General features: G+C 44.5%; 4 protein-coding genes and 1 long non-coding RNA gene across 17 annotated transcripts; 3 read left to right on the top strand and 2 right to left on the bottom strand.

The window, feature by feature from the left end:
• Nucleotides 1-9,292: 9,292 nt before the first annotated feature.
• Nucleotides 9,293-32,767, top strand: LOC121608332 (proline-rich protein 5-like). Of its 3 annotated transcripts, none has more exons than XM_041939583.1 (10): nucleotides 9,293-9,645; nucleotides 16,773-16,943; nucleotides 18,879-19,012; nucleotides 24,500-24,580; nucleotides 24,872-24,920; nucleotides 25,642-25,699; nucleotides 26,236-26,327; nucleotides 29,327-29,464; nucleotides 30,009-30,126; nucleotides 31,872-32,767. In XM_041939583.1, the coding sequence occupies exons 2-10, from the start codon at nucleotides 16,938-16,940 to the stop codon at nucleotides 32,231-32,233; spliced, it is 1,038 nt and encodes a 345-aa protein (XP_041795517.1). In that variant the 5' UTR covers nucleotides 9,293-9,645; nucleotides 16,773-16,937; the 3' UTR covers nucleotides 32,234-32,767. The 3 variants fall into 3 exon arrangements, with proteins under 3 accessions (XP_041795517.1, XP_041795516.1, XP_041795518.1); XM_041939582.1 differs by having other exon boundaries at nucleotides 16,770-16,943; XM_041939584.1 differs by lacking the exon at nucleotides 16,773-16,943.
• Nucleotides 32,768-33,410: 643 nt separating this feature from the next.
• LOC121607488 lies at nucleotides 33,411-38,847 on the top strand. Of its 7 annotated transcripts, none has more exons than XR_006006887.1 (7): nucleotides 33,411-33,467; nucleotides 33,552-33,660; nucleotides 34,536-34,624; nucleotides 36,191-36,292; nucleotides 36,940-37,394; nucleotides 37,529-37,570; nucleotides 37,746-38,847. It is a non-coding gene; the product is annotated as an uncharacterized LOC121607488 (long non-coding RNA). The 7 variants fall into 7 exon arrangements; XR_006006889.1 differs by having other exon boundaries at nucleotides 37,529-37,575; XR_006006886.1 differs by lacking the exon at nucleotides 37,529-37,570.
• Nucleotides 34,493-55,254, bottom strand: LOC121607487 (GRAM domain-containing protein 2A). Its single transcript, XM_041938316.1, has 12 exons — nucleotides 55,138-55,254; nucleotides 48,014-48,136; nucleotides 42,473-42,530; nucleotides 40,256-40,328; nucleotides 39,909-40,012; nucleotides 39,476-39,574; nucleotides 38,994-39,065; nucleotides 38,794-38,853; nucleotides 37,760-37,895; nucleotides 37,527-37,620; nucleotides 36,929-37,030; nucleotides 34,493-36,383 (listed from the first exon to the last, which is right to left on the bottom strand). The coding sequence occupies exons 2-12, from the start codon at nucleotides 48,118-48,120 to the stop codon at nucleotides 36,335-36,337; spliced, it is 954 nt and encodes a 317-aa protein (XP_041794250.1). The 5' UTR covers nucleotides 48,121-48,136; nucleotides 55,138-55,254; the 3' UTR covers nucleotides 34,493-36,334.
• Nucleotides 46,268-102,699, bottom strand: znf609a (zinc finger protein 609a). Of its 5 annotated transcripts, XR_006006885.1 has the most exons (10): nucleotides 102,355-102,699; nucleotides 80,303-81,148; nucleotides 69,268-69,493; nucleotides 67,539-67,626; nucleotides 64,207-66,367; nucleotides 62,751-63,132; nucleotides 61,343-61,687; nucleotides 60,333-60,411; nucleotides 58,186-58,905; nucleotides 46,268-46,305 (listed from the first exon to the last, which is right to left on the bottom strand). XR_006006885.1 is itself a non-coding variant. In XM_041938314.1 (9 exons), the coding sequence occupies exons 2-8, from the start codon at nucleotides 81,026-81,028 to the stop codon at nucleotides 60,338-60,340; spliced, it is 4,002 nt and encodes a 1,333-aa protein (XP_041794248.1). In that variant the 5' UTR covers nucleotides 81,029-81,148; nucleotides 102,355-102,699; the 3' UTR covers nucleotides 58,054-58,905; nucleotides 60,333-60,337. The 5 variants fall into 5 exon arrangements, 4 of the variants coding, with proteins under 4 accessions (XP_041794248.1, XP_041794245.1, XP_041794247.1 ...); XM_041938314.1 differs by lacking the exon at nucleotides 46,268-46,305 and having other exon boundaries at nucleotides 58,054-58,905; XM_041938311.1 differs by lacking the exons at nucleotides 46,268-46,305; nucleotides 58,186-58,905 and adding an exon at nucleotides 59,230-59,257 and having other exon boundaries at nucleotides 60,342-60,411.
• A 7,113-nt stretch (nucleotides 102,700-109,812) lies between these two features.
• On the top strand, nucleotides 109,813-114,238 carry si:ch211-284k5.2 (uncharacterized protein CFAP97D2). Its single transcript, XM_041939616.1, has 6 exons — nucleotides 109,813-109,905; nucleotides 110,535-110,615; nucleotides 111,150-111,268; nucleotides 113,370-113,556; nucleotides 114,031-114,052; nucleotides 114,168-114,238. Exons 1-6 carry the CDS (start codon nucleotides 109,813-109,815, stop codon nucleotides 114,236-114,238), a joined length of 573 nt encoding a protein of 190 aa, XP_041795550.1.
• Nucleotides 114,239-124,624: the final 10,386 nt, after the last annotated feature.

Here is a 124,624-nt window from a genome sequence, read left to right as displayed (position 1 = left end):
TGCTGATTGCTTTAAAGACAAGGGACCCAGCAGTTGAAAAATGTATCGTCTCCACTTTCAGAGAACACCTAAAAAAACGCAGCACCATTCGCAGGTTCTTTTCCTCTGTGGGCAAAGTCATCTGTGCGCCCTTCACTGCACTCTGCAGATCAAACAGAGTTGGTGCCATTTAGGTGAATTACAGTATTCATCTTGAAGGGAAAAAATGTCTCCAATCTTCTTTTTTCTTCAAATTGAATGCAATAAGAGCTCAAGTCCTGCTCCACACGGAGCGGAGCAGGAGGATACCTGGATCTGGGCCAGGACTTGAGCTCGTGCAGCCACCTCAGCAGTGTGACCACATTACCAGAAGCGAGGGTCCGGTCCCGGTCCTGAGCCTTTCTGAGTTTGTGTGTTACCTGCCTGGTGGTGAGGTTTTCTCCGGGTGCTCCGGTTCGCCATCTTTCTTCAAAGCCAGGCAGCAATTGGGTGCTCTCAGTAGTCCCCAAAGGCTGACTGGTTTTAGAAAGAAAAAAAACCCCCTCTCTTATATATATATATCCATTCATCCATTTTTTATAAAATAAAGATTTCAAAGTTTCAAACAGCAGTTTCAATGTCTATAAATCTACATCACAGGTTTCTCAGTGTCACTGTGCATCATTCCACTAAGTGTCTGGTTCACAGTGAGCACCTGAGAGCAAAAGCAAAAGAAACAGAACATTTAAACAGCACTTTAGACTTTTTTTAAGACAAATATGTGACCAGAACAAATTTAGGGAAATCAGGATGTATGGTGAAAATGTTCCTGCACTCAATTTTGAGGAAGAGCGTGTTTTTAATTGAATGAAGATTCACCTGTTACTGATTCTTTTGGCGTCATGACATCACCAGATTATTGAAATTCAATTCAACTTTATTTCAGACTCATAGGTCCATATTAGTATAAAGAAAAAAAACAGAACAAGGACAATAACGCAGAGATGTGTTATCATTGCAGCTCACAAGTGTGCAGTGATTAAAACACCTACAGACAGCTGTTCCAGAGTTTCCAGACACACCAGGAGAACCTCGTGTCACTTTGTGTCGGCTCGGTTCAGGACATTACGATCAAGTTTTTAAATGAAATGTTCAAAAAATTAACTTCTGTTCGTTTAGCTTCACTCAGCAGAATTTATTCCTCATATGCACAACAAAGCTTCTTTGTTTCTTATGTTGTTGTCAATATGTTCATGTATGCATTGTCATACTGTATTCTCCACGTGAAACACTCTTCAAAACCAAATAGCCTACGGGTTCACACACGTCTGTTTCAGCATGTCCATTCAGTCTGCTTTACTTCTAATCTTTGTAGGTTCAGTCAACCAAAATCAAACAATCACATTAAATGCTCCACTTTTTCCTAATGTTCTCATGAAGTTGTAAAATAAAACAGCATGCTGCTTTCAGGTTGTTATTTGGAAAGCCTCCACATGATGGCAGTGTTCATTCACTTTTTACTGACTGACATGATGGTGCAAACAGATGACAGCAGCCTCACAGGTTCTGCACTGCATTGCTGCAAATACTACGATCCACAATCCTCTCATGTCCCCAGTTAATGGAGACAACACTGTTCAGGGGAAACGATGAAATTCACTCAGACTGCTGACTGTGTTCACAGAAACGCTGGACTGTTGCAGACCGTCAGCTGTGTCTTCATTTCACACATTGAATCAGGGGCTCATTATTAGAAATCATAACATCAGTTTCCACAATCATGCAGATGCTGTATTTCCCCATCAGAAATGTATTCCTGGTTTGAAACAGCATTTATAATTTCATTTGGGGAAATAACATTTGCATGAATTTAGTGTATCTGAAACAAAATAAGATTGAAATTTACATCCTGATTACAGGCCTACATCTAAGGAACAACAGTATGTGCCTAATATGGATAATTAATGTTTTCACTGATGTGATATATTCCTTTAGCCCTGTATTGGGGCTTTCATCGAATTATAATTTATTCTCATTTGACTATCAAAATAAAATATTTACATTCTGTCAAAACTGTCATTCTGTGGTTATGGAAATAAAAATCTACACCTTTATTGAAGACTGTATTATAAAATTGCAAGCCCAGAACTATTTCAGTGTACCTCACTCAAGAATCTGAATAAATCATGTAAAAAGGAATAATTATCCCCAACAACTTACACAGCAATTTGTTCCATGTGTATTAATAATATTAAATGTCTGCTGTGGCTGAGTTGTGCAAAGAGGCCAAAGAAAACGCCTCACATCTGTTGCACTGACGTGAAATAACAAAGATTCAATTAAACAAAAAAGAGTTCCCATGACAACAGAACGAGAGATTTATCAGTGATTTATGAGGATGCAAATTTGGGTTTTAGACTAAAACATGGTGGTGAATTAAAGGGTCAGTTCAACAAAATTATACAAAAACATTTTTTTCTTACCTCACATGTTATATATTGAGTGAGGTTTGAGGTGTCTCTGTTTTAGGTTTCTGCCTCCACTGTGAGACAATGGTGGTGAAAAGATCTTCAGAAATAATCTCTGTTCCTCTGGCTGATCCCCAGGCTCCACTGCAGAGCATTTTAATCTAAACTCTTTTATTGTGAATGTGTTTCACTGCTAACAGTTTTCATTTTGTTAACTTCATTTTTTATTTGTACTTTTTTTCACTCCTATTTTTACTTTACCAAAGCGTTTGAGAACTGTGTGTGTGTGTGTGTGTGTGTGTGTGTGTGTGTGTGTGTGTGTGTGTGTCTGTGTGTGTGTGTGTGTGTCTGTGTGTGTGTGTGTCTGTGTGTGTGTGTGTGTGTGTTTGTGTGTTTGTGTAAAACCCTGTGATTAGTGGTCAGTGAAGTATCCTTCAGTGGGCGGAGTCTGTAGCTGCTGCCCTCTCATCACCACAGAGCTGCTGATTGGCTGAAGCGAGCGTCGTGACTCCACCTCTAAATCTATTTTCCTATTTTTACTTTCCACCGAAATGCCGAGACTGTGATCTACGGACTAACTATAGAAAACAAACCATGACACACAGAGCGCTGGTACTCAGTGAGGCTCAGCTGTTCTCCTGGTTCTGTTCTCCTGACTCTGTTCTCCTGGCTCGCTCTGTTCTCCTAGTTCTGTTCTCCTGACTCTGTTCTCGTGGCTCTGTTCTCCTGGCTCTGTTGTCCTGACTCTGTTCTCCTGGCTCACTCTGTTCTCCTGACTCTGTTCTCCTGGTTCTGTTCTCCTGGCTCGCTCTGTTCTCCTGACTCTGTTCTCCTGGTTCTGTTCTCCTGGCTCTGTTCTCCTGGCTCTGTTGTCCTGACTCTGTTCTCCTGGCTCACTCTGTTCTCCTGGCTCGCTCTGTTCTCCTGGTTCTGTTCTCCTGACTCTGTTCTCCTGACTCTGGTCTTCTGGTTCTGTTCTCCTGGCTCGCTCTGTTCTCCTGACTCTGTTCTCCTGACTCTGGTCTTCTGGTTCTGTTCTCCTGGCTCGCTCTGTTCTCCTGACTCTGTTCTCCTGGCTCACTCTGTTCTCCAGGCTCGCTCTGTTCTACAGGCTCGCTCTGTTCTCCTGGCTCGCTCTGTTCTCCTGGTTCTGTTCTCCTGGCTCTCTGTTCTCCTGGCTCTGTTCTCCTGGCTCTGTTCTCCTGGTTCTGTTCTCCTGGCTCTGTTCTCCTGGCTCTGTTCTCCTGGCTCACTCTGTTCTCCTGGTACTGTTCTCCTGACTCTGTTCTCCTGACTCTGTTCTCCTGGTTCTGTTCTCCTGGTTCTGTATTCCTGACTCTGTTCTCCTGGCTCTGTTCTCCTGGTTCTGTTCTCTTGGCTCTGATGTGTCTCACGCTCTGCTGGATGGAATCAGGTTCAGTGTGTAGACTGGATTTTAGAAGCAGCTCGTAGTGTCAGTAAAAAAGAAAAGACAGAAATGTATCATCACCACCAAGAAGAAAGCTGGGGAACAATAGTCTGTATAGAAGCGGACCGGGACACTTGAAGCGGCTTCAGACGTGAACACCGCGGCCGGCTCCCGTTCCCGGGTTTATTTTCGTACTGGCCGGAAGCCGGCAGGGATTGGCCTCGGGGAAAGATGGAAATGGCGAGCCGCGATTGGCCGTCCGGCGAAAGATGGAAACGCGGAGAGGCGATTGGAGGAGGGGAGCCAGTCTCTCGGTCCCCGGGGACCGGGTACCGCCTCAAGAGCAGCTCATCAGGTCCGATCCTCAACAACTCAAGTTCACAGTGTGCTCAAATCTCAACAGGAGATGGACTGTTGATTAGTCTCTGACCATAAGAATGTTTACTGGTCTGACTGGTGTTTGGGTTTTTGACTGGTCTGACTGGTGTTCTTTGGGTTTTTGACTGGTCTGACTGGTGCTCTTTGGGTTTTTGACTGGTCAGACTGGTGTTCTTTGGGTTTTTGAATGGTCTGACTGGTGCTCTTTGGTGTTTTGGCTGGTTTTACTGGTCTCGCTGGTGTTCTTTGGGTTTTTGACTGGTCTGACTGGTGCTCTTTGGGGTTTTGACTGGTCTGACTGGTGCTCTTTGGGGTTTTGACTGGTCTGACTGGTGCTCTTTGGGTTTCTGAATGGTCTGACTGGTGTTCTTTGGTCTCCTTCTCCCTGACAGAGTGAAGCAGGAGGGACAGACAGTTCTTCTGTCCTCAGTCTGAACAGAAACCTTTGATCTGATTTACAGACACCTAAAGGTGCCTGACTCTACGGAAGCCGAGAACGGCCAGGTCCGTATACTTTTTTTTTTTTTACCGTTTTCTCGTTATAACGAATTAATTATTTTGTGATCTCGAGATAACAAAGACCGTTTAAAATTATTTGGTTCTTGGCTTCCGTGTAGCCTACACACAGAGCCTCCAACAAGACGGCGGTTAATTTGATGACAAGGGAACACAGAGCTCGTTAGGTCTGACAGCAAGGTTTGCTTTGCTAGTTACTGTGATTTTAAACACAAGTTGTTGTTCACAATTTATCGTTCATCATAAACAATCGATTGTTTGGGGAGGGTAATTTTATTTTATGTTGTTTTCAAGGCTTCAGTGCTCCGCCCAGCTCCCAGGAGCCTGACCCAGAACCAGGTCCAGACTGCAGTACAGAGTCCTGTCCAAAAGCCCATCAGCCTCATCAGTCCTGGACCTGCAGGTACAAGTGGGTCTTCAGGCCCAGGAAACATCAACTTTATGTTTTATTCTTCAGTTTGTGGAATTCCATCAAATTTGGTACAAAAGTTCGACTCAGTGAAAACTTTGACTCTATGATGAACTGATTAGATTTCAGTGGTCAAAGGAAAGAGTTCATATGTTAATTATGGACAAATTTCACTCAAGAGGCTAAAAAGATGAAGTTGGTTTGTCTGTTACCTTCGGTTACCTTCGGTTACCGTCGGTTACCGTAGCAGCAGTAACAGACATTCTGTGCAGACTGTTGAGGTTCTTGTAGTTGACCAGAAAACTCATCAGTATTTTAATTTTGTGTCGAAATTAAAAATCGAAATGGACGAGTGAGTTTTTCTGCCCGTCTGACAGAATTTCTTCTTCTGTGGTTGTCTGCAGGTACTTCCTCTCTGGAGTGGATGTTAACGTTGTCGACTATGACGGCAGGTCCGCTCTGCACGTGGCGGCTGCCGAAGGTCACACGGAGGTCATCCGTTTCCTGCTGCAGAACGCCGCCCTGCAGGACAGGTGAGACTTTACCTGCCGAACGCGGTCTGTAACCATGACGATGCAGGTGACTGAGTGTCAGACTGGAGGCTGGAGTTCACATTTTAACAGAGAAACTGAATGTAGAGCACACGAGGATGAGGATGAGGATGAAGATCAACAGTTAACACTCACAGTCATTAAAGCCAGATTTCCTTCAGAAGTTTTAATTGAAATGTTCTTTGACGTTCAGCCATGAAGATGCTCAGTTATCAGTAACTGAGTACATTTACTCAAGTATTGAGTACATTATGAGTTACTGTATACTTCTACTTCATTTCTGAGGGATGTACTGTACTTTTTACTTCAGATATAGTTAATAGTAGCTTCTCATATTTAGATATTTTTGCTTTTAGAAAATACGACACAGACTCAAAGGATCAAGCAGCGGCTCTTTGGGGCTTCTTGTCACTTTTCAGAGAAGTTTGAGTTTTGAACATTGTTTCCATCAGATGCTTTAATGTAAACGATCGTTTGAGGCCAAATGATCCAATTTTCAACAAACAGAAGCTGAATCATCTGACGACCCCTCAGATTGACCCCCAGGTTTGGCCCACTGGCCTAGACTAACTAACTGTATATGATGTAGGTGAAAGTAGCCCCACCTGCAGCAGCTCCACCTGCAGCAGCTCCACCTGCAGCAGCTCCAACAGTAACATGCTGCTCTAATATTGATGCTTCAGTATCAACAATCTAATAATATCAAATAGAATCAGAGATCAGGAGACATTTTACTGCACAGACAGTACTTTTACTGCATGAAGCTGACAATACTGCCGTACTTTTACTGCCTGAAGCTGCATGAAGCTGATAATACTGCTGTACTTTTACTGCATGAAGCTGATAATACTGCTTTCCTTTACTGCATGAAGCTGATTATACTGCTGTACTTTTACTCATGTAGGATTGTCAGTGAATAAGGTTTACTTGTGGTGGAGTATTTTTAGATTGCTGTCTGGGTACTTTTACTTCAGAAACAGAAGTACCAGCAGCGTCTCTATGAAACAGCCCACATTCACTGGATGAGAAACACCAAAATAACTGACTGGTTTTTCTAACAGATTTCTGACAGTCAGTGAGCGGGTGGAGGAGCTGGTGGAGGAGCTGGAGGCTCGTAGACCTCCTCAGGTGGAACACCTGTGTGTGATTTACCTCTAATCCTTCGGTTACTTTCACCTTTGCAGGGGCAGTGTGTGATGTAGTTTTGTCTGTCACCAGGTGGGGGAGCTCTCCTCTGCAGGAGGCCAGGAGGCACAACCAGGAGGCTGCAGTCCAGCTGCTTCAGAGCGCCATCTGATGAGCCTTAATGTGACCTTTGACCTCTTCATGAAGTTATCTGGATGAGTTTGATGAAAAACAGGAAGCTCTTCAGGTCTGGAACATGTGAAGAAACATTCCAGGTTTGGTTTCAGTGTAACTTCACTGAATCGGACCGTTCATGTTCCAGGAGGAGAAGTGGCTTCATCACCGTGTCACAGCTGACCTGCTGTAAAGACTTGAACTGGTCTCCTGTGATCGGTTTTCCTTCACTTTGTCTCCGGACTGAAAGCTCTAGCAGCTGCTCCTCTCTGAAAAGTGAGAACCGGTTTCCTCCTGTTCACACTTCCTTCACATATGTTCATCAAGTTATCATTTAAAAACAAGCGCACAGAATATAAAACCAACAGCTGCTTCAATAATTAATATGACTGCATTTCCAGGAGGATGACACAAACCTGAAAAGCATCATCAGGGCTGTTTGGAAAAGGCCATTAAACACTGGGTCTGATTGATGAATCTCAGATGAAATCCTCTGTGGAAACATTTCTTCATTTGATGCTCAAATCAAAAATGATGTTCAAAGGCATAAAGCTCTCGTTTAAAACATCCCGTAAACTCTCGGTATCTTGTTACTCTCAACAATAAACAGCTTTTCCTCTTTTCTGCTGCTTCATCTGTCTGATGTCACTGTTCACCTCAATAATACAAAGAAATCAATTCAGCTTCAGAAGAGGAGCTCAGATCTTTAGACTAGATTAGACTTTATTATCACTGCACAGAGAGCACAAGTACAGACAGTACAAAGTGCTGCAGCGTGGCCTGTCAGCAGAGGAGCAGAGGACTCTGGAATAAACAGTAAGAGGAAGACATGAACCGAGTGAATTGAACTGCAGGAAGAGAAGAACTGGAGACTCATTTTTCTGCAAATCATCGATCAAACATGAAACTTCTTCATTTTTATCCTTCTGTTTTTCTGTTGAGCTTCTTCTCATGTTTAGTTGTGATAATCTCATGAATATTCATGAGAAGGAGTAATCTGAACCAATCCTCGGCCAAGAGGCAGTACGCTTATCAAGCTGAAATCAGACCCATACCGGAAGTTAAGTAGGTTACCTTCAGAATAAAAGTGTGCCATATAACCGTGTTAACCACATAAAATAGCTGAATTTTGTAACTTACAACTTTGTTACTGGACTATTTCCATATGAATGAGAGACGGATACATGTTAAATAAATGTATTATAGAGTAGAATGATCCAAAGAGAAATAACTCGCATCTCGTTTAATGACCTGCTGATTGTTTCAATCATTTTTTTAAGCAAAAATGGTGGAAATGTGCTTCTTCAGTGTGAGAATTTACAGGGAATATCTCTGGGTTTTGGACTTGTTCAGACAAAACAAGCCAGTGAAGACATTACTGTGTGTGTGTGTTTTTTAAATACTTAATACTTCAATATAATTCAATCAAGATAATAATCTGCAGATTAATCAATAATGAAAACAACCTCATAGAACAGATTTGAAAACAAAACATGTTGACTGAAGAGCTTTAAGGAGAGATGGAAAACATTCAGATACACAAACAGTCAGTCAATGAGTAAAAACTGATAAATGTTTCTAAATAGAAAAACAAGAACACAATAGAGCGACCTCACAGAGAAGCACAGAATACTAATAAAATGATGATAAAGAGTGTGAAGATTCATGAAACTGTTCTGAGTTCAAGAAGCTAAAGCAAAGAGTTTCCTGCTGAACATGAACAATCAAACACAGTTTGTTCCCACAGCAGCCAAAATGAGCAGAGCTGCTCTCTAATGAATGCTCACTGCATAAAAGACTGAATGGTCACCAGGCAACAAGGGCAGGAGGAGGAGGAGGAGCAGGGTTAGGAGCATGGGGCAGGAGGAGGAGGAGGAGGAGCTGTTGCTTCTAAACAAAGAGCAGAGGAAGAAGTTTGTTCCAGTGACAGAATAAAAGAGTCAAATGAAAGATGAGAAGCTAAACGTAGACGCCGAGCTCCTCTGAGCTGAATGCTAACATGCTGATGTTAGCAGGTCTAATGTTTGCCATGTTCATCATCTGAGTCCAGCTGATGCTAATGTGAATGTCATTAGTTCTGCAGCTATTGTATTTGAACTGTATTTTAAGTCTCTCTCACACCTTCATAAGATACTTCATCCTTTAAAAAAAAACATATCGGTATTTGTGGTAATCATGTTCTTATTGAAGTGAATTAATATCATGTTGTTGTTTTTTACTTGCAGGCGTATGGAGGAGGACCTTTACTTTGAAGGCAGTAAGCGGAAGTGTCGGCAGCTCGCCTGTGCAGCTTGTTAGCCGCAGCCTCGCGCCTGTTGAGCGCAGGCGGAGGCGGCGGTCGGTCTCAGCTCCGGTGGACAGGAGCCACATGTGAGTCCAACTCGTCTCTCTGAGAGTTTGACCGGCGGAAGTTTTCTGTGACCTCCGCTGCGCACGAGCACGAGCGCTCGCGGTGTGCGGGCTCTATGTTCGCTTTGTCGTCACTTTGTGTTTGTGTTCGCCGTGTGTTCGCTTTGTGTTCGCTGTCGCGTGAAGTGAAGCGATGCGTCCAGAGTGAGACCTGATGATGAGGAGCGGCGTTTCTTCACGTTGGATCGTCTCCTCCGAGGACTGCGGGCGCTTTTTCTTCGTTAGCAGAAGAGAGGAGGGTCTGCACAGGTGAGTCCGCACACCGGGACCACCTGGCTCAGGTTGTGTCCTCTCACATGACTCCAAAAGTGCAGCATGTGTTTGATTTCGCACGGTCCGCCGGCGGTGGTAGACTCTGAAACTCACTGAGAAGTAAAATACGAGAACACGAGATGCCTCAAGTGTCTCAAAACCTGCTTGAGTCCTTTGACCTCAGGTGGATCTGCTGGTACCATCAGACCTACAAGTAGTCCGGTTGGTGTGTACAGGCCCAAATGTACAGAAGAGCAGACCTGGACTTTAAGTCTTCACAGGTGTGGAGGCGTCCAAACCAGGTGCAGGTTTCAGGTAGTTTAGTTTTTGTGAATCAAGCAGGTCGGTTTACGTCTTGTTAGGTAAACCAGAGTCTGTAAATAGGTCCACAGGGGGTTTAGTTCTTGCTGATTATGGATCCACAGGTAGCTTAGCACTTGTAAAGAGATGTTCAGGAGTTTAGATGTGGTTCAGGTTTTGTAATGAGGCCTTCAGGGAGTTGAGGTCTTGTGGTTTAGAGTTTGCAGGTAGTCTTTAGACCTGCAGGTTGATAAAGACTTGAAGATTTTCCTCACCACTGACACCAAGTGCTTGCTCATGAGGGAATCGTTGGATCTCTGTAGCTACAGAGTCTGGTCTGTACCTGCTCTATATGGAACGTGTCCTGAGACAACTTCGGTTGTGATTTGGCACTATATAAATAAAACTGAACTGAACTGAACTGAAGCTGGAACTGCATTTCACTCAGAGCCTGTGCATAAACCTACTGATAGTTTAGATCCACAGGGAGTCTGACAGACTTGCAGGTGGTTTAGTTTCAGTGAGAAGCACCACAGGTGTATTCTGTTCTTGTAGAAAGGCCTTTAGGTCATTTTGGTAAGCAACTTGGCTCAACTAGACACAGATTAAGGTGGATTAGGGTTTTGTAGACAGCCAACATGTGGTTTAGAGTCTCCGATGGAGCTGTGTTTAGAATATACCGCACATGCACCGATCAGCTTTTCTTCAGTTCCGATCTGATGCCTGGCTCTGGATATGTGTCGATACTGAGCACTGATCAGATCCGGTGTTTAATCAATCAGCTGTGGGCCTCGTGAGGAACTGACTGGCATCATCAAAACAACATCAGGCTTGACTTCAGCACAGCTTTCCTGTCTTTGCCAAATAAAATGAAACAGATGAAGATATGAATTTACTCTGAATTGTTATTGATCATTTGAAAAACCTTCAGAATTAACATTAACATAACAAAGTGTTGAGGAAATGAAGTTCCAGTGTGAAACAATGCAGCTGGATCCAATCAGAACAGAGTGCAAACACACCTGATCAGTTCAGTCACAGCTCACAGAAGCAGTTAAAACTCAGCTCTAGTTAAAACCAGAACAATCAAACTAAACCAGAGTCTAAATTCTTCCCACTCATTTCGTGCTAATAGACACGTAAACCTAAACATAGAATTGAATTGAATAGATCGGCCCTGTGCCACCGATGCCTGATCCAGCTGTTTGAGTCTGATATCAGTATCACATCGGTGCATCTCTAACACAGACCTGCAAGTACTTTAAAACTTGAAGCAGTCTGCAGATACACCTACTGGTACTGTAGGTGCTTCCTGTAGGCAGACGGGTAGGTGGTTTCAGTTCTTCTACATAAATACCCACAGGTAGACTGGTTCACGTGGGAAGACCTACAGGAAGTTTAGAGTTTGCAGATAGACCTACACCTAAGTTTAGAACTTGTAGTCAGGACCACTGCTGGTGGTAGATGAACCTACAGGTAGTTTAGGTCTTGTCCGTGGAGTTTTAAACTTGAAGACAGGCTTAGAGTCTGCAGTTAGACCTACAGGTATCGACAGGTAGTTTAGTTGTTGCAGTTAGACCTACAGGTATCGACAGGTAGTTTAGTTGTTGCAGTTAGACATGGTAGTTTAAAAATAGACAGACAGGTTGTTTTGGTTTTCTGAACTGATCTCTGAGCAGTGAAGTGATGCAGATAGGTCATGAAGCGCCTGTACAAAGACCTACGAGCAGGTTTGGCATCGTTGTGCACCTGTCGCTGGAACAGGAAACAGTTCTTGTTGAACTCCTGACAGATTTTGATGCTCAGCTTCCAGTTTCTTTCACCAGCGACTGTGGAAGTCTTCTGCTGTGGTTCGACTGTTGCGCTGAGGTTCTTTGTCTCTGTCTGTCCTCTCGGTTGTCAGTCTGGTTGAACATTTGCAGCTTTCTGTTCTTTATGTACAAAACTGAACTTCTGTTTGCAACAAAATATTCTGTCTCTGTAAAGAGGACTCTCTCCACTCATCTTCATTCAGACATGCAGAGTCGTCCTCTCTGATGTCCGACTGCTCTGAATCGAGCTTTCACGGCAGGAGATTCCAAATGTTTGAACAGGTGTGTCGATCTTGTTGCAGTCGGACCTACAGGTAGAGACCAACGGGACCTTTCAGACAGATTTTGAAGTAGTTGTGTGATTGCAGGCAAAGCTTCAGGTTGTTCAGAGTCTGTATACGGACCTTCAGGTAGGTCTAGAACTTGACCTGCTGTAGTTTAGTGACTGCACGAAGAACTGCTTGTAGTTTAGTCGCAGTAGACAAACCTATGGTTGTTGTTCTCTGCAGTCAGATCAGATGACTCCATGAAGTGTTTAGCTACGTAGCGTGACTGATGTACCTTTCATTACGGCACCGTTCAGCGGTTTGGTGTTTCTGGCGTTTCCTGCCGATCACCACATGGAGACACGGTGACGTCAGCCGTAGTGGAAAACATTTCAGCCATCTGAAACATCAGATTTTGGGTGAACCGAAGGGCGAAGGCGTCCGTCTGGAGCCGCCATGTTCGTCAGTCGTACAGGCAGAAATCCGTCAGAGAAGAAGAATTACAGAGACCAGGAGCAGAAAAGAAGCAGGAAGCAGTGCAGAGACAGGACAGCTGGACTAACTCGCTTGTTGTTGACTGGAAGAACTCTGGCTGCTTTGATCATTACAGCTCTGTAATTTTCACTGAACACATTGAACCATTTCCTGCAATTATGTGGATATTGTCAAATGGCATTCTGGGAAACGTAGGAAGTCACCAACAGAAGTAGGAGTAGATAAGGGAGGCTGTGGATCTGGACTTCACGACACTATTTCTTATGTGATGGAGGGATCACGTTGTTTTCAGATTTAACTGGCAGTGGAGGAAGTATTCAGATCCTTCCTTTCCTCAGTCAAAGAACTCATACCACCGTCAAAATACTCTGGTACAAGTTAAAAGTCCTGCAGTGAAAATGTTGCTTCAGTAAATGTATGTCAAGTATGAAAGTAAAAGTACTCAGTGAGTAATCTCACATATTGAAGTTCTGAAGTAGAGTTTCTGTCTGTCTGTCTCTGTCTGTCTGTCTCTGTCTGTCTGTCTCTGTCTGTCTCTGTCTGTCTGTCTCTGTCTCTGTCTGTCTGTCTCTGTCTGTCTCTGTCTCTGTCTGTCTGTCTGTCTGTCTGTGTCTGTCTGTCTGTCTGTCTCTGTCTGTCTCTGTCTGTCTCTGTCTCTGTCTGTCTGTCTGTCTCTGTCTCTGTCTGTCTGTCTGTCTGTGTCTGTCTCTGTCTCTGTCTCTGTCTGTCTGTCTTTCTCTGTCTGTCTGTCTCTGTCTGTCTGTCTCTGTCTCTGTCTGTCTGTCTGTCTGTCTGTCTGTCTGTCTCTGTCTGTCTGTCTGTTTGTCTCTGTCTCTGTCTGTCTCTGTCTGTCTGTCTCTGTCTGTCTGTCTGTCTGTCTCTGTCTGTCTCTGTCTGTCTGTCTGTTTGTCTCTGTCTCTGTCTGTCGGTCTTTCTCTGTCTGTCTGTCTCTGTCTTTGTGGTTCTGAATTCTAAATTTTCCGTCACGTCTCCGCTGTGAGGACAGTCGTGATCAGAGGCGTCATGTGTTCGGTTTGTCCATCCGTCTCGTTCTTACGGACACGATGTCTCAGGAACGCTTTGAGGGAATTTCAGATGAACTGAGTAGATTTTAGTGATAAAAGTTCAAAGGTCACTGTGACCTCATAAAACGCATTTTGGATCTTAATGAAAGAATTCATATGTTAATTATGACAAAAGCTCACACAAATGTCTCAGAGGATAAAATGATGAAGTGATGACATTTCCAGGTCAAAGGTCAGCTTCCCTGTGACATCATCATGTTGTGCAGAAACTCTTTTCTGTCATTATTCAGCAGCATCACTCAGGAACAGTTATGTGACCGTACTTCAGTCGCTCAGATCCTGAGTTGGTGACTCGGATCTTGACCCTGGGCTGATTGTAAAGATCTTCTGAGCTGCAGGTTCGACATGTGTGTGAAGCCTCCGTGTTCTACAGTTTGTATCCTCTCTGCAGCAGCGGCCATATTTGAAGCATCGTAGTCACCACGAGCTGATTGGTTGTGCTGATGTTGATTGACAGGTGATTGTTGTTGCACCATGTGATGAAGCTGTCTATCAGTCCTCTGTCCTCCTCTGGACAAGCAGTCTCTAAGTGTGGACAGCATGTTTGTCTCTGGACATTATTCACTGGAATCAGACATGTCAGTATAGTGCAGACTTTAATTTCACCAACAAACTAACTGAACACTTTATTAAACTCCTTCACTGCAGATATTATATGAATCTGGACAGACATGATGGAAAGTGCAGCCTGATTGGTTGGTGGAGGAAAACAACCAGGAGGTGGTGATTCTAGTTTGGCATGAATTTCTTTTAATGTCATTTTTGATAACAAGCTTGTGTAAAAGGAATGAACTAGAACTAGAAGGTCTGTTTCAAAATAAAACAATCTGTTGTCTCTCTGTGTATAATTGCATTAGTCTGTCTGAGTAGTTTCTCATGACGGGGGGGCTTCTGTTTTAGGATTAACAAGCACGCTAACACACGCTAACACACAAAGTTAACCACGAGAAACTGTAGCTCCACGCTCAGTTCCCATCCCTGCATGTTTCCATCCCTGCAGGTCACCGTGTTTCAGCCTAAAGTTGGAACTGTTTAGCGTCAGATTCCCTGTTTGGTTGGACGAAGACGAGCTGCTGAGAAACTCTTGGTCTGGTTTGTGTGTTGACCTCCAGCAGCAGGATTATAGCAGCTTACTGTTCCTGCACAGAACGTAAACCTTCTGCTGCTGCAGCCTTTATGTTAAAGGCCAAGCTCTACGTTTTGGGAAATTTGCTTATCGAGAGTTAATATAAGTCCCAGCTGATTATCTTAGCTTAGCATAAAGACTGGAAACGGGGGAAATAGCTAGCCTGGCTCTGTCTCAAAGTAAAAAAAGCCGCTCACTGAGGAACATGTTGTGTCTCGCTTGATCAAACTCTAAACAAAAACTGTATGAAAGTGACAATTTGTGGGTTCTGAAGTATTTCTGGGCTGGGACCAGTAATTCCTGGAGTCTCTATAGTTGCCTAGCAACAGGGATAGATCAGGGTTAGGTAAGGTTGTGGTAAGGAACTTACCGTAACATTCACTGTCACCTTTCCTTTAAACTGACACCGTTCAGTTCAAACTGGTGTCTGTCATGACTTCAAGCTGGAGGCCGGCGCCCAAACTGTCGTATTTTGATGTGGAGACAAACATTCAGCGATCTGCAGACGAGACGGACTGAAGTGATCACAAATGTCTGCTGGACTGAACTCAGCGGGACAGACTGATGCACGCAACCGTGGAGGAGGATCTGACGGAGGCCGGGGGAGGTGGTTGGGGGGGTTGACCTTTTTTTGATGACTTGTTTTGGTGTGTACCAGATGGGTTGTCGTGGTGATGGGCACACGCACGGCGATGCCTAACGCCCACTTTTGTCGAGTTGAAGGTGAGATAGTCTTTCTTCAGTGAGTAAATCATCTTCTCAAACGTAGACACACTTTGTGTCACAGCAGCAACGTGTGTGTGTGTGTGTGTGTGTGTGTGTGTGTGTGTGTGTGTGTGTGTGTGTGTGTGTGTGTGTGTGTGTAAGCTACATCAGGTGAACTGTGACACATGGTCCCGTTCACACACACACACACACTCTTTCAGAGTAGGTGTCGCCCTCCCACACAGAGACTGTAAAATGATCTGATCCTCACATTTGTGTGACTGTGCTATGATGTCACTGAAAATGCATCTGTGTGTTCACATTAATACGGGACGAGCTGGTGTGGCTAGCTAGTTAGCTTAGCACTTAGCAGGGCTAATTTCCAAACAGGCTAATTACTGAAACAAGTCTTTGCTGATGTTCCAGCGGTACACAAAATACATCTGACGTTGACCCAAGAGTCCAGTGATTGTGCTTCATGAAATTCGAATTTACATCGTAAGTGACTTCTGCACTACTTCAGGACAGTAAGTGAACGCATCGCGTTAAGATGTTCATCAGGTGAACAACAGTCAGTGAAGGCATCGCGTTAAGATGTTTATCAGGTGAACAACAGTCAGTGAACGCATCACGGTAAGATGTTCATCAGGTGAACAATAGTCAGTGAAGGCATCGCGTTAAGATGTTCATCAGTGAACAACAGTCAGTGAAGGCATCGTGTTAAGATGTTCATCAGGTGAACAACAGTCAGTGAACGCATCACGTTAAGATGTTCATCATGTGAACAACAGTCAGTGAACGCATCGCGTTAAGATGTTCTCATGTGAACAACAGTCAGTGAACGCATCGCGTTAAGCTACTGATTCAGTTCAGTTTGGAGGTTTGTTGATAAAGATTAGTTCGTACATGTAGTGAAACCTTTAGTGTGAAACTGATGCACAGTCTCATCAGGGAACGTGATGATGGAATAAACAGATCACAAAGAATTTTTAAAAAATTAACTGTTTAAACACAATTTATTATTATTTTTTGTTTTGTTCTGTTTTTTTTAGTTTGCATTTTAAAAATGTAGAAGCAATGAAATGTAGAATTTCTGGCTTCAGGTTACAACAGAGACACAAACGTCCAGAAGGCAGCAGAGTCCTTCAGGTCTCTGCACTATTTTCTGTCATTTGTAATCTTGCTACTGCAGAAAAGGACGAGTCAGTCGGTTCCTCCTCGCTGTTCCTCCTCTCCGGTTGCCAGCAGGGAGAGAAATCAGTATTTATTGACCTCCTCTGGCTTTGGCAGGACACAACCGGATAAACAATACCGTGTTTGTGTTGACTGTCAGCAGGAGGCCTCCCATTGGCTGTGATCAGAGGAGACAGCACAGCGAGAGCCTGTGGAACTCACAGTGGGCTGTGAGATCCCATCAGCCACCTGGGCATCCTGGGCGTCCTAGACGGAGACCCGGCCGGGGACGGGAGCGGCTCTGAGGTCGACTCGTCGTGACTGAAAGATGAGAGTGAGGAGGAATCAAAGCTTTAGCAGATCAGAGTCGGGACTCGTAGTGACTCGTAGCTGATGTCAGAACATCATAATAACAGATAAACTGCTGCATGTCGTCATGTTTCCGCAAGCTTCAGCGGTTTGAGGTGCATGTTTCTGGATGTTTGGTTATTAGTTACGTGATGTTACTCACTCGATGCTCCACTTGTTGAACGCTGCTCTGCACTTTTAGTTTGAACTCTGCTTCGGTCACTCAGCTGAACGAGCTACGTTTGGAAGAAGTGGCCGCCGCTGAAAGGCTGATTATTCTGTTCTGTGGACATTACCGGTGCACACAGATGCTGAACATCTTGTGTTCCTGCAGATATTTTCCTCAGCAGGAAGCAGACACACCTCAACACCTCTACCGAGCAAACAGTGTTCATGGTCCCCAGAAGGTGCAGGTCCAGCAGCAGGACATTAACAGTATTTACAAGGTTGCACAGCTTTCCAGGAGAAATTGAAGTGAACACGAGTGGAAAAAGTTTCAACTTCAGCCAAAGAGTCACGACTCCTCTTACTGAACGTACAGCGACAAGACGAAAGAGAAGGGAGGTCTGGAGGAAATCAACATGCAAACAGAGGAGTGGTCCGATTTGTGGGGACAAATCTGAACTGAACCTGAGCATGAAAGTTCAAAAAAGGTCCACTTTTAACTTTTTCTGAAGCCTTCAGCCTTTCCTCCATGACGGCTGAGAAAACTCATCCGCTCAGGAAAAAGCTAGTGAAGTGAGCTGAAGTGAAGGTTCTCCGGTCAGACTTTCACAGATCAGATGTTCAGTTCCTCTCTGCTCGGTGCAGAACCAGCGAGGCGTCTCCGTCTCTGCAGCTGTCAAACTGTTTGTTTCTGTTCATGCTTGAAGCGTCTTTGATCTGCGAGTTCGTGGCTGAACCTCCAGTGAAGGCGTGAACTTGTTACATTAACCTGAGGGTGCAGAGAGTGGTGGCGCTGATGAAGTCCAGATAAAAACTCCAGAGAACAGACTGAGACCAAAGCAACCAAAATTCTCTTTAACGTACAATTAGTGTTGAGTCATTCGCTATTCTGCCATCAAAACCACAACAAACCTCTCGATCGCTCTGTAATCATGGTCGACTCCAGCTTTTCACTCAACAAGGTCTTATTTTCTGTTTTCTTATGTACACACGAATGTGAAGTCCCTAAGTCACAAAAACAGACCATGTCAGAAACAGTGTCTGAAAGCTTCCCACGCTGACGAAATTACATCTGCGGTTTTACTGGTTTTAGAGAAAAAAAAGAGACTAAATATATTACAGACAATAAACTGACTCCAGTTCAAAGAAACTCAAATGCACATGTACAGAAATACATCTGAGGACATGTGGCCATACCCGAGCGTGAAAGCTGTCACCCTCCACAGAGGCAGAATGAGGGCCGGGCCGGGCCGGGGCGTCTGCGTCTGTGGTTTCTGAAAGGCGAGGCAGAGTGAGACCTCTGTGCTGTAAACAAACAGGCTGATCTCGGGTCAGCGAGGTTCCACAGGAAGCTGTGGTTTGGAGGAAGTCGATGTTTCTGAGTTTCTAAATGAATCAGATGCTGCTGAAGCTGCTCTGCTCTGCCTGCTGACAACAGGAAGTAAAGCCTGCACACAACTCAATAATGAGAGGTGCAAATGTTACTAAAGACAAATAATAAGCACATCAGCAAAAACAAATACACATCGTATTGCATTTTCTTCTAATGAATCTTAATTACCTCCAGTGTGTTTGTGTATTGCCTTAAAGATGTCTGAGGTGCTTTAGATCCTGATGAAGTTGTTTCTTGATGTGTTAACTCCGCCTGTAGATCAGTGGAATAACGTAGGGATCAGAACCACAGAGAACCTGACACTGTACAGACTTGGGAGGACACTCTTTAAAAATGTGCACTTTTTGTTTCCTTTCTCCACAGCAACCAGGGTGCATGATGGGATCTTTCCGGCGTCCCAGGCCTCGGTTTATGAGTTCTCCAGTTCTGTCGGACCTCGCCCGGTTCCATGCCAGCTCACCTGCGCTGCAGATCTCCAACACGAGCGTGTGGAACAGGTCAGCTGCACGCCGACAGAAAAACAGCGGACAAAAAATCAGTTATTGCGTTTAAGGTGTTTTTTTAGTTGAACTCCTGTTCAGTGAAGATCTGAACCTGGATCAGCGTCTGAAGGGTGTCGTGATTCAGTTTGGAGGTCAATGTCTAACCTCACAGAACGAACATCAGAATGTATGTCTCCATAATCCCACAACACAAAGTACAGATGTTATCATGTTTAGGACACAACCATCAGAGTGTGTGTGTGTGTGTGTGTGTGTGTGTGTGTGTGTGTGTGTGTGTGTGTGTGTGTGTGTGTGTTTGTTTTGGGTCCAAACATCATCTTAAAAGAGAGAAAAGTGCTGGCTAGTGTTTTCCAGAAGTCACAGAGAAGAACAGGTTCTATTGAAGGTCAGGAGTCTGAGTCTGTTAGCAGACAGATCAGATGAGTTTCTGATCCTACACACTGTTTCCTGGGGGGTCTAACTTGGGCAGGTATGTGAGATGTAAGAGTAAGGCTCAGAGGTGGCTCGCATCCTGTTAATCAGCTGTTAACCCAGCTCCATCTGCATCGTCTTTGCATCCGTCGGTCCATCCATCCGTTGGTCCATCCATCCGACGGTCCATCCACTTTCTGCCTCTTTCCTGCAGTTGAGTTGTGGTGGTAGCCAGTTAAACAAGATAGTTCCAGACGTTCCCCTCCCTAGCATTGGTTTCCGGCCCCTCCTGGAGGACCTCAATCCAGATGATGTGTGTGTGTATATATATATATATAATCTCTCCAGTGTGTTCTGGGACTCCAGGGACTCCTAGAAGACCTCCAAAGGAAGGCGTCCAGGAGGATCACGATCAGATGTTGAACCACCTAAACTGGCTACCTTTGATGCAGAGGAGCAGTGGCTCTGCTCCGAGCTCCCTCTGGGTGTCTGAGCTCCTCACCCCACCTCTAAGGCTGAGTCCAGACTCCCCATTAGGGCTGTGTGATATGACAAAATATGTTGTGTGACCAATGAAAAACAACCAATCAACATCAAGGGATCAGGTAGTTATCAGCTGAAGACTCAGATCAGCTGATTAATTGATTCCAGCCTGGTGTGCTCCTCCTTGGTTGGAATGAAAACCTGCAGCCACACGGCCCTTCATGGAAACGGTTTGACATATGTGCTTTACAGCAATATTTTTTGTCATTTCAATGAGGCTTCGCATTCTTCTGTACAGCACAGAACAGGGAAACCCCAAACAGGACAAGGACATCAACCAAAACAAAATGAGGAGCTCCCAATAAAAGAGGGGCTACTTCTGCCACATGGATGCGGTGTCCATGACCTTACACAGAACGACACCCTGAGGAAGAGACTTGTTTCAGCTGCTTACATCACTGATCTCATTTTTTGGGTCATGACTCAGATGACCTTCCATGTCCCTACAAACTGTCTGTGATGTCAGGTCAGCGCGCCAAGGCCCCCCCGCCCACCAGTGCACCCAACCCCAATACCTATACCTGTGGGTGATGGGCCCGCAGGGTGGTGGCCCCATGTAGTTCTTTTGAGCTGAGCCCAACAGGGCCACATTGGTAAAGGCCTGGCCACCAAATTCCAAGTCTTACTCCTAGAGGGGGACCTGGTTTGGTTATTCCAGAAGAGGTGCTGCGGCCTCTTCTTGCCAGATTCATGAGGGGTCTGTGATGAACAGAGAGACGGAAGATAAATAAAATGTTGTCAGTGCAGCTGTGGTGGATTCACAGTCACATTTACACCTGAAGTTTGGTTCATTCGGTCCAGACCGAAGAAGAAATATCCATTGTTGTTCTGGTCCAGTTCGTGCTGACACTAATTTATTGCAAACAAACCAAGAGTGGTAAACATGAAGTCACATGAACTGACAGGACATTTTAGTGATGTCGTCATGTATCATCATCAGCACTACATGGATCCACAGAGGAAAGTGACGTTGTGTGGAAGTCACGCAGCACTCATCAGCACACCTGATGAGTTTATTGATCTTCTGTGGTTTCCGTAACTGATCATCAGATCATTATTAGAGGCTGCAACTGGAGTTTGTGTAAATAAATAGTGATGAACAGTATCTTTGAATAGCACCCTAAGATCACGAGAGGACCTGTCAGCCTGCTGCAGGTCCCCATGTTGTGACACGAAAGCATGAAAGTGTCCCATGGCATCTGGGTTTTCCCGACCCTGGTTCATGCTTGTGCAGCTCAGTTTCTCAGTGTGTCGAGATTATTTCAGCTCTGGCAGCAGAAACTCGCAGCTCCTCTGAATCTTCGGCTGGTTTCCTGCTCTGCACAACACCGAGCAGGATGTTTAGTAGGAAGTGGAGGTGGCAGCCGGGCCACGTCCTGTCAACCCGCTGAGTCACATACGAGGACCATCGCAATAACCTTCGCAGTAAAAGCTCAGTTTTTTTAGTTTAGTTTCCTCATGAGCAGGAAAACTTCAAGTTGGATTTTCACTTAACAAAAATACAAAGGCAGCACTTTTGTTTTCACTCCCGTTTTTGACGAGTTGAAGTAATTCAATTGAATTTTATTTATAGAGTGCCAAATCTCAGCAGAAGTTATTTCAGGGCACTTTTCGTACAGAACAGGTCCAGACCCTTATCATCATAGTATTGTTTATTATATTAACCCTAAACCATGGCCGAGCATTAGCAAGTAAAAGATCTAAAACTTTTCTTCACAGAAGGCTTATTTCTCTCACATTTTGAGCACAGATTAGTTCATGTTCAGTCCATGTCAATGAACCCTTCTCCTTTTCCCAGATAATCCATCCACCTGACAGCTGTGACATATCAACATGCTGATTGAACAGCATGGGTATAAGGGCCACTCTAAAATGTTCAGTTTTATCACAACACAATGGCACAGATGTGGGATAAGCCATCTCCAAAATGTTTCCCAAGAGTGGACCTCCAGCAGGCCTCACGACCTCAGACCAGCTGTAACCATGCCAGCCTGGGACCTCCTCATCTGGCTTCTTCACCTTGAAGATCGTCGACAAGCCAACCGACCAGCCGATGCAACAGTTAATTTGCATAACCAACAAATCTGTCAGGGACCGTCTCAGGGAAGCTCATCTGTGTGCTCGTCATCCTCATCGGGGTCTCAACCTGACTGCCCCTCGTCATCATAACTGACTTCAGTCGCACTCTTCGTGGATGAATCCCAGTTTTCTCTGTACTGGGCAGACGGCGTCAAAGTTGTGAACATAGTGCCCCGTGGTGGTGGTGGTGGGGTTATGGTATGGGCAGGCATAAGCTCCAGACAAGAAGCACAGGTGCATTTGAGTGATGGTGATTTGAATGCACAGATACTATGTGGAGATCCTGAGGACCATGTTTGCGCCCTTCATCCACCGCCGTCGCCTAATGTTTCAGCATGATGCTCAGCCCCATGTTGTAAGGATCTGGATGTGATTCCTGGAAGCTGAAAACATCCCAGTTCTTGCATGGCTCGCATACCGACCAGACACTGAGCGCGGTTAGGATGCTCCGGATCAGCGTGTTCCAGCCGCTGAAGAGGAGTGGTCCAGCATTCCACAGGCCACGATCAACAACCTGAACTCTATGCAAAGGAGATGGTGGTCACACCAGACACTGATTGTTTTTGCCTCCCACTTTAGGCTCCAGGTAGTTGCAAGGATGTGCACAAGGTCCAGCAATAGTTGCCCCAGTAACAGCCTATTTGTCCTCCTTGGCTGAGCTGTCCCTCAAAAGAAAAACTGCAAACTGTTTTATTTTTGCTGTTGTGGCTGCAGAAATAGGAGTTGCCCATAATTGCTGCAGTTAGCCAGTATTTTTAAATTGTGGGCTGTACTCGGAACTTCCTGCTACATACCAATGACAAACTCGGTATTACAGTATGGATGACACACTACATACTGTTTTTCATAGCAGTGTGCTGTATGAAACTGCTTAAGGATAACTTTAGTTTTTTACAACCTGGACTTTATTTGTAGCATTAAATACGACAATTTAGACACCCAGACAACTTTGGTGGTGTTGTGATACAGACGTTTATTGACACATCCTCCTCTGTTGTCATTGATGAACATTGTCCACAAGAACACCACCAGTTACCGTCTACTCGTGGACGCGCAGCCGTTTGTTGTTGTTTGGCCAGCTGTTCCTCTCTCTGCCTCCGCGTCCTCCTTTCAACGAGCTCCTCGTCCATGTACTCTGCCTCAAACGGTAAGGACGTCCATCGTAAACAAAGTCATCGTCCACCACCTCAGAGTCGGAAAAGTATTCATCCATTTTGTGAAAAATAGCAGTCGCAAACTACAGCTAAATTAGCCGACCGCCGCAGAGTCAGCCGTGTTGTGGCTGGCTGCTCGCAGCGCGCGGCGCTCGAAAATGACGTCATCCACGTCAGAAGTAGTTGTCTAGAGACGCCGGATGTTGATAACATGCCACCACGGGCTCAGAGGGGAATAGCACCAGCATATCATAACTAAATATTGGAATATGAACGAGTTTCTGCAGATTATGCGTTATATAGAGGCTGCGCATGGATGCCCCGAGTACTCGCATTATACGGATATACGCGCTGCTCCTCTGGGGCTAATTTCTTCAAAACGACTCCAAATGCCACCAAAGTTGTCTGAGTGAGTAAATGGTCATATTTAATGCTACAAATAAGGTCCAGGTTGTAAAAAATGAAAGTTATCCTTTAATGGACTCATTCCGCTGTCTGCTCGGCCGGGCCGAGTCGGTTTCTGGTTCTGAAAAGTGAAAGTAAACGATAACACGACTAATGTCAAACCACCATGTCTGCGCAACCCCAACCCAGCCCTTCCCCTTATGCGCTAAAAAAAGAGAAATTATAAAAGTGGATTTCACAATTTTCTGAAAGATGAGCGTTTACCTGAGAGATGAGTTAACACCTGTCTGACAGGGAGGAAGCAGATTCACCTGCGTTTGTCTCACGGATGGATGGACTCGACTTCACTGCAGGTGTAACGTGAGTTGGAGCTCGACCTCCTGCTGTTTCTGTTGCTTTGGGAGATTAACATTACCCTTGTTATCCTTCAGTCTAACTGGGAACCTTTTCACCAAACTGGTTGTTTGATGGTGTTTTTGTTGGTGTTAGTGTTCATGCTGGTTTGGTCATATTGTGAACATTTAGCGCACTGACAGAATAACAGCGGTATAAAGATTAAAACCGTCTTCCAGTGGTGGTCCTGGCTTTCCTCTGTGTGACTGTGGGCTCAGCAGCTGTGTGAGAGTCACTGGACGCCTGGTTAGCTAGCTAACTGCCCCCGCCGAGCTAATGGGGCTTCTCAATGCGGCATCAATTTTCTTAAAACTTCACTGGAAATGTTCAAAATCTGATTTCTCTAAATTTGATTTGATTTCATGAGTGGTGCGCATGCTGGAATTTCTCTGCTTCTGTTTCCACAGCTGGATTAATGAAGGTCTCAGGACGTGTAGCTTCTATGACTCACGTCTTTTGGACCTCTGACCTTACTTGTTTCTTTGTGTGTCCTCAGCGTCCAATCAGCTGTGATCAAGGTGTTCCAGGGCGGAGCGCTGCAGTCTAACGAGCTGTATACTCTTAATGAGAGCATCAGGTGACAAAACCTTCTGTCTTCAGTGAAGCGTTCAGATAAAATGAGTGTTTAGAAAGTTTAGAAAACTTTAGAAGGACGATAATCATCTGTGGAATCAGGTTTTTGTGGAGTAGCGAATGTGATGCAGGTTTTTGTCCGACCTCAGATCTCTTGGTTGAGTTTTACTCAAAGAAAGATTTTCCACTCAGTAAACTGGAACAGGAACTTCCTGTTTCTTCCCTGTGTGAAGATGAGGAGAGGAAACACGGTGGCTGTCGGTCTTCCTTCCTGATCTCCTTCATGTCTTTGCAGGTGGCTTCTTAAAACTGAGATGGGCTCTTTCATCACTGACTACTTCCAGGTATTTTCATTCTTTAACCCGACAGTTTAACCGGCAGCTTCACCCAGAAGTCTGTTTGTTTTCCCCATCAGAGGAAACACCGGCTGAAGCCGATGTGTTACTTCCTGTATCTGTATTTGTGACAGTTAAACTTCAACCATCAGAGTCTGTTGATGCAGTTATCATATTATTAAAGAGTATAAAATAATCTGATAATGATACATTAGCTCATATTCGAGTATGAAATAATCCCACAACAGAAATGGTTTTGCTAAAATTCTCAAATTTGGTCTTTATTGTACAGTTGAATAATAAACTGAGTATCAAGTTTGGCAGTTATAAAGTGAACATATTTAATAAAGGTACATTATACATTGTTCATTTGAAATGACATAAAAATGTAGCCTTTAAAACATTAGGTTTGCTTTTTCCACCTGTCATCAAACTTTATGCTAAGCTAAACTAACCAGCTGATTGCAAACAGACACGTGGTGTCAATCTTCTCTTTATTAAAATACCAATCCCAAAAACCTAAAGATAATTAAACAGATTAAAACCATTAAAGTCCACATGTAAAGCAAACGGAGTGCAGCTCAGAGGATTTTCTGATTCACCTGTGAAGAACTGAAAATGGATCAAACCCGTGTGTGTGTGTGTGCGCGCTCGTGGTTGTGCTTGTGCGTACGTATGTGCGTGCGTGATTGTGCCCGTGTGTGTGTGCGTTGCTGTGTTTGTGTTTCAGAACCAGCTGCTGACTCGAGGTCTGTCTGAAGTCCTGGATCGGGTCCTCCTCCACTCAGGTGAGTCTGGTTGGTGGTTTGAGAGGTTTGCTCCGCCCTCGCTGTCCCCTCTGCTGAGAGCAAACAGGAAGAGCAAACAAGGCCTTGATTGTTTGAAGTGAACATAATTTTTCTCATGTATTCGTGGATGTGACTGTGGTTGGTCGAGGACAGTGAGCGTGTTTGCATGCACACTAGAATCCTGGTTATGTTTCGTGTATGCAAACATCATATCCTGGTTTCAGAAACCTGGATAAGCCACCTGGAGTCCTCCAGTAAAACCCAGGACACTGTTAATAGGGACATATATTTAAGCTTCTCACATTATAATGATGTAAATTACCATAATTGTGTTTTGTAAGACTTTTCGGTCTGACGGGACCCATCATGCATTTCTGTTGAGGTCTGGGTTCTGTGTTGCTGCTGTGACACAGGAGTCAGTCAGGTTCAGTCAACATTATGTTTAACGAGCTAATTTCCTCCTATCAGGGATGTTGGACATGTTGCCATGGTGTTTGTGATGTGTTTCCATGGTAACCGGCTGTATTGTCCCGTAGGTGACGAGCAGCTCATCATCCTCGCCAATGCATGGGACAGATTCTTCACAGAGACGCTCCCCACCCTGCAGGCCATCTTCTACCCTGTCCAGGTGCGCACACACACACACACACACACACACACACACACACTTCACCTACATTTCACTAAATGTCTGATCAGGTACAGCTGAAGGACAGAAAATGAGAGTCAGTTATGTTACTGTTATAATCGTCATGGTGACTGGTCAGAATGCGTTTGTGTTTTATTATTTGTTTATAACAAAAATGATGTCATAACAGAAACCGTGTGAGAGATTGTTCATAATGTTTCTATGCTACATTTCTTGTATGAGACTCATCTGGTGAGTTACACACAGTCCAGTGTTCCGTACACGAGTTTATTATTGTGAAACAAGCTAATTATCCGATGTACATTAACAATGAAACATATATGTTTGCTAACACATCACAGCTTCCAGACCAACAAAGTAAAAATCAGCTGTTTTAGAGGTTGTTTGTTTGTAATTAATGTTAATAACCATCATCATACTGAGAAGATCAAGTTACTGCAGCAACACACAGTAAGCTAATTGATCTAGCGGTCAGCTAGTTAATGCTGTGGCTTACTGTTGGGTGGATATGTTGTGTTGAGTCATACAACCTCCTCATAAATGTTGCTGTGTTTTCAGACAAACCAATCAGAACTGCAGCTTTTCACTTGAGTTTAACGATGGCAACAGTGACCAGAAGTTAAAAGACAAACAGGAAATGAAACCAGCACAAATATAGAGTATATTATAATATTAGAGCTGCAGCTAATGATTAATTTCTTCTTTCTGATAACTCCACATGCATAAAACATCTGATGTGATGTTTTGTAAACAAGTGACAAGTGATCATCAGATAGATCAGAAATTCAGGTTTTAGAATTAAAAGGTCTAGAAACTTAGCAGATTATGACAGAGGGCTTTGAATCTGTGACCTGAAAGATAAATCGAGTTGCCAGGCAACCAGTGAGGACTCCAGGAAGTTACTTTGCCAAGCTAAGAAAATAACCACATGTCGTTTTTACACTGTGGTTGGTCTACTGACTAAAACATGTATAACGTGTTAGTTAGTGAGCTTTACAAGGGCTTTTCCAGTCTTTATGCTAAGCTAACTGTTACCCTGTTTCCATTCTTTATGCTAAGCTAAGATAGCTGTTTCGCTCTGTTTCCAGTCTTTGTGCTAAACTAAGCTATCTGTTGCCAATCCTAATGCTAAACTAAGTCAGCTGTTTCCCCCGTTTCCAGTGTATACGCTAAACTCAGATAGCTGTTTCCAGTCTTTATGCTAAGATAAGATAGCTTTCTCTACCGTTTCCAGTCTTTATGCTAAACTGAGCTAGCTGTTTCCCACTGTTTCCAGTCTATATGCTAAACTAAGATAGCTGTTTCCAGTCTTTATGCTAAGATAAGATAGTTGTTTCCAGTCTTTATGCTAAGGTAATATAGCTTTCTCTCACTTTACTATTCTTTATGCTAAGCCAAGATAGCTGTTTGCCTCGCTTCCAGTTTTTATACTAAAAAAAGATAGCTTTCTCTCCCATTTCCAGTCTTTACGCTAAACTAAGCTAGCTGTTTCCCACTGTTTCCAGTCTATATGCTAAACTAAGATAGCTGTTTCCAGTCTTTATGCTAAGATAAGCTAGCTGTTTTCTGTCTTAATGCTAAGGTAGGATAGCTTTCTCTCCCTTTACTATTCTTTGCACTAAGCTAAGCTAGCTGTTTGCACCGTTTCAGTCTTTATGCTAAAATACGATAGCTTTCTTTCCTGTTTCCAGTCATTACGCTAAGCTATGCTAGCTATTTCCACCCTTTATGTGAAGATGCAGTACTTTCTTTTGTTAAGTAAGAGGAGGCACTGCCTTGAAGTCGAAAGTCTCCTGTTCGCTGTTAGCACCATAGGTTCTGTAACAGCCTGTAAATGACTGTTTGCTGTAGTCTGGTACATTCTGATCCTGATACAGTCTGCGGATATTCTTAGGCAGGTTTACGGTAAATCAGCCCACTTAGAGGTGTACTCACACTGTTTACCTGTGTACACAGGTGAAGCTTTGCGTACGCTGCTTGAATAGATCCGACACATTAACGGAACAGCTGCTTTGAACACCTAAACTTTCTTCCAAAACTGGAGGTCCTGCTGCAGAAATATGAAGTTGATCATCTGAAATGATTGATTCCATTGTTTGATCATTTTTAAATGCTCTCAGCACTAATTGCAAACAACCTCTGAAACATGTGAGATTAGACTGAAGAGGCCTTCATTCTGAAAACACTCATTAAGTGAATCTGCAGACTCTGATCATAATCTCAGACTCCATTAATCAAGGCCACTTCACATAATTAAGGTATTTTGGAGAGCCTTGTTTCCATAGAAATGTGGATAAAGCGTAGTGATGAGTGTTGACCAAGCTCTTCAATTAATTTAAAGGTAACAGGTTTCTATGTATGTACACATTACTATCATATTCAATTGTATGAAGTGGTGGAAGGATAGAACTGTACCCCTGCTGTTGAAAGCTGTTGTAAAGGTGCAGGTGGACCAAACTCAGTCATTCATACTTTTCAAGCCCACTGAACAGCATGTTAGCATTTAGCTCAAAGCACCACTGTGTCTAAGCACAGAGCTGCTAGCACTGCTGATGTCCTTTTTGTTTGCTGTTAACTACAGCATCACATCACACAGGAGTCGTCTCCATACAGAGCAGGTCAGGACCAGACTGTTAATCTACAGAGACCCAACAAACACCAACAAGATGACACAACACAGGTGTGACTGCAGTGTGTGTGTGTGTGTGTGTGTGTGTGTGTGTGTGTGTGTGTGTGTGTGTGTGTGTGTGTGTGTGTGTGTGTGTGTGTGTGTGTGTGTGTGTGTGTGTGTGTGTGTGTGTTTTAAGGATTTCAGTCGCTGACTGAAATCCTTAAATCATCTTGGATCAATTGAGTCAGGCGGTCAGTGGATTAACGTGCTGATCTCTGGACTGAGGGAAACCACTGCTCAGGTGTGTGTGTGTGTGTGTGTGTGTGTGTGTGTGTGTGTGTGTGTGTGTGTGTGTGTGTGTGTTCAGGGTCAGGAGCTCACAGTGAGGCAGATGGCTCTGTTGGCCTTCAGAGACCTGGTACTGTTAAAGCTCCACCTGGAGGAAGTTCTGGGAACTGCAGCCTCCGTCCCTCCACCTGTCACACAGATGCTTCTGGTGCTTCAGGTGAACACACACACGTTTGTACTAATTTTAAAGAATAATGATTTCGTGATTGAAACAGGAAGTGAGTCTTTAAACTGTGACGGATGTTTGAAACATTTTGGATTTTAATTTTTCCGTCGCCTTCGGAGTTTTGCGTCCAAGCTGTCTGTGTTTCTTTTTATTGATGTCACTTCATTACCAGATCTCCACAATTAACCGAATTAATTCATTAATTATTTGAGTAGAATGTTGCTATTACTGCTTGTTTTGCTCGTTCCACTTTAGTTTAAGCATGAAACTAGAATTGTTCCTCAGAAAGGCAGAAATTCAACAACAACCCAATTTGGAATCCATCAAGTGTGGACTTACCGTCTACTGGTACCCTGAACCTGAATCCCAGCATCCCGGGTTCAAATGTGACTGGGAACCTCTCCAGCACCTTACTTTTGCTCATCCCTCATCTCTCCACTTTCTGTGATAGTAAAGGTTAAAAACAAAAACAAAAACAAAACACATTAAAAACAGTTGTCGACTCTTCTGTGTACATCTACTGTGTCTCTCTCAGGGTATCCATGAGTCTGGTGGTCCCAGTTTGGAGTATTACCAGCTGGAGCGTCTGGTGGAGATTATCGTGTCTCCGTATCTCAGCAACGTTCTGCACAACAGAAACCAGCTCCTGTTAGGTCAGTACTGCTGAGCAGTGTTTGGATCCTTTACTTCATAAATGTTACTTCTGGTAAAGTATCTAAGTATAATATAATTTGATAATAATGAATAAAGTATTAAAGGTAAAAATACTCATACTTTGTAGCTTTGTTTTAAAGTGCTGTATAATAACATTTCCTAAAAGAGTAACCACTCTCTTGAAATGTAGCTAAAGTGTACGTAAAGCACAGCTATAGCTACATTTCATTACTACTAAATAGTTTGGCTGAGACATCAACACACCTGCATCCACAGTGACTGAAACTGGAGTAAAATAAATGAAATTTAGCCGAGTAATCCAGAACAACAAGGTGCTGAAAATGGCATGGTTATATTGTTCAGTGTCATAAATTAGAGTGGAACTACACATCACGGCTTGTTGGAAAGCACACACCTTACCTTTCGACTGTCTGCAGGTTGTCTGACTTCTGATTCTTTGTAAAATGTTTAAAATGCACCTGATTTGTATGAAAACGCTAAATGATGCAAAACCAGCAGTTTGGCGTTTAATAGGAAAACAAAGAGGTGGATCATCCACGTAGAAGCAGCTGCATGAAGTCAGAAGTTGATCAGTGTGAGAAAATAACAGCTACTTTGGTTTTAGTTGTTTTAGTTCAGTTTGAGAGCAACTCGTGCTCCTTTTCATTTGTCCTCTTTCACTCTTGTAGGGTTTGCTTTAGCAGTGTGGCTAACAGATGCTAACAGAAATGTGCTGCTGTTGTTTTACAAGCTGAAATGTGTGTGAGCTCGGTCAGTGAACAGCAGCAGCTTTGCTTCCTGGAGGGAATGTGTAATTCCTTCAACCAGGTTTCACAAACACACTCGAACCTCTCGTAAACTCGCCACATCCAAAGCCTGATTAGATTAAAGTCCTAATCCCTGCTGTGAGGGTTTCCTGCAGGAGGCCACACTCAACGATACTGCGCTCTTATATAACAGCAACACATGAATGCAACCAGCGGAAACACACGTTTTAACTCCTTTTAGTACGACAAGCAAATAAAACGAGTCCAAGTTAAACAAGTGAAAAGTGACAGGAAGTGAAACGCGACAGTGAACACCTCAGTGTTTTATTAGCCTCAGCCTGTGCTCGCTCTTCAATATTCTTAAATTAGAACGCAGTTTCCTCCCTGTTTGCTGTCTGACAACAGAAACTGAAAACTACGTTAATAACATTAATAATGTGAGTGTGTGATGACGAGACAACTTGATTAAATGAATTAAGTTCATGGAAGACGCTGAGCAGAGTAGCAGCTGTAGCGGCTTACAGTTGACTGTGTGGAGGACGTTTTGGACTCTTTAAATGTCGATGAATCTGGCCACGCAGCTGCTGTCATTAACTTGATTTTGTGTGATTCAATTTGTTTTTGTTTGCTGACTGAAAAAATGACAAAGAAGAAGCGATTTAGACGTTTTTCCCATAAGCCCCATTAAACCAAAACCGTTGCTTGAAGGTGCATGTTGTTCCCTGTGACAGGGCCAGGCTAGCTGTTTCCACCTGTCTTTATGCTAAGCTAACAAGCTGCAGGCTGTAGCTTTAGAAAAGGAGGATCAATGTAATGTAGTTTCAAAGAAAGACAATGGTGCTGCTTCAGTGGAAATATTCTACATTAACACGACATATTTGTAATCTTTTGGAGACTTTTGGATGTGAACTAAAATCTAAATAAAAGTTTCCTGCAGTCGTGTTGACTCACTCACAGTTTCCTGTCTCCTCATCCAGAGTCCCGCCATTTGCGGACCTCGGGGTCATTGCTAGGCAACCAGTCCCAGCCAGAGATCACCATCACTCAGCATCACAACTCCTCCGACTCGTCATCTCTGGCCCCTCTGGTGGAGCAGGAGGGCGAGGCCTACCTGGAAAAGTCAGGTGGCATACGGCGCCACACGGTGGCCAATGCGCACTCTGACGTCCGGCTGCTGTCGGCGTCAGGCAGGATGCACGCTGGGACGGAGACGGACAGCAGGGTAGGGGGGCGTGATGGAGATGTGGGGTTTTTGGTGGGGGGCGGGCCGATGAGTCCCAGGCCATTCTCCAGCCAACCGGACATGGTGGAGTCTCCTAGAGGAGGAGTTATCTGCTAACTGGAGTGGCCAATGAGTCAATGGACACGTGAGACATGATATGGACGTGATATGGAGGAAAGAAGAGGACAATTAAACAAAAATAAGACGGGAACCCGTCGAAATAACGAACTGAAGAATGATGAGAGGAAATACAAGTTGGAAAAGGAAACAGACCGAAGGACAGGAAACAAACCTGAGCAACAAGAGACGAGAAACAGGAAAACCACAGGATGATACAAGAAACAGGAGACAGAAGACAGGAAACTGAATGGACAGAGGAAGCGTATAAACTCATCTGTCCCACAGCTCCCAGCAGGAGAGCAGCCCTGGCTCAGGATCTGGACTGGGAGGACTCTCTGAACCACTCTGGTGTAAAAAAGCAGCAGTGCTGGTCCAGGATCAGGCTGTGTGTCTTCAGGTTTGTACTAATCCTGTGGACCGAGCCGAACTGCAGGTTCTGGTTCTGCTCAGACCTGGATCTGCTCAGGTCATGTAAATATGTTCTCTTTTAGGATCGTTGGTGAAAAATAAAGATTACCCCTGTAAGAAATTCCAGAATGTGTTTCGTGTGTTGGTCTGAGCGCTGCTTCAACACAGAAGTTTGACTGAATGAAAACTAACATTTTATTTGTCAAGTAGCTGAAACTCAACCCACGAAACTGAAACTGTGGTGCAGAGTTCACGTCTGTCCACTGGTGAAGGAGCTGAAAGGACAGGAAGTAGAAGCTCAGCAGAGGAGCTGAAGGCTCGAGTCGTCACAGAGCAGCTCTTCAGATGAAATGAAGGGATTTAACAGCTCGACCTTTGACCTCTGACCCAGGCTGGCCAGAGGTCAGAGGTCACCTGAGCCTTACATCTAAGTCCTCTGTTTACTTCCTGGTGCAAGAGATCAACTCCAGAACTGATCAACATGTCAATGACCTGACACGTTAACGATGTAACATGTTAATGATGTGACACGTTAGCAATCTGAGGGGCAGCTGGAGAAACACTGGACGTTAGTTCACTTGTGTTAGATTAATAGGTGGGTAGACAGAGAGAGATTTATTGATTGATGGATCGATATTTGAATATGGGAACAGTTTCAAACACTTTGAGTAACATCCAGACTCAGGTTGCTGCCGAGATTCAAAGCGGCTGCTGCAGTGCCCCCATGTGGTGTTTCAGAGAAGTGACTCATTTACTGCTGTTTGTATGAGTCACTGTCGTCTGTAGCTTTCCAGAGAATCGTTCAGGTCCACGCAGCAGGCAGGTAAAGACTCGGGATGTTATCCTCACACAGCTCTTTAAGATAAAACTAAAAACGTCTGAGTCACAGCTTTCTTCGACCCCGCAGTCGACTTCTGTACATCGATCGTCTGAGGTTAAACGACTGTTTGGAGCTCGTTGAGTTTACAGACCACAGCTTCCAGTCTGATCCCAGTCGTCTCTGAAGTTGTCTGTTGGTGAGTGTTTCATTCTTTAATCTTCAACGACAACCACCTCACACTGTGGAATAGTACATCAGTATAATCAGTAAATGTACTCGACAGTACTGAGTGCAGTAAAATGTCCCTGTGACTGTTCTGTTCTGTCTGATCTCATCAGATTACTGTGACTCAGTCGTTCATGTCAAAGCAGGATTTTACTGTTGGAGCTGGTTGAGCTTCATTTTAACTAATGATTCTTTTCATTCTGGATCAATCTGCTGATTATTTCCTCCATTAATCGATCGATTGGTTTGGAAACATTGTGAAAATAGTGAGAAATGTGGTGACGATGAGGCCAAAGTGACGCCTTCACAGTGTTTGTTTAGTCCAAAGCTCCACATTATTACAAACACATTCAGATCATTCAGAGGAAAAGCAGCAAATCAAACATCTGAAGATCAAACATCAAATGATTTTACAGCAAAAATCTCTCAAACCATCATCAACAGATGATCATTCATTTTCTGTTAATCCACTAATTGATTAATGGTTTCATCTGTACGTGTATAAACTGTTTAATTTATAACAATCTATTCTGTTTTGTTTTCTGAGACTTTATAAACTTTGTTCATTTGTAAAGTAACTGGTAACTAAAGCTGTCAGATACATGTAATCGAGTAAACGAGTGGCATGAAAACAAAAAGTCAACCCTGATTTCAGACATGAGACCAAATATTTGTGAGGATTGAAGTCTCCAGCAGGAACCATCGAGCTGAGAGCCACAGACAGGAAGCCTGACGGTCCTGAGAGGAAGACTAACGTCAACTTCATCCTCTCAGAATGTTTCTTTAATCACAGCTCGTCACAAAGCAGCAGACTGGAACGTGTTTATTAGTGATGTTGTGTTACAGCAGAACGACAGTATGTGAGAGCTGAAAGGGAAACACGGAGCTCGCGCCTCGCGGCGTCTCCTCTCCCAGACTGCGTGAGTCCAGCTCAGGTGAGTCCTCACCTCCTTCATCAGGACTCACACACACATTAGCTCACTGATTTGGCACAGAAAACAAAATTTATTTTAAAAAACAGTCTTCTTGATGCTGCAGAAGGATCCATGTTCACATTTAGGGAAGTTTGATTCACAGAAACATTGACGCTTTAGTTGGAAATGGTTTGAATTCACGCAGGAACTCATTAAAACGGTGTCAGATGCTACATTGTGAGTTTAAGGCAGCAGTTAAACTGATCTGAGTTATTTTGATTGTTTTTACAGGTGATATCTGAATTCTGGCACTTTGTAGATCTTAACTCTTAACTCCTTTGATAGTAACTGTTCTTAAAAACTCTGTCAGGTGAGATATGAATGAAAATGGCGGAGCTGCAGGTTCCAGACGATCAAACAAATATCTGAACTTTGTTTTTGAGAAAGAGGATTTTTATCTGTCTCTACTCGGAAAGCAGAGCTGCAGCAACACAAGCTGAGGGTGTTTCTGGGAGTTGTAGTACACCTGTTCCATCGACTCTGGCTTTTTATCAAAGAAGCAGGTATTTTCCATCACAGCTGTTCATCTTTTGTGCCGATGAGTCAACAATCACAGTTTCACGTCGGTCAGAAAACGGAGCCTCTGCAGCAGCTGTTCAGAGTTAGCTTCGAGCTAACGTCAGCGTTTACCTGAGGTTCTTGTTACTAAATATTTACACCCGCTAGCTGCCAGGTGTAGCTGTCGTGTTGCTAACTGAACTGACAAAGCTAACATTAGCTGAACATGTCATAGCATCAGGGGCAGCAGGCGAGGCACTGTGATGGGTTCGATCACAGATCTAGAGCTGGATTTTGTCTCAGGTCTCGGGTCTGAGACGTAGTCTGGATAAGACCTGCAGGTGACAGTTTTTCTTAAGGTCTGATGGGCGTGAAGCTCAGCTGGTTGATTCATCACAACAAAACATGAACAGCTGCCTAGGAAATATCTGATTCTTTGATAAAACCTGAAGGAGAGAAGTCGACTACAACTCCCATGGTGCTTTTCACCAACAAACATCCAATCACAGAGCTTCACAGAAACAGTGAGTGGAAGCTAAAGATTTCACTGCTGAGAAACAGACTTCAGTGTTCATTTTGGATAAATTCAGTAACACTTTGATCACGCCTCTGACTGGTTTTGTCTCCATAGCAACAGCAGCTGAGCCTCATGGGTGCTGTAGTATTTAGAGCCACAAAAAAAATCAGATTTGTCAGAAACTGAAGTGAAATAATTGAAACTGCTGTTCGACCTGAAAGACGGCTTCAGTCTGCAGGAGAGTCTCGTGTTTCTGTGCTCAGTCACTCTGAGATCGAGTCAAGATGGTGAGGAACAACACACGGGAACCAGCAGCTTCCCCAAGCCAACACACACACACACACACACACACACACCGTTTTCAGTCCACCTCTCAGTTATGTTACAGCATGTTGTCATTTCTCTCTCTGACCTCTACGTGACCTCTGCATGTCCACTTAAACGCTGCATCCTCAGAGGTCAAAGTTCAGTTTACTGTTTGTTGACTATTGTGACATTTCTACGGTAACCAGGTCGCAGCGGGGTCAGAGTTCATCTGCTGACGGCTGCTGCAGTTGTCTGTGTGCTCCTGAGAGCTGCCTCCGCTCACCGCCGCCCCCTAGTGGGAAGTCTATGTAAGTGCAGGTTTCTTCTATAGTCCCTGATTGGCTTCAGCATCAGGTTCCTGTCCTCTGATTGGCCAGCCAGCAGGGCACCTCTCCACACCTGGAAACAGAAACAAGAGGCTGCTTTGTATTCTATGCGCTGGGTTTTGAATGGTTCAGTTAAACTAAACGTAGATTGAGATCCTGCAGCTCCATGTCTGTTTCTGTTTGTAAGGCAGGTGATCTCTACAGCGCCCGTGTGATCCGTGTCAAATAAATGTAGTGCGGTAAAAAGTGCAACAGTCAGGAATCAGGATGAGGTTAGCCTAGCTTAGCATAAAGACTGGAAGCAGGGGAAACAAGATATAATATGTTCATCAGCGAGCTGTAGGTGTGTTTGGACAAAGCTGGTCATTTGCCTCTGCTTCCGCGCTTTGTGCTAAGCTGTGCTAAGCTAAGCTTGACATCCATCTAAACATCTCACTCAAGTGAAAAATAAATAATCATTTTCCCAAATGCTGTGTGTGTGTGTGTGTCTGCACGTGTGCGTGCGCGCGCTTGTGCTTGTGTGCGTGTTTGTGCGCGCGCATGGTTGTGCTCATGCGTGCGTATGTGTGTGTGCGTGCGTGTGTGCGTGCGTGTCTGTGTGTGTGTGTGTGTGTGTACCTCTCTCTCAGCGTCGGCTGGCTGCTCAGGAAGCTCAGCTGCTGCTCCAGACGACAAACTCTGAAGGCCAGATAGCAGGACGACAGGACCAACAGGAAGACACTGAGAGACAGACAGGTAGAGAGAGACCGTGATCAACAGATGTGTCCACTTTGAGCTACAAGAACATTTTGTTGCGACAAACTTTGGACCCACATTAACGTCAGCGTCTGTTTCTGAAGTTAACAGGAAACAGAAATCATGAGAACAGCAGCAAGACGAAGGTTAAAGCGTCCTCGTATTAAAAACGTCTCAGTCTCTGTCTGCGGTCTTTGGTTTGATGCTTGATGTCAGTGTCTCAGCGTCTGTCCCTGATTTTCCTTCAGGATTATGTGCTTGAATCGACCTTTAAAGTGAGACTGCAGCGCTGCTCATGCAGGTCATCACCAGCAGGTGGCAGCACAGACCAACAGTGATCAGTTAACAGGTAGCTGTTTGTCAGACTGGAAGAAGACAGAATAACACGACTGATACGCTTGAATGAACACACACACTGTTCTGTGTGTGTGTGTGTGTGTGTGTGTGTGTGTGTGTGTGTTTCTGGGTGTTCTGGACTCACAGTAGGATGAAGAGTTTGAGCAGCTGGTACTCCATGTGACCCAGGTCAGGTACTGGCTCTGTTAGCAGGATCTTCTCTGTTTCTAAACTGCTGTCTACACACACACACACACACACACACACACACACACACACACACACACACACACACACACACACACACACTGCATTAAGTATCTCAGCATCTGTATCTGATTTCCTGTCAACTTTTGATTGACAGGTGGGCGGGCCTACCGGTGAGCGTGTGTGTGCTGAAGGGCGTGTCTGCAGTGAGGCCGGGGGAGGAGTTTCCCAGCAGGTCCGGGAGGGAGGAGGAGACGGCGGGGAGCGACGGCTTCCGCCTCCACTTCAACACCTCGGGATACTCGTCCTGATGGAGAGAGGAGACGCTCAGACTTACCGTGGTGTTCGTTAGAGGAGTATTCATGATGTGCAGCGCTGTGATAGAACAGACGTCCTACAAACAGTAAAGTGAGACGCTTGTAAAGTTTAAGTTTGATATTCTACATTTTTCTTCACATTCAGACTCAAAGCAGTGTGTTATAAAGCTTCATGTATCTTATGATCCAGAAACCATTAAAACTCATCAGTGAGCCTCACTGTTGGTCCTTCATCACCACACGTCCTGCTGCACCCTCACTGCAGCACCAAATGTGGATTCATCCACCACAGAAAATAGTCCAACAGATGCTCTATTTCCTCCTGTTTGTCCGAAACTACGTTTTCTACTAATTAATGAAGCTTTTAAACATGAAACTAATTATTTGTGAGGAGTTTTTGAAGATTTACGTGTTCAGTAGGAACCAACGAGCTGAGAGCCACAGACAGGAAGTATTAAGTAGGAGGACAGTATTAAGAGACGAACACGAGCATTTTGGTTTGGATCTGAGATTTGATAAAAAGAACTGGAGGCTAACAGTGACGTACTGTCACAGTTTAAAGCTGAGCTGGTCATGTGTCTTCAGCTCACAGTTTTGGTATTTCAGACAGAACCTGAAGGCGACGTGAGGAAAGCCTCTTATCCAGGAGCATGATGGGGTCGCAGCGGGTCACCACAGGACAAAAACAACAGCTCCTGGTATTCCACTAAGCCCGTTTCACCGGTGACTCAGATCTAACACAACATGTTTCAGCTGTCTGTGATCCAGATCAGGACTCAAGTCTTCATACTTTGTTGATATAAACCAAAATGTGTCCACAAGCACAAAGGTTGCATAACTCAGCTCACGCAGCTGACTGACAGGAAGTGTCCTTAAACGGGACGTTACCATGGAAAGAGAGCTGGGTTCCTCCAGGTACTGCTTCAGACTCAGACTCTTCCCGTTCACCTACAAACAGAAACAGGAGGTCAGCCTGAAACTGGAATAAAGAACAGATTCCACAACATGAACAGGAATAAGTGTCGTTTCATTCATGAATCACTTCCTGTCATCTGTTTATCAGAGGAATCAAAAGAAGAAACACAAACCTGCAGGTGAGTGCAGATCCTCCTGAGAACGTCGTAGACGCTGTCTCTGGACAGAAGGGACACAAACACGTACTGCACACAGACAGACGGACGAGGGACGGAGACAAGTTATAGTACAACAGGTTATAGTCAAGACAGACAGGTTGTAGTACAGACAGGTTATAGTCAAGACAGACACGTAGTACAGACAGGTTATATTGCACAGAGACAGAGTGTAGCTCAGACACAGACAGGTTATAGCAGAGACACAGACAGGTTGTAGTACAGACAGGTCATATTGCACAGAGACAGACAGATAGATTGTAGCACAGACACAGACAGACAGGGTGTAGTATAGACACAGACAGACAGACAGGTTGTAGTACAGACACCAGTGATGGTCTCAGTGAGTGTTAAGCTGTCTGTGACTCTGTCAGTACTGACAGTTGAGTAGTTGTGTGTACTGGTGTGTATCTCTGCTGTGTACTTGTCCTGTGTGGTACCTTCTGTCCGGTATCCATGGTGATAGCCAGACCGTTTGGCACCAGGCCGGCCGTCTTGTGTTTCTTCACCAGCCGGACCGACACCACAGGTATACACACCTGCACATGAACGACAAACGTTCTGGTCTGAGAGTCACAGCAAACGCTTCCTGCTGCCACCTGCTGGTCAGACCACAGACTGCACCTGGAAAACAGCTGTTTCACAAGTCACACCGCAGCAGCTGCACTTTTTTGATACCGAGGTGAGGTGACCTTACACCTGGACTCCGGACCAGCAGAATAAACAATGACTACATGACTCTGTTTCCAGACAAGAACCAGATCCAGGTTTCACCAAACTGAAATCAGTAAGTGAAAACGAGAAATGTGTTTTTAAATCAACTCGACTCAGAGTGGCGGCTGGTCGAGGCGGAGCGGCGGCTTCTTCGCTTACCTTGATGTCTTTACCAAACAGGTTAGCGTAGAAACACAACCAGTTCCTGGAGATGTAGAGTCGCCCCTGCAGCAGGATGTCTCTCAACAACGCACACGAATAAACTGCAGAAGAAGAAGAGAGCAGGGACACAGAAAACACTGGAATGTAACCAAGTACATTTACTCGAGTACTGTACTTCAGTCAGCGTTAAGCTTCCATCATCGATGATCGAATGTTTTCAGCAGAAGCTGCAAACAAATAAAAGCATCTTACTTCCAGTGGAAACAACAACGAGAAGATGTGAGCGAACACCAGAGATAATCTAAGTTTAAACAGCTGTGTCAAACATCTGTCCTGTGCCTTACCTTTCATCAGGATCTCCTCTTTGGGGACGGTCTGGAACAGTTTGTGGTACTGAGAGTTGTACTTGCTGACAGTCTGTGGAGGCAGCAGAGATTCAGCTGTTCGTGTTTCTGGAATCAATCGGTATCATTTCATGTCACTTAGCTGCAGTCAGTCGGTTCAAATCAATAAAAGAATAGATCTGAGTACAAAGATAATAACAGGTAGAACTGATGCTGATGACGCTCCATCAGACAGAACAACAACATTAATAATAATAATAGGGCTAACTGCCTCTACACTGCAATACAAGAACGATGCTGCTCCTTTACTTTCATGTCTTCTCCATCATCCTCATCATCATCATCATCATCATCAAATGACACTGATGACTTGTGCCTGGACCTGTTAGCTTTAGCCTCAGTCTGAAAGCATGATATCATGTATGTCTGTGAAAATTTAAGACACTTCAACAAGGTTTTGTCGGTAGTGTTAGCATTAGCTTCTGGTTGCTAACTGCCGCTGATGAACTCTGTTAGCGAAAGCTGTTATTTCAGCTAACAATCATCAAGATGTTTTTGTTTACTTCTGTCTGAAATCAAAGAATCATCATGTGAACAATCAGGAAGACGTTTGATGATAAATCAGCTGCTGTTATAAACTGAACGTGTGCAGAGTTTAACAGGTGTAGCATCAGTAACTGAGGGGGTGGAGCTTAGTGAACAACAGGTTGATCTATTAATTATCTGCAAATGTGTTAATTCATGTTTACAACTGCCAGAGTTCAATTCATAAATAAAGAAATAACACCAATAGATTCAGTGCTTCAATGTCAATTTCTATGCAGATGATACAATCTTATTAGTTCCAGACTCCTCATTAACCTCAGGACCCAGCGGCTATCATCGATGGTGATGATTTATGTTACATTAGCCTCTGACTTCCTCTGTGAGTCTGATAAGCAACATCCAGACGACATTTGGGCTAATCGCTATGAACAAATATCTGCACATGAATGCAGATACACATTTTTAAAAAGATAAATTGTCAGGTTCCAGGATTCCATGTCAGCCAATGTTTTCCACATGGACTGTTTACCTGCACACCTCCAAAGATCACATGTGATTGGTCAAAACTACTCAGACTACAGACAGAAGCCAGAAAGCTTCAGATACCAACATGTTGTTCCTGCCTGCGGATTCTGCATTGCATCTCATCATACAGCTCCTCCACAGTCCGGCCCCCGCCTCGTCTTATATACATGATCGCTACTTCGCCACAGACTTAAAGAGCCAGTACATGCTGCTCTCTGCAGTCTATCCTGCCTTTAAAACATACCCACATCACTATATATTATCTACTATATCACTGTATAACTATGACCTTGACTGTGGGACTTTTACTTGTAATGGGGTATTTTTTCACTGTTGTATTTGTACTTTTACTGAAGGATCTGAATACTTGTTCCACCACAGCTGACTGCAAACTAAAGCTCTACTTGGTGGAACATTGTGCCTCAGTATTGTTTTGGTTCCTGATATGCAGGTCAGACGCTACATCATCTAAATACACCTGTGTGTCTTTACTCTCTGTCAGACAGTGACTTCCTGCCTTCCTGTTCCTGTCTGAAACAACAAAGACTAAAACAACAGAAAACAGCAGCAGCAGCTCCACGCCTGACGCTTCTGAAGCCAGGCTGAAAATTTGGGTCAACGTTTGTGGCTCTGACTTGTAAGAAGTTCAGTAAAAGAAATGATTTACATCTGTTAACACGTCTCATGTCATTATTTCAACGATATTCCCTCAAAAAACACACATGCAATCAGAGAGAAGCCCGACTCCACAATGCTGCAGCTGCTGACGACAGAAATATTCCTCCATTGGTTAGTGGCAGAAAGTGTCACAAGCTGCAATACATGTGTGTGACTACTAACACACACACACACACACACACACACACACACACACACACACACACACACACACACACACACACACACACACAACTCTGCAGCTATTTGTCCAGAGATGCCGACAGACCAGCAGGAGTCCTTTCAAATCTTTCTTTAAGTCTCTGCAGAAGTTTCCGGCGTGTGTCTCGTCTCCATGGGAACACGGTCAGGGATGTGTGTGTGTGTGTGTGTGGTCTTACTGCAGCCACATGTATCTGTAGGTGTGGTGAGCTGAGAGCTCAGCAGGGTTGTTGTTGTTCACACTGTGCTGCCGGCCGAAGGACTTACTGATCCTCTGTAACACTTCTTCACATCCTCGTAGGACAGGTCGTCGATCAGCTGCAGCCTACGGGACACATCACATGACATCATGTCAGATCACATGACATCACACCTCATTCGATCAGTCTGTCAAACCAGATGGAAAGTGGAGTTTCTGCAGAGAACTGGGTCACTGCAGCAGCTGAGAACAGCACCAGCAGTGAAGATGAGTGCTGCTGTCGAAAGCTTTGAGCTGGAAATGCTTCTGTTGCTTTAAGAATCAGTTTAAGAGCTCAAATGAAACATTTGTGTGAAATGTTTTTCACCTAATAGAGAAAAACTACAGTGGATTACAGAAACAGAGTCAATGTATTTGTGCATCCATCCATCCATTTTCTTCCGCTTATCCGGATGCCTTCTCCCAGACTTCCCTCTCCCCAGACACTTCCTCCAGCTGTTCTGGGGGGACCCCAAGGTGTTCCCAGGCCAGCCAAGCATCCCTCCAGCGTGTCCTGGATCTTCCCCGGAGCTGTTCCTACCCTCACCCATGGTCATGAACCTTGGGTCATGACCATAGGCAAGGGTAGGAACGACTGACGGGTAAATCCAGAGCTTTGCCTTTCGGCTCAGCTCATTCTTCACCATGACGGACCGGTACAACGACCGCATTACTGCTGCCGCACACTGATCCGCCTGTCAATCCCACGCTCCATCCTTCCCTCACTCGTGAATAAGACCCCAAGATAGTTGAACTCCACCGATTGAGGCAGGAGCTCTCCTCCAACCCAGAGGGGGCAAGCCACCTTTTTCCGGTCGAGAGCCATGGCCTCGGACTTGGAGGTGCTGATTCTCATCCCAGCCGCTTCGCACTTGGCTGCAAACCACCCCAAACCACCTGCAAACCGCCCCAACACATGCTGGAGGTCCTGGTACGAAGAAGCCAACAGGACAACATCATCTGCAAAAAGCAGAGATGAGATCCTGTGGTCCCCAAACCAGACTTCCTCCGGCCCTTGGCTGTGCCTAGAAATTCTGTCCATAAAAATAATGAACAGAACCGGTGACAAAGGGCAGCCCTGCCGGGGTCCAACATGCACTGGGAAGTCTGATTTACTGCCGGCAATGCGAACCAAGCTCCTGCTCCTGTCATATAGAGACCGGCCCGTAGTAGAGGGCCCCGGACTCCATACTCCTGAACCACCTCCCACATAATGCCATGAGGGAGACGGTCGAATGCCTTCTCCGAGTCAACAAAACACATGTGAACTGGTTGGGCAAACTCCCACGAACCGTTGCAGAGGGTGTAGAGCTGGTCCAGTGTTCCACGACCAGGACAAAAACAGCAATGTTCCTCCTGAATCCGAGGTTCGACTATTGGCCAAATTCTCCTCTCCGGTACCCTGGAATAGACTTTAGCAGGGAGTTAGAGTATTTGGAGCACACCCTCCGGCCCCCCTTCTTAAATAGAGGGACCACCACCCCGGTCTGCCAATCAAGGGGCACTGTCCCCAACTGCCACGCGCTGTTGCAGAGGTGTGTCAGCCAAGACAGCCCTACAACTTGAGGTACTCAGGGCGGATCTCATCCACCCCTGCTGCCTTGCCACAGAGGAGCTTCCGAACTACCTCGGTGACCTCAGCCCGTGTGATGGATGAGCCAACCTCTGGGTCCCCAGCCCCTGCTTTCTCTACGGAAGGCGTGGCAATGGGATTGAGGAGATCCTCTAAGTATTCTTTCCACCGCCCGACAATATCCCCAGTCGAAGTCAACAGCTCCCCACCTCCACTGTAAACAGTATTGGTAGGGTATTGCTTCCCCCTTCTGAGGCGCCGGACGGTTTGCCAGAATCCCTTTGTGGCCGACCGATAATGCTCCTCCATGGCCTCCCTGAACTTTTCCTATACCCGAGTTTTTGCTTCCACAACCACCCGGGCCATTTGGTACCCGTCAGCTGCCTCAGGAGTCCCACGAACCAGCCACGCCCGATAGGACTCCTTCTTCAGCTTGACGGCATCCCTTACTTCCCGTACTTGAGTAAATGCAGTTGATTACATTCCAGCTCTGGTTATTCGTACTGTAGACATGACGAAAGTATTCGTTCATGTATTTGTAGTATTTGCCGGCTGCTGTGATACAGACTCTCTACAGGACAGACGGCAGAACAACATGAAGACTGAAGAGACTGAGGAGACTCAACAGCCCTCCTCACTTTGACCCCCTCTTCATCAAAGTTTGACGAAAACGAGAAGCCAGAAGTCAGTTCTTCAGTCACGTCTGCAGACTGTGCAGCGGTCACATCATCACACGGTGCTCACGTTAATCACACGGTTTCCTCGTGGTGATCTGGATGTAAATGAGACCACAGACCAGTTCACACAGCCTTCATGGATGATGGTTACGGAGGAGGAGGCAAATCAACACGAAGTCCATGCAAAACGACAAACAACCGAAGCTCAAAACAAGACGACCAGCAGCTCATCAGCCAAAAGCTTTTTATGATTATTATGATGATGATGATTATTATTATTATTATTATTATTATTATTATTATTATTATTATTATTATTGTGTTATTTTTATTGAAAAAGAAAGTGAAAGTTCCCATCAGCCACTGGTTCCAACTTGGTACAGTGGCGTTCAGTGTGTGTGAAAGGAGTGATTGTCCACAAGAGCAACTGGGAGGCAGACATGGTTTTCTCACACACACACACCACACACACACACACACACACACACACACACACACACACAGAGAGAGAGAGAGAGAGAGATAAAAGAACTAATTATGCAAACTGTTTGAGCCTGAATGGAGAAACTGGGGCAGAGAAACAGGCTGCGTTCACAAACTGAACATTTCAGATTATTGTTGTTAGTGCACCATCACAGAGCTGGAGGAAGTATTCAGGTCCTGTACTTCAGTAAAAGTACTAGTACCACATTGTACAAATACTCTGTTACAAGTTAAAGATCTGCACTGAAACTGTTACTTCAGTAAAAGTATGTCAGTATAATCAGTAAATGTACTCGACAGTACTGAGTGCAGTAAAACGTCCCTGTGACTCCTGTTCTATCTGACCTCATCAGATTACTGTGACTCAGTCGTTCATGTCAAAGCAGGATTTTACTGTTGGAGCTGGTTGAGCTTCATTTTAACTAATGATTCTTTTCATTCTGGATCAATCTGCTGATTATTTCCTCCATTAATCGATCGATTGGTTTGGAAACATTGTGAAAATAGTGAGAAATGTGGTGACGATGAGGCCAAAGTGACGCCTTCACAGTGTTTGTTTAGTCCAAAGCTCCACATTATTACAAACACATTCAGATCATTCAGAGGAAAAGCAGCAAATCAAACATCTGAAGCTCAAACATCAAATGATTTTACAGCAAAAATCTCTCCAACAATCATCATTTTCTGTCAATCCATTAATTGATGAATGGACTCATCATTTCAGCTGTACTTGTATACATTGTTGGGTAGTTTAATTTGTGACATCTTTAGTCACTAAAGCTGTTCAGATAAAAGCAGTGAAGAAGCAGCATGAATATATGTCAGACTCTTTCCCAAAACAAAATGAATTCAGTTCAACTAAAATTCAGTGACGGTTTATTAAAATTATGATGAAAAGAACCGAAATCTGCACGAAACGACGCCGTTAGAAATCTGCTGCGTCCTGCAGCGAGTGGCGGTTTGTAGGTTTGAAGGGAACATTTGCTCCCTGTCAGCAGAAGTGAATTAAAGCTTCACACACACGCACATGCACATGCACACGCACGCACGCACACACACACACACACACACACACACACACACACACACACACACACACACACACACACACACACACACACACACACACCTCCTTCCCATCAGCCCCTCTGAGCTCTGCTGCCTGGAAACGTGAGCTGAGTGCACGTGCTGCAGGAAAACACACACACACACACACACACACACACACACACACACACACACACACACACACACACTGTCTAATTCTGCAGCTTGTTTTGTACGTGACAGGAATAACAGAGCAGTGAGACACACTGAGGCTTTCCCTCTCTGTATTGTCTATCCTGCACGTCTCCTCGGCTTTCATCTCAACACACACACACACAAACACACACACACACACACACACACACACACTTTGTCAGGACTAATGAGGGAGTTGGCTGATTAGGAGGGGGAGGATCTGAAAGTGGATTGTGTGTGTTCACACTGCATCATGTGCAACTGAGTGTCCACCAGCCGTCCTGCAGCAGCACGCCATGTGGACGCTTCTGTTTGTCCTCAACATCTGGATTCATCTGGTCTCCAGCTGTGAGGAGGTTTCCACCTGCAGCCTGAACAGTTCTACAGACGACAGGAAGTTAATGTAGTTTGGCTGACTGGCGGCTGATCAGCGGCGGCTGTGACACGCAGCTCAGCAGGTGATTCAGATACTTTAAAGAAAACATCAAAAACTGCTGAACACACTGACATGAAGCAGCGATTCTTAAATTCTTCTTAAAGCAGCTAACAGTGGCTGCTAACAGAAGCAGCTATCAGGAGCAGCTATATCGGGCAGCTAACAGGAGCTGCTAACAGGAGCTGCTAACAGGAGCAGCTAACAGAAGCAGCTATCAGGAGCTGCTAACAGGGGCAGCTATCAGTAGCTGCTAACAGAAGCAGCTATCAGGAGCAGGTATCAGGAGCAGCTAACAGGAGCTGCTAACAGGAGCTGATAACGGGAACTGCTATCAGGCGCTGCTATCAGGAACAGCTATATTGGGCAGCTAGCAGGAGCTGCTAACAGGTGCAGCTAACAGGAGCTGCTGACAGGAGCAGCTATATCGGGCAGCTAACAGGAGCAGCTAACAGGAGCAGCTAACAGGAGCAGCTATCAGGAGCTGCTATCAGGAACAGCTAACAGGAGCTGCTATCAGGAGCAGCTAACAGTGGCTGCTAACAGGAGCAGCTATCAGGAGCTGCTAACAGGGGCAGCTAACAGGGGCAGCTATCAAGAGCTGCTGACAGGAGCTGCTAACAGGAGCTGATAACAGCAGCAGCTAACAGGAGCTGCTAACAGGGGTAGCTATCAGGAGCAGCCAATAGGGGCTGCGAACAGTGGTAGCTAACAGGAGCAGCTAACAGGAGCTGCTAACATAAGTAGCTTTCAGGAGCTACTAACAGGAGCAGCTAACAGGAGCTGCTAACAACTAATGCAGGTTAACTAAATTAGCCAACTAAATGTAAACAAATACAGGTGATGAAAGGAGGCTCAGCTTACTCACTGACGCCATGGTAACACCATACTTCCTGTTTACACCCCCCAGAGCATCATGGAGGCTGTGGTTAAAAAACTTAAAACATGATTATGTCCCAGACAGAATAATCTATTTGTGGACAGAAGTCCAGCTGTAATTAAAGTAAGGCATATTAATTACAATTAATTAGCACATTAAGCTACAGGCTAAACAGCTGATCGAACAGCTGATCAAACAGCTGATCAAACAGGTGATTTTCTTTCTGTGATACCCCACCATTCCTGAAACCCCGATAGTTTACTCTGTTCTGTAGTATCTCACCTGAAGGGCAGGGGGCAGTGTCCGTCCTCCTCCCTGGGGGGCTCCACCTCATGGGGGGGGAGGACGCTGACATCATCACTCTGCTCCAAATTCTCTGACATCATCATTACTGGCCTGAACAGTCTGGAGGGCAGAACAACATTAAAGAACAGAATTAGATTTTCTGACAGATCTCGGTCTCTGCATCACAACGTGCCGTTTGAAGCGAACGAACCACCTTCAGCACAGTTCTAAAGACGGAGAAGAATCGACCTGCAGCAGCAGCAGGCGGAGGCGTGGAGCACCATCAGATAACAGGCTCTAAATATAGAGGTGACACCAACATGCAGTGAGCTGGAGAAGAAGCAGAGATATCAAACACACAAACACTTTGTTCCATGAAGGTAACACACACACACCTTCTCTCACCTGACATCTGGCCGAGAGGAGCAACACACACACACACACACACACACACACACACACACACACACACACACACTTCACTTTAACTGCTGCTTAAACAAACGAGTTCAGCTCTAAAGTCCAGTACTTGTACAGTAAATGTACTGCTTTACATTCTACCACTGCTGTTAATACTAGCTGATCATTACTATAACTGACAGTCCTTCTGACCTGGAGTTGCTGTTATGCTGTATAATAATCTGTTATATGTTTTGGTAGCTGGTCCAGCACCAGGTGAGTGCATGTGAGTGTACATGAGTGCATGTGAGTATATCTGAGTGCATGTGAGTGTACGTGAGTGTACATGAGTGCACATGAATGTATGTGAGTGTAAGCCAGGCTGCATACGTCACTAAAACAGTGTATTTTCACATCTGACTCGAGAGAATTAAAGAAGACTAACAGGAGGTTTTATTTTGTTTCTGGCGGGTTTGAATGAAGTGTTTTTAATGATGAGCTGCAGGGTAAAATTACTACTTTGTCAATGGAGTCTGGTAGGTTTGAGGAGACAGATATAACAGCTGTTTCTGGCTGGGGGGGGGGGTGACACATGAGGCTGGGTGAATGATACTAACAGCATCACTTTTTATTTTTATACTCTTTGCCGTAGTTATATTATTGCTAAGCAAAACACTTTTTCTGTTTTCTTAAATTCACTGTACACAGGATACCTGATATTTTATTTTTTTAAATATTTGTGTTGTTATCTATTTGCACAATTACATTGTTCTTATTTGCACCTTCCAATACTGTTTGCCCCCCCCCCACACAATTTCTCCATTGTGAGATTAATAAAGTGTTATCCATCTATCACAGTACTATGACTGTACAGCTGCTCCTGGGTTTATCACTAATGTGACTGGTACTAGACTGAGTGCTGGATCAGGACTATGGTTGGGTACTACAGATCTATCATTAGAGCTACTGCGTTCTCTGTCAGAGTCTGATTGGTCGGAGGAATACTTTGATCTGACGACGCTCACCGATCCTCTGAGACTCACACATACACACGTCACACGCACACACACACACACACACACACACACACAGAGGATGTCCTCTCCTCTGTTGCCATGGCAACAGCATGAAAAGAGGCTGTTCAGATCAAGTGTTTTGCTCCTCGTCTCCATGTCAAGTGAGTTTAGAACAGAAACGCAGCTTTCTAACAGCGAGTGAGGTCGAATCCTCACGCCGATCAACCTGATTTCCTCCAGTCACTCCAGTTTACAGGATTTCTCTCAGTACTGGATCAACGAGGAACACAAACAGCACTGATTTCTTGACTGTGAGGCTGTTTGTGTGTCAGAAACTGCTTTGCATGCTGCTGGTCTGTGACCTCTGAGAGTCAGACCACAGCAATCTGAGAGCACGGTTTAACCGTCGAATCAGGTTCTGCTCACTCCAGTTTCAACCTACATTTGGTTAATCTGACCGAGTAACAACATGTGGCCATTTTTATTTTCATTATTTATCCAAAACATCCCTTTAACATCAGGAACTGCGTTAGAAATTAAAGTCCTGCTTTCAGATTTTACCTGAAGTAAACATGAACAAGTATTCATGTCAGAATTAAAGTGTCCACAGTAGCTCACTGTGTGGGAGACTGAAGCCAGATCTGAGGATTCCTGAGGACTTCATGCTTTCTACAGGACGTTCGAGCTGCCAGATACATTTGTTATGAACAGGCTGCACACAAACACATGTCACATGAAACACACACACTCACACACACACACAATAATAATCAATTAACTGATTTTAAGCATTTTAAACACACACAAACAACCGACCAATTAATGGAGGAAATAATCAGCAGATTGATCCAGAATGAAAAGAATCATTAGTTGCAGTCTGATACAAAATAGAGTCAAATGAAGCTCAACCAGCTCCAACAGTACCAAAGAACATTTATAGATTATACTTGGATACTTTAACTTAAAGGTACTATGTGTAACTATCAGACATGTGTCAATGACAAAGGTGGCCATTCAGTAAACTGCAGTCAGCATCCTGTTGTTAGCAATAGTGCTAGCAAGCAAGCTAAGGTTAGCCAGATAGCTGTAACTTAGCAATGTTGGATATGGTGTGGGTTGCCTCTCAATATTAGCTGATAAAGTAATGTGCAGATGCTAAGCTAGCAGTTAAGCAGCCAGATCAGCCCTGGAGTGTGGAACTGGCTGACAATGTCCAGTCAAGACACTGATGTTATTTTGCATCATTAGCTATCTAGCAATTAGCAAGCAAGTTAATGTAAGCTAACAGTCACCAGCTAAAACCACAATATCACAATATATACATTGCTTTGCAGTAATGTTAACGTGACTTTGGACTTTGTGTTGTGGTGCCGGTTGTTAGTTGATGTTAGCGGCCTCCGTTTGTAAGCTAACGTCAGCTAATGCTGCAGGCATTAGGCAGACCAGCAGGGAAGTCTGGACGGTTTCAGTTTTTAAGCTACAACCCGTTCACATATTGACAATAAAAAGTGATCGACAGACGGAAATCACTTCACATTCTTGTTGCACATTTAAGAGTTCTTTCACAGTGTGGTATTCATACTTTTACTTTGGTAACAGGTCTGAATACTTCCTCAACCAATGAAAAAAACATTTGTTTCTTGAGGTTCTTGAGGAGCTAACATATGGTGTGACCATCAGTTCAATGAGTTTCTGCAGACAGTGACAGTACGCATTGTACTTCATATTGTTCTTCAGGCTCTACCTCATACTGTACTGCATGGTGTACCTCATACTGTACTGCATGGTGTACCTCATACTGTACTGCATGCTGTACTTCATACTGTACTTCATACTGTACTTCATACTGTACCTCATACTGTACTTCATGCTGTACCTCATACTGTACCTCATGGTGTACTACATACTGTACCTCATACTGTACTTGTACTTGCTGGCTGTGTGGAGGTGCAGGAATCACTTCAGTGCAGATCATTGGTTCTGATTAGTACCTGATCCTGTCTGCTTCAGGCTTCAGCTGATGTTTCATCATCACTCTCACATGTCGGTATCTTCCTTCACGTGAGACGAGCGGTGGACTCACGGCAAACACTCGCACATATCGACGTCCAGGCGATGAAAAGCGTCTGCATAGGCTCCCCTCCTCGGTTTGTATCGTTAGACTGAAGCTCAAACGTTTGCTTTCTGGAAGCCAAATGAGGAAAAATCTTCACCTGCACAAAGTCTGAATATTTTAGCAGAAAATAATGAGATGCGACAACATGAGCAGGTGACGGATTCCACCTGCACACACGTTTCTATCACAGTTACCATGGCGACAGGCATGATCCTCACACACGTTGCCGTCTCTCCCCCCTCGCCTTGGTTTCCATGGAGATGTCTGTTGGTCTCCTCTCGAAGGAGTCTCACCAGGCTGATTAAATCAGGCAGCTCCTCGGGGAGACGCAGGCTGTTTGCTGTAATGGGAACACTTGAGATCTTCAGCTGTGGTTCGACTTCTTGCTGTCAGGCATCAGGTCACACGCTCAACATCTAACTGAGAGGACGATGAGGCTGACATCCCATAATGTCTGCAGGGGTCTGACTGCACTGAAAGTTGCTCCAACACTGTTCAAGAAACATTTTCAGCTTCATCCAACAATCACTAATAAATCATCAGTTAATCAGTCAGGGAGGAGGTGTTCAATCAATGTTAGCAGTTCTGTGCACTTAGACTCAGCCAAATGCTAACAGCAGCATGCTAACATGCTCACAAAGACAATGCTAACAAGCTCATGTTTAGCAAGTGTAAAGTTTACCATGTTCACCATCTTACTTTAGTGTGTGAGCATGCTAATGCTAATGCTAACACTTGCAAACACATTAGTAGAGCGGAAGCTGCCAGCATGCAGCCTCCTCCAGCTCCTCATGCGGTTGGAGTTCTGGGTCTTGTGTTCTGGGTTGGGGTACCTGTACCCTCCAGTGAGTTCTGGGTCTTCCTTGGGTCTCTCCAGGAAATATCCTGAACCACCACAACACTGGTCCACCACAGAGAAAACACGTGTGACCTTCACCACGACAGCCTGATTCAAAATGTATTTACTCATATTCCAACTGATTGCTGTCGTTCATTCGTTGCCATCAGTGAGTTCCTGCAACCTGTGTGTTCAACTTCTGCTGCAAAACAAAGTTCCTGGTGGTTCCACGGTTAAACTGAGTCAGAGGGTTGGCAGAGTGTTGTTAAACTGGGTTCCTGAATGTTAACAGAACAAAGCCTTGATGAAGACGCTGCGGTGTGGCTGAAAGCTCTGGAGGAAGTGGACCTTCAGTCAAAGTCAAAGACGATCTTCTGGTTTTTCTTTTGTAACTTCTTTAAGTAAAATATATTGAGATGATGTTGAATACTTCATAATCAAAGTACTACAGCAGTGTAACAGCAGAGGAGGAGCTTTCAAACACTCACAGATCTTCTTCACTGATAACTCCAGTCTTATCTGACGCTGTGGCTTCATCCGCCTGCTGAGCCTGAAACCAGACAATTAGCATCTTCCTGCCGGTCCGACCGTCTCCACCACAGCAGCATCCTCTTCAACAACGTATGCAAACAACAGGAAAATCATATTCCTCTAAAACCATAACTCATCCTCACCTCCTTCACCCCTGCTCAAACAGGACACCACCTGCTGCCCACCTCAGGACAACAGCACAGCAATGCAGAGGTGGAATGTTACTGAGTAACCTTCTTCAGCTAAATAAACTATTTAAAAAGCCTCTTGGATCAGATGGAAATGCATCGTCACAAAGCTGAAAACAGGCTGTTTTTCTGAGATACGAGGTTCTCACAGGACAAACACATGATGATCTTATAGAATATGATGCATCGCTGCAGATTAAACCAGCCAACAGGATATAAAGTAGTTCAAATGAGCTCAACCTGAAACATCTCCAGCAGTAAAATGCAGCATTAATGCAGCAGGAATATTAATCCACAAACATCAGAGATGATGAGAAACACTGACAGGAACACTTTAAGTACTTTAAGTACAATCTGCTGATAATACTTAGATACTTTTTCTTCAGTAAGGTTTTGAATGCAGGACTTGTAGAGGGGTATTTTCACAGTGTGTATTAGTACTTTTACTGCAGCAAAGGATCTGAATACTTCATCCTTCCATCCTTCAGGAAAGTGAAGGATGGAAGTTTTTAATTCAGAAATCTGGTGTTATTTTATATCATCATGTCTGTCATCTCTCAGTACTTTCTGCCTTCCTATCTTTAAATCTTTAAAAACTCCTCACAAATCTATGAAAACCAGATATCCTTGAAACTAAAGTCTGGTACGTGGTTAATTAACAGCTGTGGACGTTGAATATGTCATGCTGGGAGAAATTCAGAGAGACAATAACACTGAGGAATTATCCAGGCGACTGAGCTGTGAAGGAGGTGAAAAGCGTCTCTGGTTGGAGGACTGTGTGTTGTTCCGGGAGGCCGCCTGGTTCTGCAGCTCCTCACTCAAAGCGGTGTTGTGTTTGTGGTGCTGGAACGCCCGAGAGCCTCCGATCAAACACCAGAAACCAGAAAACACAGCGAGGGCCGAGCCAAAACACACATATTCAGAGGTGCTGGAGCGGATAGAGGCCGAGCGCTGCATGTTAACGACTGCAGCTGAGACAAAGCAGAGAACCACCAGCTGTAAAGAACCACCAGCTGCACGGAACCACCAGCTGTAAAGAACCACCAGCTGTACTGAACCACCAGCTGCAGAGAACCACCAGCTGTAAAGAACCATCACCTGCACAGAACCACCAGCTGTAAAGAACCACCAGCTGCACAGAACCATCAGCTGCATAGAACCATCAGCTGTACAGAACCATCAGCTGCACAGAACCATCAGCTGTACAGAACCATCAGCTGCACAGAACCATCAGCTGTAAAGAACCACCAGCTGCAGAGAACATCAGCTGTAAAGAACCACCAGCTGCAGAGAACATCAGCTGTAAAGAACCATCAGCTGCACAGAACCACCACCTGTAATAGCAATACCACCAATTCTACTGGAGTGAAAGTACAGCAGCAACTAGCAGCAAAAAGAACTTCAGATATCCAAAGTGAAAGTACTATCAAAGTAATATTTACTGTCCTCAAGGTATTTCAATAAATGACCACTTCCTTTTTTCCCCGTTAGTTTGTTACAACTCTATCTTTATAATAATAATTAATATTGTGAAAGTAAATAACAACAGAGCTCCAGCCTGAGCAGCTCCAATCAGCCTCAGTAACTAAACACACTGTAATCTGTAATCCCTAATCTATTTTTCAGAAATGTATCATATGTTACAAATTAAAGGAACCAATAACTAAAGCTGTCAGATAAATGTAGTCGAGTACAAAGTACAATATTTGCCCCTGAGCTACTCGAGTACGTGAGTGAACTTAGTTGTACTTAATTACTTTCCACCCCTGAGAGCATCTACTTACAATACTGACACAATTACCTTAATATCCCAATATTACTGCTACAATCAAAACTACTACAGCCAGTACTGCGACTAATACTACTGACAGACTTCATAATACCTCTAGAAGCAATAATAATACCGCTGCGACAAGTAATAGATTACAGTAATAATACTTGCAGTTTTTAAGAGGTAGCAGCAGTACTACAGTGATGGCATCAGCAGCGAGTCCTCACAAACACTCACAGGTTCAGAAAACACCTGTTCTCACCTCACTGCACCATGCGGTCTTCATTCAGGTCCGCTGATGTACAGAAGGGACTGTCTGTCCGGTGACCGACCGACCGACCGACCGACCGCCGCGGAGCTGCCGCTGCTGCCTCTGCTGCTGGACCAGCTGTGTCAGGTTCACAGCGTTTAGCAATGACTAGACAGGAAGTGACAGGAAATACACGTCAAAATAAAAGCATATGTCGAATAAAAAAATACAAGTAAAAGCACGGAAAAAGGTGAAGTACTGAGCAGGTCTGTGCCTGTGGTGTTCAGGGGCCCGGGGCCAAAATGAGCTGCTGTTTAACGGCAGTCAGTCTACAGCAGCTCCAACCCAGAATTCAACTGTAAAAACGAAGGCAGAGAAAACGGAAAAGATCTGCATGGACCCTCTGCCATACTGCTGTTGCGGACTGAAGTGAACCACTCATTTAATCAGGCTGCAGCTGAGACACTGAACGGTGCAGCAGCGCCTCCCTGTGGCTGAACAACCACATTACAAAATCCACTGTGGGCCACCAGAATAAGAGCTTTGACAGGCGTAAACAGAAAGTATTAAGTTCAGCCTTTATTTATCTACATGTCGTCAAAGTGTGTCATCAACAGTCTGCTGTATTCACTGTGATACTGAAGACAAACAAACAGACATACAGACAGGCAGACAGCCATCTTTCCTTTCAGTTCAAGAAATTGTTGATTGCATGAATGTGTTCGACCATCAATTCATCAGTGAAAGATGCTGAGTTTAATTTATCGTCATGCATGAAAGAAATGACATGTTCACAGACTCAAAGTGTCTTCTGCCTTCATTCTGCTTCACTTCCTGCTTTAGATCTCAAGAAAATGTCGAGAACTCAATATCAAACTATCACATGTGTTGGGTTTGGTGGTTGTATAGGGAATGAGTCACTCACCTGCAGCACAAATAAATGTGTATATATGTATGTGTGCATATGTATAACCTTTGTTTTAACCTTTAGGATGATAACACAAAATACTTGTTTCTGATTGGCTGGCAGGTGTCAGTTCACATCATCTGACAGGACGACAAACAGTTCAGGTGAAACATTTAACCTCTTTTTTCATCAGGTCACGTTAAACCACAGGGTAACTATAACAACAGTGCATCACTAATCAATATGAATTAAACAACTGGTTTTATTATTTCATGATTACTGTTTTTCCTCACCACTGTCGCCAAGTGTTTGCTCATGGGGGAATTGTTGGGTCTCTGTAGATAAAGAGTTTGGTCTGCACCTGCTCTAAATGTAAAGTGTCCTGAGACAACTTCGGTTGTGATTTGGCGCCATATAAATAAAACTGGATTAAACTGAATTGAACTGTTGCCATCAAATAAGGTGCTGTTATCAGAGGCGGTCATGTGACACAGAATTCATATTTCAGCTCAGTCTGACTTTCTGACATCTGTACAGAAACAAACTGCATGAAAACTTCAGTAGAAGAAGAGAAGAAGAAGAGAAGCAGGAACTGAAGAGGAGTGACTGCAGGTCAGCTGGTGTGTTAGCCTGAGCTAAAGCTAATTAACCACTTAGCTGGTGTGTTAGCCTGAGCTAAAGCTAATTAACCACTTATCACCAGAATGCTCCATCAGTCAACAGCTACATTTTAAATAAGAGCAGAGAGAAGTTACACCTGATGAACTACAGCTGCACCATGCTAACTAGCCTAGCCTAGCTTAGCACAGCAGCAGTAACTGCTGTGGTTCACCTACTTTTAAATAAGGTTTGAATGTATTGAATGAAGATGAATTTCACTCGCATTCTGACAGAAGTTCAGAAACAAAACGTTTTGTTTTCTTGAAGGTCTGTGATGATGATCAAGAAATAAAATGAGAAGGTTTTATAACTGAAAGCAGCGTGTCACTGACGTCACTGTGAGCCGGACGATACTGGAGCATCTGCAAAGACTGAAGCTGCCAGATGAGACGTTAACATATAAAATAATCTGAAAGAACATTCAGGAAATGAGCAGCCATGATGATAATATGCAGAACAGAATGAAAAGTTTCTCTTGGTTATACATCTGATATCTTCCACATCTGAATTAGCTTCAGTATCATATTTAAAGTCTGACCTCAGATCAAATGTGTGATTTTCCCTGAGTCTGTTCATGACTCCACACATCTGGATCTCTTCTCGCTTTAGTTTCTAAAATCACTTCAATCTGAAATCACCCATTTTCACATATAAGAACAAAGCCGCACTTATCAGACGTGCCTTTAAGAACAAGCGTGTTGGTCCGAGAGGCTGCATGACGACGCTGCAGCAGGTTGACGTCAGGAGACAGAAACCAGAGCAGCACTTTCACAAACACTCAGGTGATCAGGTGTCCACATACTTCTGGCCATATCGTACATAAGAGTGATGATCCACTCTGACACAGAAATGAGCCTCACGGTCACTTTCTGATAGCAGGACACCGTTCAGTGTTTTCACTCCGCCTGAGAAGGTGTGACGACTTCCTGTGGAAGAAAAGAACGGCGACTCCACGACGGTTTCAGAGAACTTCGGTAAGACGGCGTTCTTCATTTTAGATTTTTTTCTTTTGGTTATTTCATATCACTGGACTTTGAAAAGAGTTTGGAGAGGTCATGAACCAGAATCTAAAGGTCCCTTTGGTACATTCTGTAGAACCATGACGGCCAGTTTGACAGAACAGCAGAAGACGTCACAGCGGCGTCGTGTTGTTGTTCTGAACGTCAACATGGACAAACTAGTTCCTCAGGTTCTAAACTGGTTTTAAGTTTGTAAACTGGTTTGTGAGCAGCTGAAAAACGTCCTAATATGAATGAATGAATCTGAACACACATTGATTTGCTGACAGTCTGCACGGAGCGTGGCGTTGGTGGCGTTTTCGTGCTGAATGAATAAATGACGACACTGAGCTCCAGCGCTGTTCCACCAGCTACAGGTTTAATATCAGACAACAGTAGAAAAACAGAGGCCGAGGCTACCAGACAAAAAGAAGAGTAGGAAATCGAACAGCATCCAACAGGCTCTTTAAAATAATTCCTCTGTACAGTATTTACACACACACACACACGCACACACATACACACAGAGTACAGTACAGCTACACACTGAGGAGGAGGAGTCTGCAGCATCAGTCCCAACACTGCCCTCTGATTGGTCCGTCCTCCTCCGTCCACAGTATTGTTATTTTCTGTGAAGCTGCAATGCTTCCAGGTGAAAGCCTGACGGCGTCCAGCGGAGTCCAGAGGTCAGAGGTCACTGCGGATACAGTCTGGGGGTCAGAGGGCGTCACAGAAATGTGCTGTAAAACGACACAACCGAAGGCTAGGCAAACAGGAAGCGACTGCCCCGTCCTTCCTCGACCGCAGCAGGACATCATCGTGACTCTGAAAGCTCCCCCGCCACCGCTGCCGCCGCTCAGAACGGTCCGACCCACCTGCCCCCAAAACAACAACAGCTGCTCCTCCAACCATCAGCAGCATCTCAACACATCTCCACCCACCAGGTCCTCTGTGTCCTCAGTCTGTGAGCCAAGACCTCTGCTGCCCACCACCAGAGCACCATGGTACTGTCAGAAACCAGCAGGACCAGCGGAACCAGTATCAGGCCTTCCATCCTCCTGAGGGGCGGAGCAGCCAGCTGGACGTCCAGGCAGAGAAATCAAACATACGCAAACACCATTGAACTGATGTTGAAACAGAAACGCTTCCTCATGTGATCCGGTCACATGACTCTGGGCGGTGACTCTGAGGTGGAGGGGAGCCAGTCAGGTGTGCCTGCAGACAGGTGAGAGGACATCATTGGTCAAAAGGGAGAAATCACACATTTATAGCCAAAACTTCTGTTTCAACTTTTCAAGCCAAATTCAGCTCAACACAAAGAGAATGAACAGTTTGAAGAGACAATCTGAGTCAGAGGGAGTTTCAGGTGAGCTACCTGCAAACAATGCTGACATCAGCATCGCTGCATTAGTTGTTGTTGCTTTTCAAATGTCATGCGGGCAACAAATGCCTGCGGATGACACCATCCTCCAACCATTTCCTCCAATCCCCTTCAACCATTAGCCTTTAGACTTTCGTGTCTCCTTCGTGGCTCTTCCTTAGCTTGTTAGCTCGTTAGCAACCACGACTGACGATAAGGAGAAGATTACACACAGTCAGATGCTGACGTCTGTAGCTCGCTAACGTAACATATATGTAACTTGTTTTGTCGGCAGAGTATCTCATCAATACAACGTTAATCAAACAAACACACTATCAGATGTTTTAAGGTAGGCTAATGTAAGTGACAATTTCCCCACTGGCCTTAAAGGCACCATCTGCAAAAGTAATACCTACAGCAAATGAAAGATCGTTCATGACCTTCATTTTCCTTCATTTTATTTTAGGAACTTTTAAAATGTTTAAGGAGCTGCAGGAACTGAACATGTAGCCTTCGTCACAGAGACCGGGACCAGCAGCAGGACGGCCTTCCTCTTTCAATACATCCTCCAGCTGTGCTGTCAGAGTCTGACCGGAGCGTCAGAGCCATCGAGTGTCGGCTCATCAGACTCATCTACCAGGTTGAAAGAGATTTGACATGAAGGGAGAATGATAATAATTCTACGTTTCTGTATTCATGCATAAAGAACATTTTGTTTAAGAGCTACGTACAGAGCTTTCAGTCTGCCTGTACTTCCAGACGTGCAGCCAGTGTTTGTAACAGGAAGCAGTTAATCCACTAAACACACGAACATTCGCACATTTAAAATTGAAGCTTCTCTGCAGAGAACAGCTGTCGCACTGTTTCAACCCCCCGCAGTCACAACACCGACCTAAACAAACATTTCCTCCACACCAGCTTCAAAGATTTCTTTTAGTCCTTCAGACAGAGCGACGGCGCTGGTGTCCACAAGGGGGGGCTGCAGACTGAGACAGTCACATAAGTCCACTGCAGTGGACAGCAGAGGACAGGAAGACACAGCAACAGCTGTGTGAGTGAGTGAGTGTGTGTGTGTGTGTGTGTGTGTGTGTGTGTGTGTGTTTGACTTTCAGTGCTACAGATGTTTCAGTCAAAGTGAAGAGAAGTTCCTCAGTTAAAGGCAGGATGTCAATAAAATAAAGTATGTTGTATAAGAGGAATACAGTATAATGTTAACAACATGAAGGATGAAATGAAAAGGGGTGTGTGTGTGTGTGTGTGTGCGTGTGCGTGCGTCTCTTACCGTTCTCACCTCCGTGCGGGGGGGTACATGGACGGGGCGGATGCTTGCTGACTGGCGACGATGGCTGAGGAGGACAGGCCTGTGAGACAGAGACAGTCGTCAGACAGATCCAACATGGCGGACACACTCAGGAGCTGTGTGTGAGTAGGTCAGTGTGTCATGTCACCCTGTGTCAGTAGTGAATGTGGGTCATAGAGGAGGACGGTGCCTGTGGCCATTACAAGAACAAAGCCATCCCGTATTATCCCACATTCACACAGAAACAACCTGAGTGTCTGCAGGAATAACGTGAGACAAATCTGAAGGAAACACACACATTCATGAAGTTCAGGGAGTGAAATCAGCTTCCTGTTTCCTGCAGCTCTGGAAAAGCTTTGCTGATGTCATTGTGATGTCATCGGTGTGATCTCTGAGGGCTCGCTCCAATACAACTTGAATTGTAAGTAAACAAAACACCTTGTGTATCACCAGCCACACATGTGGACCTTCATGTGGACTTCACGACAGTATCTGCAGTCCTGCTGCTGTCTGGACCAGCAGCTGACACCACCTACATACCTGCAGCCTCTCATCTCACCTGAACGCCATTGATGCTGCGTAACAAGCGGCACGCCAGCACGGCCGAATGCAACTACACCTCAAACTACAACTTAAGAACCGGCTGGCAGAAGTGTCACAAACTGGAGGTGTGGCAGAGGGGAGGGTCTAAAGAGAAGACACCACTGCACTGCATTGTGGGAAGTGTAGAACCCAGTGTCTGAAAGTAAGAATTGACCATTCTATTATAAATCCAACCTGACTTTATGAAAGCAAGTTAAACAGCTGCAGTGAGCCTTTGAACCTTGGCAGTGATAGAAACGGGATGGCTCTGAAGGTTCAGGCCTCCTCTGCAGGATTCACATCGACGCTTCATTCTGATGTTTGTCTGAACTGTGTGCAGCTGCTGCAGGAATCTGGATGTGTGTTCATGCACAGAAGAACCAGACAGACTGACGTCTCTGCAGTCTCACCTGAGGCGTAGGACAGGTCGTACTGTCCCGACAGCAGCGGATATCCCAGGTGATGATGGGATGGCAGGATGCGTTGGGAGGGTGAGGACCGCGGGCGGTCGCCCTCCCTCTCCCGGTCTCTCTCTCGCTCTCTGTCTCTCTCCCGGTCGTGCGGGGTCTTGTTGTCTTGGATGGACGGGGATTTGCTCTTGTACTGGCTGGCGTGCTGCTGCAGCAGGTCCAGGGCTTTGGCCTCGCCGGGCGGCTTCACCGTGGGACTGGACCTGGAGGGCTTCTCCCCCTCCTCCCCCCCTGCCACCTTTCCTCCGTACGAGGGGAAGGAGTAGCCGGCCGGCAGGTATGAGCCTGAGGACGGAGACACACGGCTGACACGTCAACGCTCATCGTACCCTCAAACAGTCTGATTCAGACGAACACATGTTCCTGTGACGCTGCTGCCGTCTGTCGATGCAACACAAACACTGCAGAGACCTGAACACAACACTGATGAGAACACTTTGTTCCAAAAACAAATCTCTGCTTTACAAATCCAGGTCCAAATACCTGCCTCTCACAGACAATATTCACATGCTTCATATTTTCTGTGGTTACAAACTAGTCCAACTTCAAGTTTGACTCCTGGTTGATGAAATCTACTCACACAGACATGTCTTAATTTAGTTAAAGGTCAGTGGTGAGGCCTCTCCGACACAGAAACACCTCACTGAAGGTGGGCAGAGAGGCAGAGGTGTGGCGAGTTCAGGGAGCTACAAGGAGACGACTGCTGAGGTCTTAAAAAGCACCGAATCTGACTCGAAACTGTGGAAGAACCCTGAAACACAGGTTGTGGGTATAAATGTTCCCTTCTGACAAATAATGTCACCTGTCTGCAGGCCTCATAAAAAACAAAGGAAAAACAACGCCATTGCTCAGTCAAGTCTTTTCTCAAGGCTTTTCTTCTTGTTTAAGTCAACGTGCTGTCCTGCAGCATCTGAGGACAGCTTTGGTTTTGTGTCCTGTTTTGAAATGTGCATTGTCGCTTGTCATCTCTTTTCATGTACAGATTTAACTAAAGAGATGAACATGTTAATTAGATCTTAAAACGTGTTGGCAGACAAATGGTTGAGGCTAGGCTAGCTGTTTCCCCCTGCTCCTTGTCTTTACGCTAAACTAAGCTAAGCTAAGATAAGCTAAGCTAAGCTAGGCTAGCTACATCCTGACTCCTTCTCTGGACTCAACACGCAGACATGAGACTGATGGAAATCTGAGCATCTCGCTCAGGCATATTTCTCAAACCACTGCACTGATCCTTTTATTTTTCTGCTGGTTGATTGGTGTTTTAACGCTGCTCTTGTGTTCCTGGACTCTTGTTGGCTAAAATAAAGCATGTTTGAATCATCGTGACACCTGTACACCCTCCTCTTCTTACCGGGGTAGTTCTGCATCATGACGGAGGGCATGCCTCGGTAGCCGGGGTGGCTGGGCTCGTAGCCATGGCTGTAGGCGTAAGGTCCGTGCATGTAGGGCATGTAGCCCTGGTGCTGGGCCAGGGGGGAGGAGAACTGCATGTGGGGGGGACGAGCCTCCTTCCCTCCCCCCCGGTGCTCCTCTGGAGGCAGCTGAGTCCTGCCCTCCACCCCTTCCTTCGCCTCCTCTTTCTGGAGGCCTTCCTTTGTCCGCTGCCTCTCCTCCTTCCCTTTCCTGTCGCGCTCTCTCTCCCTGTCGTCCTTCCACCTGTCCTCCTCCTGCGGTTTTGGAGCTTCTGAGTATTTGTTAGGGTAGACGTACGGCCACAGGCGTGAGTCTGGCTCCTGCAGAGAAGAAGACATGCTAGTAGAGACAGCTGATGGTGGTGATACCTGACAAAGATGTTCTAAAACAATAATCACTGTCCACTGGATCCAGCTGTGTTGCCGATGTGGTGACTCCACTGTGAGCAGCACCATTTACACACAGATCCTGATACACATTCACATGTTGAATTAAACTGACATGAGATCAGCTGATCAGCTCTGCAGAGAACAGTCATCGCTCTGTTGAACTACAAAAGCTCATTAAACAGGGAATTTACTGAATTGATGTTAATTACCTACAGCTGATCTAATGATGTTAACCTGAATATTTTCCAACAAAAGAAACTGAGCAGAGATTAAAGGTTGGTAAGAGATTTGTTTTTGAATTGCAGCTTAATGAATCCAGTTATCTTATCATGAACTAGATGTTGGAACACATCCCAACCTCCATGTCACCCAGCAGTCATTTCCAAGCAGCTACAGCTGAGGATAAAATCCTCTGATTGTAATATTTCATGATAGCAACACTGTCTGACAAAACAAACAAACAAAAAAAGCCTGAACGCAGCCTGAACAGACGCAGCCTGAACAGACGCAGCCTGAACAGACGCAGTCTGAACACTGTCTGAACACTGTCTGAACCCAGCCTGAAGGCAGCCTGAAGGCAGCCTGAACGCAGCCTGAAGGCAGCCTGAACGCAGCCTGAAGGCAGCCTGAACGCAGCCTGAACGCAGTCTGAACGCAGCCTGAACAGACGCAGCCTGAACGCAGCCTGAACCCGGTCTAATCCCGGTCTAATCCCGGTCTGAACGCAGTCTGAACGCAGCCTGAACCCGGTCTAATCCCGGTCTGAACGCAGTCTGAACGCGGCCTGAACGCGGTCTGAACGCAGTCTGAACGCAGCCTGAACGCAGCCTGAACGCAGTCTGAACGCAGTCTGAACAGACGCAGCCTGAACGCAGCCTGAACGCGGCCTGAACGCAGTCTGAACGCAGTCTGAACGCGGCCTGAACGCAGCCTGAACGCAGTCTGAACGCAGCCTGAACAGACGCAGTCGGATGCTGTGGGCATTCAGAGTAAAAATGCAGTTACCTGTCTGTACCACATGGCAGGCTCTACCCCTGTCGGCCTGCCTGACTCCACCCCTGGCTTGGTCTCTTCTTTCCCATGATGCCCTGCTTCACTCAACTTCATTTTCAGGCCCTCAGGCTGGGCGGTGGGTGCCTTGGGGTCCTCTCCCTTCGCCATGATGACCGACTTGGCCTGTTCTGAAGCCGGTGGAGGCTCTTTTGGCTTGGTCGGGTTCAGCACCCCTTTAGCGCCCAGGTCAGTGAGGCTGGGGGCTCTGGACAGGGTGGGGGGCACCGAAGCTTTCTGCTTCCACTCCTCTTTTCCACATGGCTCCCGCTCTTTGCCCTCGGCCTTCTTGTCGGCCTGTCGCTGCCTCTCCTCGTACTGCTGGCGGAAGGCGGGGTTAGAGGCCAGCAGGTGGGCATGGTAGGCCTGGTCAGGTGAGTAGGAGTAGGGGGGGACGTAGTACTGGTTGTAGTACAGAGGCTGGGTGTACATGTTGGAGCGCTGCTGGATGACAGATGGCTGCTGAGGCCCTGGCTCTGCCTTCCTCTCCTCCTGAGGCTCCACCTTCAGCTTGCCCTCCTCCCCCACCTCCGGCTGCTCCTCCTCCTTCTTCACCTTCACCTGAGCTCCTTCCACATGAGGCGGTGCTGCAGGTGCTGCCCCTGGGCTGGGGTTGGGGTAGCTGGGAGAGTAGTAGGAGTCGTAGCTGGGGTAGTACGGCGATTCCTTACTGGGAGCCTGAGGGGGGAACAGTGTCTTCTTGGCCCCTTCACGAGGCCCTTGGTCGGGCTCGGATTTGACCTTCACCCCCTCAGCCTTCCCCTCTCCGTCCTCGCCGGCGTCAGAGATGTCAGAGTAGGCGGGGCTGCTGGTTTTGACGGACGCATTGTCTGCGCCGTTTTGGTTGAGATGGAGGGGGGGAGCAAGGCCAGCCTCCATCCTGCTACCCACGCCGATGGACGGGCTGGGGGCATTATCTGAGAAACTGTACACCTTGTCAGCCTCAGCCTTGATGCTGGCCAGCCGGCTCTGGTGGGCTTCTGACGAGCCGTTGAGCAAAGCGTCCGACGCCTCCGAGTACGGACTCTTCCCCTCTTCTGGCCTCCCTCCCTTACCCATGGCCTTTGGACTGTCCCCCTCCTTCCCTCCCTCCCTTTTCTTCTTGTCCTTCTTCTTCTTGTCCTTGGTGAGGGTGGGGCTGGAGGCGGGGTCAGCCAGTGGAGGGGGTTTAGGTTGGATGTTCTTCAGCTGGGGGCTCTTGGGGATGGACTGTACCACTGAGCCCAGAGCAGGGGAGGACGCTTGCAGGGCGTAGGGTGAGGGTGCGCTGGGGGCAGCAGGGGCGGCGGGTCGGGCCGGCTTCAAGCCTTTCTGGGTCAGTTTATCTGGCTTGCCTCCGGCAGCCATCTTTTTGGCCTTTCTGTCATCCATCCCGTCGTTGCTGGCTTCGTCTGTCAGACACGCCCCCTCCTCGCCACCGTCCGTCACCTCCGGCTCAGCGTCTCCTGCCTTCTTCTTCCCCTTTGACGTCAGCTTCCCTGGTGAGGGGGAGGGGGCGTCAAATCCCCGTCCTTTCGGCGTGGTGGAGCGGGCGGGTGAGATGGCGGCACCGTTGCAGGAGGCGGGGTCCGGGTGGAGGGCGGGGTCATCTCCATATTCGCTGTCGCCATCCTGGTCCAATCGGACATCGTGGTCGTTATGGGCTCGAGCCTGGTGGTACTTCAGGCCGTTGATGTGCTTGTACTTCTTGTTGCAGTTGGGGTGAGGGCAGTCGATGAGCACGGGGGAGGGGCAGGTTCGGTCCAGCTGTGGAGGGGGCAGGGGTTCAGATTTACCTCCGGGGAGGGGGAGTGAAGTGCCGGTGGAGTTAGTTCTCATGCGCTTTGAAGCCTTGGTGTCCTCTGAGCTGGAGGTGGGTTCCATGTCAGAGGCAGGTTTGGTCTTCCTCTTAGCGGAGGACAGGCTGGCCTTGACATCCTCGACACCCCCGGCCGTCTGGCTGCCTCGCCGACCTTTGCTGTTTGCAGCGGCGCCGCGTGTCTTGCTGTTGCCGCTGCCTTTGTTATCTGAGGAGTTGCTGTTGTCGTTCAACGGTGTGTTGCTGCTGGGACGCATCCTCTTTCCCCGACCACGGCCGCTTCGCATTTCCACGTCGCTGGTTGGAGACTCACAGAACCTGAAAACACACAGAGTCAGTGAGCGACAAACAGAAGCAGGAACACAGAGGAGGAAACCAGAGCTACACCTGCACAAAGGTATCAGAAAACTTTAATGCCTTGAGTGCCCTTAGGCCGATACTGGATTTACAGCTTTGGTATAATGTGACAAAGGAACCTCACATCTGGTTATCTTACCAATAAATATATCAACCTAGAGTCCAATTATTGAACTTCTCATGAGGAATACTGATCGATCAGCTTTTTTTTAATTATTATTATTTCGTTTAAGTAAACAGTACAAACCAAACAAGTATAGCACAACAGACAACAGACAGGGTCATCAGGAGTCGGATGAATAAATTTGACATTCAGGCTCCACATGTGGTAAATTGTAAAAGGTTAAAAAAATAAATAAATAAAATAAATAAGATAAATGGGTTACAGGTTACCAACTCAAGTTACAACCACAATATAATAAAAGTGATATTAAACAAAGTTCATTATAAGTAGAAGAGTCTATAAAATGTCCATATACTGCTTCCACTTCTTCCAACATTTCTCATATTTTCGAACAGCACATCGTAGAGAGAGGGTAATTTTTTCCATAGTGTGAATTTCAGCTACTGTTGGGGGCTCTATACTCAGCCATTTCCTGGTTATAGATTTTTTACAACTCACCAGTAATATTTGCAGCAAATATTGGTCATGTTTTTCCAGGCCTGCTGGCATGTTACCGAGGTATATGGTGCTAAAACTAAAGGGAATCTTTAGGCCAGTTATTGATCTGATTTCTGTCATCACATCTGCCCAGAACAGAGCTATCACAGGACATTCCCAGAAAATATGAAAATGACCTGCGGACATGTTACCGCATTTTCTCCAACATTGACTACGGTCAGGATTCTTGGTTTGTGATTTTTTAATTTTGGGTGTTACAAAGAACCTTACTGTATTTTTCCAGGCAAACTCCCTCCTAAGATCAGAACTAGTTATTGTAGACTGTGTTTTACAGATATTTAACCATTCATCATTGGTTAGTTTTATGTTAGTTTCTTTTTCCCATCTGGTTTAATGTATGTTGTAGAGAGACCTCTCTCCAATCCCAGTGATGAATAAATCCTGGAGATCATTTTCTTATTGTTACTACCCTGATCGATCAGTTTTTAAGTGAATTCAGTATGTGCGTACCGTGGAGGGGCCCAGTCATGTCTCGTGCAGTCCAGCAGGGTCCCAACGTACGTCTTGTTCCTCCAGGTGACATTAACGACCAGCATGCCTACAGGCAGACAGGCAGACAGACAGACAGTTAAACTACACCTGTACAGATACTGAACAAACACAATTTGTAACTGAAACCCACAGAATGTGTCATTGGAGCAGGAAACAGACATGTCAGGTGAGGTGCCCCTGTCTGCTGGGAAGCAGATGTTTGATGATTTCACACTAACATCGCACCCAGCAGGTTTCTGAGGTTGAGTCACGTCTGTGATTCAGGAACAGTTTGACTAATTGCAGAGAGAAACTGAGTGTTTTAGCAGAACTTTCACTAAAAGCAGCAGATCAAAGTGTCCTGCAGCAGAAAGAGCTCAGTGTGCCGCTGATGTGTGAACAGCTTCCTGCCAGAGAGAGCAGAGGTCTGTCACCTCGACTTAGTCTCTTCAACGGCTGCCACAGGCTGCTCAGAGTGTGTGTGTGTGCTGACAGGTCTGTTGGTGTCCACAGGGGCAGAATGAGGCAGACCGCCAGCCAGGATCTTCCATCATACAGAACTTCATAAGACATGAAAACAAGACACCGAGTCTGATTCTGGGCTTTTCTTTCCAGGGTGACGTCTTGTAAGTCACATGCTGCGACCTGAGCAACACCATCAGCCCTGTGGTCAGACAACGCTGTTTCTGAACTTTGATTCAGTGATGAACCGTGGCGGTGATACGAGTCCTGCATTCATGATGAAAGTCAAACAACACAACACGAAACGAACTGATCTTATTGTAGCTGAGCTGAAACCAGAAGCTGAAAGCCTTTTACAACACGTGTTTGGTCCAGCAGCTACTGAGCAGGTACTTTGGATGTGTGCACATCGAATCTTCACATGTCAGATATTGTCAAATGTGCAGAAATATTTGTGAATTTCTGTTGCTGGGAGAAGATCATGTCAATGCATGAAGGTTAAAAAATTGCACGGATCATCTCTTTGATGATCAAAGAGACACTGAGCAGTTTGAACTAAACTCCAGCTTCACTGGCTGGTGTCCGTCCTCCGTGACTGGACAAACGAGGGGAAGTTACAGAGATTTTTCTCCCTCTAGCTCAAATTAGACGTTCCATTAAATTTATATAGTTCAGGTACATCACACCGCTCACTTCACTACCTGTTGTTGGATAATTTTATGTTCCAGAATGGTCTAGAGCATTGATCCCCAACCCGTGGGCCGTGGCCCACTAGTGGGCCATGAGTCATTTGGTACTGGGCCGCACAGAAAGAAAAAATAATTTCCATTGTTTTGTTTTTTCACATAATTTGTTTGTGGTCCTCTTGACATGATTAAAAAGTGGATTTACGTTCATTATTATTGTTATTATTATTATTAAAGAGAAAATACCACAGTTTTTAATGCTGATCTTATCATTTTATTTTGTTTTTATCTGCTACACCTTTAGACTGGGCCGTGAAAATATTGTCAGACATTAAACTGGGCCATGGTACAGAGAAGGTTGGGGACCACTGGTCTAGAGGGTCTATATCAAATAACTGTTAGTCAATATTTTGCTTTCACTCCCTCACTCAGTTCATATTTGTGGATTTTCCACTATAAGCTGGTCGTTTATAATTTTTATTGTTTTATGGCTGTAAATAAAAAGAAACTCAGGCAGACTGCTGGGTGTGTTTCTTTCTCTTTTAGGCCGTTAATCTCACCGTCCTCAGTCTCCTGCCACACGATGCCCTCCAGGTTGACGCTGGTGCCCGGCTCGCAGGGTCCCAGGCACTCCGGCTCGGTCGCCAGCGAGGCGTCCGCCGTGTTCACCGCCACCGAGCGCGTGCGGACCATGATCTGCTCGCAGGGAGACGAGATGTCGCTGTTGGCGACGGGAGCGAGGAGATGGAGAGGAGGAGGAGCAGGGGTGGAGACCGGAGACTCCATCTGGATGAGGGAAACAGAGAGGACAGATGAGGCGTGAGAGACGCGTCCTGAAGATTGATTGAGGCTCAGAGGTCGACGTGTCCACACACAGTTAATAGCAGAGCAGAATGCACAGCAGCTACAACACAGGTAGAAGGACAACTCGCTGCTGTGTGTCACTGTTTAACACAGACACCACAGACGTGTTCATAAAGTTACTACATCGCAGAATCAGAGTCGCTGCCAGTTCGGCCCAGAGGCCAAATGCAGCAACAAAGAGAGCCCTCAAGCTCAGAGAGCTTCCACCAGTTTCTGCTCTCTGCAGAGGCAGAGTCTGAAGCATGAACAGAGTCTTCCTCTGCAGAGATCCATCTGTGCTGTGACACCACAGCTTCATCGAGCCTCCACACAAACAGACGATAAACTTTCATTACGTGACGCTGAGTGGACGAGTGAAGCTGGGCAGGTGGTGAATGAGTGGACACTGGTATCACAGATGAGTGTAAAAAAAAAAAGTGTAGTTATGAGACCCATGGCAGTGGTGTATATATAAAATTACAGCAGGAGGTGCGACACAAGCAGCTCACCCTTCCACCTTCATCACAGATGACTCTCACTCTTCGTCAGAGCCTAGCAAAGCTTTTATTGTGCATGACATCATCTTAGTGTAAAGCCTATGGGATGAAGAGGCGGGCTCACAGTGTCACACTCTGCTGCCCATGTGCAGTAGCCACAGACGACCAGCGGTACACTCTGGGTGAGCAGCATCATCTCAGAATTATATATATATAAATAAAATACACTCATGACCTCCACCAATCCCTCAGCGCAGTGATAATTTAAAAAGAATATTTCTACATGAGGAAAACCTGAATCTGATTCTGAGAAGAGAAGAGGAATAAAGAAAACAAAGGAGGGAGGGGGGCTCAGTGACAGGAGAGGAGGAGGAGGAGGAGGAGGAGGAGGAGAGATGAGGACAAAGAAGAGGAGGAAGGAGGATGAAGGGAGGAGTACTGAGGACGTCCCTTAATTATCAGGTGGGAAGCAGCTGGTGTGGGGGCAGAGCAGGGAGCACTGGGAAGGTGTCAGCCATCACCATGGAAACGCTCCCAGACCGCCTCCTCACCAGAAGACAGGAGGAGATCTGAGAGCAGCTGGACAGACGCATCGACCTTCATCCCACCGCCTCCGCCTCCTCTGACCTCCACCCAATAGTCAAAGGTCTGAAGCGGCTCAGTTGATATTTTCACCCTGGAGGTGACGACAGCTCAGGATCAATGGATCTGTCAGGATTTTAAATCCCGGCCGATCGCTTCCTTCAGTCCAGCGAACAAAGCGTGCCGAACGTTTCGTCGCCACAGGGTTTCCCACAGAAAACTGCTCAGTGGAGACGGTGAGCAATGATGTTCTGACATCCCAGAACTGATTTTTATCTGCAGGAAATCGTTGCACTGAAGGGTTTTGTTCATCAAGCAGACGTGGACGTATTGAAATGATCTGAGGAAGAATCATTTCAGAGGCACAGTTTGAACATGAGAGAGCATCTGAGATTTAAAACAGTCCTTCCTCACAACAACTCAACACAGATGAAGGTGACGAACTGTTCACTGCGACGGATCCTCTTTCACAAACAACAGTCACAAAGTCGGTTAGTTGGAAACGTGCACAACCTCCAGTATTTCCCTTCCAGTGACACTGGAGTTTCAGCACAGATAGCAAACCCGAAAATGTTTGTTTTGTTAGTTTTCCCACAAATCCTTTTTAATTTAACAAAACTTCCAAACCGCTAAATGTCGTCTACACACAGGCCAAGCAATAAAATTTGGACTTTCAAATCAGAATTTTATCCTGTTTTTTTTTTACCCTGAAATCAAAGATTTTAAACATGACGAGATGTTTGATTACAGCTGCAGAACTTTTTGGTGTTTCATACTTTCACTTTGCTGCTTAACAAAACGGAGGTTTGATATGCGGCCCTTAGATTCATTCTTGGATCAACTGAATAATTGTTTAACATAACGATATCTCAGAACTGTGGAACTCATCCAGAGACCACAATTTATTATGTTGATGTCATTTTATGATTTTCAAACATAAAATCAGCAAAAGATTTTTGCTTAATCACTGATTTTATTGATTGATGAATTAACTGATTGAACGTTCAGGGCTAAATTAGAAGTGCACCCCCCTGCAGACTCTGAGCAACAGTGTATTCAGGTCTCCAGCTACATCTTCTCATCATCAGTTAAAGTGTAAATCTTGCATCTTCAAACTGTCCCAGATATTCAGTTTAGATGACATTTGGCCACAACTAGCAATCCTTTATCATTTACAGTGATGGAAAGTCACTTAAGTACATTTACTCAAGTAATGCCCTAAAGTACAAGTTTGAGGTACTTGTACTTTACCTGAGTGTTTCTATTTTATGCTACTTTATGCTTTGATTTCACTACATCTGATAAATTTAGTTCCTGGTTACTTTAAAGATTGAGATTGAAAATCCAAAATGTAATCAACAAATAACATCTATATTCAAATTAAGTCATCCAGCAGTTTATTAACTAAATACAATTAGCTCCACTCTTATCAGCCGACATTAAAGGAATGAAATGTCAGACAAGTGAAAAGTGTCTCACTTGCTCAGAGCCGAGTTCAAAGCCAAACATGATCAATCTACAACGACAGAACACAAAAAACACGACCAATCCAAATAAATTCATCAACACATTTTTACAACTGCATAAAATATAACATTTACTGATGTACTGAAACACACCCGTAACTGAAGTACAGGCCAGACAAATCCCAGATCCTGGCAAACAAACGGTTCATTAAACAGACCATTTCGTGGTTTAAAAACTGTTTCCGGGGCCGGTCGGTCCACCAATGTGGCATTCAAACGTGATGGAATCACTTCCTCTTCAGATAAATGCACGTTCGACTTGTGCCTACAAGCTGTGCAGAAAACCCTCCTCCCCCCTCATACCCAGGGAGTACGATGGGGGCCACCAGGCGCTGGGTGTGTAGCTTACGGGTTTACTGACTGGTTAGAGTGTGTTGCCATGGTAACAAGAGAAACAAGCCATCCAGCCCCGATCGCTCTCCTCTTTTAGAATAAAAAACATGGCCGCCTGGAAGGCTGGGAAACCCCCTGAAGAGCGGAGACCCACCGACCGACTCTGCACCTCCTCCTCGTTTTTAACCAACAAACACTCACAGCTCCAACAGGATGCCTCCAGGGCTACGAAACACCGGCCCCCTGCTCCTCCTCCTCCTCCTGGTCCTCCTCTCCATTCAGAGAGGTATTCATTACAACAAGCCACATTCCTTTCAAGGTCAGTCACTCGCTGTGAGAGAGATCCGAGATACTGATCAGCACTTCAGAAGGACTCTGTCTGTGTCTCGCATGCAGGCAGAGAGTTGATGCTTGTTTAATGCGTCACTTAATAGAGAAGTGGAGTGGGTGAGGTTATACAAGGCTGCCACACTTCACCAGAGAAAAGTCCCTTTTATTCTCTTCTCTCAGATCATGTGAGGTGGCGGCACAAAGTTGTTTCAAACAGGATGAATGTTAAACTCTTGTTGAATCATCAGGACAAACAATGAGACACTGTGCTGAAATAATAAGGTTCACTGAAAAACGCTCATGTTACAAGGTTAAAAGTACAAGACTGTGTATAAAATAGGTTCAGGACACATTAACTACAAGTCCAAGAGAGCACTGCAGTCAGAAACATCCAATCAGCTACGGTTATAGCAACAAGGACCAGTTTTTACAGTTTCTTATTGGTCAAAAACAAAATACTGAAAAGCTCCTGCAGAAACTTAGCATGGTGCTAATTTTAGAAAGGCATGGAGCTGAAAACAGAACACCTGAAAGGTGCGACCAGCAAGTGAGAACTGTATAAAAAGTTATGCTCCGCCATCAGCCATAAAAGATGGCTTGAGGTCGAGAGCTGATTGGTGCAGGTGCAAAACTGGTGAGAGAGAGAGACCTTGAAAATTAATAGACCACACTTGGCCGCCCACTGTGAACACATTCTTGTCCTATCAGGAGTTAAGGGAGGTGCTGGTCATCATGGACACATGTCCAGAGCGTCACGTCAGGAGTGTTTCATGGTGCACACTCACATGTTGGAGGCCTTCACAGGGAAGACGTGATGCCCCCAAACTCCTTCAAGGTCCTCCCTTGAACCAATCAAACACCTGAGGAACTTCCCCAAGGACCTCCTTCCAAAACATATCCCCAATCCCCTAACTGGAACTCCTCCTCCTCCTGCTGCTCTCAGGTGGCCCTCGCTGCCTCAGACAGACTCATTGGACTGAAATGACCACACACTGGACCACCATCTGAGACCTTCTGATCAGTTTGAAACAGGTTAACTGTAAACTTTAAGGTCTCCTCTGAGATAAACTGTAAAGGACAATGACACCTCTTCTGAGCAGGCTGAGGGAACATGTGACTGAAGAGAAGCTGTTGCAGGGTTCGGACATGTGACCTTTTCTGTTCGGCACGCTTCCAGGAACGCTGGCTGCAGAGCTGAGGCGTCAGGGGGCCCGTCAGCGTCTGGAGATGTTTTAATTTACTCTTCACTGCATGCACGTTTTCCTCAACCCGCCGCGTCCTCCTCTACTTCTGTTTCCCAGAAAGCATGTGCAGGACGCCCAGCGGGCAGAGCTCGCTGCTCTCAGTTTTATGAGCAGGTTGAAAGTCAGTCTGGGCAGGAGCCACCTCTTCATACCTTTATACCTCCCAGACTGGAATTTACAGTATTTGGCCGGTATTAGACAGTCGCTTTAGCAGAGGAAAAGTGAAACTGCAGTGGAAAGAAATAATTCAATATTGTCAGCATTACAAAAATATATACTGAGCTGTAAAAACAACAAGGCTGAACTAAATCAAAGGTCAGGAGGGAGTTGATTTACTGTGGCTGACTCTGGAGCTAGGTCATACCAACCCAGTTTGGTTAATCAGGGATATATTGCATATATATATTCAGTGGCCAGTTTATTAAGTACACCTAACTGAAACAAATGCAGCCATGATCTTCTGGATGATGTATTTTGTGCTGCTGCTGAACAGCAGGTCAGGAATTAAGTTATTTTTAGGACAAAGGCCAAAACCAATGATGCTATAACAATAAGTGCACAGTCCACAAACAATTAGGAGCTGTCTGACGAGCCACTTGGTCTTCATGATGCTGGCTGTTTGATGGGACTCTGGGGCCTTCACTAAACATACGCCTGTTCAGTTAGCTGGTTGCACCTGAACTTAGTTTGGGGTTTCACAGCACAGGAGGGTGAATACATATGCATCCAACACAGATTTTTTTTTTTATCTGTAAGCCATTTTGAAAATCACGTTATTAACCCACAATTTTGTGTAAGAATGCATTAAGTTTTCAGCAGGAAATGGTCAAAAGTTCACAGTCTACAGTTCACTGAATATTTGAAATGTGCAGGATAGTAATCCATAGATAATAATAACTGTGAAGCGTGTGTGTCAAGACTGACACTGCTGTTAACCAGCTCACAAAGAACCTGTTAAATGGACCCTGAGTGACTCACAACCAAATGTAACGTTAATGGCTGTTTGAATTTCTAGAAGATTTTGGCAATCAAACACCATCTGGAAATATCCAGATGTTAGCTGCAGGAAGAACACCGCACCCCCATCTGTCTCTCCCTGTAATCACCCTGTCTGTCTTCACTGTAAACCGTCCAATAGGAAGAGAATACTTCACTCCTTTTCCAACTGTGTGTTTAGTCTGTGTCGTCTGTTTCTGTCTGTGGTGTTGAAACAGACTCACGGTGTCTCCTGTCTGAGGTGATTTGGCTCCGACACAAAGTGGCTCTTGGAAAAGTCCAGCAGTAACACTGAAACCAGCAATCAGCTGACAGCAGCTTGGTCTGTGTCAAATTAAGATACTTTAACACTTCACCTCAGTTATGTTTCACAGAGCAAAACCATCATTTGTCAACTGAAGACGTTTGGAAGCAGCGATTTCATGTTGGACTTTGTTGTTTAACCAGAAAATAACAGCCTGTTTAAACATGATAGACAGCCCATTTAATTCAGTCAGTTCATTCAAAACTCCGCAGGACCAAGAGGAGAGAGCACAGTAGTCCACTTTCAGCTGCTCTGCACTGGCTTCCTGTGACATTCAGACGTGATTTTAGGTCCTCCCCCTTGTATACAGAGCCCAGAGCTACATTGCCAACACCCTCATTCTTTATCTTCTTTATTATTATTATTATTATTATTATTATTATTATTATTAGGGTTTTCTTCTTTGTCTTATGTCATATGAACCACCTGCTAAGCCTTCAATCAACAGCATATTTAACCTCGAACAAACAGCTGGTTTAACAAAGAAGCAACAACCAGTTCAAACTAAATCAAAGGTCCATTTGATTGTAAAATCAAATAAATAAGTTTAAGTTTTGAGCACTTGCTAAGTTAGTGACATGGAATTTAACACTTGCATTAGCTAACAAGTCATTAACTAGCTAGCTAGTTCTCTCCTGGTGTTTATGCATGAAGCAGTTTGTAAATGCAGGTTTAACAGTTTGTATAGAAACGTAACATCCACATGTGTTTTTGATGAAAACTGCAATTACTTTTCATTTACTGTTGAATGCATGGATTCCTGTCACATTCATTTAAAATAAGACATACTTGTGTTTTTTACATTTCTATTCATCAATAAACATTTTGGGTGCATTGACAAATATTTCTGTGGAGTCATTCATGTATAAATCATGAAACACATTCGTGTTCTTGTGTGCACATTCATGTATATTGAGACTGAATCAACAGCCTGCATGACCTTGAATCAGCTGACAGGCTGCTCAGTGAACTGACTGCCTGTTTGAATTAACACGTAAACCTGAATCAACAGCTTGTTCAGTCTTGAGTTGACAGTCTAAATCAACAGTGTATCTAACCATTAAACAGCAGCCTGGCCCGACAGGAACGAAATGCTGCTGAACTGAGGAGCAGGTCAGACCAAACTTCTCTGGGATCAGCTGGAAGGATCGACAACAGTAGCTTTGTCCAAAACCAGAAACTGTGTTAGATTAGATTACTCTGTAAATAGCTCATCATCAGGTGATAGTATTTTTAGCTCATACATAAAAACACATTTGTACAGCAGGCCTGAGGATACTGACCAGGTTAAACTTGACCTGACAGCTCAGTCTTAAAGGATAACTTTCATTTTTTACAACCTGGACCTTATTTGTAGCATTAAATACGACCATTTACTCACCCAGACAACTTTGGTGGCATTTGGAGTCGTTTTGAAGAAATTAGCCCCAGAGGAGCGGCGCGTATATCCGTATAACGCATAATCTGCGGTGAAACTCGTTCATATTCCAATATTTAGTTATGATATGCTGGTGCTATTCCCCTCTGAGCCCGTGGTGGCATGTTATCATCCGGCGTCTCTAGGCAACTACCTCTGACGTGGATGATGTCATTACCGAACGCCGGGCGCTGCAAGCAGCCAGCCACAACACGGCTGACTCTGTGGCGGGCGGCTAGTTTAGCTGTAGTTTGGCCACCAGCATATCATAACTAAATATTGGAATATGAACGAGTTTCTGCAGATTATGCGTTATATAGAGGCTGCGCATGGATGCCCCGAGTACTCGCATTATACGGATATACGCGCCGCTCCTCTGGGGCTAATTTCTTCAAAACGACTCCAAATGCCACCAAAGTTGTCTGGGTGAGTAAATGGTCGTATTTAATGCTACAAATAAGGTCCAGGTTGTAAAAAATGAAAGTTATCCTTTAATGTTTGGGACAAAAGATCAGAAACCATCTCACTCACTGTTTGAAGCTCATTACAACATTTCAAAAGCAAACAGAAATTTTGACCCAATGAGGAGCTTCGTTAGTCAAAGTTAAAGCCTGCTGACCTGAAGTTAACTAAAGCTTAGACTAGACTAAAGCTTAGACTAAAGCTGAGAGGGTTCTCGAGTTCTCTACCAGACTTTAATATAAATGTTTATGGGTGAACAAACCTCAGCTGTGTAATGTGTAGTTGTACTGACAGACACTACAGTCACCAAAAGCACTTCCTTAAAAACATGCCTTCATTCACAAAAGCAGTGATTTAGGTCAAACTGACCTTTGACCTGGAGCAGTTTGCCCTGACTGTTAACCCTGATTAGGACTAGTGGCCGTTCAGCCAACTCTACATACAAGCTGCTTTTCACATGTATCCATTCTTATGTCATTCTCAGTTGTGTAACTAACAGACAACCAACTTAAAGCATGACATTCGTCACCTGAGAGCTACAGAAAGGAGTTTTGCCAAATGTGGGACATCACTAATTAAAGCAGAAGTTTTTTTCACAAATGTTTCACCAGAAATGAAATCTCAATGTGTGAAATATCACAGACTGATGAGATGTAAGACCAGAAGGAATGATGGTGGGATTTCTCCATGACAGCCAAAACAGACTTCTTATAACACGATAGACGACAGTTTAAAGGTTGGAGTGGCAAAACCATTATGAGGTCAAGAAAGTGTGACAGCAGCAGCCAGCTGGGTCAGTGTCTGCTCGCACCGCAGAGGCCAGAGGTAACAGCAGTGAACGGGTACGACGGACCGAGCGGGTCGGCCAGCTGGATGAGGGAAACAGAGCACAAGTGCTGGAACTTGGCAGCGGCTCTGCACACTGCTGGATAACAGACAGCTCTGAGTGGCTGATAGCTGCAGCCTGCAGCGCAGGCCAGCAGGACGGTTTGGCAGGGCCGGAAACCTCGATGCTAAGCTAAATTTGGTAAAAAGATGAGGAAAGCTGGAGTGAACGGCAGCTGTGGACGAGATACTGACAGAAGAATCTGAGCGCTGAGCCGCTGAGAGGAAAAACATCAGAACCTGGACTTCGATCTGGAAAACCACAGATCTGCATTAACAAACAATTCCTGTGTGACTTCATTTATCTTCTGCTCTCCTTTCTTAATAGAAACTACTTTGATACAGTAAATACTCTGAGATATATGGAAGAAAATACAGCCTCAGAAGAACTCAGAGGTGACGGTGGCAGCAACTCCATCAGGGTTTTTTGAGTCGAAGGTGGCTGTGGCTGGAGGAAGTGCGTGGCACGCTCCTTTTAGAGTCCTGTGCACTTGCATTCCCCTGCTGCCTCCACCCTCGAGCACCGTAAGCAACGTGTTATCTGTATAAGTGCATCAAAGCAGTAGAGTTTTGGTATATTAGGAAAAACAAGTTATTCAGCCATTTTTATTGAAAATTTGCAACAAAGGCGGCGGTCAACAACATACTGCCTTTGAGTGAGATGTGCAGGGGAAACCCCGTTAAGGCTTCGGACTGATGGCGAAACTAACATGTAATAACCCAGAAACAGCTTGTTTTGAACAGACTGTCAGTGAACCGCTCACTGCAGCTCACACCTCATCCTTTTCTACAGAACTGAACATGAAATAAAAATGTATCATGTGTGGACTAATGATCTGACTGGTTCAGTGTTTATTAAATATCAGTTAGGGCGATATCAGATTATTATATTTTAGAAGACAGCACTCTTAAATACTCAATTCTGATAACCGCCTCCTCAGGTATTCCTAACAAAACTAAAGGGGCAATCCGTTAATGTAGAGGTCAAAACACTTGAAGTGTGGCTGGAGAATGACATGTCCCCAGCAAAAAAAGGCAAGAAAAGTACAGAACAGCGCTGGACCGACAGGAGGAGCGATATTAAGGCATAAGTGACTTGACAGACATGAAAACAACACCAAGAAACACACAGCACGGGTGATCAACGTGCAAGACTGCTTAGTGGAGACAAAACTGGAGACAGATTATTTTAATGTATGACGTTGAACTCAGAAATCAGCTGCTGCAGGACTGTTATCCATCAGCACAAAATAACAGCGGTAAACCAAACTCTGTTGCCAACTACGTCTCTCTCAGGTCTGGGATATCCCGTCACTTCTCCACATCTGACATGATTAATAACTGTAAAGAAAGAAGTTATCCTGCCTGCCGGCCTGTCGGGTTTATTTCTCCATAGGAACCTGCTCACTACACATTATCCCTTAGATATTTTTCCTGCAGACTGGAGCAGCCTGTTGAATTAAATGTTTTATTTTTAGGTCTTTTCAGGTAATTAAGAACAATGAAAGACCCGAACCAGCTGCAAGGCTGTCATTATTATGCATATTCCAAAAATACAGCTTGGACTGTCAGCATCAGATGCTTCAACTACAAAGAACACAGCCAGCTACGTTTTGACCACTTTACTTAGACTAAGGCGAATCAAGGAGAAGCACTTGACCGTGGAGCTTTGTCAAGTCTTAGCAGTAGAAAGGCTGGGGTGGGCACTGACCAGGCATGGAGGGTCTAACAAACTAATACTAGTGGTTGCATAATGGGAAATGTAGGATCCAGTTTTTTTTTGGCTCATAGTGGGGGCTATAACTTAACATTTGCTGCTTCTGATTGGATTTTATCTGATTGTCACCCTTCTTCATGAAGATGCGATGATAAATGGCTGGCGTGCCCCTTCAGTACTTCATGAATCCACAGACAGACTGCAGAAGACTGATCAGTTATCTGCTGGATTAGGTGTCTCTTGACAACATCTCTTTTTGGGGAGCTCTGGTTAACATGGGAGCAAGGGGCATGAATAAAGGGAAGACAAAGCAAGGCATTAAAACCCCCCAGTTTAATAAGAGACCTGCACCCAAGACATGTCCACGTGTCCTTCAGGAAGGAACATTGCATCAACCAGAGCAAGAAGTATTAAAACACTCCAGCTTGATAAAAATGAACCTCGTCTGTTTCCTCTTACCTTCACGCAGACTTTCTTCAGATTTCGGCATTCACTGTTGTCCACCTCCTCTTGCTCTGTTGTCATGGTGACAGGCTGGCCGATCCCTGCCGAGTCCAGTGCCATATTCCCGAGTTGCTCGGCTGCGGCTAGCTCAGGGTTTTGTTGACCCTCAAACGGGCCGCTGCGAGGGGCCCCTAACGGCAGGATGGGTGCCACCGGCTCTTTGTCAGCGTTGACCACTCCTGTGGCCACAACCTCCATTTTCTCCTTCTTGGTTTTCCCAGATACCCCGTCTTTGTCCTTTTTCACAGCAGGGAGGGTACGGGAGGGTTTACTAGACTTGTCAGTTCCCTTACAGGGGTTAGAGTTTGGGTTCTGGGATGGAGGGTCCCCTGGGGCCCGACCCTGAACCTCCTTCTTAGCACTGTCGGAGACCGGGGCCTTAATGCTCTCCTTAGAGTTTTTACTACGTTTGGATTTGGATTTGCTCTCTTTGCCCTGCATGGCTGCTACAGGACTAACAAACTTTATATTGTCAGGTAAAGCAGCCACAGCACTGGGAGGGGCGGCCATGCCCCCTCCCTCCTTACTACTCGACATCTCTAGTTTGTCCTTCTCCAAGTCGGCGTCCAGGTCAATGATCAGATTGCCAACACCGATATCCCACTCATCACCGCTGTCGTACGTGTCCACCGCGTTGGAGTCCACACCTTTCCCGCCTGCAGGGCCGCTGCTGAGGGACATCTTAGTAGGAGTGTCCCGGAGCGCCGCAGGAGGGCCACAGGAGGGCCACGCTCCTCCCAGCCACAGGACGCCTCCTCAGGGCTGGCCCCAGCGCCTCCACCCTGCTCCCCACATCGCCTCCTGCACGCAGGACAAACAACAGGTTAGACTACGAGATTATTGATTAATCACAATGATATTTATCAGTGTCAGAAAACAGCGTAAAGCGTCAGAGCACACAGCAGTTTGTATGTGACGTGAAATGATTTCATTACACAACAAATAAACCCTGAGAAACTCCCCTCCTCCCCGCAGCTCAGCGGCCATTTGGAGCTCTACACTCCTTTTGGTTTCTAAAATAATGAACAAAAATCTGAAATTGTATAAACTACCAGTCAAAGGTTTGGATACACCTTCTCATTCAATGTTTTTTCTTTTTTATTACTTTCTACATTGTAGATTCATACTGAAGACACCAAAACTATGACAGAACACGTATGGAATTATGTAGTAAAGAAAAAAAGGGTCAAACAAACCAGAATAATATGTTTTATATTTTAGATTCTTTGAAGTAGCCTCTTTTTGCTTTGATGACTGCTTTACACACTCGTGGCATTCTCTCAACCAGCTTCATGAGGCAGTCACCTGACAGGTGTGTCATGTCATGTTGGAACTTCTTGCCTTCTCAATGTGTTTGAAACCATCAGTTGTGTTGTGCAGAAGAAGGGTCGGTACACAGTTAACAGCACTATTTGACTACTGTTTTAATCCATATTATGGCACCACTCAGCTAAGTAAAGAGAAATGACAGTAAATCATTGAGACATGAAGGTCAGTCGATCCGGAAGACTTCAAGAACTTTGAATTATCATCAAGTACAGTCGCAAGTCCATCAAACACTATGATGAAACTGGCTCTCATGAGGACTGCCCCAGGAAAGGAAGACCAAGAGTTACCTCAGCTGCAGAGGAGAAGTTCATCACAGGCACTAGCCTCAGAAACCATAAATTAACAGCACCTCAGATTAGAGCCCACAGAAATGCTTCACAGAGTTCAAGCAGCAGGCACATCTCAACATGAACTGTTCAGAGGAGACTGCGTGAGTCAGGCCTTCATGGTCGAACAGCTGCAAAGGAACCACGACTGAGGAAGAACAACAACAAAAAGAGAAACACAAGGAATGGACCTGAGACCAGTGGAAATCTGTACTTTGGTCTGATGAGTCCAAAGTACAGATTTTTGGTTCCACGTCTTTGTCAGATGCAGAAAAGGTGAGCGGACTGTTTCCATGTCTGGTTCCCACCATGAGGCATGGAGGAGGAGGTGTGATTGGGGGCACTGTTGGTGATATACATAGGCACTAGAGCCCTGCGCGGGACTGTTTTCTTAATCCCGCTCCTGCTGAATTTCTGACCATTGCCGCCCGCTCCCGCAACATGTGTGTTACACTCCCGCAAAACTCTGAGAATTAATGCCCACACAATAATAGAAATGAATTGATTTTGTGTCTTTTTCTGTCCCGCAGGAGAAAACACATCATGTTATAGTCTATTAATAGATACCCATGGGGATGTTTGATTCGTTTCCTTGGGCTGCGTGTCTTTGACGCACAGGTAGAGACCTTGTTTTAGCTTTTTTTCGATTTCAGTTGTTCACTCCATCATCCTGTCACTCCCGCAGTGTTTTTTTTTTTTAGCCGCCCGTTCCCGCCCGTTCCCGCCCACAGCACAATTCAAACCGCCCGCTCCCGCGAGATTTGTGTTGGGACCCGGCGGGACACAATCCCAATGCAGCCCTCTAATACCCACACACATATATAATAAAAATATTGTTTGCTTGGAGTGTTCTGCTCAATCTGTTTTGTTCTTGTGGATTTTTGTGCATTCTTAATAAGTTGGTGAACAGCAGAAATTGACAGAAAATGAGGGGAGCAGGGGGTGTGATGGTCCAAAGATGGACTTGAGTCTGGAACAGTGTTTACATCAGGGAACCTCTGGGGGCTGGACTTCGATATATATATATATTTAATCAAGCCTATTACCTTCCAATATTTTCACTTTCTTACAAAATTGTTATTTCTATGAGTCTATATGAGTGTGAACAGACTCCTTAAAATCAATAACGACCACAAGATACTGAATCAGAAGTGGCTCTCAGACCTCCACTGAGGAGGCAGTCAGAGCTCAATACAAAACAGTTCAGCTACCAATGAATGAGTCCTGATCTCAGCAAAAACTCCTTTTTAGGCAGCAAACAAGCAAGTTTCAGTTTGAGACTCACACCAACAAACTGTGTCAGAAATCTGCCCATTAACAAGAGCTTAAAATGTGCCTCTCAGCTAACAACGGCACAGTTACACTGATTAAAATGCAAAGTGCACTTCCCGAAAATATAATAAAGGAAACCATCAAAATGAACCAGAATTTGTAGCACAAATCGATACGCGAGGTGGGAAACATGGTGTTTCATGGTGTTATCACTGATCAATAAGTGGTTGAAGCCCTGACCTTGTGTTTCAGCTTGTGTGTTTATTTTTGAATCCTTTCAGACTGATGGAGCTGCAGAGTCAAAGTGTCCTGAAGGCTTTGAAGGCCTGTTTGTTGTGACCAGGTCACAGAGAGAGCGGGTCTGTTACTTCCTGTTGTGTGTCTCCTGGAGACAGACTGGTAAAGTGGGTGGAGGAGGTTTATTGCTCCTGACATAAAGGCTGTATTGATGAAAGATCACAGCCTTTCACTGCGAGTCTTTTTCCCAGCAGCGCTCTGTGACGAGCAGCATGAGGGAGCAGACGCATCCCTCCTCTAAAGCCTCCTTTAGACCACTTATCATATGAATGGAGGAGCGTGACCCCTGACCTCCTCTGACAATAGGGGGCTGTTGGCAGAGCCATGGGAGCGGATGGGAGGGGGTTGGACTCTAATGTTAACAGCCGACAGCCTGAGTGACTCAACGCTGATGCTAATTAAGGTTCTGATTAACACAACATGAAGCAAACAGACAACGCAAGGGTTTACTCAGGCTGAACTTCGAAGAGATCTCTCATCTGAGGCGATGACCCACTGCATTATTCCTGTTGCATTAAATAGTGTCCTTTACACACTGACACCAGATCAATGGGTGAACGGGAAGGCAGGCGTCACAAGACGAAGCTTGTCAAACCACTTTGGTGCTTTGTAGCTCTCAGGTAAGCAACACACTTCAGCACAAACACCTTCAGCTCAGCCCACAGTTCAACCGTTACTACACATCATGCCGACCATCACTGATTAAATACGAAGAACTTTATTTTCTATTAAACTGTAAATCAAATACCCACATTTCCAATGATACCAAAGATGTAGAGCAGAACAGGAACATGACTGATTTAAAATGCTCAACATCTGTCCAAACACCTTAACTTCATTTAACAAAATGTCCAAAACTACTCAATGCAACGGTGTTGAATACAGGTGTAACAGTGCACAAAATTCACGGTTCAGTATAAATGCACCCTGTGTCGACTGTCTTCTTGGCCAGCCTCCGTGGGTTAGCTGAGCGATTTTAGTGGGAGAAGACTGGTAATGAGAGCCAAGAACTGTTTAAAAAATGTGAATTTCTCAATAAAACAAGGCTGGTTGGTGGATCAGATACAAGCCCAGTCAAACATCGACTCCTGACACACACACAGTGTCGAGGGTAAAAGACGATGCATTGCCTTAACGCTTCGGTGGTGAGTTTACTGCATCCTTTTGGAATTTATCACATAGTAAAGCACATTATTTTTAATATGCTAAAACTCTGGTCACAGTAATGTTGGTAAAAATCCATGTCTTGGCAGAATGTGATACTGGTGACAAAACTGGCACGCCGCCCAACCCTGAAGGATTCTGGTCCGATTGCTAAAATAACAGCTTTTTGTGATCTTTCTTTCGTCGATCTGTTTTTGCCTCCATCATTCAAACCCACCAAATCTGTTTCAGTGACTGTGAGGCTCAGAAACAACCGTTTACCAAAAGTATTACTCCACCTGAGGAAGGCATTTTTCCACCAACCACTGAGCCCGTTTGTCTGTCAGCACGATCATTTGAAAACATATCAGCAGATCGCCATGAAATTCACTTGGCTGGAATCTTTAATCTAAGGAACAGCTGATAAGGCCTGACTGGGATTTCCACTGATGGACAAATTTAGCTCAGTTTTTGTTTTTTGTTTTTTTTTTGTGGTCCTGCTGCAAACAAAGGCATGAAATCTCTCTCTGAAACTCCAAATGATGGTAATGATGTGTTTAGGTTAACAACCTGCTGGAGAACTGTTCATCGTTAGTGAAGGCTCGTGTTGAGAAAAAAAGGAAAACTGAATTACTGGATTGTATCTTGCATAATGCAATATAAGGTAAGTAGAAAGACATTCACACTGAAAGGGCCAAATCAAATCACCAGTTGCAGTTTCCATCCATGTGGAATGGAAGTTCTCACGATACTGACATGTCTGATTCCAGTGAATAATGTCCAGAGACAAACATGCTGTCCACACTTAGAGACTGCTTGTCCAGAGGAGGACAGAGGACTGACAGACAGCTTCATCACATGGTGCAACAACAATCACCTGTCAATCAACATCAGCACAACCAATCAGCTCGTGGTGACTACGATGCTTCAAATATGGCCGCTGCTGCAGAGAGGATACAAACTGTAGAACACGGAGGCTTCACACACATGTCGAACCTGCAGCTCAGAAGATCTTTACAATCAGCCCAGGGTCAAGATCCGAGTCACCAACTCAGGATCTGAGCGACTGAAGTACGGTCACATAACTGTTCCTGAGTGATGCTGCTGAATAATGACAGAAAAGAGTTTCTGCACAACATGATGATGTCACAGTGAAGCTGACCTTTGACCTGGAAATGTCATCACTTCATCATTTTATCCTCTGAGACATTTGTGTGAGCTTTTGTCATAATTAACATATGAATTCTTTCATTAAGAATTAAAATGTGTTTTATGAGGTCACAGTGACCTTTGAACTTTTATCACTAAAATCTACTCAGTTCATCTTTTAGTCGAATGTGAAGAAATCCCCTCAAAGCGTTCCTGAGATGACTTGTAGATGAGGGACAGACAGACAGACGGGCCTCGCCAAAAAACGATTATCTGGTTTTATTTCATGTTTCTTTGTGTTGAAGATAGTGTTAAATATTTCCAAACATGTTTCAGACCAGATGTAGCAGGCTGACCTTTGACCTCATATGGTTGGAGAGTTACTGAATACTATAACTGCTCCACCTGGCCAATCAGGCATTGAACCCTGCTCCACCTCAGTGGCTGAGAAGCCAGATGGTCAAACAGGAGGGGGGCAGTGCTAATCCTGCCGCTAATAACAAGACTTCAAATGCTCAGACAAAACACAGAGCAAACACACTGACAACACAGAGCAAACACTGACAACAAGTGCAGGAGGCTTCCACCAAGCACATGGCAGCCAGCAAACTAAGCAAAGGACTTCACACTGGAGAGCGCCACGCTCGGAAAATATGCTACAGCTATCGCTGAACAGTCTTCTCATTGTGGTGCGTCTCCTGGATATTCAAGAATAATCAGTTAGCCATGAAACAGTTCCTGGTGACAAACGCCAGACACACAAATGTGTCAGACCAACAGTTTAAACAGCACAGATATTACATTTATTAGAAAAAGCAGGGCTGCATCTGGTGATTCTTTTTTTCATTATCGATAGATCTGTTGATTTAGAATAAAGAAAAGCTGTATATATATATGTGACTTAAAGAATAAATCATTAATCAAAATGACTGACTCATTATATGGCAATGGATTGGGGCGGGGTATTGAACCTCAACACTGGTTCTGACTAAAAGGTGAAGCACAGAGCAGAGCTGCACTGATCGATCTGACAATTATTTTCTTAATTATTGAATTGATTGTAAAGTTTGCCTTGTTTTGTTCGGCCAACAGTCCAAACCAAAGATACACAATCTCCTGTAAAAAAAATAAAAACCAGAGAGGCAACAAAGCCTCACACTTGACTTGATGAAATGACTCACACGACTAATCAATTAGTACAACAGCTGGAGAGTAATTTTCTGTCACTCGACTGATGGACCAGTTGTTTCAGAACCAGCACACAGTGTTGAAAACTGGCAGATTTCCTTGTTTATAACAAATAATATTTGAGTTTTACTTTTAAGTTTTATCTATTTCTTCTCAGCCATGTCTGATTAACTGAGGTCCTGCAATCATTTCAGTACTAAAATGATAGAAACTAGTAAATGTTAGAGAGGTACTGGAGAGGAACTGTCTGAACCAATCAGAGCTTAGCGTACTGCCTCTGAATGGCAGCTGTGTTGTACGTTAGGCAGCGAACATGAACCAGTCTAGAGTTCCCATACTGAGCCTCTGCTGTTTGGACTAACACACTAATTCCCTCGCTGCTTGTGTTAAAAATGACTGAGTGGATTAGCCGGTGGCATTCAGACTGCAGAGCTGTTCTCAGATCAGAGTTTCTGCTAAACTGCCTCTAATGCCACACTTAATTAAAGGCGGCATGGCGGCAGGACCTCCAAGGGCCGCCCGCTCCTCTGAGCGCCCTGCCCGGCCGTCAGCCACAGAGGAGCCATTTTATATGGAAATGAGCCGGAGACGGTCTGAGCCCGCCGAGCCCACCCGACCCGGCCAACTTCTCACCAGCAGCAGGACAAATCATCCGGGCTGCTCTGATGGAAACTTGGCCCGGACGATGCCACAACTCAACACAGACGAGCCAGCGAGCATCTTCTGACTCTGCCGAGCTATAAACTACACGTCCCAGGCAGGGTGAATCCTCGCCCACATATTAACACGCTGTCAGCGCTCCTGGTGATTTACACCAGGCTGTGCTGCACTGCAGGAGGAGGAAGACGAGGCTGGGAAACTGCCAGCTTCAGCTCAGCGACTGCTGCTACTCTGGCTCTGTGTGGACTGCTGGTAAACTGGCTCTGGGTAAAACTGGTTCCACATAAGCTGGCCCAGCAGTGCATTTACAACTTTGGTTTCAGCAGAGGAAAGGCTGAGCTGACCACACCATCACCCTCACAGATGTTTAGAGATATTTATTATTATGCATCAGATTTTAGGGTGAAAAATTACAACTGCTGCTCAAACAGCCAAACAAATAAAGCATTGAACAGAAAATCGTTTGTTTAATCCTATATATCATTAATGTTGGTGGTTCCAGCTCCCTGAGTGTGAGGAACTGCAGATTCTCTCACATTCACATCACTGTTAGTAATAATTTACATTCTTTATGATAATGTCAGCTGTTTCCTGACATGTCAATGAGACATGAGGTAGTTGGATACAGTCAGCGATGAGTAGTAACGACTGAGCCTCGTCTGTACAGTGATCGAAAGCATTGTGATTTTTGTTTGGTTGGGTTTTTTTTTTTTACATCAGAGGATGGGCAAACTGGAATCATTCACTTCTGGAGCCTGTATATCATGGGTCATATGTCCAAAGTCAATGCAGGTCACATGTCAGTCAGTCTTCTGCGCTTTATTGCAGCACAGCTCTGTACTGCCTACCCAGTGGTGGCCGTATTTTTAAACCCAGTGGGAAAAGGAGTTTGAGTTTTGACCCTTTGAGGTTGCTGTAGCTGGTCAGTGTGTAGTGTTTAAGATGCAGAGTGGCAGACTGAGTCAGGAATGTGAAGGTAGGAGTTTTTAGTTTGTTTCCCCAGAGCAGAGAAAATACATTAGGGGTGCACGATGCCTATCGGGCCGATAACAGGAAATTATGTCATTCCAATAAGTCCGATATCATGACAAATAGCCCCGATAAAATATATATATTTTTGTCAGCACGGCAGTGCCTCGCTCCCACTAGAGACCCGAACGGCCTGCAGTGAATGCTGCGTTCAAGTGACGTTGTCATAATCAGAAAAACTCACTGGGGAAAATCAAGAGTACCCCCCTCCTGCCAGAAAACAACTCGTTAACTCTGTCATAATTTTGGAAGTTGTTGACTTGTAGTATTTTTCCACACGTACCCATAAAAAATAGAAACATGAACTTAAAAAGGCAGAAAGAACAACAGTTCAGTTTGTTTACATAGACAGGTCTGACTTGTGTCACTGCATTAATTTTTAATTAATTTTCTGTGTATAATTATTTTGTAAACTTCTGGAATTACTTTTTTAGTTTGTTATTCTGATGCATGTATTTGCATCAGTTCAAGGGGCCTTTATTTTTTACATCAGTACGTAATGCACCCTATTTAAATTGATGTGAGATATCAAATAGGTTTGTTTGATTTTGGTTTTGTTTATAGTATTGATGTCATGATCTTGGGTATATGTGTGTGTTGTCGGTAATCGGTATCGGCCTTTAGGAGCTGAAAGTTATCGTTTATCGGTATCAGTTTTTTTAAAAACAGTTATCGTGCATCCCTGATGATTTCTGATGGGATATCTACACAGGCGTACAGGGAACCATCACTGCTGTGTTCAAATGACATATTGTCTAAGTTCATGTCTTTGAACGGCTATGTGACCATTAGGAAACCCTTGTGCAGCCTTCCTTCACCTAGCTGAGTGCCTGAGATGTGACGGCTATTCCAAGTGAGAAACTGCCAGGAAACTGAAGATCTCATACAACGGTGTGTTCAACTTCCTTCACAGAACAGCGCAAACTGGCTCTAACCAGAATAGAAAGAGAAGTGGGGGGGCCCACATCAGAGACTCTGGCATGAGGAACAGATGCCTCAAAGGTCGTCAACTGGCAGCTTCATTAAACGGCACCTGCCAAACACCGGTCTCAGTGACTGTGAAGAGGTGACTCCAGGATGCTGGATGCAGCTGGATGCTGCAGAGTGGCAAAGACAAAGCCATATCTGAGACTGGCCAATAAAGTGAAAGGATTAAGACGGGCCAAAGACAACAGAACACGGACGCTGGACAGAGAAAGACTGGAAAAAGTGTTACCGACAGATTGGGATGTCTGGATCACAGAGAACATTTTTGAGACAAAGGACGAATGGAAAGATGCTGGAGGTTTGCTTGACACCATCTGACACTGTGGTGGCGGTTAGTGGGAGGTTTGTACAAGCTAACGGGGATCTAGAATGATGAAAGCCATCACTCGATTGGAGCCAATTTCCTTCTAGAAAAGGACAATGAGTTGGATATATGTTTTGGTCATGCACCTCCCTCGATATAGATATTTGAAGTATTTTCCAAAATCTGTGGCCAGTCTATAACACCTGACTATCACACAGCCATTTTTGGTGTACCACCACCAGGCTGCAAAGTCTCAAACCTGCAAGCAAATGCTTTGGCATTTGCTTCCCTGCTCGCACGCAACTTTAATTGGAAGTCAAATTCAGCCCCGTCATTCCTGCAGTGGCTGAGGGATGTGCTATCTTTCTTACCTTCAGAGTAAATGAGATATAAGATATGTAAAGCCCACAGAAACTTTACCTTGACCTGGAGTCCCTTTATAGAATTTGTAGAAGGCTTTTCTTTTCAATGATACACCTTAATACAAGTTGTATTGGAGAGTTAAAGCCTCTTTATTATATGCTCAAAACATCAAATCACTGAACATGAACATATAATGAGGGGGTCCTGTCTAACTATTTCTGTATTTGTTTTTGTACTTTTTCTGTTTATTTGATTTAATTTTGTATGCGAGCCTTGGGGGGTGGGTGTTTATGTTCGGAAGTTGTATGTTTGTTAATAGAAAAATGCAAAATAAAGTTGGAAAAAAAAAAGAAAAAGTGTCTAATCGTGTGACGGATGAATAAAAGTGGAACAACTCAATAAGAAAATAGTTTAAATTGAATGAATATCAATGAATTTGATGTAACATCAATGCACACAACAGAAAAGTTGATCTGATGGAGTCTGTTCTCACATTCAGGCAGCACTCCTCGTGTACAACAGAATATCTGACTGACTTCAACAATGATGTTTGAACATCCCCTCCAAAAACACACTATTTATGTACAGTATGGCCATAAGAGGGAAAACCAATACACTGAGAGACATACAGCTTGTATATTAAGCAAACATATACGTAATTTAAAAGATCTACATACATGCACATCACAAAGTAAACAAGATCTAAAAAATAATGTCTTCTACCTTCTAATGTTGAATTATCTGCTCGTTTCAGGTTGACCTACATTTCATTCTCAATCCATCAGTGTGATGTTGTCCACACGTCCTGGAAGACTTCAGTGTCCCAGAGAAACGGGAGGAATTTTGCTCTCATTATGACAGGAAAGACTTAAAATAGGTGAGACAACAGATTTTCCCAGTGTATATATAAAAAAGTCAATTTCTGGACAACAGAAACTGGTTTTGTGACTCCTGGGAAAAGTTTCAGCTAGGTTGCATGTTTATTTAGAGCAGTAGGAGCTTCAGTGTTAAACTAGTGAGCTAACTGGCTACAAGCCAATCACCTTGCAGTCGTAAACAACAGCCTCAGATGCACCTGGCATAAAAATCCTTCACATTACAATCAAAATGAATGTGATTTGATTTGGCATCATGAATCTGGATGTATTCCTTAAACTGATGCCATCAGACAAGTGGGCCAGACACTTTCTACAAAGCTGCATTCTTAATGACCATATGGATGAGAAAAAAATCCATCAAAATAATAAAACATTGTTAGTGTTGGCTAGAATAGATCGACTGAAATGTTCAATATAATCTTGTGACTAACAAATTAGTAACAGTAACACACAACTGCTGATTAGTAACAGTAATCAGCGATTGTGTAACTAACGAGCTTTTCCGACCATCTCTGAAACAGTGCAGACGTGTTCAGACTCCATCGAGGCATCATCCTGTAAAACTCACGGCTACTCTGGAATATGTACTTACATTTTTCTCTGTAAAATTCAGCATCAACAACATGTGTCTGAAGTGTAAGACCTTTTAAGGCTTTGAATTTCGATATTAAGGCCAAAGCCAGTTTTCTGATTGAATCAGTATTTCCCGAAGAAGTGATCCGTCTGCAGAGGAAGGAGTCTACCTCAGGACCTGCACCTGCGTATCGATCTGGCCTGGATTCTGCAGCGCCACGTTCAGACTGACTGTTATTGTTCTTCTGTGTATGTAGGTCAGGTTCTTGTCTGGTACTGGCCACACCGTGAACAGACAACAGCAACTGGAATCAGGATTTAGTTCAGATTGTACATCATCAGTGATTACACAGCCACAATCAATCTTAAAAGTAGGAGACCTATCATCCATTGGCAGGAAATGAAAGGAAACAAGTGTTGGTTTTGAGTGAATGACTTTGCCAAAGGAAAATAGCACAGAGTGAATTCTATTCAGACTTCATAAACCCTGATGTGAGGTTGGAAACAGGGTTTCTGTGCGGAGCTGCAGCACAGATCCAGAGTTTCTGTTTCAGACCCTGATCAAACTGCAGATCAGTCACAGCTTTCACATAGAAACTCTGCTTTCTACACCATCACCACTGATTACTGCAACCACCTCTGGTGACTGAGCGGCTCACTGCAGTTCACGAGGGGCTGCGTTGGTGGATCGTGCTGTAAAACCAAAACACTGCTGCTCACAAACAGGACGCTGGACGCTGGTATTAAATCTTTGGTTGACACAAACTTGAGGTACGCTGCAGAAAAGTGACCTTAACTTAAGAAATTAAGAAATCTACCAGGGATGCACGCTTGCATGTATTTCACTGACCACAGCAGTGTCTTGCCAAATGACGCTTCCACCTCTTTGCTGGACCACCTTGAGGTGCTCTACTGGAGGGTGCTGTGTTGGCACCTAATTTGGTCCCATTTAAATTAATTAAATTTGTTTTGTCACACAAGGCTAAAGGCAAACTACCACAACTAGTCCATCTATGCCTGTTTGTCGCCATCAAAACACTGCAAATACACCAGCGGACTGTTTGCCTGGGGAAAGCTCCCCTTTGTGACCATTTGCCGAATCTCATGGGTTTGTTTGTCGTGGAGAGCTGTGGGGGTGTTAAGTCTTCCCACTGAGCTATCTATCTTTGCAGATCATTTCTTTGCAGCAGCTGAAAGAGGAACTCGTTGTCATCTTTCTATAAGCCTATTTTGTACCAGTCATTTAGTTTTCTTATGACGCTGATTGCTGTCAGTCAGATGAAAATCCTTATTATACACAGTGGCTCCCTGAAAGCAGAAAGCAGCAGCTGCACTGAAGCTTCTGGCTTCACACATTTTAAATCATGCTCACAGCACTGCAGCTTTCGGACAAAAAGCACCAGAGGCATTAACACCAAACTCCTGCACCAGGCTGAGGAGCAGCAGTATGCAGCTGTCAGCACTGAACACTGAACGCCACACAGACGGACCATCCTGCTGAACCGCAGCACAGCAAAGGCCCTGCTTCCACCTGCAGCACCGCTGTGCATTTGTTTGGCAGTGAGATCAGGAGGCTGAAGGAAGTGAAGGTTAAACCACTACACCTGAGCCTCTGAATCAAGTCTCTCACTCTCTACATAAAAGGGGACATCCTCCATTTTGTGGATACGGTTTTCTGAGAAAAAAGAAAACCTTCACCTGCGAGCTTTGTCATGCAGCTGTCACTGCCGGCAGTGGAAACACCCGCATCCTGTTTCAGCACAACGATGAATATGTGATAAGAACGTAGTGAGAGGTTTAGCACGGAGCACGTGTGAGGGCTCCACATAACGTGCAATCAGACTTCAACAACATGTTAACATTAACTCTTGTTTTTCTCTTTCTTTAGACATTGCTAAAGATACCTCACACACACACACATTGCTGTTCTGACGATTTCAGATGCTTACCGTGCCTTCAATGTTTTCAGACCATTACTCCACCATGGAAGCACAAAAGCAACTCTCATGAAATGTGAATCCTCCACCAGCAACACAATGAGATCTCTAACATGAAAGGCCCGGAGCCTTCAACTGCTGCCTGAAAAAGAAACCAAACAATGAAACCGTTCTGCCTCGTCTCATCCTCCCTGTCTGGATCTACTGTTGACCTGCTCAGACAAACAGCTGCGGGGTCCAGATCACCTCATTTAAATCTCATCGTGGTTGTCTGTCTGTCAAGCGACTTCCAAAAGTGTCACACCCACGAAACCTGTGAAAAGACACCATCAGGTCGAGGAGGGTGCTATGGCCAAAATCTTCTATGACAGTACGTGTAACTTTATCTCAGTGTAACAGTATGTGTCACGGTACAGTAATTCTTCTGTAAATGCAATTAAATGCTGGTAAGCAGTCGTGCTGCCCAAATAACACTGGCCTGCAAGGCAGCGAGATTCATGAGCTCACACAATCACGTGAGAATCCAGCCCTGACACAAAGCCTCCTCCCTGTATGGCACTAAGGGATAGCCCCCGCACTGGAATCAGTATTACCAAAGCTGTACCGGTAGACAGATTTCTACCATCACATGGTGTACACGTCATATCGGGTGTAAATCAGTGATGGATATATTGAAAGATGGAACAAGAGCGAAGTCATCAGGATTTATCAGTCATTTGAGCGGGAGCCCCCTGCACCCCCTGAAAGAAACAACAACAATTCTTCACATTCAGAGGCCTTTATTTTGAAATTCAGAGTTTGTTTCTGCTCCCATCTGTCTGCTCATCCTCTTTCTGCCATAGTTTAAGGAGCAGAAGTCACTGACGATGTAAATTTTAATTTTTACTGCTGTGAGTTTCATGAAGCACAAAAACTCGACTGTCTGAGTGTATTTATCGTACTGCTAATGTCGCTTAAGATTTGTTTCAGTAATTCGCCTCACTAAGTGTTGTGCAAACTGAATTTAGGATATTTGTTGACAGCACTAGTTTGTACTACTCGTACTATTTCAATTCTGCAAGTAAAGAGCTAAAATAAAACTGATGACTCCGTGTTCTCTGACATGCAGTGATCAATTTTCTAATAAACCAGTTTCAGAAATGTGTGATCCCCAATATTATACTTACTTATCAAGCACATAATACACAATATAGAAAAAACCCACAGCCTGCTATATACGTTCAACAGATGTGTACCACGCACACGGGGCACGTCTAATGAAATGTCAACACCTTGTGCATTTCTCTACTTGGTCAGTGTGACAAAAATGCATGAGGTCTAGAAATAGAGATGGGATTTATGGCTCTTTGAGGGGAGCCGGATCTTGGTGAGCCGTTCCTTTCAAAGAGCCGTTCAAGAAACTGGTTCATTTTTATATTTCTTAAGTTTTAAGAAGGCAGTCTGGCCTTAACTCGTTTTATCTTGGAAAAAAACACTGGGAGGAATGAATTTAGATTTTCCACCAATATGAGTTTAAATTATTCTGAAATATTGATTATAACGTTATTTGACATGTGTGGATTCGATTTTAAAGTCTGATCTGGATTAATTGTAAATATTCCACAGGGTGGCGCCATATCACTCTGCTTTGACAGTTCTTTGCTTACAAGGTGGCGTGATGCTATTTGCATATCTAATAAGCAGCGTGCAGCTGGGCAGCCTCCTCCCCATGTAATTCGGAAAAAAAAGAACGGTTCCCAGCTGCGACTCGGTTCCCATCGTTCATGTTAACGAGCCGTTCAAAAGAACCAGTTCGTTCGTGAACGTCACAACACTATCACACTATCTAGAAATCTCCATTACACTTTAAAGTACGTTTCCATACAGCGACAACAGAGAAACATGCAGACGCATCAGAGGAGGCTTTCCTGCAACAACCAGCCGGCCTTAAGATAAAATAAAATAAAAAGTAAATTGTGTTGCAGTATGACTGCGGCGCTAATGTTAGCTCTGGCTATGAGAGACGACACAAAAGGCTACGTGAGAATACTGTTTCCACATCCGACCTGCTGCTCTGGATCTTTAACCGGCTTCAAATGAGGCTGAACGTTAACGGCTTCTCTGGACCGTCCCTCAGTATTAAACACTCCAACACTGCTCCAGGCTTTGGGCTACAATAGATGCTACCAGTCACATTAGCTGTGGAACGCTCTAATATCAAATTTAACAGGTTAACCAGCAGAACAAACAGTAAAGGAACAGAAAAACGGTGGTGACAGTAGCTGAAGACTTTTGTGTTGGTTCTTGCAGCCAACAACTGATAAATTGGTGTGCTTTGCTCCTAATGTTACATTCCACATCTTCATGTTACTGTAGGAAAACAGCAGTCGCCGGTTGTAACTCCAGGTTTGTGAGTACATGCATATCCTCTACCTGCATGTTATCACGGCTACAGCATAGCACATTATTTGTATTATGTTAAAACTTTTTATCACGGTAATGTGGTATTGCAGTATCCTTGTCATGGCAGAACGTGACGCCAGTCACAGTGATGATGTCGGTAAACCCCCCACCCCTAGGACAGCCTGGTTGCTGCCGTGGAGCCGCTAGCACCGGACAAAGTCAGACTGTTCCAAGGTGTCAGTTTGTCTGGAATAGTGTCTGTGATCTGACCTTCATGGTGGTCATGGACCTCTCAGAGCTGAACCTCGAGCTCCAGCAGCTCCTCAGCTCTCTGCTGTCACGTGGGAAATTAAAGCTAAAGAGGAAACACTGAGCATGTTCCTACTCTGCAGGAGCAGAAGCTGCTCTGACACCTGAATCTGCTGCTGAGGGAAAACTCCTTCAGGTGTTTGCTGAGAGGTTTCAGGACATGAAGAGTCAACAACAGGAAGTGAACATATTTGCTGTTTAACGTGGAAGCATTTGCAACATGAAACTACTGAGCTGCAAAGCAACGAGCTGCTGCTGAGAGAAGACTGACTGCCCCAAACCTGGAGTCAGTCAGCCAGTATGGACAGAGGTGCCGCCGGGGGGGGGACTATTGGGGCCATGCAGCCTGATACAATATCTGGCCTGCATAGATGCTTTTAATCTTTCTTCTAGACATTTTCTGTCATTCTCTACTGTCAGCAGTCAAAGAAAATGACAATAAAAAGGTGTCAGTGTCAAAAAGGCATTCAAACAGTTTTATTAGTGACACAAAATCCAAATGCAAAAGCAGCCGATTTGTTCACCGCCGTAATTCAGGACATGAAGAGTGAGCTGACTGCTTGTCTCAGCAGCCATGTTCAGCCTGCATCCACCAGGACTCTCTCTCTACTTGACATTACAGAGGACACTCCATCTTATTGATTATCCAGCGGGTGTGTAGCTCTGTCAGCTGCTCTGTTCTCAGCACTCTGCGGAGTTTCAACAGCACACTGCTCAACACTGGAACAGAACCTGCTGCTGCCGTGCTATGACATCGGGGACTCACTAAATCTGCATAATAATGAGGAAATTTTGATTTTCTTAAAAACTACAAACACTCCAGATGAGGTCTGCGAAGACATCCCACTCCACCACTCCACCCCTCCACCCAGCTCTGTCTGTCACAGTCAGTACAGTCAGCGGTCAGGAGATGCTCCAGCTACGACTCCAGCTGCACCCTGAGATCTGCACCGGCCTGGCCTTTATCTCCTGCTCCATCACTTAAAAAACAGGTGTGCTTCTAAGTGAAACATCAATTATCAAAGTGTCGATAGGTGCCGGACAGACACCACATGCCATGCAACAAAAAAGACCTCCTGTTTCTGTTTTACTGCTTTATCTCCACTGCTGGTTAAACAGACGTTTCAACAAAACCAAAACAGAAGCATGTTCAAATACGGTGCAGGATGCAAAGATCTGTAAACCTACTACACTGTTGTTAGTGGATGTTATGCACTGCTTGGACACCTTTTCAGGTAAGATTAAAGATGGTGAAAAATGGAGCCGATCTTAGGGACTGCTTTCAAGGCTGATCCAAGCACATTTTAATGGATTGGTATCGGCCAAAATAAACCCAATGAACTTGCCCCCTTTGCTTACTGTGCTCTGTGGCGTTTTGTCCACCTCAGCCTGCTGCTGTTGCAGCTCTGTTCGGACTTCTACGGTGCAGCATTTCACTGCATTCCCAATGGAACATTAGAGTGTTTAAAATGTTTTCCTTTTTTATACATATTTTTTTCTTCTATATAGTCGCTTGTATAATATGTTCATATATACAGTCAACTTTTATTTTGTATTTTGTTTCCTCGGCTGGGGATTACTAAAGCTTATCTTATCTAAAACACACAGCAGTAACAGAGAGTGACTCTGTTCTGACACCCAGTTGAGCCGGTATCAGGTCACATCAGCTGTCTGATTCATGTTAATTCTGTGGCTAACTTAATTTAGTGGTCTACAGCCGCTGCTTCAACGTGTCAAACAAATATTCAATCAACAATCAGGTAAATAGAAGTATTAGACTGGCCTTGAAATCAGCAGATACCTCATATTAAAGGACTCTGATGGAGGTCAGGGTCAAACAGACTCGATCAGGAGGGCATCCCCACATATCAGCCACCTGTTTAAGGTGCGGTCATCGTAACAAGGTAATGTGATGAAAGAGCAGCCTGCCAGCCACAACACTGGGACACCCACTCGCACTGTGGTCACAACCAGGTTACGGCTGCAGCCGCAGCGTCACTCATATTGTAGGATTTTAGCCTGATATTCAGACTGAATTTTTTTGTCACTTCATTGTTCAGTATGACATCGTTTTCATAGCTACATCCAGTCCATCATCATATTTGCACCTTCAATACTAATACAATACAATACAATACAATACTACTGCTGATCTCATCATGACATTTTTGTTGTTTCTTCCTTTTTTGTTTTCTGTTGCTATTTTCTGCCTCTGGCACAGGAAAATTGCAGCCCTGTTCTTGTTTTACCAACTGTAGCAACAGCTGTACAAGTTACCAATCCCAGCAAGTCAGGCAATTTAAAAAAAACAACTGTCTTCGGATTACGATTTAGTGTAATGTAGTATAACTGATTTCATACGTGAGCTTTCTGTACTTGTAAAAGACATACAAAATCCCTTCTGGATGGACGTCCCATTCAGTCTGATGCTCTGATTCTCTGGAGGACGGCAGAGCTGCTGATGATGCAGGTGTTCATCAGCTCAGGTAACTCCACCGATCCTGAGTCTTTCAACACTGCAGCATCACTAAAGGACATCCAGCGCTGAGTGCTGGTTAGGGCGATGGCAGGTCATGAAACTCTTTCTTTCTGTCTGAGCGGCCTCCCAGGAGGAGCAGACAGAGTTTTGCTTCCTGTTGGAGTCCTCCTCCAGGGCAGACTGGCTCAGCGATCCTGCTGTCAACCGGACCATCATCTAACACTGCAGAGGTCTGACTGGGCCGCAGACAATAACAGTCTGGAATTCTGTGTGTCTACAGCTATTAATGTGCACTTCACTGATATTGAATTGCTTATCAGGAGCTTGTTCACTTGTGTGTGTGCATGTGTGATAATGATGATGCACTTGCACAGTGGCAAGAAGTGGACCAAAGGCCATTTTCCACATAGTAAGTTTAAAACAGTGACAAGTTATGCATTCTTTTAAGAAATACGCATGAAAATTACACTGAAAGTGACAAAAAACTGAAAAGTCTGCGAGACATGTGTGCATGGTATAAACTCCTGATGTGAAACTATGACAATTACTGCCTACAATAATGATGGTATAACAACACATGTGACTTTACTATGCATGAAATATCACCCAATATTACATTACAAGAGACTGCGTTGCAATATATCACAATATAGACTATTTGTTCCTCCCCTACTCATGCGCAACTGTAAAGGGTGTGAAAATACACAGTCTTATCTAAAATTAGCCTGTGAAAAAAATATGTTTGCACACCCTGTCATGAAGAATTCAGTAAACTGAACAGACACTTGCATCACTACTTATAAGACATATTATCTCTGTAATGACACATGACATCAAGTTATGCTTTAAACCCATGGCTGCTGAATCACTCCAAGTGTTTCCAAGTGCTGGAGCCAAACCATAAAATACACCGAGGGGCAGTTAGCATGACAGGACCTCAATGGAAAACACGCATGACCTTATCCAAAATTCATATTTAATGGGAACAAGAATCTTAATGGGGTCAAGCCTTCAGATATGAACTTTTAGAGCCATAACACCATCAGCACACAGGATGAACCTTTTATCATCCAGGAACCTGAATCTGGATTTTAACCTATTTATAGTCTTGTGTTCTAACTTCCTGTGGTCATTGTGATGTCACAGTCAAGAGTCCAAGCAGATTATCAGCAGAAAACTATCTGTGGAAGTCTGTTGTAGCTGGATAACACTGGAAATTAGGTATATTTGAAACAGAGAAGCCTTTTGAGCAGGGTTTGACTATGTTGCAGGGCATGATTGCTGACTGACACAGTCAGGTTTTTAAGTGAACAAACCTCCACCAAATGACCGTCTGTGATTGGTTTAAAAGAGTCACATGAGAAACCTCAAACAACCCTTTCTCCTCTTTGAAGTTGTGGCCACCATGTTTCCTCTCAGTTACGCTGCTTCTCAACGCTCTCCCACAACTGCCACTGACACGGTGCACGTTATCAAAGACCACTGGCACTGCATTTTACTGCACCACACCTCCAAGTTCAAGTTCATCTTTATGTACAACCACCTTGACCCTCAAGGCTACAAATTCACTGGTGACAATACTGAAAGAAGGCAGCGACAAACAATTCAGTAATTATCATAATGGATAAGCAGCTTGAGTCATATGGTTCAACAGAGCGAGTGAAAGGACTGACAGACGCTTACAGAATCCACCTCGCACGGCATGAACTGATATCCTGTATGTGTCAATAGATTTACTAGACAGATAAACATGCTCTGCCCATTGTGTCCTTTTGTTCATTAACAGACACGTATCATAATCCCTTATCCACCTTCAGGGTTCAATGAGCGTCCTGTGAATGGAATTAAAACAAAATAAAGCACTAAAGGTGGATAAAAATGATCATTCTCTACGTTAAAAAAGTATCACACATCTTTATGAAGCAACTTTGAGGTGTTAAAACTGAAGTACAGCTGAGAGGCGCTTTCTTCCTCGTAGTTTAGCCTGATAACTAAATGTTGCAGGCCTACAGTCACCAGCTTCTTGTGTCTACAGGTCACATCACTCGTGGCATGTTTTACTGACAGCAAAAAAAAATGACGTTTGATTCAGTGCAACGAGCTCCAAATGAAGTGGACCTGGTAGCCCTGAAAAGTGGATATTTATATATCGTAGTTGGCCTGCATTTACGTTAGCCACGTTACTCATCGTTGGACTGTTGCCCGTTTAGATCATGGGGCCAATAAAAAAAACAATGTTTAAAATGCTATTTATATGAGGGAGTGACGCTCTCTTATTGCACACGTACAGAAACAAATAAAAGGTTGCAAACACACCAGTTACACGGAGCTAGCAATGCTAGCTACCCTTAGCTGAATTAATCGGAAGGCTATGTAGCTAGTGGTGGCTGACTCGTCCGCCCTGGATCTCTCTGCCCTTTACCCAAAGCTAACGTGCACACTATTAACGTCTTACAGCTGCTTTAACGGAATAATATCCCGAGTCCAACACAATCAAAAACATTTATTTAACAGCCCAACATCGAAAAATATGAAGGTACTTGTCACAACTTATGCACATAGTCCGAGGCCCACCGTGGCCCGCTACAAGGCTAACGAGATCCATTATCGGACGCGGTGCTATTTAGCTCTACCGGGCAGATTTCAGTGTTCTCCGTGTAACTTTGCAATGAACCAGCCATGTTACAGGGACCACCAGCATTCCAAGTTGAGATTACAGACGTCGAACCAGATCTAAGACCAAACGTACAACGTTGCACAGACCCTTTACATAACTGTTGACCTAACGTCCTATTTGTCGTGTGATGGACAATTACCGATGCGGCGCATTCAGCCTCCCTGTCAAATCTGTAGATCCATTATCGGACAATCGTTTCCATTTGCCTTATAATGTTTTACCCCGTATCGGGCATTTACGACAATTTCAAGCACAACCACAACAATAATACACGATAAGATAATCCGGACTAAGTTTAATAGCTGTTCGGGAGTTTCTAAAATGCCACAATAGCTTAAAAACACGCTAAACATCCAAGTACTCGTTTAAACGGACGCTCTGAACAGATATCCAACAGACACTGGACTGTAGGCTAGCTAACGTTACGTAGCTAACGTTATTAAGAGGTGAGACTAGCCGTTGCACAAACAGTGAAATGCATTTGAAAATATGTTTAGAACGAGCGTGGAGTCCGTGGTTCAGAATTTTCAGGTAAACGGAAACAAGCGGGTCAGACGGGGACGTGTCCGATGATGGACGCATGTTCCTTAGCTCCCCGGTCTCTCCAGACAAAGACAGGAGCTAGCCTGCTGAGCTAACCCCCAGGATAGCTAGCAGGCTATCCCGCGTTTAAAAAAGTGGATCCAAATCCCACCAAGGAAGCCAAATTCAACGTGGTCACTTACCCCGTTTGAAATCCCTATCCGACCAATGTTCATGTACACTCCATATGCTCCGATAATCCCAGTGAAACAGTTGAGACAAGCTCCCAAACTGGTGGATTGAACAGGCAGACCAGTCAACGTGCTCCCAGTTCACTGGACCGCAGCCATCATACGGTCACATCCCGGAGAAAACTGGAAAACAGCGGGAAACATCGACATTTTGGAGTCAGTTCTCGGGCCTAGACGAAAATAAAACTAATCCTGGGTATTCCATGACTGGATGTGATATTCCCAGAGTGTCCACATCAACGTTATCCCCGTTCACAGACACACAGACAGCAACGGACAGACAAACAGCACTGTGGGGCTAAATGGCTGTTAGATACAATGCAGCCAAACCCCGGATCGCTGGATCAATGGAGTCACTGGACCTGGACTGGCTCCCCTGGAGTCGAGTCACTGACTGGACCTGGATTCAGTGGACGGAAGTCACGACTGGATTCTTATCACCAGCAGGGGTGGAAATATTCAGATCCTGTTCATAAGGTGAGTAAAGTACTAATACCACACAGTAAAAATACTCTATTACAAGTTAAAGTTCCCATTCTGGATCAATCTGCTGTTTATTTCCTCCATTAATCGATCGATCGTTTGGTTTGGAAACACTGTGAAATAGAAATGTGGTGACGATGAGGCCAAAGTGACGCCTTCGATCATTCAGAGGAAAAGCAGCAAATCAAACATCTGAGAAGCGGAAACATCAAATGATTTTATAGATGATCATTCATTTTCTGTCATTTCACTAATCAACTAATCAATTCAGATGTACTTGTACATTTTCTTAAGAGTAGTGTGCAAAAATCTTAATTTCTAACTAGTTATTAAATCTATCAGATAAATGTAGCTGAGTAAAAAGTACAATATTTACCTGTGAACTGTAGTGGAGTGGAAAGCGGCATGAGAAGAAAATGTCCAAGTCCAAGTAACTCAAATGTGTGCTTGAGTACAGTACTTGAGTAGATGTACTTAGTTACATTCCAACACTACATACTGCTGCATCAGACTGTCCGTTACTCTAAATACAACATAATTCCATCCATCCATCCATTATCTATACACCGCTGAATCCTTTGCAGGGTCACGGGGGGGCTGGAGCCTATCCCAGCCGTCTCTCGGGCGAAGGCAAGCCAGCCTACCACAGGGCTACACATAGAGACAGACAACCAAGCACACTGCTCATTCACACCTATGGGCAATTTAGAATTATCAATTAACCTCAGCATGTTTTTGGACTGTGGGAGGAAGCCGGAGAACCCGATGAAAACCCACGCTGCACAGGGAGAACATGCAAACGCTGCTAACCACCGAGCCACCGTGCAGCCCTACAACATAATTAAAAAAATCAATTTCCATTTCACCAAAATCTTCAGCTCCATCAAATTATGTGACGTGTTTGGAGATTTCAGCCACATGGTTTGCTAACCGCAGTATTAAAGCGGAGTAACTGTTTGTTAAGGTCAACATGGGAAAAGTGTCTTAAAGCCACACATATGTTATGATTTACAGTGAAGTTTTAAGGCAAAGTTCAGTTTGTACCATTTAGTGCAGTTATTTGCAGCGCAGACATGTTTGTTCTGAGGGTTTGACTGCTCGGACACTTATTTAACAGAGAAAGGAAGTTGCTGTAGATGTTACTGCATACTTCTGTGCCTGCAGAAGAAGAAAAAGTGAATGAAGGTATGCTAGCTGTTGCTAAAGCTGGACGGGAGGAGAGAGAATGAAGCTGCCTTCTTGAGTTTCCCATGTGCTCTCTGTAATACCACAGTCAAAGCCTGTGTGAGATGTGTAGGCTCTGCTAACACAAAAACAAATGCAAAGGACCCACAGTGTGCAGCTGAACTGTGTAAAGACATCTTTAGAGCGTGTGGTCTGATTAGAGCTGCAGTTCTGAACGTTTGCTCGTAGCCCATGAACCTTAAACTGCAGTAATGTGAACAGCTCGCTCACACTGAACTCGAATGTCAATCAATATCTCAGATTTGAGGAAAATGATGATTTTCTCCAGTGGCTGATCTATAAGTTCTAAGAATAGAACGACCTTTTGCTCAACGTAAACCATCTGCACATTATACAGTGTATAACATGTACATGTACTATGTACATGTACTACATCTGCATCTGAGCGTATTCAGAGGCTGGATGTTAAATGTGTAATGAAAAACAGTCTGAAACAACTTGTTTTCAATACAAAGACTGGATTCATATGGAAACACTGAGAATGTATCTACAGTACTACCATGAAATACAACATATATGAAATAAAATACTCTCTCACACACACACACAATGTCTGGCCTGATGTGGCGCTGCTCTGTGTTATCTGTGGGTGTTTAAAAATCGTCAATGATTCTGTGTAAACTGCCGAAAGAAGTCACAAGTCCAAACTCCTCCGAGACCTTTGAAACACACGCACACACAAACAGAGTGGTTACCCCGGCAACAAGGATTTGATAATGCTGCCTTTGACATGGCATCACTGTCTGTATCTTATATCCCTCATACACACTAACACACACACGCACACATACACAAACACTCAGTTGTTAGTTCAACAGGTAAGAGTGGTGTGTGTGTGTGTGTGTGTGTGTGTGTGTACTTTCCCTCTGATTACACTTTTAACGAGTATCTCCTGCAGAAGGGGAGAGCGCTGCAGTCACATCTTTATTTGAATCGTCTGTCCAGAGCGCCAGAGGAGTAAAGACGGAGTGATGAAGAATAAAGGAGGAGTAACGGAGGAGTAATCCTGCTCTCACATCAGATGAACTCTCTCCTTCGGCTGTCACACTGAAATGTTTATGTCAGGCCTTATGGATACACATTGATTACTTATCAATAGCTTCGCTGCCCCGCTCATCCATCACATCATTTGTCCCGTTTCAAAGGCCCCTCCAGACAAACGCACATTTCTTAGAGTCCAGTTTGGAGGATCAATGCGAAAGACTTGGACCAACTGCTCCATTTTTCTTTCGAGCCAAGCGATCAGTGTGGCTTTAGGGACGGCAATGTGTCCACTGCTCTAATCCAGAACAACACTGGCGGTAACTGGGTAGATTGTCGCGAAAAATGTTCATGGTCCCCAGAGGATGAATCCTACTGACTTCAGGGAATACGACCTGTCCTCGACTGCAACCAGCAGGTCGATATTCTGAGTTCAGAATAAAATATCTCAACAACCTTCGGATGGGTTGTCATGAGCTTTGGTTCAGACATTCGTTTTCTCCTGAGGATGACTCATAAGAACTTTGATGATGCTCTGACGCCATCAGCAGCTCAGCTGTTTAATGTGTCTAACACACACTATGACCAAATACCTGCAGAACTAATGACATTCCCATCAGCCTCAGCTCTACTTTGTGTTTATTGCTAATTAGCAAAGTTAGCATGCTAACATGTTAAACTATGATGGTGAACTGGTAAACATTACATGTACCTGCTGAACAGACGCATATTAGCATTGTCGCTGTGAGCATGCTGCTGTTAGCATGTAGCTGAAATGCCAGCTTTACAGCCTGGCTAACTGGAGACTCTTGGCAGACCCCTGAACAGCTCAGAATGGCCCATGGATGTTTTACAGGAACTGGATACTGAACTCCACCCTGCGCTCAATCATACCAATATCTGAAAAAAAAACTTTGGTGTCGTGGCCACTGCACATGTGCAGTAATGTCTCTTTTCCCGGCCCCTGGATGGTCCCACAGATGTTACATCAACCACATTAATCTACAAAATACAACGAATGACTACGTCTTCATGATTTAAAGACTTGTCGGGAGTTTAAGGTGTGCTGTCAACAGTTTTACAGACGTCTCTGTCGGAATGAAAGTTTATGGGAAAATTACTTTTTGGGTTGCAGGGGATTTTTTTATTGCAGTTTGCCACCGGGGCAAATCACAAGTGTGTGTTTGTGTGTTAACGTGTGTGGGAAGAGGTGATTGACAAGTTAATCACTTGCCACCTGAAATTAGAATGTAAATCAATCAGGAGTCTGTCTGCATGGTAATTTAGAGTGGCGGTCCACAATGACGTCATAGACTGGAGACTGGAGGACTGAGTAAACACTGATCAGATGTCAAAAACACTCGATCAATGACTCCGATTACTTTCACATCAATGACTTTCTCACACTCACACAAAGACGTCAGAGACACAAAATAAAAGAGGAAGTACTGTCTTCATTATCCACTCTGGTCATAAATCGCTGAGGCTCTCCCCTCTCTCTCCCTCTTTCTCCTCCACTCCCCCACAATGTCTCTCGTCCTTCTGTCTCTCCCCACTGTAGAGCATAATAAGCAGACTTCAAAATAAATGGATTCCCCACAGTGTTAAATCACAGCAAGAGAAGAGAACACACACCCACACACACACTCAGTGGCAAAACATGCTCAATTAATCCTGCACACACACACACACACACACACACACACACACATGCACACACACATGCACACACACACCCACTCAGTAGCAAAACATGCTCAATTAATCCTGCACACACGCACACACAGACACACACGCACAGACACAAACACTCACACACAGACACACACACATGCACTCACACAGACTCAGGTGCGCACGTACACACACACACACACACACACACACACACACACACACACACTCAGTGGCAAAACATGCCCAATTAATCCTGCACACACGCACACACAGACACAAACACTTGCACTCACACACTCACGCACGCACACACACACATGCACAGACACAAACACACACATGCACACAGGCACACACACTCACACACACAAAAATGAGTGTTTTTTATTTTTCTAGTCCTTTCTGACCTGCCTCTGTTCAGCCTCCTTCCACTGAGACCAGCTCCGACTCATAGATCACCTGTGTTACAATTAAACAAGTGCAAGAGAAGCTGAAGGTCACAATGCTCAGACAACCAACTTTACATGATAGAAGAAGAAGAAGAAGAACGAGAAGAAAAACTCTCTACATTTTTCTCTTGTAGATGTCCAAAGCAACTGGTTTTGTTTTTCTTCTTTCTTCTTCTTTGACATTTATTGGCTGTTGTTGACCAACTGGTTTTGTGTCCAGTGACCTCTACTTCTTCTACTCTGTTTATAACAGCCATGCGTAATGTAGCCTATACTGCCACCTTCTGATGAAACTGCGTGTTGTGCAGCGTAGTTCATTTGCGCTGCACCTTATTCACTTTTTTTTTTTTTGCAACATTTCAGAAGTTTGAGAGTGGAAACATGGGATGTGACGTGGCGGCGCTGTGGTTACGGTTTGGTTAGGTTTAGTGAAAGATGATGGTGTGGGTTAGGGGACCTTCATCATCATGGTTACAGTAATAATGGTTGTGGTTAGCTGCAGCATTCTCCTGTGCCTGATGTTTTGTCCAGCCTGACCTCCTCCTCGCTGCATCACCTGACTTCCTGCTTTGCTCCCTCTACAACCACCAGAGGGCGCTGTCCCTCAAATATAAACATGTTTTGTTGTGTTTGTTGTTCTTGGGAAGACGGGAAGCATCTTTTCTGAAGGGACACTCTGAACATTGAGCAAAGCAGTTGGAGCCTGTGTGGAACTAACTTTAGCTTCGACTTTTAATTTCAGGAGCAGAAAATGCATCAGAATCTTAGATCTTCATCTGCATACCAGGTCAATGCTAACTGTATGCAGCTCCGTCAGAGCTGAGCTAAAGATTGATGGCTGAGTTTTGAAGCTGTATATTTGATCTACAGCTTCTTCCTCAGCTGTATTGAGTTTATGAAATCCATAAGGCCACCTGAAGGCAGCAGGACAGACGTGTGTTCATCTGCAGCCTTTAATAGAAGAAGGCTAAAGGGTGAAGCCATTATGCACAATGTTCCACCATGTTTACCTCCAGTAAATCAAGCAGGCTGCTGCAAGAAAACACATGTGTGACTAATCCACCAGACTCTGGTTTGAGGACAGAAACGAGTGCGGTGCATCCAGCCGACCTTTTCTCAGACTATGAGGAAACGTGCTGATCTGATTGGTGTTACAGTCAGCGGACGCTTCATGACAGTGTGACGTCCATCCATATGTTACTGCTTTAATTGTAATTGCATTGTGTCAGATGTCAGATTGGACTGAGGAGGCATCGGGGAAGCTATGACTCACTGTGAAATGGATGACAGAGGTTTGGCTTTACACCAGCTACACCTGCCAAGAAACACCACCCTCTCCGGAGCGAGTGGCCTGGCTTTTCTCCGTCCGTTTGTTTGTCTGTGAGCTTGTCTGTCGTCATTATTTCCGTCTCTGGCCTGCAGGAAGGTTGAAGTTTAGCTCCGTCGTGTTTCATCTCTCGTGCATCACTGCTGCAGGCTGCACTACACCCTGCTGTTAATATCACACATTTATTCTTTAATTAATTTCATTTGAGAGAATGAGACAGAGGAACAGTGAAAAAGACAGAACACACAGAAAAAAACATCAATGATTCGTTGATATAACGACACTACATATAAATATTTTCAGATATTTTAAGGCACATAAAAAGCTGCATGGTTTTTTATTTGGTCGCTCTGAGTATTTAATGAGTCACTTTTCCGTCTATATGCTCGACATCACACCTGTTATCGTGTCAAACAGTGAAGGAAGCTGACACTGACACCGACAGGAGGAACAACTGAGTGTCAGGTTGCTGGTTCCAATCCCACATCAGATGCACGGCGCCCTCCACAGCTCAGCAGGGAACTGCAGGACAGACATGTGATTATGTCACACGCAGTGGATGTCTCCCAGACAAGCTCATGTTCAAGCACTGGTCCGGTCCTTCGGTGGTAATTAAACACGAGTGATTCAAAGAGAAAACACAGAACTAGACTGATAGATAAATAAATAGAAATTAAATATCATGGGCCTCATCCATAAAGGTTCAGATCAGAGTAAGTAATCAGAGTAATGTAACTCTACCACTGTAACGGTCAAACGCTAACTTAGAGATGACAGTTTTTTCTGATTGAGTTACACATTACATGTTGGTTGAAACGCTCTTTATTATTACTGTTTGTTTTTATTATAAGAAGTCAAATGTTCCTTTTTTCTGAAATTGTTTCTGAGTCCAGGCTGTTCACTCTCAGCGTTCCCAGTTTGTTCCCAGTTTGTTCCCAGTTAGTTCCCAGTTCCTGGTGTTACAGTATTACTCAATATTTCAATTTTGGCACTTAGGTGGTTTTCCAGCCAATCAGTGTCCAGGAAACTTTGAATGCATTTAATTTGAGTGTGTGTGCATGCCTCCTCAGCTCAGTAATAATTAATGGGAACTTTATCTGGCTGCAATGAGATAAAGAGGGGTACATCTCCATGGCGACAACCCCCCAGGCGTGCAAACACGCACCCACCCACCCACACACACTTCCTGCTGGGTTGGACTGAGCGCTTGTGAATGAGTGAATGTGAGATCTTGATCAGCGGTGCAGCATGCACAGGTCCTACCAGCCCTTAAAGCCCGTCACAAACCGCTACCTGCAGCAGCGATGGGACCAGAACAACTACGAAAACCACCGCAGAAAGGTAGGGGGATGAAGGTGGAGGTGGAGCACTGCTGCGTTGTTGGAGATGAAGACTGGTGGGGCTGCAGCTGGTTTGGAGGGTTGGAGGATTAGTTAAGGTGTAGGAATGAAGGTGTAGTGACAGTTTAATGGGTTTGAGAAGGCAGGTTGGATGATGAGGGACTCTAGTGGTAGTGGGTACCACTAGGCTAGTGGTAGTGGGATGTTTTGATTGGTGGATTAGAGGAGGAGCGCTGATGAAGAATTGAAGGTTTGCTTATCAAACTTACCAAAAGCCTCTAATCAAAATCCAACATAGTTCACTGCATGTGTGCATTAGAATGAGTCACAGTAAATGAAGGGATAGAAAACACATTGTGTACTTGTGATTCCTGCAGTTACTCTGTTGGTTAAAGCTGTATTAACTGTTTTTTGGCCACTTGGGGGCAGCAACATACTTATAATGTCATTGTTAACAGTGTCCCCATCCAGCAGCCACAGAGCAACATTTGTTTCCACCTGATGGACGTCAGTCCACTTTTATAATAATAATTTCATCGGCAGGATCTCACAGTGCTACAAAGTAAAAAAGCAAAAAAGCTAAAGCAAAAAAGAAAAAAAAAATTCACTCACCTGTATTTACCTGTCCAGGTGAACTCCGCCCTGCCAGTAGTGGACAACAAGGGCATGAGGACACCAGCTCACGTCCAGCTCAAACTCAAAAAACTGCAGGTCAGTGGACACACACACACACACACACACTCACAAACACACAAGCTCACAAACACAGATGCACACACACTCTCACACACAGAGACACACTCACAGACACACACTCTCTCTCACACACACACAGACACTCACAGACACACACTCTCTCTCACACACACACAGACACTCACAGACACACACACACACACTCATAGACATACACACACACTCACACACACACAGACACACACACGCACAGATGCACACACACTCACAGACACACACTCTCTCACACACACACACACAGACACTCACAGACACACACAGACACACACACACAGACACAGACACACACAGACACACTCACACACACACACACTAACTAATAACTAATAGTTAAACCTCATTCAGCCTCTAACGTCCTTCTTCTTCTTCTTCTTTCATTTGAATCATGCGAGCGTCGTGTTCGACTGACAGAACGAGGGCTCACCTGATCTTTACGACGTCTAAAACGTCTGAAAGTCTCTGTTTTAACGCTTCGTTTCTATGATTCAGCTGCAGGACGAGCGGCTGTCAACCATTGACAGAGACAACCGTCTCCTGGCCTCCAAACTAGCAGACATCGTCTGCTCTAAAGGCCTGGTGGACCACTGGAACCAGTCCCACCTGAGGAGGTAAGAGCCAGCTGACACACCACACCACGCCCTCATGTCCTGCTCTGTCCTGCCAGGCCACGACGTGTCCTGTCCTGCTACGTCACGTCTGTCCGGCTATGTCCTGTGATCTCATCTAACGCAGTTTTATGTCATGTTATGGCTTGTTATATGTTATAATGATGAAGTGATGTCGTGTCATATCTGGTGATGTCATGTCCTGTCCTCTCATGTCCTGATCCGTCCCGTCTGGTTCGGTCATGTCCTGTTTGCTTTGCGCTGACCTGCTATGTCATGTCACATGATCCTACATCAGGCTCTGTCTTGTGTTGCCCTGTTATGTGACGACATGATGTCATGAAATATGACATCAGATCCCTGTGATGATGATGACACAGCAGCCAGTAAAACACCTGGATATGAACGCGTGCGTTATACACAGATGAAGTTTTTATTTCTCCAAGCAGACGTTTTTATTGTTTAACTTTTTATTTTTCTCAGAGGACATTGTTATCCTGCTGTTTGGTTGTTGTCATGGTGACCCTCACGGACTCTTTCTTGACTCGACATTAAATCCTTCCCGCTCAGGTCTTGACCATCTCTGTGATGATGCCAGTGCACCTTGTTGGACATAAATAATTGATGCGAGCAGTCTCGCTGCGTTAGCGTGTTGAATTATTGAAGTGGGGGTGTGATGGTGTGACAGTCTCTGGTGTTTATCTGCGCTCACTCAGGTTCAGGGTAACTGAAGCTACAATAAATCCAAACTCAAACCTGCAACAACTGATTTTTATGTTCAACTTGTTTTCAGCAGAAACGAGTTGTGAACACAACATCAGGCTGCATGTTGAACTACATGTCGTTTATTTCCACATCCAGCAGTCACGGAGCAACGTGATCATGTTCGTGTCACTTTTGAATGAAACTCTTAGCTCTTTTTTTTGGTCTCAACCAACTCAGGCCCCCGTCTCTTCACACAAGATGCATTCAGGTGCAATACTGAGTGTAGGTCAACCATGTTTTGGCAGCACTCAGAGCCCAACACACAATAACTGTGTTTACGAACATAAAGCGTAAGAAAAAGCACCTGAAGCGTAGAAATACGCATCGGGGTGATTTTATGCGTGTATATGTAGCGTGTAGCGTGAAAGAGCGGAGTCAGACAGGAAGTGGTTTCATCAGTCGGACCGGTTTACCTACTTTATCATTAGCTCGTTAGAAAGTAAATAAAATAAAAAGACAGGCGGGTGGAACTTTTGTCTTCTTTAAATCCACCGCAGCTTTTCTAATAAATTTGCTGTTACATTTTCTATCACTAATTTGCAATTGGTCAATTTTTAACTCTGGTATGTACACTTGTATTCTTGATTGAGAGACTGTTTTTTGTATTAAATGTATTAAAGCAAGAGGAATTGCTTTGCATATTCTGCTGAATTCTCTATAAGAACACTGAATATCAAATTTTTCTTTAAAGGTATTAAAATCTAAGAGATTTCCTTGATTATCCATTATATCTTTAACAAAAGTCACCTTTTAATCGCACCAATCCTGTCTGAATATAGATTTCCTTTTTATCGTAATAGTTCTGTTATTCCACAATGTGGAACTATGTGGAGTAAAATTATGGGAAAATATCATCTTCCAATAGTGCAATACTTGTTTATGAAATTTAGATAACTTCACAGGCAGTTTTGTAGTTTCAAAGTCACATTTTAACACAAAATCCAACCCGCCAATTTTCTTAAAAATACTTCTGGGTATGTGGAACCAAACTGATTCGGTCTGTGACATAAAAGCTTTTATCCAATTTACTTAAAACACTCCTACCATTGATTCAAAGTCCAGTGTATTCAAACCTCCTTTTTTATCATCTTTAACCAATTGTGATTTTTTAACATAATGCGTTTTATTTCTCCATATAAAGCTGTAAATTATGGAGTTTATCTTTTTGATGTTTTTAGGAGTCACATACATTGAGTAATATGGATAAATCAATTTTGATATCCCCTCAGACTTGGATAGTAAATTTCCACCAAAAATGGATAAATCTCTCATTAGCCAGTGGTCATTCATGTACGAATCGATCCGCATTGATCCGCATCGATCCCTGTTTCCTCCTCAGTCTGAACGCTGACAAGAGGAGGGAGGAGCTTCTACTGGTCAGCCGTCAGAATCAGGCCATCTACCAGCGAATCACGTCTCGCCAGTCAGAGTACCGGCGCCAGCTGTGGTTGGATGACTGGGAGAAGGCGAAGCGGCGGCGGGACGATATTTCCCGATACCCCCGAGGGCTGAGGGCAGAGACGCAGGTGACCTCACCATGATTTCCTCACTGGTTGAATCTGAAAGATTCTGATAAGATTCACAAAAAAGACCCAAAAAATCTTCCACTGACTTTTCTGTTCTTTGAAAAACTTTATTTACAATCTGGACCTTTAATAACACTCAATACCCATACATAAGTGTTGTGTCTGTCCCTCAGTTTTGTGTCTGTCCCTCAGTGTTGTGTGTCTGTCCCTCAGTGTTGTGTCTGTCCCTCAGTGTTGTTGTCTGTCCCTCAGTATTGTGTCTGTCCCTGCAGAGGTCAGTATTGTTGTCTGTCCCTCAGTGTTGTGTCTGTCTCTGCAGAGCTCAATATTGTGTGTCTGTCCCTCAGTATTGTGTGTCTGTCTCTGCAGAGCTCAGTATTGTGTGTCTGTCTCTGCAGAGCTCAATATTGTGTGTCTGTCCCTGCAGAGGTCAGTATTGTGTGTCTGTCCCTCAGTGTTGTGTCTGTCCCTCAGTGTTGTGTCTGTCCCTGCAGAGGTCAGTATTGTGTGTCTGTCCCTCAGTATTGTGTGTCTGTCCCTCAGTGTTATGTCTGTCCCTGCAGAGGTCAGTATTGTGTGTCTGTCCCTCAGTGTTGTGTCTGTCCCTGCAGAGGTCTCTCAGGAAGGTGACCTTTGTGGAGGACAGTCAGAGCTGGACGAGCTGCAGCTGCAGCCACACTGACAGAAACCTGAAACAGGAACCAGCGAGATGAAGCTGCTGAATATGAAGAGCGATCGTCGGCCGTCTGCGTCCTCTGGCGCCACCATGAGGATGAAGGACTGGACTTTGTGTTGCCTGCTGACTAAGTTCAGCCTCTCAGAAGTCTCCCCACACTGACTCTGTCCAGCAGTGGCTGATGAAGCGTCCTGTCATGTGATGTCCTGCGGTGTTTAGTGTTTGTCTGATGGAGACGTTTCTGGTGCTCCTGGACGACTGACTGTGAATTAAACCTCTCTCACATCCTGATTCACTTGAATTCTTACTGTTGCCCACATGATGTCAAACATAAACATGTCTCCGTGATCGGTGTCTCACATCTACAGTTAGAATTCTTTTCTTTAAAATGAGGAAGAAATGTGTTCATAAAGAGACCCAGAGAGACCGTGGCTGCTCTGCTCCGGCCTCATCGCCTCAGGTGAGCTTTTCACCTCCAACATGGTTTCATGTCAGTAACTGAATTAAGTCAAATTATCTAATATTTCACTCAAAATCAAAGATAATTAATCTGAAACATTAATGCAGATTCATGTATCAGAGCTGTGTATTTTCTTCTTTCCCATGAATCATCTGACGACCCCTCAGATTTATCTGCTGACCCTTTGGAGGTTCCCGACCCCCAGGTTGGGAACCGCTCCACTAAAGTACCAAACTTTACTGAAGGAGGTCGCTCAGAACACGTCAGCTGACCTCAGCTTGTGCACTGATTCATCAGTACTAATTACCTGATAATGCAAAATGAAATGATATATTACTTTCTGATACTTGAAGTACATTTACACAATGGAGTACTTTCACATTGTGATACTAGTACTTTTACTTGAGTCAACAATCTGAGCACTGCTTCCTTTAAATGTGGTCTATTTCTGTTTCTACTTTGCAGATAAATCAGCTAAAATCACTTCTCTCCAACATTTTGTCAAACAGCTTTCAGAGACACGAAATTTAACGAATTCTACAGCAGAAAGTATTGAAACGTGTTCCTTTGAGACATGAAGGTGTCAGTGCTGCTGCAGTACGCAGAGTAAATATACGTGCTGAGGAAAAGCCCTTTAACGCCGTCGGTCTGTCCCGATGCTCGGCTGGAAGTCTCCTCAGGCCGGGACACCGGACCATCTGGGACCAGTTAGCCAGCGTCTGTGACCGTAAACCAGAGCAGCAAACCGCATTAACAACAATTATTCTGTTCTTTTCAATCTGAGCTTCCACACATTCTTCCACACATTCTTCCACACACACACACACACACACACACTGGGTGGATCCCATTTCTCAAAATCCATGTTTCCCTCACTTGCGTCTTTTCCTTGTGTCTTTGTCCCTCCCACCGGGGATGCATGAGAGGACGCAAGGAAACCACGCAAGGAGAGAAGAAACGAGGAAACATGTTTTATGAGAATTGAGACGTCCTTTCCTCTGAAGCGTCACGTGAAGCGACATCTGTTTCTGATGACGCGACACAGGTGGATCTGCTGCAGTTACCGTCATATTCACACCCCCACCACCCCCCGCCCTCGATATATTTACATTTTATACTTATATTTACATTATTTAAAAAAGTCTCCAGCACTAGCAAATAAATATGAAACACTTTTATTAACACACATGAGAATTAATGAGTTCATTCTTGGCTGGACGCCTCTTCAGGTGAACAGGTGGTCATTTTCTGACCTGAACTTTATCAGCCTCGCTGTGTCTTCTGTCCTGTTCAATGAGACACATTTCAGAGCTGTCAGTGAAGAGAAACCTACGAGCCATGAAACACATTATTTCACTCAGATAACACGCAGAACAAGTGACGAGAGGCCGGTGTGTTAGTGTTAGAACAGGTTGTAGATAAAAGACTGCTGAGTGGAGACAAAACTGGAGACAGATGTTTTAATGTCTGACGCTGAACAGAAATCAGCTGCTGCGGGACTTTTATCCATCAGTAGAAATAACAGCGGTAAACCAAACTCTGTCTCCAGCTCCATCTCTCTCAGGTCTGGGAGGTCCCGTCACTTCTCCACATTTGACAGGATTTCTCTGAATATCTGTAAAGAAATAAGTTTTCCTGCCTGCCGGCCTGCGCACAGTGAGAGGCGGTTGCTAGGCAACGTACGTGTTTACTTTCATTTTGTGTCACTTTATATTGAATGCTTTACTAGTGAGCAGAGTTCTAAGCGGGATAATAGTGAGCTTCCTATCGTCCCTGCTCACTATACATCATCTCTTACATGATTGAAACATGACGGATCCTCATGTTCTTGTATTATCGCTCTTTGGAGAACGTAACGTTCAGTTAGGCTCATCTGAATTACAGCCATTCACTGCAGGATATTTACACTAGCGCACTTTCTCCTCCACCTCGTTCAAACATGTCAGCTGTGGGGGCGGAGTCTTCATACCGTTCAGTTGACAGACTTCCGGGTAGGATGCACTGATGTATCCTCGCTCATAGCTCCTCCGAGGGCCCTCATCGCTCCTCGATCCTCGCTCCTCAGAGCCGCAATTTGCGCTTTGGGACAGCCGGCAATATGGCGGACCAGAAGTACTTCCGGTTCGAGCGAGGAGGGAGGAAACGACAATTTTGAGAAATGAGATCCACCCCATGTGTCGCCTCGAGGCTGAAATACTGAGGCTTTTTTTTCAATATTTATTTATTATTACAATACAATAGGAACATAAAGACATAGAGACATAAAGACACATTTTCTTGTAAGAATTTGAACATTTAGTGCAAAAAACATGTTGCCAAAACGCAAGGGAAATAAGAAAAGAAAAAAAAGGGGGGGGGGGGGGGGGTCCTGATGCATGATTAGATTTATCATATCAGAGATATTTCATTTTAAATTATCTACATAAAGGAGTATGTGAGAAGATTCAAAATCCGGGACATCACTTATTCTAAGTGATAGCCATTTTTTTTATTTTTTTTATTTCTAACCAGAAACTTCTGGACACAGGGCATGAGAAAAACATATGCTCTAAAGTTTCATCTGCTGAATTACAGAATGTCAACTTCAAACTTAAATCTGTTTTTTAAAAATTCTGCAACTGGGTAGACTTTGTGGAGTATCTTAAAGTGGGTTTCTTTAATCTTTGGGGAGATGGGCCACTTAATGTACTTAGAGTGTGCTTTTTCCATCATAGGCACAGTCACCTTATCAGACACTTGAGCTGTAATTCCTCTGTTATAATCATAGAATATTGTAGATTTCAGAGCACCACTAATCACTTTGTTATTACATTTTTATCACTTAAGTTGCAATCATTAATCATCTGTTTTGGCAGTACCGATTCCACATTCGAGTATAGTAGGACATTCTGTATTAATTGAATCAGCAGTAAGGGTATTGCTTTACATATTTTATTATATTCTCTCTGAGTACAATTTCTATCATATTTTTCTAACCAAGCCCTGTAGTCCAGAAGTCTTCCACCAGAATCCATTACATCCTTTACGAACAAAATACCTTTCTCATACCAATCTCTTTGGAAAATCGATTTCCTATTTATGGTGATCACTCTGTTTTTCCATAGAATAGATCCATGAGGGGAGAAATTATGAGTAAATACCATTTTTCCTTAAGACGTACTCACGGAAAAAAGCTAAAATACTGCTTCCTCACTTGGAAACATGTTTAAAGAAAAGCTATTCCATCATATCAAAAAGCCAACAAAAATAAAGATAAGAGATTATGAAGTGACATTAACGGAAACGTATCTTATCTTATCTTAAATGGCCAATTTCACCCAAGGTAAAAGAAATTCAGTTCAAATTAATCAACATTTATCCTGCTGTTGAAACTCTAAGGAAAAGGTTCAATTTTGAAGTAAGTCCGTGTGTTTTCTGTAGGACAGAACACACACTTATTCTTCTCTTGTTCGCTCACAATGCTGTTCTGGAAAGATGTTTATCGATGGTTAAGTATTGGGATTAGCAATTCTTTGAATTTAGGTGATGATTTATATGGACGGTCTGTCAAAAAAGGTGTCCAAAATGGTTGATGGTGAAGTGGCTCCAGAAAGGTCAGAGGGAAAATATTAAACCTCTGTAGAACATTGTGCTTTTTCTTTCTGAAGTTTAAGTGCGACTGTTTTCCCGAGGTCAAAGTTTGATGTCAGTGTGTATATTTTATTATTTCCTGTCAGTACGAATCAGAAAAGCTTTTTTTTTTTTTTTTAAAGACAACAGTCTTTATAGATTAACATATATCTATACTAATTTGTATGTAGTGTTTAATTTGGACACAGCAGGTGTCAGTCTGCTTGTCAGAGCAGGATGTGACAGTGCTATCTGCTATTGGCTGATCTTCAGTGCACCAGGTGTTGTCACCTGTTGATCCTGCAGTTGACAGGAGACGAGGCTAAAGGCAAATACTCGCACCACATACAGTAACATGTGGTTGTATTTTTTCTAAAGAGCTTTACTTTGGGTCGATGAGAAGTTTTAGCTTGGTGCGTTCATGGTTCTAATATTTGATATGAAATGATGGGACCTGTTCCGTTTATGGTTTACAGGGACGTTTTGTATCATAACGTTTTGTCTTTTTTATTCCACATCCAGTTGATTAGCACAGCAGATCACTGATGAAAGAGACTGGAGGAGACTGAAGAGGGTTAAAAAGAGTTTCTGTCTCTGTGTGTTTACATTCCAGCTGTCTGGACTGCTAATCAGCCACAGCAGACATTTAATATTATTAATACACATGGAACAAATTGCTGTGTAAGTTGTTGGGGATAATTATTCCTTTTTACATGATTTATTCAGATTGTTGAGTGAGGTACACTGAAATAGTTCTGGGCTTGCAATTTTATAATACAGTCTTCAATAAAGGTGTAGATTTTTATTTCCATAACCACAGAATGACAGTTTTGACAGAATGTAAATATTTTATTTTGATAGTCAAATGACAATAAATTATAATTCAATGAAAGCCCCAATACAGGGCTAAAGGAATATATCACATCAGTGAAAACATTAATTAGGGACACGGGGCACGCTCCGAGTCACTTATTACTATCCCGTGCGTTTCTTCTTCTTCTTCTTATTATTATTATTATTATTATTATTTTTCATCCTCCTCCAAATTTTCGTCCCTAAACTCAGCCCGCAGCTTTGAGAAAACCCTCGCAAATTATATATCAAAACGTGCGGTTTGATCGGGATCGGTGTGCTATTACTTTTACGACGCGAAAAACTGCGATAAATTTTCCATAAGAATGAATGGGACGGGCGAAAAAAAAAAGACTGAAATTGGAGTTTTTCAAACGTCTGTAGCTCAGGCATACATTCACCGAGAGACTTCATTTAAACTTTAAAATGTAGACCCAAGTCTGGTCTATTGGTGTGTTCATCCACATTTTGATTGGTAGTATAGTTTTTGATCAGTCACTGTTCAATGACAGTGATCGTTTTGAGGGAAATTTTGAGATTATAATGGGTGTGTATTGCGCGGAATGTTCGTGCTAGAGTGGGGGACAGAGTGGCACAGAGTCTAAAAATGATCTGAAAATCTTCTCTTTTTCTCGTCGCTACGGCCACAAATTACACTCTACACGCATAATTTTGTAGATCATTTTGTAGACAAACTTGTCCTCTTTCATGTGATGTCTTCGAAAAAGCTGAGAGACTTACTGAATTTAAATGGTGAGACTTTTTGTGCAGCCAGCTCCCTCCTGCTCTCCCATTGACTCCAATGTAAAAATTCAGAGCTGTTTTGTGAGAAAAGCAGAAATGCCTCCTGTCTTTAGATCGCCATAAAACGAAAAGTTGTTGTCTCAGGAATAAAACGAGATGATATTCGGAATCAGGAAGGTCTCGGGAGTCCGATGATCTATAGTACACTCTGATAGGAGGTACGGTTCTCTCCTGGGGAGGCTTTGTTTAGGAGGTGCGCAGAACCCAAATCTCACTGCATACTGCCTGCTCTCTGCATGCTGCCTGCTTCTAACTGCCCCAAGTTGTCATGGCAACCTCTGAGCTCAACCCACAGGCACAGCTGACAGCAATTCATTAATCAGGGACTGACTACCTCTGATATCTGCTGTTTTCTCAAATTGCAGCCTTTTTCAATTGTCCACTGCTTCGCCATACTTTCTCCTAGAGACTTCATTCAAACTTTAAAACGTAGATAATTTTGTCGGCTCAAACACACCCCGTGTCCCTTTCAAAATTTCCCAGAGGGAATTTTCTAGTTATCCATATTAGGCACATACTGTTGTTCCTTAGATGTAAACTTGTAATCAGGATGTAAATTTCAATCTTATTTTGTTTCAGTTACACTAAATTCATGCAAATGTTATTTCCCAAAATGAAATTATAAATGCTGTTTCAAACCAGGAATACATTTCTGATGGGGAAATACAGCATCTGCATGATTGTGGAAACTGATGTTATGATTTCTAATAATGAGCCCCTGATTCAATGTGTGAAATGAAGACACAGCTGACGGTCTGCAACAGTCCAGCGTTTCTGTGAACACAGTCAGCAGTCTGAGTGAATTTCATCGTTTCCCCTGAACAGTGTTGTCTCCATTAACTGGGGACATGAGAGGATTGTAGATCGTAGTATTTGCAGCAATGCAGTGCAGAACCTGTGAGGCTGCTGTCATCTGTTTGCACCATCATGTCAGTCAGTAAAAAGTGAATGAACACTGCCATCATGTGGAGGCTTTCCAAATAACAACCTGAAAGCAGCATGCTGTTTTATTTTACAACTTCATGAGAACATTAGGAAAAAGTGGAGCATTTAATGTGATTGTTTGATTTTGGTTGACTGAACCTACAAAGATTAGAAGTAAAGCAGACTGAATGGACATGCTGAAACAGACGTGTGTGAACCCGTAGGCTATTTGGTTTTGAAGAGTGTTTCACGTGGAGAATACAGTATGACAATGCATACATGAACATATTGACAACAACATAAGAAACAAAGAAGCTTTGTTGTGCATATGAGGAATAAATTCTGCTGAGTGAAGCTAAACGAACAGAAGTTAATTTTTTGAACATTTCATTTAAAAACTTGATCGTATGTCCTGAACCGAGCCGACACAAAGTGACACGAGGTTCTCCTGGTGTGTCTGGAAGCTCTGGAACAGCTGTCTGTAGGTGTTTTAATCACTGCACACTTGTGAGCTGCAATGATAACACATCTCTGCGTTATTGTCCTTGTTCTGTTTTTTTTCTTTATACTAATATGGACCTATGAGTCTGAAATAAAGTTGAATTGAATTTCAATAATCTGGTGATGTCATGACGCCAAAAGAATCAGTAACAGGTGAATCTTCATTCAATTAAAAACACGCTCTTCCTCAAAATTGAGTGCAGGAACATTTTCACCATACATCCTGATTTCCCTAAATTTGTTCTGTTCACATATTTGTCTTAAAAAAAGTCTTAAGTGCTGTTTAAATGTTCTGTTTCTTTTGCTTTTGCTCTCAGGTGCTCACTGTGAACCAGACACTTAGTGGAATGATGCACAGTGACACTGAGAAACCTGTGATGTACATTTATAGACATTGAAACTGCTGTTTGAAACTTTGAAATCTTTATTTTATAAAAAATGGATGAATGGATATATATATATAAGAGAGGGGTTTTTTTCTTTCTAAAACCAGTCAGCCTTTGGGGACTACTGAGAGCACCCAATTGCTGCCTGGCTTTGAAGAAAGATGGCGAACCGGAGCACCCGGAGAAAACCTCACCACCAGGCAGGTAACACACAAACTCAGAAAGGCTCAGGACCGGGACCGGACCCTCGCTTCTGGTAATGTGGTCACACTGCTGAGGTGGCTGCACGAGCTCAAGTCCTGGGCCAGATCCAGGTATCCTCCTGCTCCGCTCCGTGTGGAGCAGGACTTGAGCTCTTATTGCATTCAATTTGAAGAAAAAAGAAGATTGGAGACATTTTTTCCCTTCAAGATGAATACTGTAATTCACCTAAATGGCACCAACTCTGTTTGATCTGCAGAGTGCAGTGAAGGGCGCACAGATGACTTTGCCCACAGAGGAAAAGAACCTGCGGATGGTGCTGCGTTTTTTTAGGTGTTCTCTGAAAGTGGAGATGATACATTTTTCAACTGCTGGGTCCCTTGTCTTTAAAGCAATCAGCAACATATCTATATCTCTCCACTTGTTGAGCAGGTCCATGAAAATGGCCTCGTCAAGCTTTTTAAAGGTTTTGGGATCGATGTCTTCACCCTTGACTTGGGCCCATGTGCACTCAAGCAGATGCCTAGCAATGTCCTGTGGGTCATCAATGTGAAGGTCCACGTCTGCTCCGCTGAAGATTTTAGTAAACAGTTTCTCAATGAGTACCTGCACACACATTTTGTTTCGGTCTGTCTGTGCTGTTGTGTTCTGGTCGGCAGGTGTCGCTGCAGCTGTTTCCACAACGCTTGTGTTGGTCAGTGTTGGTGTTTGTGGCTCGGTGTCAAACTCCACAAGTCCTTCGATCTCTAGAGGTGCCAGTGGCTCACTGCCCATCAGAGCCAGCGCCACCCTTTGACTGTAGCGTGGAGCCTGACTGTTCATCCACCAGCTCATCATTGACAGGAAAATCCACACTCTGTTCTGTATCTCAGTATTCATGTCAGCAGCCTGGCCAGTTTGTCGCCTGATCGATTCTGCGATTATCTCAGGCTGCTTCCCGTCTGTCACGTAATTATGCAGGAGCTGACTCAGCGCATGTGTGAATACCAGGACTTTCTTTCTGGGAAGCCCTTTGAAAGACCCGGCTCCCAAAGCTTGAACCACATCCCGTTGATTTCCGCCCTGTTCGAGCAGAGAGACGACACCATGTGTGAGAGCCTCGGCTGACTCCCTGCGTTCCACTTTAGCGTCCCCGCGAAATTTGGCCTTCAGCTTTGCCGCCGTGCGTAACGTCAACGCTACAGCAATCCTCTTTGTCAAAAAAGACTTGACCCTGTTACAGAGTTTCTCCTTTTTTCGTCGTCTTTGCTCAACAGCATTTTTCTCGTCTGGAGTCTTAACGGTGTCATTCGTGATCTGAGAAATGTCATCTGCAACAGCTTCAACCTCCAGAGAGGCTTCAGATTTCATCAAATTGTAATCAGTTTCTGGCACGTCACTCACAAGAGGTTCTACCACATCAGTTAGCTCCCCCTCAATGACTTCCTGGACAGATTTACTCGATGCTGTGGCAAGGCTGTGCTGTGATGAGCCCCGCCCTAGGGTCTCCGGGGGTTCTGGTTCTGCTGCTGTGCTGGTCGCCTGCAGGTCAGCGTCAGTGGCTTTGCTCGATGATCTGTCAGGGCTCCCCTCTGATGAGACCTCCTCTAGGTCTCCCTGCCTCTGTCTACGTGGTCGACATGAGCAGAGACTGTCCGTGTTAATCTTGCAGCTCTGGAACATTTTGCAGGCGTGCTCGACCATAGCATTGAGTCTGCTTGGGGGAGTGGGGCGCTGATATACAGGCGATGCGGGCGGCGAAGCAGCGGAGCGGACAGAGTTGACATTTTCTGCAACCTCTTTACTTATGAGGGACGACAAGCGTCCCGGGCTGTCACACCGGTCTGCGTCCTCCACAGACACGGCAAAACTCTGGGGGAGCGTTCGGTCCAGACTGGACTGAACATGCTTCTCAGACAGGGCTACTTTCTCGCTTCGAATAGCCTCCGAGAAGGTTTTGCACACCACAGAAATGATTTCCAGCATCAATTCGGCCATCATCATTTTAGTGGCATGATCAGGGGAGCCTTCTTTCAACAGTTGGCACTGGCTGGTTGTTAACCCTTTCAAAAAGGATTCAACCAGCTGGCGAACTGTCTCCCCTTGTATCTTCGGTATCTTATCCATTGATGATTCTGTTTTATCCATCATAACTGGTTTTGTATCACCTTTCAATGTCTTAGATTCGTTGTCTGTCATAGATTCCATCATATGTTCTCTCGCACTTGTCAATTTAAATGAGTAAATACGTTGAATAGTAATGGTTTGTGCAGTCTGTATAAGTTCAGGTTGAGTCATACATTTCAGCCCTTTGATAACAGAGGATCAAAGGAATCAAAGGAATCAAAGCCCGACAGAGATCAAAGGAATTCTGATCGCTGAGCCCCGCCCCCTGAGCGTCTTCAGCATAGCAACCGTTGCTAGGCACGGACTCCTCTGCCGGCTTTTCTATTGTAAATGCTATTTCTATAATTGTAAATGAGGATACGATTTACAAAACATAAAAATGAAAATAAATCAACATTTGATATGTTGTCTTTGTGCTTTTTAAATTCATTGTGTGGGTTTGAGGGTCCACGTACCTTCCATTCATTCTATTTCCAATTCTGAAACGCAAATCGAAAAAATAAATAAATAAAAACAGGCATTTTTAGTTTTCCAATGTATGTAGCAGAT

Source organism: Chelmon rostratus, chromosome 6, assembly GCF_017976325.1.
Source record: "Chelmon rostratus isolate fCheRos1 chromosome 6, fCheRos1.pri, whole genome shotgun sequence".
Lineage (NCBI taxonomy): Eukaryota > Metazoa > Chordata > Actinopteri > Chaetodontiformes > Chaetodontidae > Chelmon > Chelmon rostratus.
Note: the sequence above shows the minus strand (reverse complement) of the source record. Positions and strands in the feature narration are given on the sequence as shown.

Excerpts from the sequence above, each read along its gene's own strand:
- znf609a (XM_041938311.1), bottom strand. The coding sequence starts at position 81,028 with ATGTCCCTCAGCAGCGGCCCTGCAGGCGGGAAAGGTGTGGACTCCAAC. Across the intron at positions 66,368-67,538 it reads CATGACTGGGCCCCTCCACG|GTTCTGTGAGTCTCCAACCA; the intron begins GTACGCACATAC and ends GTGTGTTTTCAG. Across the intron at positions 61,688-62,750 it reads CATGATGCAGAACTACCCCG|GCTCATACCTGCCGGCCGGC; the intron begins GTAAGAAGAGGA and ends CTCCGTCCTCAG.
- LOC121608332 (XM_041939583.1), top strand. Across the intron at positions 25,700-26,235 it reads TCGGGTCCTCCTCCACTCAG|GTGACGAGCAGCTCATCATC; the intron begins GTGAGTCTGGTT and ends ATTGTCCCGTAG. Across the intron at positions 26,328-29,326 it reads CCATCTTCTACCCTGTCCAG|GGTCAGGAGCTCACAGTGAG; the intron begins GTGCGCACACAC and ends GTGTGTGTTCAG.
- si:ch211-284k5.2 (XM_041939616.1), top strand. The coding sequence starts at position 109,813 with ATGCACAGGTCCTACCAGCCCTTAAAGCCCGTCACAAACCGCTACCTG. Across the intron at positions 113,557-114,030 it reads GGCTGAGGGCAGAGACGCAG|TGTTGTGTCTGTCCCTGCAG; the intron begins GTGACCTCACCA and ends TCTGTCCCTCAG. Across the intron at positions 114,053-114,167 it reads TTGTGTCTGTCCCTGCAGAG|AGGTCTCTCAGGAAGGTGAC; the intron begins GTCAGTATTGTG and ends CTGTCCCTGCAG.
- LOC121607487 (XM_041938316.1), bottom strand. The coding sequence starts at position 48,120 with ATGATGATGTCAGAGAATTTGGAGCAGAGTGATGATGTCAGCGTCCTC. Across the intron at positions 38,854-38,993 it reads GGATCTGCACTCACCTGCAG|GTGAACGGGAAGAGTCTGAG; the intron begins GTTTGTGTTTCT and ends TTCTGTTTGTAG. Across the intron at positions 36,384-36,928 it reads CAGCCGACGCTGAGAGAGAG|GTGTGGAGAGGTGCCCTGCT; the intron begins GTACACACACAC and ends TTCTGTTTCCAG.